Below are 144179 nucleotides of genomic sequence, written 5' to 3'. Positions count from 1 at the left end.
AGGTCTGCTATTTTTTGAAAAATCAAAGAACGACTGACATTTTTAGAATCTGATCTCAGGTCAGAATGGGTTCGTCAGACCAGTGTGTGTCCCAGTGGAAAGCTCGTATGAATCTGATCTCAGGTCAGAATGGGTTAATCCAAGGACGAGAGGCAGATGAAGCAGAGATCCCTTACCTGAGGCAGGGAGCCCTTAGCTAAGAAAGATGAAGCAGGGACCACTACATTGTATACAAATGTATACATAATACATATTTTTGGCATCTGCCACTTGAATTAAGGTGACTTGATTGATTGACATAAAAATGTTCTTTTATGTTAAGCATTGCATTGTGGATTTGAGCTGACAGGGGCCTGTCAGCTCAAATCCACAATGCAATACTTAACATAAAAGAGTGTTGCGTGCAAATGTCGGTACCATTACAAATATATGTGCACATAGAAATGGGGGCTTCAGCCCCTGCCCGTTTACCCGTCTGTAAAACAACTGCCCTCTCCAGACCACGGATGCAGCATTTACTATGGTGAAAGAAATACGTGTTGCGCTGTGAGCTTGTAGATCTGCTATTCTTGCTATGGCTTAGAGCCAGTGTCATAGTATTTACGCAGAGCATGACGAATCATCATTATCAATGATCATTTGATTTGATTGAATATATTGGCAGAAAATGCATGGAAACACTACAGGGTACAGTCAAAGTGTAATGAAACTAGAGGTTCGGGCCACTTTGCGGTCCCGAATTTTTAGGAATACATTTCTGTTCTTTAAACCACACTATTTCATTTGATAATGTGATAATGTGGCATATTGTTTCATAATTTGTATTATTTGTGTTGCGACGTTGACATGACTAGAAACGTCTTAAATCTCCTGTTAAAAACGGGAGTTCTTCATTGATTTCTCCAGTTGTTCCCGGTGTTGCCATGTCGGCTTGTTATAAGCGACTTATTTTTCAGTAAAGTTGCTTGAAAATATTGGTAGTTTACTAGTTGCAGGTTGCAGTTTTTATTTAGTCATGTTCCCTACTATAGTTTAAACCTGTGATTCTGCTCAAACATTGTCATAAAGGACCCCCATGTATTTGTGCACACGTATCTCCATCTGGAAAATAATTTGTGCCAGGGTTTTTTTTATTTTTTGTATAAAACAAAAACTATTTTGGAAAATACAAGCTCACGACACATTGTGAGCTTGTAAATCTGCTTTTCTCAAGTAGCTACTGATGTATAGTCTTAGTATAGAAATATGAAGTATAGTAGCTCATTTGTAGAGTGGCTTCTTTTCCTAGATCTGATTGCTTATTTCTCTCACACAATCTGTGCTCACAACACATTGCGACGCATTGTGAGCTTGTAGATCTGGTATTTTAACTTAAAGACACTCCGTCTGTGAGTAAATTGTGAATACCAGACTTTTATTGTAAACGGAGCATTTCTACATTATGGTATTGATACTTTTACTATAAAAATATAATATATGAGTACTTCTTCCACCAATGCTGTGTTTGTGTCTCAGGGGGTGTGGCTGGGGCCGGCCTACCTGCTGGAGTTTGAAGGCTACAACACCTTCCTGTTCATCTGGCTGGCCGCTCTGCTGTTCCTGCTCATCAACTGCTTCATCCTGCTTCAGATTCTGGCCCATTATACGCTCCCCCCCAACACCACGACACGGACCGCACACAGACTCAAGGTCCAATAAATGGACGCGCGGAAGGATCTTCTCCTTGTTCTACCATTCCATGTCGAAACACTGTGTGATGCACACCCTGTTTTGGAAAGAACTTTGGGCCCCTTCCCTACTTCCCTCACAGGTGTTATCAATGATACTAACGAAGGCTCTGTTCCATTATGTTCCAGTCAAACAGAGTCAGGGTAGTTGGCTCACTAGAAACACTCTGTTACACCAGTGGGTCTCAAAGTGAAATATATTGACAGTTTCATGACTTAAATGTTAGGGAGCTACTACTAGCGGAGAAGAGAGCCAATAGAACAAGTCATTTTATGTCTGGTTGCGTAGTAAAATAGTAGATCTACAAGCTCACAATGTCACGTCTCACATTGCGATGCTTTGTGCTTTGCTTGTAGATCTGCTAGTTTCAAATGCCCAAAATATAGAGGGCTGAAATTGTTAAGTGTCTTTTAAACATCTGACAACTGAAAAAGCCAAAATGCAGTAACTACGGGGGGAAAAATGTCAGATTAAATTATAAAAGTTTTTCAAATGGTCAGCCAAATGAGATACCAGCAAATAAGTGATATTATAATAATTGTAAATATGTTCTTCAAGGAATTGCTCATACCCCAAAATCATGAAGGCTAATATGACCTTTATTGGGATACACAAATAAGTCGGCCTGTCGAAAAATACTGCGCTTTGGCTTTGTAGATCGCAGCAGAGTAGGTCACACCGGTGTACTCTGAAAAGATGACTCAATAATAGTAATACAGATTATGCTATTTAGTTGTCTGACTGATATGCAGCACTCCATAGGTCACTGTCATCACGGACAAAACATATTGTATCATGTTATAAATATGGACTGTTTCACTGTTACATTAATTACGGTGCACACACTTCCTAGATGCCAGAGCAGGGCCTCTGTCCCAATCTTTTCCACAATTCCTTGACAGTTTTCCTACAGAGTTCGTCCAAACATCCCGCAAATCAGTAAACTACACAGTCTATCTATATAGTCATTAAATAAATAAAAACCGGTACATATTCCATCCTGATTGGCTAACAAAGTTTGCAGCATGTTGCTCCATTTTGAACAAAATACCTCAAATCATGAACATGGCATGACCAAGACGGATCTGTCTGATATTTCACATGGCATCCTGATTGGCCAATTCTGAACATTGCCGGCCCACAATGACCTGCACACACACAGGTCACACAATGACCTGTACTCCGAAGAGCACTTTTTTATGTTTTGTTTTTCTTTTTACAATGCCCGTAAGCCTACATGGAAATTGTCAAACGTGAATTTAGTTTTTAAATGAGAAGTTTTTGTCTTCCATAAAAGAAAGGTGTATGAATAAATCATGAGAAAAGAATACTGTGACAAGTCGTGCTAGTCAGGCAGGTGGTTTGGGGGGTGAATGGTGAGAGCTCATTAAGGACAAATGTAGTGGTTCTCACATTTTCTTCCACGGAACAGTGTCAACGTCTGTGCACTCACTGTTCCGTGGAAGACGTGCGTCAATGTTATCAGAATTACTGGGAAGTCTGAGGTTAAGAAATTCCAAAGAAAAGGCAGTTAGAATCTCAAGAAGGGTGAAGTGTACCAGCTTGCCTGATTGAGTCATCATTATTACGAAATGTGCCCATATAATCATGTCATCATGTGCTATATCTTGCACGTATTTGCCATTTTTACTATATATATATATATATATATATATATATATATATATTACTATTATATATATTACTACTATTATTAAAATAGTTCAAATAGCCGATAATAGCCATAATGTATGGATGTAGATCTGCTTCAAGATAGTAAAATATGGGGAAAAAAAGTTTAGGGATAAAGGTTATAGGGCCAAGATATAGGGCCACATGTGTCAGTACGGTATATCAGTTAAGACATGGGTTTTCAACTGGTGGTCCGTGGACCACTGGTGGTCCGTGAAGGTGTGGTCGCTGATCATGCATTTAGTATGTAGGAAAGTATTCTGTAGGCGTATGATGAGTTGATGAGTTACTGGGAGTTACTGGGAAGTCGGACGCCAAGAACTTCCACAGAAAAGGGAGTTAGAATTTCAAGGGAAAGTAGGTATACCGGATTGCCTGGTTGAGTCACAATTATAAAGAAATATAATGTAATACTCAATACTCAATGTAATGTCTGCTCACTGCTCGTCATGCATAAATTGCAATGAACAGCATCATGAGTTTAATATGGAAGGTTAATTTCCCCCCATATTCCCCTCCTCCCAACACAACAGTGGTCCCCAGGTTGATTCTCAGTCAGGGTGGTGGTCCCTGGTTCATAATCAGTTGAAAACCCCTGCCCTAGGCCAAGGAAAAACCTTTGCCTGGAACTTTTCACATCTGCTCATCCTGGTGGAGACCTGTGCTCAGAAGGGCTTTTTCTAGTTTCGCCCATGTTTTGTAATGGCATCATCATGCTATTATGCCCTTTATACAGAGTGAACTTAACAATGATAAATTAATTACTTTTATATAATCACCAACATGAATTATGTTTGTTATTTACAGCTAGGTAGTGGGGTGAGATGTAAAAGGGGCGACCGTACCTGTTACCCTCTGGACAATAGACTTAGGTTTGATCAACACATCTATCACACAAGTTAAGATCATTATCTGTTTCTCCTCATCTTCTTCTGTTCTGTTGTACTGTTTCTGTTTCTACAACATACTGTCCATGCCTAACAGAAACAAACTTTTCAGTATTACCCATATTTCTTCCAAGATCATTGGACCATACTTTCTGATATGAACAATAAGGCCATCATATGGCTAGCACTCTCAACACATGACACTGATCATCCTCTATCACTTTTTCAACCTCATGCCGTCAGGACAAAGATACAGAACCCTGCCATGGAAAAAGGTCAGTTTTAGTAGGAGTGTTGTCCCCTCTGCCATTGCGGCATTAAACAAAACAATAAAATGTTATAATTGTATCACTCATTGTACTTATAAATATCATAATACATTATGATATTTGGTGGCTTGAAAGAGCATGACTCCACTATAGGCCTGACAGCTATATTGTTTTGTATCTTATGATTCAGTTTGTCCTTGAAGCAGCTACAGCTGCTATGATCTCAGCCATGTGCTCTTGGCAGAACTACCGTACCACTGATATTGTACACGATATCATAGTGGGAAACCCACATCATGTTCATAAAGCATATCCATCACCATCACTACCTACAATATTGTCTATTTGCCTCATCAATGCTGATTGATCCAGAATCCCACAACAGCGCACAACTGCAGTGACGTCACCCTGACGTCCACTCCAAATGAGTCTACTCATACAGAACCAAATAAGAACACAGCACATAGTCTTTCCACAAATACAGGAGGCAAACTCATCTACTTGAAGCTGCTGCTCACTCTATCAGCTGAGCGGGCCCGTATCAGTAACAGGATTCAAAGTGAAAGAGTTGTCCTGCGACTGACTGGCAGATTTGAGAGGAGGATAGCTTCACTACATGGATTTCCAGTCACCTTTTTCAGAAGAGGACTTTTCCTGTCCTGTGTGTCGTGACATATTTAAACATCCGATTATCCTTCCATGTAGCCATAGCTTCTGTAAAGCCTGTCTCCAGGAATGGTGGATACATAAGGTAATAAAAGAATGTCCAGTTTGTCAGAAAACATCTTCAGTGGATGATCCACCCTGTAACCTGGCTCTGAAGAACCTGTGTGAGACCCTCTTACAGGAGAAACAAATGGATCCCAAGGAGGAGGTCCAGGAATCACTGAAACTGTTACAGGAGAAACTGAAGGTCTTTAATGAAGTTAAAACTAACTGTGACCAAGCAGCGGAACACATGAAGGTCCAGGCCCAGAACACTGAGAGCAATATTAAGGAACAGTTTAAGAAGCTTCATCAATTTCTACAAGAGGAAGAGGAGGCTAGGATCACTGCACTTAGGGAGGAAGAGGAGCAGAAAAGTCACATGATTAATGAGAAGATTACAGGTCTAAACCGAGATATAGCAACCCTGTCACACACAATCAGAGCCATAGAAGAGGTGCTGAGAGCGGAACACATCTTATTCCTGCAGAACTACAAGACCACAGTGGAAAGGGTCCAGTTCACACTGCAGGACTCACAACTGGTCTCAGGAGCATTGATAGATGAGGCCAAACACCTGGGAAACCTGACCTTCAATGTCTGGCACAAGATGAAGGACATTGTGTCCTACAATCCTGTGATTCTGGACACCAACACTGCCTGTCCAGTCCTGATCCTGTCTGATGACCTGACCAGTGTTAAGCGTGGAGAGGAACAGCATCTTCCTGACAACGCAGAGAGGTTTGACTGCTGGTGCCATGTCCTGGGTTCTGAGGGCTTTAAGTCAGGGACTCACAGCTGGGATGTAGAGGTTGGACACAGTAGACTTTGGTCTGTGGGTGTGTTAGCAGGGTCTTTTGAGAGGAAGGGAGACAGGGGGGGTCAATTCTGGGATATAATGTTAGCTGATGGTTTATACATCGCAGAATCCTCACCATGGTCAATAACCGACCTCTCAGTGGAGCATAAACCCCAGAGGATTAGAGTCCAATTGGACTGGAACAGAGGAAAGGTGTCCTTCTCTGATCCTGATACTAACACACATTTACACACCTTCACGCACACATTCACCGACACACTCTTTCCGTACATTTTTAATGGTGACGATACTCTCCCTCTGAAGATGTTACCAAGGAAAATCAGTGTAATTAAAGGAGAGGACGACTTGGATGAGCTGGCTGTTGACGTGGACTACTACATTTTAGAATCCATATGATGTGGGCTAGCCACATTGTACCAAAGAGTCCTACCAGAGGACACACTGAGGTTCCAACTTTTAGTGTAGAGGATATAATTTAGAATCAAGAATCAAGATTAGTTGTCACTTTTCAGGTAGGCTACAAGCAGCGGAATGCAAGTGTGTGAAAAAGACATCACAATAGTGTGCAATGTTGTGTGCAGTGTACAATAACAAATAAGCATTACATAATAAAAGGAATAAAGTATATCAAAATAAATATGAAAATAAAAATACAGATACAGCTTCGTGCTCAGCTCCTTTGTGACAAGAACAAAGTAACCTGACCTGGATCGGGAGCTTGAGTTTCACTAGATACTACAAACACTGCATGCGGACTGTAGCGACGTACTGTACTAAAGACAAGGTGGCATATTGCCACTGGCAGCACCTCCTTTTTTGTGTCAAACAGGCATTTCTCAGTCCATTAACTCTGCTTCTCTGTTTATTCCTACTAACATAATGGCAGTGGTGCAGAGAGAGTAAATATAGTTGATGACTAGTCACTAGTGAGTACAATGTATGTGCCATAAAATAGATAAACTGTTCTAAGTTGTCTAAAGTTATACTGCTCTGGGTGCACAGATCTTTACCATTGACTGTCATACGTTGTTGTACATGCACGGTCCACTCCTCAGTGCAAGTGAATGGAGCTTTCTCAGTTTCTTGTGCCAAACATATAGATAAATACACATACTGGTAGATCCTGCAGTAACTCATTCTGCCATATTGGTCCTGGTAAGCTGCAGCTTCTGCATGCATGTCTATTGGAATTTTAAACTCACTGAATTCTCAACCGAATACGGTATTGGTTAAATATTTAAAAAAATGATTTTCATACCAAATTTTACACACACATAAAATAATAGTTTTAAAACAAATCGTGTTTTGTCTCCATAGGCATTGATAGTCTGTGTGCATTGTTTTTTTGTGTCTTTTTTTACATGCAAATGCAAATGGCTTTTTCAATGTTTTCATTATTTTTATATTTCCAGGTCCTAGAAATGTTTTACAGAATTGGTAAATTAAAATGAAATAGGATATAGATATAGACAATAGGTGGGACACTACAGTCATGCTTTCTAATTCATAGCAAATTGTTAGCAAGAAGGATTCATAATTAAAGACACAATACAATAAAATAATGTACAGCTTTATTGAGGTATATATTTTATATTTACTTTATTATCCACTTGTGGACATTTGACACATCCTACCTGGAGCTATTGATTTCATGGCATACATTTTTTTTATTTACTTCTGTTAAATCTATCTATTGAGTTCTTATATGGATTTGCATACAAGTTATATTATTGTAAATATATGGAAATACAAGTAACATTATTGTAAATGTAAATAAAGTAAGTAAGTAAGTAATCATGATTAACATAACATGAGATTAATTTACTTTGACAGCCCTAATAGAAACACGTATGTCTAATATAAATACAATGAGCATGTGTCTATGGAACCAACAATACTATACAAATCGTAAAAGTATAGTTCAACCAATGTGAGTAATTATACTGTAATACAACAGTTCAGACAACTCATCACCAGAACATTTCTTTTAGAACTCGTCTGGAGGGACCGAAACGTTGCATTATTAAAATGTACCAAGCAGATACACAGTGTGCGGGTGTATTTTCCTTCCTTTCAGAACTGGCTCATCTAAAGGTGTTCACATACTTGTCTACAGGGGCCAGATGACCACCCTCTGGCCTACCACAAAGTGTGAGACCCTCAAATTCCACTATGGAATCAACACGACCTGCAGCAAGCATCAGAAGCAGGAACATGCTGATTTCAAAGAGATCCGTCCTTAGTCAGTTTGCTTTGAAGGATAAGTGAAGAAAGTGTAACATTGTCTGCCCTGATGGTCTAATCGACCAAAACGTTGACTTAATAAAGTGTGTGCGGGACCTTTTCTTTGTTTTTCAAAGATACCCTTTTTAATATATGCTCTATTGCCGTACGTACCTTTCACTATAGCCTTCTGAGGTGTACATCAGTGAAGTGTAAATATTATGACAATATAATTTCATTAATTATTGAGCTGATATACAATTATACATATGGATTACCCTTTCACTCGTCAGATTTCTATGTTTGGTTTATATTCCCCATAAATGAGCAAAAGAAAACTCAACACAAACAATTGCCACACTGTAGTGTATACTAAGTATTAAAACAATATTTTTTAATTGGGGTGCACATCACGTCAATTTGAGGGATAATGACATGAACATGTTTGAGAAACACTTTTGGGCCATTCTGCATGTTATGTCGTTTTTTCTTATTTAGTTTCTCGAGCTATGATTGAAAATTAAATCACTAATATGGAAATACAATAGCTTCAAATTCCTAAAGAACAACAGAAACTGGTGTGGTGAAGAAGGAATAACCTGGTTGTAGTGTTCATAACCTTATACAGTACATCTAAATGGTAATTCATGTAAATTGCTGACATTATCATGAACACAGTATGCCAATAAAACACACCACAAATCACCTTTTATCTGAATGTTTATTACAAGACAAAAATACAACATAAGTCAAAAGTAAATACAGTGAAACTAAGTCTAGCAGCAAAGGGTAGTTGCTGTGGTCCATGATACCACCCCTGACATTATTACAACCTAGCCACTGCCACACTGCCTACGTGCAAAAACTGTACATGGGAAAAAGTTAAAAATAAACTATCAACAGTATACAATATAAAACAGTGATAGCCAATACATGAAAAACTGCCTGCTGGATTTACACTTAAGAGACATTTCCAACACCCATAAAAAGACTGGGATGACAATTCTCTTTCTTTTTCTTGTTATTGCTCCTATCTAAATGTCATGTTCCATAGTGACACACACCTTCTCAGGCAACACCCTCAGAGGGAGATGGTGAATAGTAGAAATGAAAGGAAATAGTTTATCAGTGAAAGTGTGTGTAAAGGTGTGTAGGTGTGTGTTAGTTTCAGGATCGGAGAAGGACAGCTCTCCTCTCAGTCCTCTGTTCCAGTCCAGCTGGACTCTGATCCTCCAGGGTTTCTGCTCCACCAAGAGAGCAGTCGCCGACCCTGCTACGTTTGCTGTGTATGTGCCATTTCTAAAGCCTAAACACCAAAACAAACCAGTAACTCCATTGTTTATCTGGAAAGACTCTTCTAACACCCCCAGTTCCCAGAAGTTATTGTTTCCAACTTCAATGTCCCATCTATGAGTCCCTGAGTTAAATCCCTCAGAACCCTGGACCACGTGCAGGTAGTCCGGGTTGGTATACAGCTCTTCACGCACATCATCATTGTACAACACACTGGTCAGATCATCAGACAGGATGAATCCAGTATAGACTGTATTGGGATCCAGGATCACAGGAGTGTAGGAGACAATCTCCTTCATCTTGACCCAGGTTCTGAAGGTCAGGTTGCCCAGGTGTTTGGCCATGTCCATCACTACTTTTGAAGGCTGTGGATCTGGCAGTGTGCGCTGGACTCGTTCCACTGTGGATTTATAGTTCTGCAGGAATGAGATGTCATCTGCCTCAACATCTCTGATGGTGTTGGAAAGAGTCACCATTTCTCTGCACAGACTCTCAATCTTTTCCATCAACATCTGGCTTTTCTGTTTCTCTTCCTCCCTCACCTCAGTGATTCTGACCTTCTCTTCCTGACGTAGGTAATCCCGAATATTCTTGAACTGTTTCTTAATCTGTATCTCAGTGTGTTGGGCCTGCACCTTAATGTATTCTGCTGTTTGATGATATCCTGCTTTAATCTCTTTAAGGTCCTCTAGTTTCTCCTCTATGGTCTTCAGTGATTCCTGAAGGTCCTCTTTGAGTTGTTTTGCAGATTCGTAAATGGGTCTGAACTTATGTCCTGCATGTTTTTCACAAACTTGGCACACTAGGCATGCCAAATGTTCATCATCCAGACAGAACAGCCTGAGTTTCTCATCATGTAGAGGGCAGAGAACCTCAGACATACATCTGTGACTTCTCTCCTCTAAGAAGTTCTCACACAGGTTATTCAACACCAAATTGATGGGAGGTTGATCTAGAGAGGAGTTTGTTTTGCAAACAGGACATGACTTGTGGTGTGATGGTTTTCCTGTCCACCATTGCTGCATACAGGACTTGCAGAAGCTGTGGCTACACGACAGGATAACAGGGTGTTTAAAGATGTCACGGCACACAGGACAGGTGAGTTCCTCTTCCTGCCGAGTCAAATAGGAATCCTTGCCGTCAGTTACTTCCTCCTTTGGAATATCCTGTGCGGTTGACATGACTGTAAGTCACCAGTGTTGCGTTGTGTTCTGTAGGGGAAACAACAATGTTAGCATTATGAGTAGCAGTGGTGCTAGTAATAGTTGTTTAATTACTATTATTCATTATTATTAATCAGGTTTAATACTGTTAAACTAACTTTGATTCTGTATATGTGGCCTATGGTTTTCAAAGGGAATGGGGCAAACAGTGTCAGTCTTGGACACATTAGGTAGAATCAAAGTTAGCTGTGAACGTACCCTTAGTAGTAATTGTAGTAGTATCAGTACTAGTAGATGGAAACCAGAATTTGAGCCCTTCAAAAAAAATCACTGCAAGTCAAATTAATTAAGACAAGAATTGTGAAATCATAAACATACCTGATAACTTCACCAAGTCCAGAAGAAAGAAGTTCAGCTCTTAAGGACAACACACATTAATGACAAGTGAAGTGACACCAAAGAGAACAGAGCCCTGCTAAATACTCACAGAGGGAGTCTGATGGTCCAATCAGAGTGGAGGGTGGGACACACCAACAACTGTACTGGAGAACTGTTGGTTAATAGCCCCTGCCCCCACTTAACCCTTGACACCAGTGCATAGTCAAACAATTCTCAAAGTTGTTAATTTGAGATTTGAGTTGTCTATAAACACAGTTTATCGATCATTCCAGTAAGGCAGCTAAAGTCTGTATTTACCCATTATATTTCTAGTATTCCTCCTAGACTATTCTGGAAAACTGACCAAACTGTGGCTTTCTCGATCTGATAAATGTATCCAATATATTTTACTTCATAATGTATTAACATATTTACCGGTAGCTGCCTTAATTGCAACACAGCTCTGCTAAATATAAATCAGCACAGTAATTTGATCCAATATAAGTAACAATAAAATACATTATTGTAAAGTCAATTTACCCAAGACATGATATGTATTTGACAACCAACACAATAAATGTGTTATTTTTGTATCACATAATTGTTTTTTCAATTCAATTCAAGCTTTATTGGCATGAGAAAACAAATGGATTGCCAAATCAAATGTAATGAAATCACACCCGTGAGGGGCGCTATCATACATCATCATCTCAAAAATAGTTTATATTTAAATTAACTATTATTTAGGGGCCATTTAGATTCTAAATGGTAATTCATGTGAATTGCTGACTGACATTATCATGAACACAGTATGCCAATAAAACACACACCACAAATCACCTTTTATCTGAATGTTTATTACAAGACAAAAATACAACATAAGTCAAAAGTAAATACAGTGAAACTAAGTCTAGCAGCAAAGGGTAGTTGCTGTGGTCCATGATACCACCCCTGACATTATTACAGCCTAGCCACTGCCAGACTGCATACGTGCAAAAACTGTGCATGGGAAAAAGTAAAAATAAACTATCAACAGTATACAATATAAAACAGTGATATCCAATACTGGCATGAAAAACTGCCTGCTGGATTTACACTTAAGAGAAATGTTCAACACCCATAAAAAGACTGGGAGGAATTCTCTTTATTTTTCTTGTTATTGCTCCTATCTACATGTCATGTTCCATAGTGACACACACCTTCTCAGGCAACACCCTCAGAGGGAGATGGTGAATAGTAGAAATGAAAGGAAATAGTTCATCAGTGAAAGTGTGTGTGAAGGTGTGTATGTGTGTGTTAGTGTCAGGATCGGAGAAGGACAGCTCTCCTCTGTTCCAATCCAGCTGGACTCTGATCCTCCAGGGTTTCTGCTCCACCAAGAGTGCAGTCGCCGACCCTGCTACGTTTGCGGTGTATGTGCCATTCCTAAAGCCTAAACACCAAAACAAACCAGTATCTCCATTTATCTGGAAAGACTCTTCTAACACCCCCAGTTCCCAGAAGTTATTGTTTCCAACTTCAATGTCCCATCTATGAGTCCCTGAGTTAAATCCCTCAGAACCCTGGACCACGTGCAGGTAGTCCGGGTTGGTATACAGCTCTTCACGCGCATCATCATTGTACAACACACTGGTCAGATCATCAGACAGGATGAATCCAGTATAGACTGAGTTGGGATCCAGGATCACAGGAGTGTACGAGACAATCTCCTTCATCTTGACCCAGGTTCTGAAGGTCAGGTTGCCCAGGTGTTTGGCCATGTCCATCACTACTTTTGAAACTGGCTGTGGATCTGGCAGTGTGTGCTGGACTTTTCCCACTGTGGTTTTATAGTTCTGCAGGAATGAGATGTCATCTGCCTCAACATCTCTGATGGTGTTGGAAAGAGTCACCATTTCTCTGCACAGACTCTCAATCTTTTCCATCAACATCTGGCTTTTCTGTTTCTCTTCCTCCCTCACCTCAGTGATTCTGGCCTTCTCTTCCTGACGTAGATAATCCCGAATATTCTTGAACTGTTTCTTAATCTGTATCTCAGTGTGTTGGGCCTGCACCTTAATGTGTTTTGCTGTTTGGTGATATCCTGCTTTAATCTCTTTAAGGTCCTCTAGTTTCTCCTCTAATGCCTCCAGTGATTCCTGGAGGTCCTCTTTGAGTTGTTTTGCAGATTCGTAAATGGGTCTGAACTTATGTCCTGCATGTTTTTCAGAAACTTGGCACACTAGGCATGCCAAATGTTCATCATCCAGACAGAACAGCCTGAGTTTCTCATCATGTAGAGGGCAGAGAACCTCAGGCATACATCTGTGACTTCTCTCCTCTAAGAAGTTCTCACACAGGTTCTTCAACGCCAAGTTGATAGGAGGTTGATCTAGAGAAGAGTTTGTTTTGCAAACAGGACATGCCTTGTTCTGTGATGGTTTTCCTGTCCACCATTGCTGCATACAGGACTTGCAGAAGCTGTGGCTACACGACAGGATAACAGGGTGTTTAAAGATGTCACGGCACACGGGACAGGTGAGTTCCTCTTCCTGTCGAGTCAAATAGGAATCCATGTCGTCAGTTACTTCCTCCTTTGGAATATCCCCTGCAGTTGACATGGCTGTAAGTCACCAGTGTTGCGTTGCGTTCTGTAGGGGAAACAACAATGTTAGCATTATGAGTAGCAGTGGTGCTAGTAGTAATAGTTGTTTAATTACTATTTTTCATTATTATTAATCTCGTTTAATACTGTTAAACTAACTTTGATTCTGTATATGTGGCCTATGGTTTTCAAAGGGAATGGGGCTTTTTTTTGCACTCCATTCCCATTTAAAACGATTGCAAAAAGACAAACAATGTATTTGAACCTCTACCATGAAATGTTCTATGAGCAGGGCATGGCTGTAAACAAGTTATTGAGCTTAGTCCAGTTACCCTGGGTAAACATAGTACCTTTCCTTTCCTAAACATAGTACCTAGTCTTATACACATTAGGTATAAAAGTTACTGTTAAACTTACTTTGATTCTGTATATGTGGCCTATGGTTTTCAAAGGGAATGGGGCAAACAGTGTCAGTCTTGAACACATTAGGTAGAATCAAAGTTAGCTGTGACCATACCCTTAGTAGTAATTGTAGTAGTAGCAGTACTAGTAGATGTAAACCAGAATTTGAGCCCTTCAAAAAATTAAGACAAGAATTGTGAAATCATAAACATACCTGATAAATTCACCAAGTCCAGATTCCAGAAGAGAGAAGTTCAGCTCTTAACAACAACACACATTAAAGTGAAGTGACATCCAAGAAAACAGAGCCCTGCTAAATACTCACAGAGGGGGTCTGATGGTCCAATCAGAGTGGAGGGTGGGACACACCAACAATATACAGAAACTGTACTGGAGAACTGTTGGTTAATAGCCCCTGCCCCCACTTAACCCTTGACACCACTGCATAGTCAAACAATTCTCAAAGTTGTTAATTTGAGATTTGAGTTTTCTATAAACACAGTTTATGGATCATTCCAGTAAAGGGCAGTCCATACTCTCTCCGACCACCGAACTTTTCGTCGGAAAACTGACCAAACTGTGGCTTTCTCGATCTGATAAATGTATCCAATATATTTTACTTCATAATGTATTAACATATTTACCGGTAGCTGCCTTAATTGCAACACAGCTCTGCTAAATATAAATCAGCACAGTGAATTTGAGCCAATATAAGTCAATTTAAGCTTTATTGGCATGAGAAAACAAATGGATTGTCAAATCAAATCACACTTGTGAGGGGCGCTATCATACATCATCTCATTCCAGCCAATAACAATTTATGTAATGTTTGCACAAACACAAAAACTGGCCATTCATTGTCAATGGCATTTCATGTTTGTGTTGGGACAATGAAAAAAGTGGATATTGAAAGTGGCCATTCAATATCAATGACATTTAATTTAATGTTTGTGTTAGGATAAAGTTTGTTTACACGACACCAAAAGCTGCACAAGTGGACATAGGGAGGGGTTAGCACCCCTCAACAATAACAAAATACAACTAATATAAGACATTTACGTATGCTACAAATGAAAGAAATACTTAAACGTGTAAAGAGTATACATTATAAAAGAGGATGAAGGTCATGATGATGAAGAGCTGAGACATGTCTCTCCTCATCTGGGTGTATTTCACACCTAGACAAGCCCATCAACAGTCATCAATCATCTCCCATCCAGTTTCTGGACTGTTTCAGCACTAAGCTATGGGCCATTTCATTAGAATGGAATTCAATTCATCTGATATCAATTTGAATAGCCTGCCCACCCTCCCACTTTGTTCACATCATGCTATGTAAATTTAATATAGTTTACCCAATGTGAGTAATTATACTGTATGTAATACAAGTTATACAACATGACAACAGTTCAGACAAATCCTTACCAGAAAATGTATTTTAGAACTGTCTGAGAGTATGAGACTTTGTGGCCTATCACAAAGAAGCAGGAACATGCCAATTTCAAAGAGATCGTTAGTCAGTTTGCTACTTTGAAGGAGGAACAAAATGTCAGTATAAGTGAAGTGTAAATGAAAATAAATAGTCAGTGATATAGTATTATTATGACTATAATTTAATTAATTATTGAGCTGATATATGAACACATCAGAGGCTGATATGTTTGAGCACAGTCTCTTTGGCATATGATATGAAACTTTATTGACAGCCGTAGCCAGTAGAAGACAAACAACAATTAAAAAACATACAAAGCAGTTACATAAATACATTGGTTCATAAAACTCTAAAAACTCTCTTGTAAAAAAATAAGAAAATCTATAAGAGGCACTCGTACCAATGTTTCCACATCAGGGAGCGGTATCTAACAGTGCTAAACCTAGGATTAGTCAACACCTTAATCACATTATTAAGTGAGCCATCAAGTCTGCTTTTAAAGCTGAACATGAGGTTTCTTAAGAGAGCCTGGAAGGTGGTTAGACCAGAGTCGCTGACTAGCACTGCCACCCCTAGGCTTCTTCAGGAGAATCCTGAGAGCATCGTTATAAGCCACCTTTAGCTTGCGCAGACTCTCTTTTTTATAATTCACCCATAAGGGGGCTGTATACAGCGGGGTGCAGTAAGCTCTAAATAGGTTCACCTTGACCTCAACTGAACAGTAGTGAAATTTCCTGGCTAACATATTAGCTTGGACATAGAGCATTTACGCTGTCTATACATGTCAGCATCATCTTCCATCTTATCAGTAATGATGTGCCCCAAATATTTACAGCTGCTACAAACAGAGAGGGTTTGATCCGACAAGTAGAACACAGGGAAATGCTGTTTCTGATCCCCCTTGGTCCTGCAAATGACTACCACACTCTTTTTGGCATTGTATTTGATGTCATACGTGACCCCATACTCAGAGCAAATGTTCAGTAGCTGCTGGAACCCAGCACTACACGGGGAAACAATGGCCAAATCATCGGCATACATAAAATGGTTGATCAAAGTGTTACCTATCATGCAGCCAGTCCTACACCCTCCCAGCAGCCTTGACAGGTCATCCATATACAGATTGAAGAGGGTGGGGGACAGCAGCCCCCCCTGCCGTACCCCATTGCCTACACTGAAGGGGGAGGATAGGCTGTTCCCCCACTTTACCTGCATACTCTGCTTGGCATACCAGTATGCCAGGATGTGTATAATGCATCCAGGCACACCCCTCTGCTTCAGTTTAACAAAGAGCTTGTAGTGGTTAATTCGGTCAAAGGCTTTGGAAGCGTCAATAAAACCTATCAGCATGGTTGATCCGTGTCTTCTGTAGGATTCTACTGCTTCTTTTAAGGCATAAATACACAAGTCAGTGCCATGTTTAGCCTTAAAGCCAAACTGGTTGTCCGTTGTGTGGATAAAATCACTTAACCTTTCTAGTAGTATCCTTTCCAGAACTTTAGACAGTATACTGGCTAGGGCGATAGGTCTATAGTTATCCATACTACCTACCTTGCCAGCCTTGTCCTTAATGACAGGCACTAAAACCACTGTGAGCAAGGAATCTGGCAGTACACCATGCGTTAGCAGTCCTGTAAAGCAGATGGACAGCAACGCTGCTACTCTAGGGCTGGCCAACTTAAGGTGCTCAGCAGAAATATTGTCCATGCCACTAGCTTTATTATCAGCTAGTTGCCTTATGGCTTGGTGGATCTCATGAGGGCTGAATTGAACCCCTTTCTCTTGTAGCTTGCCTGTACAGTAGGGTTCACTACTGACACAATTGAACAAAGCAGCATAGTGCTGCCTCCAAAGTTCACATATGTTCTCTGCACCGGACACACCTTCAATATTGCAAGGCAGTACTGCTTTAGGCCCATTTATAGATTTAATGTCTTTCCAGAAGCCAGTGGCATTTTTACTAAGCAGTTTCCCAGCCATAGAATCCGCTCTCAGAGCTTGCTCATGCTTCCCCACAAAACGCACTGCATGTTTATACCTAGCATTAGTGCTTTTCTTGTTTTCTAGTTCAGGCCCTTGTCTAGGTCTCCCAGCAGTTACCCAGGCCCTATGGGCCGCCTTGGCTGCTTCCTGGTGGCCAGCAACGTGCATGTTCCAGCCCGGCTTGATTTTAATACCCCTTCTAGGGTGAGAAAGTAGGGGTCTACTGGCCACCGAAAGAAATAGCATAATAATACAAATAAAAAAATTAAGGTTTTTGTGTTGTTCTGTGGCAATTATCATTATGAACTGTAGTGGAACAATAGGGTATGCGCATGCATAAAGTGAATGTAAGATTGAGTGGCAAATTGAGTGTCAAAGTGTGTGACAAGTGAATTTAATGTTGTTAAACGTCATTTAATGCAAAAATGTTGCCACTCAGTAGGCATTCCTGCGTAACTTCCGGGTATGATGATGTCATGAGGCGCATATATACCCTCTATACAACACAAAATATATAGTTTACATTTGACCAGTGTGTGTGTGTGTGCGTGCGCGCGTGTTTTCCTAATCATGCGTCACCAGACTTTCCACCTTAAGGCTTTCATTATGATGACCTGTGGAAGCCACTTTCTCTTTCTCATGTGGAATGTGTTTCACTCTGGGAGCGCATTCAGTGCATCCAGTTACATGACAGACTCCGCACTGGCAGGAGGAGGAGACGGTTCTTTTTAATCACATTATGTAAAGTGGGTAACTCACCCATTGAAAACACAGTACCGGTAACTATAATGGCGTTACTGAATGGGAACAGCTAACTAGTTTCCTTAATAGTTACCACAAAAAGCAGTTTCTTTACGTAACCTAACTTGTTACTCCCAACACTGCCCATAAATTAGTAAAAAAATAAACTCAACTGAAACTATTGCCACACTGTATGTATAGTAGCCTACTGTATGTGTATACTAAGTATTATTTTTACAAACAAAACATGTTCCATCCTTTCCCCAAGACATTTTCTCAGTCAACGCAGCTACATCCAACGGAGTCATCTTCAAAGAGAGACAGAACAAGCTCATCCACAAAGATGGTACGACATTAAGGTACATGACAGGCTGTTTTATTTAAATACTGTTGTCATGGGTGTTATGATATCAAAACGTGGCATGAAATGGCAACTACGAAGATGTGTTGAAATTGCAGAATGTAACTGAGGGGATGGAAATTAAAGTCAAGGTTGATATTTCCAAATTGTGTAGTGTGAAGTGTGAAGTGTGCACAAAAGGTAAATTTTCTCAGAGCAGAAACAGAGAGCCAGACCAAAGAGCAAAAGCTGCACTAGAACTTGTACACACTGATTAATCTGGACCGATCGATCCAACGGATAAAGATGGATTCAAATACACTTTAGCATTTACTGATGACTATTCAGGAGCAACTTTTGTTTATTTCTTGAAATCTAAGAGTGACACAGTCAAAGCTACAGAGAAATACATTGCTGACATTTCACCTTATGGGAAAATTAAGTGCATTCGATCAGATAATGGTACCGAGTATGCTTCTGGTCTGTTTCAAGCATTGTTAAGCAAAAATGCCATCAGACATGAGACCTCAGCTCAGAATGGGAGAGCTGAAAGAAATTGGAGAACAGTTTGAAATGGCCAGATGCATGCTGATTGAGTGCAATTTACCAAAAGAATTGTGGACATATGCAGTAATGACTGCTGCTGTTATTCGAAATAGGTGTTTCAACAAGCGTGTAGGACAGACCCCATATTATATGCTGACAGGAAAGAAGCCAAACCTTTCGAGAATGAGAACATTTGGGTCCCCATGCTATGCATACAAGCAAGACAAGAAAAAGTTGGATTCACAATGTCAAAAGGGTGTCTTTGTAATGTAGGCTATGACAAAAACAGCCAAGCTTATTTGGTGTTTTATCCTGACACGGAAAGTAGCTTCATAATGTATTAACATATTTACCGGTAGCTGCCTTAGTTGCAACACAGCTCTGCTAAATATAAATCAGCACAGTGAATTTGAGCCAATATAAGGAACAATAAAATACATTATTGTAAAGTCAATATACCCAAGAAATGGATTTCCAAATCAAATGTAATCACACCCGTGAGGGGCGCTATCATACATCAGCATCATCTCAAAAATAGTTTATATTTAAATTAACTATTCTTTAGGGGCCATTTAGATTCTAAATGGTAATTCATGTGAATTGCTGACTGACATTATCATGAACACAGTATGCCAATAAAACACACACCACAAATCACCTTTTATCTGAATGTTTATTAGAAGACAAAAATACAACATAAGTCAAAAGTAAATACAGTGAAACTAAGTCTAGGAGCAAAGGGTAGTTGCTGTGGTCCATGATACAGTACCACCCCTGACATTATTACAGATTAGCCACTGCCACACTGCATTATGTGCAAAAACTGTGCATGGGAAAAAGTTAAAAATAAACTATCAACAGTATACAATATAAAACAGTGATATCCAATACTGACATGAAAAACAGCCTGCTGGATTTACACTTAAGAGAAATTTCCAACACCCATAAAAAGACTGGGAGGACAATTCTTTCTTGTTATTGCTCCTATCTACATGTCATGTTCCATAGTGACACAGACCTTCTCAGGCAACACCCTCAGAGGGAGATGGTGAATAGTAGAAATGAAAGGAAATAGTTTATCAGTGAAAGTGTGTGTAAAGGTGTGTATGTGTGTGTTAGTGTCAGGATCGGAAAAGGACAGCTCTCCTCTGTTCCAGTCCAGCTGGACTCTGATCCTCCAGGGTTTCTGCTCCACCAAGAGAGCAGTCATCGACCCTGCTACGTTTGCGGTGTATGTGCCATTTCTAAAGCCTAAACACCAAAACAAACCAGTAACTCCATTGTTTATCTGGAAAGACTCTTCTAACACCCCCAGTTCCCAGAAGTTATTGTTTCCAACTTCAATGTCCCAGCTATGAGTCCCTGAGTTAAATCCCTCAGAACCCAGGACCACGTGCAGGTAGTCCGGGTTGGTATACAGCTCTTCGCGCACATCATCATTGTACAACACACTGGTCAGATCATCAGACAGGATGAATCCAGGATAGACTGTGTTGGGATCCAGGATCACAGGAGTGTATGAGACAATCTCCTTCATCTTGACCCAGGTTCTGAAGGTCAGGTTTCCCAGGTGTTTGGCCATGTCCATCACTACTTTTGTGAAACTGGCTGTGGATCTGGCAGTGTGTGCTGGACTTTTCCCATTGTGGTTTTATAGTTCTGCAGGAATGAGATGTCATCTGCCTCAACATCTCTGATGGTGTTGGAAAGAGTCACCATTTCTCTGCACAGACTCTCAATCTTTTCCATCAACATCTGGCTTTTCTGTTTCTCTTCCTCCCTCACCTCAGTGATTCTGGCCTTCTCTTCCTGACGTAGGTAATCCCGAATATTCTTGAACTGTTTCTTAATCTGTATCTCAGTGTGTTGGGCCTGCACCTTAATGTATTTTGCTGTTTGGTGATATCCTGCTTTAATCTCTTTAAGGTCCTCTAGTTTCTCCTCTAATGCCTCCAGTGATTCCTGGAGGTCCTCTTTGAGTTGTTTTGCAGATTCGTAGAACTTATGTCCTGCATGTTTTTCAGAAAGTTGGCACACTAGGCATGCTAAATGTTCATCATCCAGACAGAACAGCCTGAGTTTCTCATCATGTAGAGGGCAGAGAACCTCAGGCATACATCTGTGACTTCTCTCCTCTAAGAAGTTCTCACACAGGTTCTTCAACGCCAAGTTGATAGGAGGTTGATCTAGAGAGGAGTTTGTTTTGCAAACAGGACATGCCTTGTTCTGTGATGGTTTTCCTGTCCACCATTGCTGAATACAGGACTTGCAGAAGCTGTGGCTACATGACAGGATAACAGGGTGTTTAAAGATGTCACGGCACACAGGACAGGTGAGTTCCTCTTCCTGCAGAGTCAAATAGGAATCTATGTTGCCAGTTACTTCCTCCTTTGGAATATTCCCTGCGGTTGACATGGCCACCAGTGTTGCGTTGCGTTCTGTAGGGGAAACAACAAAGTTAGCATTTGAGTAGCAGTGGTGCTAGTAGTAAGTTGTTTAATTACTATATTATTAATTATTATTAATCTTGTTTAATACTGTTAAACTAACTTTGATTCTGTATATGTGGCCTATGGTTTTCAAAGGGAATGGGGCTTTTTTGCACTCCATTCCTATTTAAAACGATTGCAAAAAGACAAACAGTGTCAGTCTTGGACACATTAGGTAGAATCAAAGTTAGCTGTGACCGTAACCTTAGTAGTAATTGTAGTAGTAGCAGTACTAGTAGATGTAAATCAGAATTTGAGCCCTTCAAAAAAATCACTGCAAGTCAAATCAATTAAGACAATAATTGTGAAATCATAAACATACCTGATATATTCACCAAGTCCAGATTCCAGAAGAGAGAAGTTCAGCTCTTAACAACAACACACATTAAAGTGAAGTGACATCCAAGAAAACAGAGCCCTGCTAAATACTCACAGAGGGGGTCTGATGGTCCAATCAGAGTGGAGGGTGGGACACACAAACAATATACAGAAACTGTACTGGAACTGTTGGTTAATAGCCCCTGCCCCCACTTAACCCTTGACACCACTGCATAGTCAAACAATTCTCAAAGTTGTTAATTTGAGTTTTCTATAAACACAGTTTATGGATCATTCCAGTAAGACAGCTAAAGTCTGTATTTACCCATTATATTTCTAGTATTCCTCCTAGACTATTCTGGAAAACTGACCAAACTGTGGCTTTCTCGATCTGATAAATGTATCCAATATATTTTACATCATAATGTATTAACATATTTACCGGTAGCTGCATTAATTGCAACACAGCTCTGCTAAATATAAATCAGCACAGTGAATTTGAGCCAATTCAGATACATCATCTCATTCCAGCCAATAACAATTTATGTAATGTCAATGGCATTTCATGTTTGTTTTGGGACAATGAAAAAAGTGGATATTGAAAGTGGCCAATGTGCTGCATTTCTAAAGCCTAAACACCAAAACAAACCAGTAACTCCATTGTTTATCTGGAAAGACTCTTCTAACACCCCCAGTTCCCAGAAGTTATTGTTTCCAACTTCAATGTCCCAGCTATGAGTCCCTGAGTTAAATCCCTCAGAACCCAGGACCACGTGCAGGTAGTCCGGGTTGGTATACAGCTCTTCGCGCACATCATCATTGTACAACACACTGGTCAGATCATCAGACAGGATGAATCCAGGATAGACTGTGTTGGGATCCAGGATCACAGGAGTGTATGAGACAATCTCCTTCATCTTGACCCAGGTTCTGAAGGTCAGGTTTCCCAGGTGTTTGGCCATGTCCATCACTACTTTTGAAACTGGCTGTGGATCTGGCAGTGTGTGCTGGACTTTTCCCATTGTGGTTTTATAGTTCTGCAGGAATGAGATGTCATCTGCCTCAACATCTCTGATGGTGTTGGAAAGAGTCACCATTTCTCTGCACAGACTCTCAATCTTTTCCATCAACATCTGGCTTTTCTGTTTCTCTTCCTCCCTCACCTCAGTGATTCTGGCCTTCTCTTCCTGACGTAGGTAATCCCGAATATTCTTGAACTGTTTCTTAATCTGTATCTCAGTGTGTTGGGCCTGCACCTTAATGTATTTTGCTGTTTGGTGATATCCTGCTTTAATCTCTTTAAGGTCCTCTAGTTTCTCCTCTAATGCCTCCAGTGATTCCTGGAGGTCCTCTTTGAGTTGTTTTGCAGATTCGTAAATGGGTCTGAACTTATGTCCTGCATGTTTTTCAGAAAGTTGGCACACTAGGCATGCTAAATGTTCATCATCCAGACAGAACAGCCTGAGTTTCTCATCATGTAGAGGGCAGAGAACCTCAGGCATACATCTGTGACTTCTCTCCTCTAAGAAGTTCTCACACAGGTTCTTCAACGCCAAGTTGATAGGAGGTTGATCTAGAGAGGAGTTTGTTTTGCAAACAGGACATGCCTTGTTCTGTGATGGTTTTCCTGTCCACCATTGCTGAATACAGGACTTGCAGAAGCTGTGGCTACATGACAGGATAACAGGGTGTTTAAAGATGTCACGGCACACAGGACAGGTGAGTTCCTCTTCCTGCAGAGTCAAATAGGAATCTATGTTGCCAGTTACTTCCTCCTTTGGAATATTCCCTGCGGTTGACATGGCCACCAGTGTTGCGTTGCGTTCTGTAGGGGAAACAACAAAGTTAGCATTTGAGTAGCAGTGGTGCTAGTAGTAAGTTGTTTAATTACTATATTATTAATTATTATTAATCTTGTTTAATACTGTAAAAACTAACTTTGATTCTGTATATGTGGCCTATGGTTTTCAAAGGGAATGGGGCTTTTTTGCACTCCATTCCTATTTAAAACGATTGCAAAAAGACAAACAGTGTCAGTCTTGGACACATTAGGTAGAATCAAAGTTAGCTGTGACCGTAACCTTAGTAGTAATTGTAGTAGTAGCAGTACTAGTAGATGTAAATCAGAATTTGAGCCCTTCAAAAAAATCACTGCAAGTCAAATCAATTAAGACAAGAATTGTGAAATCATAAACATACCTGATATATTCACCAAGTCCAGATTCCAGAAGAGAGAAGTTCAGCTCTTAACAACAACACACATTAAAGTGAAGTGACATCCAAGAAAACAGAGCCCTGCTAAATACTCACAGAGGGGGTCTGATGGTCCAATCAGAGTGGAGGGTGGGACACACAAACAATATACAGAAACTGTACTGGAACTGTTGGTTAATAGCCCCTGCCCCCACTTAACCCTTGACACCACTGCATAGTCAAACAATTCTCAAAGTTGTTAATTTGAGTTTTCTATAAACACAGTTTATGGATCATTCCAGTAAGACAGCTAAAGTCTGTATTTACCCATTATATTTCTAGTATTCCTCCTAGACTATTCTGGAAAACTGACCAAACTGTGGCTTTCTCGATCTGATAAATGTATCCAATATATTTTACATCATAATGTATTAACATATTTACCGGTAGCTGCATTAATTGCAACACAGCTCTGCTAAATATAAATCAGCACAGTGAATTTGAGCCAATTCAGATACATCATCTCATTCCAGCCAATAACAATTTATGTAATGTCAATGGCATTTCATGTTTGTTTTGGGACAATGAAAAAAGTGGATATTGAAAGTGGCCATTCAATATCAATGACATTTAATTTAATGTTTGTGTTAGGATTTTTACACGAACACCAAAAGCTGGACAAGTGGACATAGGGAGGGGCTAGCACCCCTCAACAATAAAACTAATATAAGAAATGTACGTATGCTACAAATTAAAGAAATACTTAAACGTGTAAAGAGTATACATTATAAAAGAGGAAGGTCATGATGATGAAGAGCTGAGACATTGTCTCTCCTCATCTGGGTGTATTTCACACCTAGACAAGCCCATCAACAGTCATCAATCTTCTCCCTTCCAGTTTCTGGACTGTTTCAGCACTAAGCTATGGGCCATTTCATTAGAATGGAATTCAATTAATCTGATATCAATTTGAATAGCCTGCCCACTTTGTTCAAATCATGCTATGTAAATTCAATATAGTTCACCCAATGTGAGTAATTATACTGTATGTAATACAAGTTATACAACTTGGGGGGCGGCGGTGGCTCAGGGGTAGAGTGCCTGGATGGTAACCGTAAGGTTGCCAGTTCGAACCCGGGCTCCCCCAGAGTTACTGTCGAAGTGTCCTTGAGCAAGACACTGAACCCCTAATTGCTCCTGATGTGCTAGTTGGTGCCTTGCATGGTTTCCGCTGCCATCGGTGTATGAATGTGTGTGTGAATGGGTGAATGTAATGCACAATCTCTGTAAAGCGCCTTGGATAAAGGCGCTATATAAATGCACCATTTACCATTTACCAACATGACAACAGTTCAGACAAATCCTCACCAGAAAATATATTTTAGAACTGCCTGAAGAAGGTCCAGAGGGACCGAAAAGTGTACCACAAAGAAGCAGGAACATGCCGATTTCAAAGAGATCGTTAGTCAGTTTGCTACTTTGAAGGAGGAACAAAATGTCAGTATAAGTGAAGTGTAAATGAAAATAAATAGTCAGTGATATAGTATTATTATAACTATAATTTAATTAATTATTGAGCTGATATATGAACACATCAGAGGCTGACATGTTTGAGCAGAGTCTCTTTGGCATAATAATACAAATAGAAAATAAAGGGTATGCGCATGCATAAAGTGAATGTAAGATTGAGTGGCAAATCAAGTGGCAAAGTGAGTGACAAGTGAATTTAATGTTGTTAAACATCATTTAATGCACTCAGTAGGCATTCCTGCATAACTTCCGGGTATGATGATGCCAGGCGCATATACCCTCTATACAACACAAAATATATACACTGTTTACATTTGACCAGTGTGTGTGTGTGTGTGTGTGTGCTCACGCGCAAGTGTGTGTGTTTTCCTAACGGTGCGTCACCAGACTTTCCACTGTATGTATAGTACTGTATGTGTATAGTGTATACTACGTATTAAAACAATCTTTTTAAATGAGGATGCACATCACGTCAATTTGGGGGTCAATGACATGAACATGGTTGAGAACCACTTTTGGGCCATTCTGCATGTTATGTTGTCATTTAATTATATTTTATTTACAAATGGGATTTCATAAACATGATGAGCACTACATTGTGCTCAAGTGTCAAAGACAACACAAATACACAGAAGTTGCTCACAAGCAAGTGTTGCAAATAGTACTGGTAAGTATACACAATAAAACCAAAAAGATTACAAACAAAACATGTTCCATCCTTTCCCCAAGACATTTTCTCAGTCAACGCAGCTACATCCAACGGAGTCATCTTCAAAGAGAGACAGAACAAGCTCATCCACAAAGATGGTACGACATTCGACATTAAGGTACATCACAGGCTGTTTTATTTAAATACTGTTGTCATGGGTGTTATGATATCAAAACGTGGCATGAAATGGCAACTACGAAGATGTGTTGAAATTGCAGAATGTAACTGAGGGGATGGAAATTAAAGGCAAGGTTGATATTTCCAAATTGTCATGTGAAGTGTGAAGTGTGCACAAAAGGTAAATTTGCTCAGAGCAGAAACAGAGAGCCAGACCAAAGAGCAAAAGCTGCACTAGAACTTGTACACACTGATTAATCTGGACCGATCGATCCAACGGATAAAGATGGATTCAAATACACTTTAGCATTTACTGATGACTATTCAGGAGCAACTTTTGTTTATTTCTTGAAATCTAAGAGTGACACAGTCAAAGCTACAGAGAAATACATTGCTGACATTTCACCTTATGGGAAAATTAAGTGCATTCGATCAGATAATGTTACCGAGTATGCTTCTGGTCTGTTTCAAGCATTGTTAAGCAAAAATGCCATCAGACATGAGACCTCAGCTCAGAATGGGAGAGCTGAAAGAAATTGGAGAACAGTTTGAAATGGCCAGATGCATGCTGATTGAGTGCAATTTACCAAAAGAATTGTGGACATATGCAGTAATGACTGCTGCTGTTATTCGAAATAGGTGTTTCAACAAGCGTGTAGGACAGACCCCATATTATATGCTGACAGGAAAGAAGCCAAACCTTTCGAGAATGAGAACATTTGGGTCCCCATGCTATGCATACAAGCAAGACAAGAAAAAGTTGGATTCACGATGTGAAAAGGGTGTCTTTGTAATGTAGGCTATGACAAAAACAGCCAAGCTTATTTGGTGTTTTATCCTGACACGGAAAGTAGCTTCATAATGTATTAACATATTTACCGGTAGCTGCCTTAATTGCAACACAGCTCTGCTAAATATAAATCAGCACAGTGAATTTGAGCCAATATAAGGAACAATAAAATACATTATTGTAAAGTCAATCTACCCAAGACATATGTATTTGACAACCGACACAATAAATGTGTTATTTTTGTATCACATAATTGTTTTTTTCAATTCAATTTAAGCTTTATTGGCATGAGAAAACAAATGGATTTCCAAATCAAATGTAATGAAATCACACCCGTGAGGGGCGCTATCATACATCATCATCATCTCAAAAATAGTTTATATTTAAATTAACTATTCTTTAGGGGCCATTTAGATTCTAAATGGTAATTCATGTGAATTGCTGACTGACATTATCATGAACACAGTATGCCAATAAAACACACACCACAAATCACCTTTTATCTGAATGTTTATTAGAAGACAAAAATACAACATAAGTCAAAAGTAAATACAGTGAAACTAAGTCTAGGAGCAAAGGGTAGTTGCTGTGGTCCATGATACAGTACCACCCCTGACATTATTACAGATTAGCCACTGCCACACTGCATTATGTGCAAAAACTGTGCATGGGAAAAAGTTAAAAATAAACTATCAACAGTATACAATATAAAACAGTGATATCCAATACTGACATGAAAAACAGCCTGCTGGATTTACACTTAAGAGAAATTTCCAACACCCATAAAAAGACTGGGAGGACAATTCTTTCTTGTTATTGCTCCTATCTACATGTCATGTTCCATAGTGACACAGACCTTCTCAGGCAACACCCTCAGAGGGAGATGGTGAATAGTAGAAATGAAAGGAAATAGTTTATCAGTGAAAGTGTGTGTAAAGGTGTGTAGGTGTGTGTTAGTTTCAGGATCGGAGAAGGACAGCTCTCCTCTCAGTCCTCTGTTCCAGTCCAGCTGGACTCTGATCCTCCAGGGTTTCTGCTCCACCAAGAGAGCAGTCGCCGACCCTGCTACGTTTGCTGTGTATGTGCCATTCCTAAAGCCTAAACACCAAAACAAACCAGTATCTCCATTTATCTGGAAAGACTCTTCTAACACCCCCAGTTCCCAGAAGTTATTGTTTCCAACTTCAATGTCCCATCTATGAGTCCCTGAGTTAAATCCCTCAGAACCCTGGACCACGTGCAGGTAGTCCGGGTTGGTATACAGCTCTTCACGCGCATCATCATTGTACAACACACTGGTCAGATCATCAGACAGGATTAATCCAGTATAGACTGTGTTGGGATCCAGGATCACAGGAGTGTAGGAGACAATCTCCTTCATCTTGACCCAGGTTCTGAAGGTCAGGTTGCCCAGGTGTTTGGCCATGTCCATCACTACTTTTGAAACTGGCTGTGGATCTGGCAGTGTGCTCTGGACTTTTCCCACTGTGGTTTTATAGTTCTGCAGGAATGAGATGTCATCTGCCTCAACATCTCTGATGGTGTTGGAAAGAGTCACCATTTCTCTGCACAGACTCTCAATCTTTTCCATCAACATCTGGCTTTTCTGTTTCTCTTCCTCCCTCACCTCAGTGATTCTGGCCTTCTCTTCCTGACGTAGATAATCCCGAATATTCTTGAACTGTTTCTTAATCTGTATCTCAGTGTGTTGGGCCTGCACCTTAATGTGTTTTGCTGTTTGGTGATATCCTGCTTTAATCTCTTTACGGTCCTCTAGTTTCTCCTCTAATGCCTCCAGTGATTCCTGGAGGTCCTCTTTGAGTTGTTTTGCAGATTCGTAAATGGGTCTGAACTTATGTCCTGCATGTTTTTCAGAAACTTGGCACACTAGGCATGCCAAATGTTCATCATCCAGACAGAACAGCCTGAGTTTCTCATCATGTAGAGGGCAGAGAACCTCAGGCATACATCTGTGACTTCTCTCCTCTAACAAGTTCTCACACAGGTTCTTCAACGCCAAGTTGATAGGAGGTTGATCTAGAGAAGTGTTTGTTTTGCAAACAGGACATGCCTTGTTCTGTGATGGTTTTCCTGTCCACCATTGCTGCATACAGGACTTGCAGAAGCTGTGGCTACACGACAGGATAACAGGGTGTTTAAAGATGTCACGGCACACGGGACAGGTGAGTTCCTCTTCCTGTCGAGTCAAATAGGAATCCATGTCGTCAGTTACTTCCTCCTTTGGAATATCCCCTGCAGTTGACATGGCTGTAAGTCACCAGTGTTGCGTTGCGTTCTGTAGGGGAAACAACAATGTTAGCATTATGAGTAGCAGTGGTGCTAGTAGTAATAGTTGTTTAATTACTATTATTCATTATTATTAATCTCGTTTAATACTGTTAAACTAACTTTGATTCTTTATATGTGGCCTATGGTTTTCAAAGGGAATGGGGCTTTTTTTTGTACTCCATTCCCATTTAAAACGATTGCAAAAAGACAAACAATGTCTTTGAACCTCTACCATGAAATGTTCTATGAGCAGGGCATGGCTGTAAACAAGTTATTGAGCTTAGTCCAGTTACCCTGGGTAAACATAGTACCTTTCCTTTCCTAAACATAGTACCTAGTCTTATACACATTAGGTATCAAAGTTAGCTGTGACCGTACCCTTAGTAGTAATTGTAGTAGTAGCAGTACTAGTAGATGTAAACCAGAATTTGAGCCCTAACTGAGGGGATGGAAATTAAAGGCAAGGTTGATATTTCCAAATTGTCATGTGAAGTGTGCACAAAAGGTAAATTTGCTCAGAGCAGAAACAGAGAGCCAGACCAAAGAGCAAAAGCTGCACTAGAACTTGTACACACTGATTAATCTGGACCGATCGATCCAACAGCTAAACATACCTGATAACTTCACCAAGTCCAGAAGAAAGAAGTTCAGCTCTCAAGAACAACACACATTAAAGACTTAGACAAGTGAAGTGACACCAAAGAGAACAGAGCCCTGCTAAATACTCACAGAGGGAGTCTGATGGTCCAATCAGAGTGGAGGGTGGGACACACCAACAACTGTACTGGAGAACTGTTGGTTAATAGCCCCTGCCCCCACTTAACCCTTGACACCACTGCATAGTCAAACAATTCTCAAAGTTGTTAATTTGAGATTTGAGTTGTCTATAAACACAGTTTATCGATCATTCCAGTAAGGCAGCTAAAGTCTGTATTTACCCATTATATTTCTAGTATTCCTCCTAGACTATTCTGGAAAACTGACCAAACTGTGGCTTTCTCGATCTGATAAATGTATCCAATATATTTTACTTCATAATGTATTAACATATTTACCGGTAGCTGCCTTAATTGCAACACAGCTCTGCTAAATATAAATCAGCACAGTAATTTGATCCAATATAAGTAACAATAAAATACATTATTGTAAAGTCAATTTACCCAAGACATGATATGTATTTGACAACCAACACAATAAATGTGTTATTTTTGTATCACATAATTGTTTTTTTTCAATTCAATTTAAGCTTTATTGGCATGAGAAAACAAATGGATTTCCAAATCAAATGTAATGAAATCACACCCGTATGGGGCGCTATCATACATCATCATCATCTCAAAAATAGTTTATATTTAAATTAACTATTCTTTAGGGGCCATTTAGATTCTAAATGGTAATTCATGTGAATTGCTGACTGACATTATCATGAACACAGTATGCCAATAAAACACACACCACAAATCACCTTTTATCTGAATGTTTATTAGAAGACAAAAATACAACATAAGTCAAAAGTAAATACAGTGAAACTAAGTCTAGGAGCAAAGGGTAGTTGCTGTGGTCCATGATACAGTACCACCCCTGACATTATTACAGATTAGCCACTGCCACACTGCATTATGTGCAAAAACTGTGCATGGGAAAAAGTTAAAAATAAACTATCAACAGTATACAATATAAAACAGTGATATCCAATACTGACATGAAAAACAGCCTGCTGGATTTACACTTAAGAGAAATTTCCAACACCCATAAAAAGACTGGGAGGACAATTCTTTCTTGTTATTGCTCCTATCTACATGTCATGTTCCATAGTGACACAGACCTTCTCAGGCAACACCCTCAGAGGGAGATGGTGAATAGTAGAAATGAAAGGAAATAGTTTATCAGTGAAAGTGTGTGTAAAGGTGTGTATGTGTGTGTTAGTGTCAGGATCGGAAAAGGACAGCTCTCCTCTGTTCCAGTCCAGCTGGACTCTGATCCTCCAGGGTTTCTGCTCCACCAAGAGAGCAGTCATCGACCCTGCTACGTTTGCGGTGTATGTGCCATTTCTAAAGCCTAAACACCAAAACAAACCAGTAACTCCATTGTTTATCTGGAAAGACTCTTCTAACACCCCCAGTTCCCAGAAGTTATTGTTTCCAACTTCAATGTCCCAGCTATGAGTCCCTGAGTTAAATCCCTCAGAACCCAGGACCACGTGCAGGTAGTCCGGGTTGGTATACAGCTCTTCGCGCACATCATCATTGTACAACACACTGGTCAGATCATCAGACAGGATGAATCCAGGATAGACTGTGTTGGGATCCAGGATCACAGGAGTGTATGAGACAATCTCCTTCATCTTGACCCAGGTTCTGAAGGTCAGGTTTCCCAGGTGTTTGGCCATGTCCATCACTACTTTTGAAACTGGCTGTGGATCTGGCAGTGTGTGCTGGACTTTTCCCACTGTGGTTTTATAGTTCTGCAGGAATGAGATGTCATCTGCCTCAACATCTCTGATGGTGTTGGAAAGAGTCACCATTTCTCTGCACAGACTCTCAATCTTTTCCATCAACATCTGGCTTTTCTGTTTCTCTTCCTCCCTCACCTCAGTGATTCTGGCCTTCTCTTCCTGACGTAGGTAATCCCGAATATTCTTGAACTGTTTCTTAATCTGTATCTCAGTGTGCTGGGCCTGCACCTTAATGTATTTTGCTGTTTGGTGATATCCTGCTTTAATCTCTTTAAGGTTCTCTAGTTTCTCCTCTAATGCCTCCAGTGATTCCTGGAGGTCCTCTTTGAGTTGTTTTGCAGATTCGTAAATGGGTCTGAACTTATGTCCTGCATGTTTTTCAGAAAGCTGGCACACTAGGCATGCCAAATGTTCATCATCCAGACAGAACAGCCTGAGTTTCTCATCATGTAGAGGGCAGAGAACCTCAGGCATACATCTGTGACTTCTCTCCTCTAAGAAGTTCTCACACAGGTTCTTCAACGCCAAGTTGATAGGAGGTTGATCTAGAGAGGAGTTTGTTTTGCAAACAGGACATGCCTTGTTCTGTGATGGTTTTCCTGTCCACCATTGCTGAATACAGGACTTGCAGAAGCTGTGGCTACATGACAGGATAACAGGGTGTTTAAAGATGTCACGGCACACAGGACAGGTGAGTTCCTCTTCCTGCAGAGTCAAATAGGAATCTATGTTGCCAGTTACTTCCTCCTTTGGAATATTCCCTGCGGTTGACATGGCCACCAGTGTTGCGTTGCGTTCTGTAGGGGAAACAACAATGTTAGCATTTGAGTAGCAGTGGTGCTAGTAGTAAGTTGTTTAATTACTATATTATTCATTATTATTAATCTCGTTTAATACTGCTTTTTTTGCACTCCATTCCTATTTAAAACGATTGCAAAAAGACAAACAGTGTCAGTCTTGGACACATTAGGTAGAATCAAAGTTAGCTGTGACCGTAACCTTAGTAGTAATTGTAGTAGTAGCAGTACTAGTAGCTGTAAATCAGAATTTGAGCCCTTCAAAAAAATCACTGCAAGTCAAATTAATTAAGACAAGAATTGTGAAATCATAAACATACCTGATAAATTCACCAAGTCCAGATTCCAGAAGAGAGAAGTTCAGCTCTTAACAACAACACACATTAAAGTGAAGTGACATCCAGTGACAACAGAGCCCTGCTAAATACTCACAGAGGGGGTCTGATGGTCCAATCAGAGTGGAGGGTGGGACACACAAACAATATACAGAAACTGTACTGGAGAACTGTTGGTTAATAGCCCCTGCCCCCACTTAACCCTTGACACCACTGCATAGTCAAACAATTCTCAAAGTTGTTAATTTGAGTTTTGAGTTTTCTATAAACACAGTTTATGGATAATTCCAGTAAGACAGCTAAAGTCTGTATTTACCCATTATATTTCTAGTATTCCTCCTAGACTATTCTGGAAAACTGACCAAACTGTGGCTTTCTCGATCTGATAAATGTATCCAATATATTTTACATCATAATGTATTAACATATTTACCGGTAGCTGCCTTAATTGCAACACAGGTCTGCTAAATATAAATCAGCAAAGTGAATTTGAGCCAATATAAGTCAATTTAAGCTTTATTGGCATGAGAAAACAAATGGATTGTCAAATAAAATGTAATAAAATCACAGTGGCGCTATCATACATCATCTCATTCCAGCCAATAACAATTTATGTAATGTCAATGGCATTTCATGTTTGTTTTGGGACAATGAAAAAAGTGGATATTGAAAGTGGCCATTCAATATCAATGACATTTAATTTAATGTTTGTGTTAGGATTTTTACACGAACACCAAAAGCTGGACAAGTGGACATAGGGAGGGGCTAGCACCCCTCAACAATAAAACTAATATAAGAAATGTACGTATGCTACAAATGAAAGAAATACTTAAACGTGTAAAGAGTATACATTATAAAAGAGGAAGGTCATGATGATGAAGAGCTGAGACATTGTCTCTCCTCATCTGGGTGTATTTCACACCTAGACAAGCCCATCAACAGTCATCAATCTTCTCCCTTCCAGTTTCTGGACTGTTTCAGCACTAAGCTATGGGCCATTTCATTAGAATGGAATTCAATTAATCTGATATCAATTTGAATAGCCTGCCCACTTTGTTCAAATCATGCTATGTAAATTCAATATAGTTCACCCAATGTGAGTAATTATACTGTATGTAATACAAGTTATACAACATGACAACAGTTCAGACAAATCCTCACCAAATCAAGTGGCAAAGTGAGTGACAAGTGAATTTAATGTTGTTAAACATCATTTAATGCACTCAGTAGGCATTCCTGCATAACTTCCGGGTATGATGATGCCAGGCGCATATACCCTCTATACAACACAAAATATATACACTGTTTACATTTGACCAGTGTGTGTGTGTGTGTGTGTGTGTGTGTGTGTGTGTGTGTGTGTGTGTGTGTGTGTGTGTGATGGGTTTATTTCCACCATATGTTTCACTGAGGACTGTATAAAATTAGTTACTATAAATAGCTTCGACAGCAGAGCGGAGAGCTGAGAGAGCTCCGGAACACCGGAGCTCTGGAAATACTTTTAGGAGTAATTGAATTACAATATATACTTAACTTTAGCTTTTACCAGGATACTTTAAGTAAATAGCCAATATAAACAATGTTACTTTAGGAGAATTACCTTATAAATACCGAAATGTCACAGAGTCGAGATCCATTCAGAGTGAGGGTTTTAGTCATATTTTATATTGATTCAGATAGACAGAACAAGATCCACATACAGCATAATGATAATTTACAAATTAGACCGACCCCGCAGGGGCGGTCCAACGCGGTCTCTCGATGCCGTATCAAAATGGCATGGTGTATTTATACTTCTTCAATACAAAATGGAGAATGAAACAAAGTAGACGTGGCAATACAGAATTCAATCACTGGCCAACCAACAGACCCTAAACCGGAAGAGCACAGAGGTTGGTCAGGCATGGCACCCGGCTTTTAAGGATAAATTGTCATGCAGTCTCGGCTATGGCGAGCTGATAAGGGAATGCCTGGCCTTCAAGGTTAGTTACATGCAGGGTTCTAGACGCTGAGACAGCGTGAAGTGATAATGTCTACATATGAGTGGAGCACAGGGCAACCAGATCAAAAGGTCAAAGGAGTCAGCTGACCATTCACCCACAAAATATACAAAATGCATAGAAAATACCTATCAGTGTGTGCTCACGCGCAAGTGTGTGTGTTTTCCTAACGGTGCGTCACCAGACTTTCCACCTTAAGGCTTTCATTATGATGACCTGTGGAACTAGTTACTCCCAACACTGCCCATAAATGAGTAAAAAAAAAACTCAACTGAAACTATTGCCACACTGTATGTATAGTACTGTATGTGTATAGTGTATACTAAGTATTAAAACAATCTTTTTAAATGAGGATGCACATCACATAAATTTGGGGGTCAATGACATGAACATGGTTGAGAACCACTTTTGGGCCATTCTGCATGTTATGTTGTCATTTAATTATATTAAAGACAAATGGGATTTCATAAACATGATGAGCACTACATTGTGCTCAAGTGTCAATGTGCTCAAGTGTCAAAGACAACACAAATACACAGAAGTTGCTCACAAGCGTTTCTTCTGGCACAAAAGCGCCAGAAGCAACACTTGCGCCCCTACTGGTACTCATAGTCATACTGGTGCTCATTAACGTCACATAGGTGAACCAACACATGTGAAAGACTAATATACAAAGACAAAATAAAATAAAAGAGAAAACAATGTGGAGTTCAGTTACCATAGCATACAGTATGGTCTGGCCTCTAATTGACATGAGTTCCCCCGTTCAGTTCTCCAGTACAGTTTCTGTCTATTGTTGGTGTGTCCCACCCGCCACTCTGATTGGACCATCAGACCCCCCCTGTGAGTATTTAGCAGGGCTCTGTTTTCTTTGGTGTCACTTGTGTTGTTGTTAAGAGCTGAACTTCTCTCTTCTGGACTTGGTGAAGTTATCAGGTATGTTTATGATTTCACAATTCTTGTCTTAATTAATTTGACTTGCAGTGATTTTTTGAAGGGCTATGTGGGGTATCCGGCTCAAATTCTGGTGCTTGTAAAGTGCAACTTAGTTTAAACAAAGTGTCAACCAACTTAATTTCTGTGAAAGTTTAACAGTAACAGTAATAATGAATACTAGTAATTAAACAACTATTACTACTAGCACCACTGCTACTCATAATGCTAACATTGTTGTTTCCCCTACAGAACGCAACGCAACACTGGTGATTTACAGCCATGTCAACCGCAGGGGATATTCCAAAGGAGGAAGTAACTGGCAACATGGATTCCTATTTGACTCGGCAGGAAGAGGAACTCACCTGTCCTGTGTGCCGTGACATCTTTAAACACCCTGTTATCCTGTCGTGTAGCCACAGCTTCTGCAAGTCCTGTATGCAGCAATGGTGGACAGGAAAACCATCACAGAACAAGTCATGTCCTGTTTGCAAAACAAACTCCTCTCTAGATCAACCTCCCATCAATTTGGTGTTGAATAACCTGTGTGAGAACTTCTTAGAGGAGAGAAGTCACAGATGTATGTCTGAGGTTCTCTGCCCTCTACATGATGAGAAACTCAGGCTGTTCTGTCTGGATGATGAACATTTGGCATGCCTAGTGTGCCAAGTTTGTGAAAAACATGCAGGACATAAGTTCAGACCCATTTACGAATCTGCAAAACAACTCAAAGAGGACCTTCAGGAATCACTGAAGACCATAGAGGAGAAACTAGAGGGCCTTAAAGAGATTAAAGCAGGATATCATCAAACAGCAGAATACATTAAGGTGCAGGCCCAACACACTGAGATACAGATTAAGAAACAGTTCAAGAATATTCGGGATTACCTACGTCAGGAAGAGAAGGTCAGAATCACTGAGGTGAGGGAGGAAGAGAAACAGAAAAGCCAGATGTTGATGGAAAAGATTGAGAGTCTGTGCAGAGAAATGGTGACTCTTTCCAACACCATCAGAGATGTTGAGGCAGATGACATCTCATTCCTGCAGAACTATAAATCCACAGTGGAACGAGTCCAGCGCACACTGCCAGATCCAAAGCCAGTTCCAAAAGTAGTGATGGACATGGCCAAACACCTGGGCAACCTGACCTTCAGAACCTGGGTCAAGATGAAGGAGATTGTCTCCTACACTCCTGTGATCCTGGATCCCAACACAGCCTTTAGTGGATTTATCCTGTCTGATGATCTGACCAGTGTGTTGTACAATGATGATGTGCGTGAAGAGCTGTATGCCAACACGGACTACCTGCACGTGGTCCAGGCTTCTGAGGGATTTAACTCAGGGACTCATAGCTGGGACATTGAAGTTGGAAACAATAACTTCTGGGAACTGGGGGTGTTAGAAGAGTCTTTCCAGATAAACAATGGAGTTACTGGTTTGTTTTGGTGTTTAGGCTTTAGGAATGGCACATACACAGCAAATGCAGCGGGGTCGGCGACTGCACTCTCAGTGAAACAGAAACCCTGGAGGATCAGAGTCCAGCTGGACTGGAACAGAGGAAAGCTGTCCTTCTCCGATCCTGACACTAACACACACATACACACCTTCACACACACTTTCACTGATAAACTATTTCCATGCATTTCTACTATTCACCATCTCCCTCTGAGGGTGTTGCCTGGGAAGGTGTGTGTCACTATGAAACAGGACATGTATGTAGAGGAGCAATAAGACAATGTACTCCCAGTCTTTTTATGGTTGTTGGAGATTTCGCTCAAGTGTAAATCCAGCATGTCAGTATTATCACTGTTTTATATTTTATACGATTTTAAACAGTATTATACTACCTATTACTTATTACTTTAAAAAAGTAATAAAGTTACACTACTTATTACTCCCTGAGAAAAGTAACTAGTTACTTATTACTTTACTTATTACTTTTTCTCTCGCCCCCAGTAATTGCATATTTTGTCCCCAAAAGTCTTACTTTGCATTTTCAACATTGCTGTTTTTCATGTCAGTATTGGATATCACTGTTTTATATTTTATACGGTTGATAGTTTATTTTTTAACTTTTTCCCATGCACATTTTTTTTCCTCCAGTTTTTTCCCAACGTAGACAAGTGTGGCTAGGCTGTGATAATGTCAGGGGTGGTATCATGGGCCACAGCATTTACCCTTTGCTGCTAGACTTTCACTGTGTTTACTTTTGACTTTTTACGTTGTATTTTTGTCTTGTAATAAACATTCAGATATAAGGTGATTTGTGGTGTGTGTGTGTATTGCATATGTTCACGATAATGTCAGTCAGCAATTCACATGAATTACCATTTAGATTCTAAATGGTACTTCTAAAATGTAGATGTACTGTATAAGGTTATGAATACTACAACCAGGAGTTATTCTTTCACCACACCAGTTTCTGTTGTTCTGAAGGAATTTGAAGCTATCACGGTTCGAGACCAGAGAGGGTATAGAACCCAAATGCAGGACGACAGTCAGGAATAGGTTCAACACAGGGATAGGCTAAGACTAAAAGGACACAAGTGCAAAACATAGGCTAACCACAGTACAGGTGAGACATGGCAGGTACAGAATTACAGGGCAGACAGGAAGGCCCAAACTACAATATAAATATCAATATATAAAGATCAACTCTGGAAATAAGAAACATGAAACACAAAACTACAAAATCACAGGAAAACAGTAAATTAAAACACTAAATAACTAAAAACCATGAAGAAACAAATGCAAAATGCAGAACATGTCACGGAATGTGACAGCTCTTTCCATATTGATTTGATTTTCAATCATGGGTTGAGAAACTAAATAGGAAAAAAATGACAACATGTTTTGGACATGCATGAACATTTCTTTCTTACAATTTCTGCGGTACTACAGATCAATGTAACCCGTCTCCCCAGATAGCCTGCTTCTGACCTACGCATAACCTCTAAACAAGATAGTGTGATCGAATTCTGCTCTCTCATTGCCCGTCGTCAAATCTTATTTAACTGGAAAGGTAGCAAACCACTGCCAACCTCATATTGACCACAATATGTTATGTTATTCCTGAAATTGAAAAAAATCTAATTCACAATCAGGGGCTCAACCGATACATTTTTGAGTGGTGCAACCACTCCTACAACCAGCAATGTCCGTGTACCTGTGTACCTGTGTGTAGTCATGAGCAGGGGTGGTGTGCGCATGCGTGAAATTGGAACGACACAGAAGAAATTGGTGTGTGTAGTGCCGTGCATGAACGCGGTGGTGCAACCACTCCTACGTGCTCATGAGTGAAATTGGAACGATACAGAGAAGAAATTGGAACGATACAGAGAACCAATAGATGGGAGTTGCACCACTCAGTTCACACGGGTGTGATTTTTTAAATTATTGACAGACATTCATCACTTACTTTAACAACTTAGATTGAATCTGACACTTTCACATCCCCTATACAATTTTAAACCCCATTGCAGTACAAATCCCCTCCTAACCTCCTCAAGCTTTTCTCTCTTTCAACGGGGGAACTCATGTCAATTAGAGGCCAGACCATACTGTATGCTATGGTAACTGAACTCCACACTGTTTTCTCTTTTCTTTTCTTTTGTCTTTGTATATTAGTCTTTCTCATGTGCGATATTTGGTTGTGCAACCACTCCAAAGAACAGCAATGTCCGTGTTCACCTATGTGTTTGTTCACCTATGTGACGTTAATGAGCACCAGTATGACTATGAGTACCAGTAGGGGCGCAAGTGTTGCTTCTGGCGCTTTTGTGCCAGAAGAAACGCTTGTGAGAAACTTCTGTGTATTTGTGTTGTCTTTGACAATTGAGCACATTGACACTTGAGCACAATGTAGTCATTTACATTATTTTTTTTCCTATTTAGTTTCTCGACCCATGATTGAAAATCAAATCAATATGGAAACACAAGAGCTGTCACATTCCGTGACATGTTCTGCATTTTGCATTTGTTTCTTCATGGTTTTTAGTTATTTAGTGTTTTAATTTACTGTTTTCCTGTGATTTTGTAGTTTTGTGTTTCATGTTTCTTATTTCCAGAGTTGATCTTTATATATTGATATTTATATTGTAGTTTGGGCCTTCCTGTCTGCCCTGTAATTCTGTACCTGCCATGTCTCACCAGTACTGTGATTAGCCTATGTTTTGCACTCCTGTCCTTTTATTCTTAGCCTATCCCTGTGTTGAACCTATTCCTGACTGTCGTCCTGCATTTGGGTTCTATACTCTCTCTGGTCTCGAACCGTGATAGCTTCAAATTCCTTCAGAACAACAGAAACTGGTGTGGTGAAAGAATAACTCCTGGTTGTAGTATTCATAACCTTATACAGTACATCTACATTTTAGAAGTACCATTTAGAATCTAAATGGTAATTCATGTGAATTGCTGACTGACATTATCGTGAACATATGCAATACACACACACACACACACCACAAATCACCTTTTATCTGAATGTTTATTACAAGACAAAAATACAACATAAAAAGTCAAAAGTAAACACAGTGAAAGTCTAGCAGCAAAGGGTAAATGCTGTGGCCCATGATACCACCCCTGACATTATCACAGCCTAGCCACACTTGTCTACGTTGGATTAAAAACGGGAGGAAAAAAAATGTGCATGGGAAAAAGTTAAAAATAAACTATCAACCGTATAAAATATAAAACAGTGATATCCAATACTGACATGAAAAAACTTTTGGGGACAAAATATGCAATTACTGGGGGCGAGAGAAAAAGTAATAAGTAACTAGTTACTTTTCTCAGGGAGTAATAAGTAGTGTAACTTTATTACTTTTTTAAAGTAATAAGTAATAGGTAGTATAATACTGTTTAAAATCGTATAAAATATAAAACAGTGATATGCAATACTGACATGCTGGATTTACACTTTTTTTTTTGATTTACACAAATCTCCAACAACCATAAAAAGACTGGGAGTACATTGTCTTATTGCTCCTCTACATACATGTCCTGTTCCATAGTGACACACACCTTCCCAGGCAACACCCTCAGAGGGAGATGGTGAATAGTAGAAATGCATGGAAATAGTTTATCAGTGAAAGTGTGTGTGAAGGTGTGTATGTGTGTGTTAGTGTCAGGATCGGAGAAGGACAGCTTTCCTCTGTTCCAGTCCAGCTGGACTCTGATCCTCCAGGGTTTCTGTTTCACTGAGAGTGCAGTCGCCGACCCTGCTGCGTTTGCTGTGTATGTGCCATTCCTAAAGCCTAAACACCAAAACAAACCAGTAACTCCATTGTTTATCTGGAAAGACTCTTCTAACACCCCCAGTTCCCAGAAGTTATTGTTTCCAACTTCAATGTCCCAGCTATGAGTCCCTGAGTTAAATCCCTCAGAAGCCTGGACCACGTGCAGGTAGTCCGGGTTGGCATACAGCTCTTCACGCACATCATCATTGTACAACACACTGGTCAGATCATCAGACAGGATGAATCCAGTAAAGACTGTGTTGGGATCCAGGATCACAGGAGTGTAGGAGACAATCTCCTTCATCTTGACCCAGGTTCTGAAGGTCAGGTTGCCCAGGTGTTTGGCCATGTCCATCACTACTTTTTGAACTGGCTGTGGATCTGGCAGTGTGCGCTGGACTCGTTCCACTGTGGATTTATAGTTCTGCAGGAATGAGATGTCATCTGCCTCAACATCTCTGATGGTGTTGGAAAGAGTCACCATTTCTCTGCACAGACTCTCAATCTTTTCCATCAACATCTGGCTTTTCTGTTTCTCTTCCTCCCTCACCTCAGTGATTCTGACCTTCTCTTCCTGACGTAGGTAATCCCGAATATTCTTGAACTGTTTCTTAATCTGTATCTCAGTGTGTTGGGCCTGCACCTTAATGTATTCTGCTGTTTGATGATATCCTGCTTTAATCTCTTTAAGGTCCTCTATTTTCTCCTCTATGGTCTTCAGTGATTCCTGAAGGTCCTCTTTGAGTTGTTTTGCAGATTCGTAAATGGGTCTGAACTTATGTCCTGCATGTTTTTCACAAACTTGGCACACTAGGCATGCCAAATGTTCATCATCCAGACAGAACAGCCTGAGTTTCTCATCATGTAGAGGGCAGAGAACCTCAGACATACATCTGTGACTTCTCTCCTCTAAGAAGTTCTCACACAGGTTATTCAACACCAAATTGATGGGAGGTTGATCTAGAGGGAGGTTTGTTTTGCAAACAGGACATGACTTGTGGTGTGATGGTTTTCCTGTCCACCATTGCTGCACACAGGACTTGCAGAAGCTGTGGCTACACGACAGGATAACAGGGTGTTTAAAGATGTCACGGCACACAGGACAGGTGAGTTCCTCTTCCTGCCGAGTCAAATAGGAATCCATGTTGGCAGTTACTTCCTCCTTTGGAATATCCCCTGCGGTTGACATGGCTGTAAATCACCAGTGTTGCGTTGCGTTCTGTAGGGGAAACAACAATGTTAGCATTATGAGTAGCAGTGGTGCTAGTAGTAATAGTTGTTTAATTACTATTATTCATTATTACTGTTAAACTTTCACAGAAATTAAGTTGGTTGACACTTTGTTTAAACTAAGTTGCACTTTACAAGCACCAGAATTTGAGCCGGATACCCCACATAGCCCTTCAAAAAATCACTGCAAGTCAAAATAATTAAGACAAGAATTGTGAAATCATAAACATACCTGATAACTTCACCAAGTCCAGAAGAGAGAAGTTCAGCTCTTAACAACAACACAAGTGACACCAAAGAAAACAGAGCCCTGCTAAATACTCACAGGGGGGGTCTGATGGTCCAATCAGAGTGGCGGGTGGGACACACCAACAATAGACAGAAACTGTACTGGAGAACTGTTGGTTAATAGCCCCTGTCCCCACTTAACCTTTGACATCACTGCATAGTCAAACAATTCTCAAAGTTGTTAATTTGAGTTATAAACACAGTTCATCCATCATTACAGTAAGTCAGCTAAAGTCTGTATTTACTATTTACCCATTATCTTTCTATTATATTTCTAGTATTCAAGGCCTAGCTATTCTGGAAAACTGACCAAACTGTGGCTAATATGTTGTAAAAACTAATAGGCCTATGTCTCTATATGCCAGAAATATTTGCAATACAATGCAGACTAAAGCGTAATAGTTGAGACGAATAACAGTTAAGTCCACACTAATTATCCATAATGTATAAATGATGGATATGGGGCCAGGACAGCTAGGCCTTTTCGTGGAGGGGTATCTGCCTTAATTGCAACACAGCTCTGCTAAATAGAAATCGGTATTGTATTAATTTGAACCCATATAAGGAACAATAAAATACATTATTGTAAAGTTATTCAATTTACCCAAGACATGATATGTATTTGACAACCAACACAATGAATGAATGTATTATTTTTGTATCACACAATTGTTTTTTAACAATTAGAGCTAGAGCCCCATTGTGAAATCGGGCATGTTGACTACACCAAGGTTTTTTGTTAGAAATGTTGAGTATGGGTCCCCAGCATGTAGAAACTGCCGGATGCTAACTTGTATATGGCATACTATGTGACCATACCATTAACAACCTATAGATATAACATGTCATCATGCTTTTCATGTGATGTGTCAAACTATGGGGTTTTCATGATGCTGAATCCATTTTTAGAAGCTGAATCCATTACAAGCATTAGTTTAGCAGTTTTCCCCCCTTATAGGTTGTTAAAGGACCACTTCACCACTTTTCAACTTATCTTCCTAGTTCCTATAATTGGTCCTAACTAATGTTCATTATAAAATACCACAATTTTTTCCTACTCAGTCTCATAGGAAGGCTGTGGGCAGTTCAGAAACCCGTCCACCAGTGACATCATCAATGGTGAATCCAAGCTAATAGAAATGTTAAAACGTTGGTGTAGTCAACATGCCTATGGGTTCACATTCTGGCAAGTGGACTATTATTGGCATGAGAAAACAAATCGATTGCCAAATCAAATGTAATAAAATCAAACTCTTATAATACATCCTCGTATTATAAGAGTAAAAAGCATGCAACACAGTGGCATATAACAATGCCATGAGGTTACTTCTCCGTGTTCCTAGGTGGCACAGTGCCAGTCAGTTGTTTACCTCGGTTGGTGTGCCCACACGTGATGCTTTGTTAAGAAAACTGATGTATAACTTTATGCAACGCCTGGAGGTGTCTAGTAACAGTATCATAGTGGCACTAACGAACCCTATGAAGAGCTGTTACCGGGTCACGTCCAGGCTGCGCAAGCACTGGCTCAGCAGCCTGCTGCCTGATAGGTAGGTCAGTAGTTTTATATGCACTACTCCTACTGTACTGTTTTGTGTTAATTGCTCGCTTTTTGTGTGTTTTTTTGTGTGATATGGACTCCTGTCTGAAATAAAGATTATATATTCATCATCTCATTCCGGCCAATAACAATTTACGTAATGTTTGCAAAAACACTAAAAACGGGCCATTCATTGTCAATGGCATTTCATGTTTCATGACGTAAAAGTGGCCAATGACATTTAATTTAATGTTTGTGTTAGGATAAAGTTTGTGTTTACACAAACACTAAAAGCTGGACATAGCCGGATAGCACAAAAATAAAACGAATAGGCTAGAAGGAAATACTTCAACGTGTCACTACTAATCTGGGTATATTTCACACCTAGACAAGCCCATCAACAGTCAACAACCTTCAGACTGTTTCAGCACTAAGCTATGGGCCATTTCATTAGAATGGAATTAAATTAATCTGATACTAATTTGAATAGTCTGTCCACTTTGTTAACATCATGTAAATGCAATATTCACGTTGGGTATAGTGTAAGTACAATGAAGTGATACAAAGTATCTCTCTGCAGCTATGCTCAATCAAGTCACTATAGAAACCTAATTTGCACATGATTGAACAGAAAAGGGTGTGGTGAAGGACTTCACTTGTATGTGACAACACTGCATCTTATTACTTGCGCAAGCAGAGCGCGCAAGTATTGTGGTCGTGCTGGTACGAATGCATGTGTATGCTTGGTAGGTATTGATGGTGACATAATTAAGATATGTATCAATGCCGGGTTATAACTGGCTTTTGATGGTGACGTAATAAAGATATGTTTCAGATTACATACACGTATACATACAACATTACCTATAATTCAGCCGACACTGAAACATATCCTAATTACGTCACCATCGACAGCCAGTTATAACCCGGCATTGAAACATATCTTAATTATGTCACCATCAACATCAGTATATACACGCACATAAAAAAGAAAGCAGACCACAGTATAGTACTTTCAACTTACATACAACATACATACGTTACCCGTTACCCAACCAATATTGAAACATATGGTCAATGGTGACGCAATTACGTCACCATTGACAGCCAGTTATAACACGACTTTAGTATTTCATTTCAATGTTTTACAGAGAGGCTGAGATTTGAAAGTGTGTAGCGATCGACAGTACTCGTGCCATCTGCTTGTGCACTATTTGTGTGCAACGCAAGTAGGCACTCGACAGAGTGCAGTTCTAGTTAATTGCGCAAGCAGAGCGCGCAAGTAATACATTTTCCCGGTCATCGTTCATCGGGACAGCAACCCGCCATTATATGTGTATGCCAATAAAACAGCAAATCTGTGCCTGGTTTGCTGGGACCAGATCACATAAATAACCATATGTCTTACGTCATCATTTAGAGCTAGTCATACGTATACTATATACATAATCAGTAAAATAAACTAGCAAATTGTGCCTGATCTGCTGGGACCAGAGTACATGGTGTGTATATGTATGACTAGCTCTAAATGATGACGTAAGACATATGGTCATTTATGTGATCTGGTCCCAGCAAACCAGGCACAGATTTGCTGTTTTATTGGCATACTCATAAAATGGCGGGTTGCTGTCGCGGTTTTTGGCGCAAAGTAACCACAGTATACCGCTATTAAATCAACTTACAACTACATACTCTATATAGTATATGTATACGTATGTCTTACGTCATCATTTAGAGCTAGTCATAGTATCTATCATCACTGACTTCTGCAATTATGATAATAGGAGATTTCAATGAAGACCATTATACTGAGAAAGATAGAACTATAAAGACCTTCATGTCAAGATTAGGCTTTAAACAATTAAATACAAATCTAACTACAAATTACGGAAGTATTGTAGATCATGTATATTTTAACAAATGTGAAAGTATTATTACAGAAATTGAAGTTAGAGACACCTATTACTCTGATCATGATTTAGTATTAATATCACTATAATCCAAGATGAAATATGAAATGTGAAATGTGCAACAAGCAAGTATGCACTCAACAGAGTGCAGTTCTAGTTTTATCTGTTGTCATCATGTTATGTTGTAATGTTACATACAAGGTTTGCTATTGATTTCCAACAGCTCTTTCATTCTGATTGACAGACAGACACCATGAACACAATACTCTAATATTATATAGCACACACCTAGCCTGATTATCAGACCAGGTGTAGAGAGTGGGCTATGGTAGTGTTGTAGTTCTCGAGACATGGACATTTTCGTGGTCTCGGTCTTGTCTCGGTCTCGCGCTTGTCGCTTTTTTTGTCTTGTGGTCTCGTCTCGGTCTCGCCCCTCATTTGTCTTGGTCTTGTCTCGGTCTCGCGCTTCTCGCCTTTTTTGTCTTGTGGTCTCGTCTCGGTCTCGCCCCTCATTTGTCTTGGTCTTGTCTCGGTCTCGCGCTTCTCGCCTTTTTTTGTCTTGTGGTCTCGTCTCGGTCTCGCCCCTCATTTGTCTTGGTCTTGTCTCGGTCTCGCGCTTCTCGCCTTTTTTGTCTTGTGGTCTCGTCTCGCCCCTCATTTGTCTTGGTCTTGTCTTGGTCTCGGACCAATTGTCTCGGGTCTCTTCCCCCACCGAGACCACTCGAGACGAGATGCAAAACGTTCTATTATATCAACCCGATCGCAAGGACTGAGAGAGTGAGAGGAGCCCATTCACATTAATTAATTAAAGACAGCTGTTTACGGAGAACAGCGCTGCATGACGTTCATAGAGTGTTGTAGTTCTCGAGACATGGTCTCGTCTCAAGACCGGTCTCGAGACCAAATTCTCGTGGTCTCTGTCTTCTTCGCGCTTCTCGCCTTTTTTGTCTTGTGGTCTCGTCTCGGTCTCAACCCTCCAGGTCTTGGTCTTGGTCTCGGCCCCCTAGGCTCGCATCGGTCTTGGTCTCGGTCTCGGTCCTCCAGGTCTTGGTCTCGGCCCCATAGGCTCGCATCGGTCTTGGTCTTGGTCTCGACCCTCCTAGGTCTTGGTCTCGCTTTGGTCTCGCTTTAGGTGGTCTCGACTACAACACTAGTCTATGGGCTGGATCCAGGCTAGCACACACCACAAAATCAGCATTGTGTATCTGAGCCAATGAGGCATGGATACATCAAAGCAAATCAAAATCAATCAAACCAAATATTAATATGGTATTAAAATAATCTGCACAAGAACATTGTAACGGCATCACCCAGTTCACAGTTTGATCAGCTAATCTCCGGCACTGTTGGCCTGATCCATGCCTATAACAGGCCAATTCCTGTTTTTACCTATAACTGCAGACAACTTGCACACTCGCGCACTCCCTAGAGGCCATGGAAAAACATTTCCCCTCCACATCTGCCGGTTATAGCGCCACCATGAGGCAGATTTCTGCAAAACACATTGTTTATGTTAGTCGCACAGATTTCATCCAAATCTCACGCAAATCGGTTCACATGATCTCTGTAGTCATGTGATCAAGACGAGCCTGTTGGATTTCTCACTGCTCATCCAGAATTCTGCATTTCCTCAACAAAATGAAGAAAATTGTTGCAATAAACAAACAAAAAACATGTTTATATTATTCCTAAACATTTTTACAAACATCACACACACTCCTATCCTCCTATACACACTTGTCCCCAGAAGGGCACTTTTTCTAGTTATGATGTTATACTTTTTACATGCATGATCTCTAGAGTCATGTGATCAACAATCATATTTCCCATCCAGCCCGATTGGCTCTTGCCTTATAAAGTTTACAGGATTGGTCAGTTTTGAACAAAATGAACACAAATCATCTACACAGCATGCAATTTATGTGAAATGTTGCACATACATTAAACTAGGCAGAGGAAGACATGCCATCAAATCAGCCTCATGGTGGCACAATAACAGGCCGATTTGTGTTTTTACTTATAACACGCACAGTGATCTGTGTAAAACTTTGTATGCACACTCCCTAGAGGCCACTGAAAAATATTTGCCCTGCATTTTTTCATATCTGCCCTTTATATATCAGGAGGCTGACTTATGTAAACCCCATTTTGCCAGATGCTTGAAAAGCCCCTGTACTATAATACGCATTCTTGTCTACTGGTATGCTAACCAGAAAATGCAGGTAAAATGGGGGAGCACATTGTCCACCCCTTTTCGGGTGGGTAATGGTGTCAGGCAGGGGGGATTTTACCCCCAGCCCTCTTCAATTTATATATGGACGGCCTGTCAATGCAGCTGGGGGGGTGCAGAACAGGTTGTATGATGGGTGATAGCCTAATTAATCATTTTATGTATGCGGATGACCTTGCCATACTTTCCCCTAGTAGCAGTGGGTTCCAACAGCTACTCAATATATGTACAAATGACAATATTGACTTTGATATTCATTATAATGCCAAGAGCATGTTACTTATATGTAGAACTAAAGAAGATCTGGAACTTAAGTTTCCTGCCTTAAGTCATTTCCCTGCAAGTAGCCTATAATGACTGTCTTCACTAGAGCCAGTGGGCTTTTCTGTTCATTGGGTCTCACTACATGCATGGCTCTGTTGAGGAACCTGACATTCAAATTCATGAGCAGGCTGGATCGCTCACTGAATAGACTCATTGGACAGATGACAGACCCAGGCCGTAGTTCTGTAAGGTACACATGTACCATCAAAGGACACTGGCATGAGTGCCTCGCCTAGAGTAGTAACCTGTGGGGCTGGGTAAATGTACTGTATTTTTATTTATTTGTATTCTCATATATGTGATGTACTGTCTTACCTTGTGGGCCACGAGCCTGTAATAAAGTATATATATATATATATTTGCTACTACCTGTAGTAGCAACCGTAGTGGACACTTTTTCATGGCTGCCTCTAAGCCAATGGGAGACTTACCCATAAAACCCATATAGTCTGAATGGCATGAAACCCATACTCTGAACGCCGCAACGTAAAGCTGTGAGCTGAGGCAGAGGCTGTGGCACACAAAGTGATTATACTGTAGATGTTCATAAATAAGAAGTTTCTGCACCTGGCAGTTATGAGTCATTCTTGTTTATAGTACGCCTTCAGATTTTATCCAAATGTCTTCACAAAAATCAGTACACATGTTCTCATGTGATCAACAGGGATCTGTTATATTTTTCATATTCCATCCCGATTTCGGTCATTTTCATGTAAACTAATGACTATTATACTAATGACTAATGACTACTATGACTGTTTCTATTTAGTTTCTCCAGCCATGATTAACCCTAAGCCGTCCCTAACTAATATGGAAATGCATAATAACATCAAATTCCCTCAATATAAACTGGTGTGGTTTATAACCTCATGATTCTAAATGGTATTTCATATGAAACACACACACACACACACACACACAGAGAGGACCATGATGGAAATAATATTTCTTGTGTCTATCCCCATGACAGTTTTGCCTCTGTCCTGTGTATATTGTCAATAAATAATATGATCAAGCGTTAAATAAATCAATCTGAATGTTTATTACAAGACAACAATGAACATTACAGAATGACTACCAAAGGGTCCATTATACCACCCCCTGAAATTATTATAACCACAATGCCTATACACTGGAATAAAAACTGTGGAGAAAACCAGGTAGGCAGTAATATCAAATACTCACAAAAAAAAAAACATTATAAAAAAATTTAAAAGAAATTTTGATAGGTGCTGATCATAAAAAGATAATAGTAATTCAAATGAAACTGGTGTGGTTTGGTGATGTGTTGTGTAGAGTTGCTAACTGTGGTGTTCCAGAGTGACATGTACATTCCCAGGCAACACCCTCAGAGGGAGATGGTGAATAGTAGAAATGCATGGAAATAGTTTCTCAGTGAATGTGTGTGTGAAGGTGTGTAGGTGTGTGTTAGTGTCAGGATCGGAGAAGGACAGCTCTCCACTGTTCCAGTCCAGCTGGACTCTGATCCTCCAGGGATTCTGCTTCACTGAGACAACAGTCCCCGTCCCTGCTGAGCAGCTTGCGGTGTATCTACCATTCCAAAACCCTAAGCACCAGAACATACCCACGTTTACTCCATTGTTTCTGTTTAGCTGGAAAGACTCTTCTAACGCCCCCAGTTCCCAGAAGCTGTTGTATCCAACTTCAATGTCCCAGCTATGAGTCCCTGAGTTAAATCCCTCTGAACCCAGGACGATGTGCAGGTAGTCCAACCTCTCTGGGTTGCTATAAAGCTCTTCGCGCACATCTTCATTGTACAACACACTGGTCAGATCATCAGACAGGATGAATCCCGTAAAGACACATGTGTTGGGATCCAGGATCACAGGAGTGTAGGAGACGATCTCCTTCATCTTGACCCAGGTTCTGAAGGTCAGGTTGCCCACGTGTTTGGCCACGTCAATCACTACTCCTGAAACTGGCTTTGGATCTGGCAGTGTGCGCTGGACTCGTTCCACTGTGGATTTATAGTTCTGCAGGAATGAGATGTCATCTGCCTCGACATCTCTGATGGTGTTGGAAAGAGTCACCATCTCCATGCGCAGCATTTCAATCTTCTCCTTCAACATCTGACCTTTCTGTTTCTCTTCCTCCCTCAGCACAGTGATTCTGGCCTTCTCTTCCCGGCGTAGGTAATCCCGAATATTCTTGAACTGTTTCTTAATCTGTAACTCAGTGTGTTGGGCCTGCACCTTAATGTATTCTGCCGTTTGATGATATCCTGCTTTAATCGCTTTAAAGTCATCTAGTTTCTCCTGTAAAGTCTCCAGTGGTTTCTGGAGGTCCCCTTTGAGGTGTTTTGCAGATTCGTAAATGGGTCTGAACTTATGTCCTGCATGTTTTTCAGAAACTTGGCACACTAGGCAAGCCAAATGTTCATCATCCAGACAGAACAGCATGAGTTTCTCATCATGTAGAGGGCAGAGAACCTCAGACATACATCTGTGACTTCTCTCCTCTAAGAAGTTCTCACACAGGTTATTCAATGCCAAGTTGATGGGAGGTTGATCCAGAGAGGAGTTTGTTTTGCAAACAGGACATGCCTTGTTGTCTGATGGTTTTCCTGTCCACCATTGCTGCATACAGGATTTGCAGAAGCTGTGGCTACACGACAGGATAACAGGGTGTTTAAAGATGTCACGGCACACAGGACAGGTGAATTCCTCTTCCTGCCGAGTCAAATAGAGATCCATGTTATCTGCTTCCTCGTGTTGCATTGAGTTCTAGTAGAAGAAACAACAGTGTTAATATATGCAGTATTAATAGTAGTGCAATTATTATTATACTGTAAATCTGGCTTAATACTGTGGAACATTCATATGAATTCAGTTAATTGAAACATAGTTTTAAACCAGTTTAAAAGCATTTAATTAACTTGTATGTATTGCTATTTACAAGCACCATGTAAAATTAGTCTCGTGGTGCAGTAATACCTAACTTCGGCATATGTGGTTGTTTTTGTGTTTTGTTGCTCTCTTGTTCCCACTGAAAACCATTGCAAAAAAGACTGCCACATAGGCTGAATCAAGTAAGTGTAGTAGTAGCAGATGAAAACTGAATTTGAGTATACCCCGTCCCCCACATAGCTCTTCAACTGATCACTAATCACTGCAAGTCAAATTATGAAAATGTAAAAAAACAAAAACAAAGAGTCATATTCTCTGTCTGTGAAAACTACATATGTCATACTCTTTGAATAAAATTTACTTAAAAAAAAGAATTGCGAAATCATAAACATACCTGATAACTTCACCAAGTCCAGAAGAGAGAAGTTCAGCTCAACAATGAACACACATTAAAGTGACACCAAACAAAACAGAGCCCTGCTAAATACTCACAGAGGGGGTCTGATGGCCCAATAAGAGTGGAGGGTTGGGCACACACACCAACACAGAAACTGTACTGGACGACTGTTGGTTAACAGCCCCACCACCACTTAACCCTTGACAACAATGGTGGAAAAAGTACTCACTAACTCAAGTATAAAGTTTTCAAATAAATGTAGTGGAGTAAAGTATAATATTTGTCGCTGAATGTAGTGGACATCACTGCAAGTCCAAATAAACCACTTAATAGTTAAACAATTCTCAAAGAAAAATTAATAAATCTCATGTGCATCTACAGCAGTGATTCTCAACCTGTGGTACATGTACCACTTGTGGTATATACCATACCATACCATACCATCTTTATTTATATAGCACATTTTAAAACAACAACGTTGTACCAAAGTGCTTTACAGTAAAACATAAAAAAAAAAAAACTTCAACATTAAAAAACAACTTCATTTAAAAACCACAAACAACATGTACAGTGTCACGTTAAACATAGAACATCTCATACTGTGCTTGGAAAAGCCAAGGAATAAAGGTATGTCTTGAGGCGTGACTTAAACACCTGGAGGGTGGGGGCTTGTCTTGTGTGCAGAGGCAGCTCATTCCCTTGGGAGCTGCCACTGCAAAAGCTCGATAACCTCTGAGCTTCAGCCTGGTTTTAGGCACCACCAGGAGAAGCTGGTCAGAGGACCTGAGCGTCCGTGTCAGAGCATAGGGTTTCAGCAGTTCAGATAAATAAATGGGTGCCAAACCATTTAGACACTTAAAGACAAAGAGCAATACTTTGAAGTCAATCCTGTATCGCACAGGAAGCCAGTGGAGGGAGGCTAGTACAAGGCTGATGTGGTCTCGCTTACGAACGTATATGGTACCTACCAAAAGTGGAATTAAATATTTATATTACTACAGGTAGTTCTTCTGACCAAGCAATTGAAAATAGGCGGAAATGGGCATGACAGCACACCTAGCCGTTAACATTCGGATTGATCACATTAGAAATATCATCAGTTGTGCTGATTAAGGATTAGACAGAGTTTCGTCAGAACAGACAACAATTGTCTTAGAAAAAAACTAAAAAACTAAAAAAATTACATTTCCCTCCTGTGTTAATTAACTGTGCATAGCTGCATAGGATGGGGCAGGCCTACACTCCTGTATTTTAACATCAGTTATTATTTTAAGTTGTTTATCTGAGATTGCTTTCTGTAAGCCTCTCAGTTTTCAACAGACTTACCGGTATGTTACTTGACTAAGACATAATAACAGTTTATGGCATAATGTTGCTCTATCTAGGACTTTAGTATTCCAATTCTTAACGAGTCTCTGATTCACATACTGTATTACAAATATATATAATAAACATATCATTTTGTAGTTAAATTATATTAATATATTTTTAACATTCTCGTCACCCGGAGAACCTTTTGTAACACTGCTCAAAAGTGTTCCAGTGACTCAGAGAGAGCATAAGCAAACAAAGAACATTGTTTAATTGACCTTCTGGCCCTGGAATTATCAGTCTAACCTCCAGCATGTTGCTGTGTCAATGTACTGAATGATGAGGATGATACAGTAGAATGCTAGGTACTGACATCATAATACACTGATACTGAGTTTGTGTGTACAGTTCATGTGAAGTTTATGCGGGTGTATGAGTGTGCATGTGCAAACTGGTTCAAAGTCAAACCAGAAATTGAGTCTACACTGCACAACGGTATACATGTATGATGTACGGTATGTGTGAATGTAAGTGTCTGTGTGGAGGAGAGAAGTGAACAGATATGTTTAGAATGTCTGTTTAAAGGAGAATAATTTATGCAATATATTTAAAATGTCTAAATCTTGAATTCTAAACTAACTAAATTAATCACTGTTGCATTCAAAGCTGCTGACAGGACTTGTTTTTCTAGATGCAGACATCTAAGGCAGACAGGAAGTTTGTGGTTTCGCCAAGACCAGTGTTCCTCATACGAGTGAAAGTGAGGTCAAGATCGGGGAACCTGTTTCATGTGTCATGTTTGCATCAAGATAAAGTTGACTGAGACTGTTAAGGTTAAAGGTTAAAGTCCTACAATTTGTCACATACATTGCTGCATGTGAAATTTGTTCTCCGTATTTGACCCATCTCTTGGAGCGGTGAGCCACGTAATTCCGTGCCACGCTCGGGAATCATAGTTGGACCATAGCATTGGCTATGTATGTGACTCTGGCTATGTTTACCCTGCTGTCGTATGTTAATAGGGAATATAACTCTTAAGGTATACTGTATATCATGAACAGATCAAAACTGATGACTTATTTGCGATTAATCACCACTGCATCCTATTTTATCTGTTATCATGTTATGTTGTAATGTTACATTACAAGGTTAGTTATTGAGGGACTTCAAAAACAAATCAAGTTCAACCCAGATTTGGCACGAACAAGGTGTTTTTTTATGTGGAATGCCCTACCTACAGGCATAAATAAGTGTGCATCCCTACTCTCTTTCAAAACCACTCTAAGAAAGCACTTACAGGTGGCTGCAATTCGGAACTGGTCCCTTTAAAAAGCCAAAGCCTACAATAGTCGACTGCATAGTTGACAGTGCATGTAACGCTGGTGTTACACGTCTATATTTTTTACATTCCAATGTCTTCCCCATTCACACAGTGGATGCATTTAATTGATTCGTGTACACTGGAACACAGTATACAGTAGCATAATTAAAGGGGATGATAATTTCTTTGCCTTGCCGTTGTGCGTAAATTGTGTGAAATGTCTACAAATGTTGTGTGCTAAGAACCTACTGAGAGCACCACAGTCCACTGACTCTTTTAAAAATGGACTTAAGACCCACCTTTTTAAGAAAGCTTTTCCCAAAAAATGTTTTACTGATTATGATGTTGCTTACGCTTCTTTTATTGTATTTTATTTCTTTTGCCATGCTTTTAACCTTTGAGATTTGAGATTCGTAAGAATGTAAAGCGCTTTATAAATAAAATGCATTATTATTATTATTATTGTTCAGATGTGGGAACTGGGAAGTAAGGAACTACAATTAGCATACTTTGTTACTATCTTCTTTTCCTTCTGGCTTTTCCCTTCAGGGGTCGCAACAGTGAATAAGCTGTCCTCTGCCTCCTCTTCTTTCACACCAACTAACTTCATGTCCTCTTTCACTACACCCATAAATCTTCTCTTTGGTCTTCCTCTGTCTAGAGACCGCTTGTCTGGCAGTTCCAACCTAAATATATAGTATATATACTCACTATCCCTCCTCTGTACATGTCCAAACCATCTCAGTCTGGCCTCTCTGGCTTTATTTCCAAAACATCTGACAACATACTCGTTCCTGATCCTATCCATCTTTGTTACTCCCAGAGAGAACCTCAACACTTTCGTCTCTGCTGCCTACTTTGTTACTGTACTGAGTAAAAAAGTATATGCAAAATGTTTGTTTTTAGACAGATGCTAAGTCGTACCTGGTATATCCTAGTTACTTTGTAGCACTTCATTGTTTTGTAATTTATTTAAACATATACGAACCCCATATATATAATGGGGTTCATGTTATTACATTTGTAATCACACTGGACAAGAGCATCTGCTAAATGCCTAAACTGAAAATTCTAATTATTAGGAAATCCTAAACTCGGCATATTCCAACACTCCTTACTCTAGTCAACTCAATACACAAAAACTGTTGCAGACTGTTGGCCTGAATGACACTATACTCAACATGAATATTGAAATAGCATAGCATGATGTTAATAGCCCCATTTAGTTTTAGCCCCATTTCAAAGTGGGCAGACTATTCAAATTGGTATCAGACGCATACCATTCCATTCTAATGAAATGGGCCATAGCTTAGTGCTGAAAACGTCCAGAAACTGGATGGGAGATGATTGCTCAGACAGGTTTGTAAGGGTGTGAAATACACCCAGATGAGGAGAGACATATAAACTCCAGCCAAAGTCAACCACAGTCACACTGCTTCAGCAATGGAGACAAGCCCATTTTACCAGGAGAGAAGTTCTTCTACACCAGGCCTATCTACCACCAACAAACGAAAGGTAAGGAATTAAAGACTATTGGTGCGTGTGTAATCTAGCTTTTTGTTTTCAAACTATATCCAGTTACATATAATCTACCACAGCTCTGTTCTAACAAAAGTGCCTTTTTGTCCCAATAGCGTGATGATGAAAATGACCAGTGCCATCTAAAGACAACTAAGAGGATGGCTGCCCACATTGTTAAACGGAAGAAAATGGTGAGTTCATGTCATAACATATTGTAGTAGTGTGGCCATCATTCTGAGTACAACTGAACATTACCACTTGTGATGTAACGTTATGGAATAAGGGTGTAACAGTGTTCATTTACAAAGAACATCAATTGCAGTTATTATTTAACGGCTGCTTATATTCAATAATTACAGGGTACATAATAGATGAGTATGCAGGCTGTAATCTACTGTATACTATTGTGTGGACTAAGGTTTGTTCTATTCACGATTCAGGCTGCCGTGTTGAGAAGGCTGTACCCACCATCCAGAGTGACCCAGAGGCAGAGCAACAGAGAAAGCACATTTGTTTTGTTATTGACCAGGAGAAAAGATGAGGTAGCACAATTAACGGAAACGGTCCTGGCCTTGAATGACCAGCTTGAAGAACAGACATTGGTTGTGACAGAGGAAAAGAACATACTGGAGGACATGGAGCCAGCAGGAGAGGGAAGGTTGGAGCAGATGAACAGGTTGCTGTATGAGCTGGTGGTGAAAGAGAGACAGCTGGAGGAGCTGGACCTGTTGCTGGACCAACTGGAGGAGAGAGAGACGCAGCTGGAGGAGCTGGAGGAGAGAGACAGGCGGCTGAAACAGAGAGAGAGACTGGAGCAGAGAGACAGACGGCTGAAGCGTAGAGAGAGACTGGAGCAAGAGAGAGAGATAGCTGAAACAGAGGAAGAGACTGATTGAGCAGTGTGAAACACGCATGTGGCATCAGCAACAACACCAGCAACATTTTCCTAAACAGCATTTAGACATAGAACTTGCTAAAGTTATCAGCAAATGTGGCTTAGCACCCAGCCTCTAACTGAATTTGTGGACCACTAAAGTGCCTTGTTGTTTTGCTGTTCTGCACTGGGAAGAGAAATACGTTGCTTGGTGTGACAAAGACAATACCAGAGCAAAGACAAGATTCCACAGAACCGTTATGTTACAGGACTTCATTATGAACTGTGTTGGATCAGAAAGATTATTATTATTTATTTTTATCGTTGCGTTTTTGCATTGAGAGGGGTTTGACTAACTGGTTTAGGCTACCGTTTACCAATTGTCATTCTTTATTTTTGTATATACATTTTTTTAATTGAGAGGACATTGACTTCATCATTTGTATCATACCATCATTTGTATCCACTGAATTTCTTTTAAAATAAATCTCTTACAATTAAGTTGTCTGTCTTGGATTACTCAATGTCAAATGGTCTTTGATTTGGCACATAGGCTACTTAAATTAGCATCTGTGATATGACACGTGGAGGATGACACTCACAGTGATGCAAATAGCCTGCATCCTTAAATGCACTACATTGAGAGGACACAATCATGTCACCCTCCGGGGGTCCTGGCATGCAATACTGTACTCAAATTGTTGAAGTGGGACTAATAAAATGTCCCTGGGACCCATTACATTGAAAACCTATTTACATCACTGCACTCATAAGAGGCATATCAAAGCATATCATTCACCACAGCATGCAGTTTATGTTGTACTGAAGGAATTTGAAGCCAGTGTTTCCATTTTAGTGATTTGATTGGCCAATCATAACTGGAGAAAGTAACTAAATAGAAAATAAAATACTTAAATTACATTTACATTATTATAGTATATGTGAGTGTAGCCATGGTTCCTGATAATCATCATGACAGTCATGTTTCAGGGCTAATGTGAGTGTGAAAGTAAAACAATGTTCAAGTAATTGATCCACAAATTGACATGACATAAAGCATGTGCAGTCTTGCACACACATTTAATATTTATATTATTTGGTGACAAGGAAGATAAGAAAGGTAGGCCTACTAGTATTCACCATCTTCAGGCATCTTGTCCATCTCCTTCTGAAGTGTTACGCCTGGGAAGGTGTTTGTTTGATGTTTGTCACTATGGACCAATTGTAAACAATTGTCACGTTTTAGAAAGGAACTCTACACACCATGACTGATGACTCTCTGAGCCTATAACTAACTATAAGACGTTCCAACTTCCCAGTGCAGATACGGACCATAATGGAAACAAGCTCCTTTGGCTTATTCCTATTATTTACCACTGCGAAATAATACATACAAAAGGTCCATGCTCTTATTCTGACAACTTCCTGCCCTTGACCTCGACAACCCGGATGTAGTTCGTGATAGGGAAGTCAACAACAACAATTTAAAAAGAACTACAAACTGCACGAGGACTAAAAGAAGCAATCTATAATAAATCACAGGGTATTTAAACCACTTTAATTCACCTCACCTCAACACTTCACTGGCGCGTGTGTTCCGTGTTGATCCGCAGTGTCATTTAGAGGACAGAACCGCTCAGTTTGTAAATAAATGAATGGACACTAAACCTTTAGCCTGGGTAGCTAACGGCTAACTTTAATGTGATTGATTGATTGAAGTATTTATTAACAGTTTGCAGAATTACAGTACATTTCAAGCACAACTCAATACAAAAACTGTATTTACAAGAGGGTCCTCCGTTATCAATTCATCATAATATTTAGAGACGTACAAATATACACTTCTATAGCCAAGTGGTGGTCCTGGACCCTATTCCATTCTCTTAGAATTAAAGACACAGTCCGTTATTTTAGCCGCATTATTTTTAAATAATGGAAAGTTGCAACCCTTGACGGCCCATTGACCAAATCGAATCTGATCTGCTTGCATTAAACAACGTTAAATTCACCAACATAGTAGCTGTAAGGCAAGCTTGAAATGTCTTCTTTCAATCGGCAAAGCATTTGTTTCATAAAAATCCACCGTGGACATGTAAATGAGCTATTTTCTGTCTGACAAATCCTAAACACTATGCACAAAGGAAAAAACGAAGGAAATACGATGGCAGTGAATGATACTCCCCTTGTGGTCTCCTGATAGATATCAGTAAAGTGTCAGGGCATTCCAGTGTCAGGGCATTTTAGTGGGCATTTTAGTGACAAAGTAGTGTGTAGAAAAAAGTCCATATGCACCTACGGGACAGGTGCACAATATCTTCACTTAACAGTAGTAGTTTATTATACTAGGTTACAACGTTTCAGTCTACTCTATTACTTACAACCTCCATCAGATATCTGGGTCACAAAAGGGACAGGCACATATACTGTATAATATACTGTATATAGAGGAGGCGAGGACCAATCAGGGACTACAGTCGTAGAAGTAGAATGATAATTTCCCCATGGTTAGGGATGATGGTGCGTTTATTTGTAATCTAACATGATGACATGTTTGTTTTATTATTGTAGATGAGATAATCTAGCATAATATTGAATGTGTTTATTATTGTAGGTTGGTTAATCTAACATGTGTTTATGCATTATTTATATTATTGTAGGTTGGTTAATCTAACATGATATTGATGTGTTTATTATTTGTGTACTGTAGGTTGGTGTGTGTTGACCTGCAGCACAACAATGGCTCACATCACAATCAACCAGTACCTCCAACAGGTAACATTTACAGGAACCTGTCTAGTGTCATTATGTATCGTATTGTATTGTATTTCACTTTAAAACACTCCCCTATGGTCAAAAGTTCGTTAAAGTTGGAACACAGTAGGAAGAAGGATGATGGTGGCGAACTTCGTCCCATTGTCCTTCTAATAAATGTATTGTTAGACCAATCGAAAACACACGTCCCTGCTTCTGGTAACTGATATTGTCCTAATAATGAATGTATTGTTAGACCAATCGAAAACACACGTCCCTGCTTCTGGTAATATATATGATATGATATTATGATACTGTCCTTCTAATTAATGTTGGACACATTGAAAACACAGAAGCCTGCTTCTGGTGATTCAGAGTAGATTTGCCAGATAAAAAAAACATTGCACCATGAATATTTGTTTGGAGCTTTAAACCAAAGTGTGGATGTTTTGCTTTAACCTGTTGTTAAACCTTCCATTTGACTCAGAGGAGATTACACAACGCGTTCTGATGTTCAATAAAGGAACACTTCACCCATTTCAACCGTACCTTCACAATTCATATAATAAATAAATGTGTGGTTTCACTGTGTTTTTAGATGTATGAGGCCATTGACAACAGAGACGGATCGGTGTGTGCTGAACTGTTGTCCTTCAAACATCCACATGTAGCTAACCCCCGCCTGCAGGTAAACACTGGAACTGTCATTCAAACATCTCAGAGTTATAGGCCACAAGTGACAAGGTTCAAACGTGTATAGACCGATGCTGGGTTTATTTACCCGGTATCCTATAGTTTCAAATTGTACATAATGTTATTTAGATAGCATGTTTATACAGATAATACTATAGGTTCATTGTTTTCCTGGTACCCTATAGCCTGGCTCAACCTGTGTGGTTTCTAACTAGAGGGGCAGTCGAAAACAGGTGGTGGATCATATTGGTTCAGCGATCTGAGCACCCTCCCCCCTTCTCCCCTCCCCTCTGTGTTAGAAAACAGTGGAGAAATTTCGAGCGACGCCCCTCTGCACTGTTATTGGTTAGCGTAATACAAGGAAGTGGGCTTTCATTTTTGAGCCGAACGCAAACGAATAAAAGCCTGGGTAACGAGGCGGCTAGGTATCCGTATCCTATAGTTTAAAATGTACGCAGAATGTTATTTAGATAGCAGATTGTTTAGAACGATGCTAGGTTCATTGTTTACCTAGTGGTATCCTATAGTTTTTTTAGAGAAAAAAATATTTGGGCGTCTTGAAATGTTGATGTACAGATATAGTAATACAAACGTCTGTGTTGCAGTTGGCCAGTCCAGAGGAGAAATGTCAGCAGATTCTAGAACCTCCATATGATGAGATGGTGGCTGCTCACCTCAGGTACACACACACACACACACACACACATGCATGCATGCACACATGCACGCACACGTTCCAGACACTAAAGAAGAAAGAATCCAACACACATGTGTTTCCACTGAAGATGAATTGGTTCAGAATCAGAACCCTAATCGTTGGTTCAGAACTGGAACCAAAAAATGCCTTGTTCTTTCTTGCCCTGAACTGGGAACCAAAGTTGGCGTGTTACTATTCTACAGGTTGGAAGATGCAGAAAAAGATGTATATACAATGGTGAATGCAAATTGCCCTTGACTATTGAATTTCCCCTGTGAAATGGACACTTTGACTTTGACCGGCCTTATATTATTGGACACATTGCAATTTGATAATTACATTATTAGATTTCATAGGAGTATTATAATTGGTTAAACTAGCAATAGAAGCATCTTCCATAAAAAAAATAAAACACCAGATGGTCTCGGATATTCTTTTGACCAAAAGGTTAAAGCCTCAATCTGCAATTTCTTCAATTGTCTGGCTGTATGCAAAACAGCAGGAACATGCAGTGGGTTTAGGTTGTTGATGATGATGATGATAATAATAAGCATCATATTTCTACACATGTTGATCTTTGTGTGTGTGTGTGTGTGTGTGTGTGTGTGTGTGTGTGTGTGTGTGTGTGTGTGTGTGTGTGTGTGTGTGTGTGTGTGTGTGTGTGTGTGTGTGTGTGTGTGTGTGTGTGTGTGTGTGTGTGTGTGTGTGTGTGTGTGTGTGTGTGTGTGTGCGTGCGTGCGTGCGTGCGTGCGTTTTACAGATGTACCTACGCTGTGTCCAACCATGACTTTGTAGAAGCCTACACCTTCCAGACCCTCGTTGTTCAATATCCTAGACAGACTGGAATATTTATGTATTTACTCCGGCAGTAAATGAGGCAGATTCTAAAAATGTCTTCTAAATCCTGTACTTTCCCGGTTTTAACTTAAGTATATTATAATGTATAGTCTAGACATGGTCTGTCTGTGTCTGTGTCTGTCTGTCTGTCTGTCTGTGATCAACAGTTGTGTTCCTTAACTTTCTACATCATTCCTGAAGGCCTTCCAGTCTCATAAAGAGGAGAACTGGTGAGTGCACTGTCAAGTGTCTTAAATTAAACTGCATCCTGTTTTGTGTTATTCTGTTAAATGTTGTAATATTACATTTCCTGTTGGTCATTATTCTGTTTCCTGTTGTAATATTAAATTTCCTGTTGTTCATTATTCTGTTTCCCGTTGTAATATTACATTTCCTGTTGGTCATTATTCTGTTTCCTGTTGTTCATTATTCTGTTTCCTGTTGTTCATTATGGTGTTTCCTGTCGTGCAGGGCCTTGCCTGTGATGTTTGCAGTGACCCTTGACCTGAGAGTGTTCGCCAACAATGTAAGACTGCACACGTTGTACTCTAGGGTGTTATTAGTCTGTTATAAATAAAGTTATTTGATTTAAACCAGTGGTTCTCAAAATGTTCATGTCATGATGTGCATACGAGATTTGTGTTATATATATATTTTTTCCTGGACACCACTTAAAAATAACACTGATTTTAACCATTGTGCCACCTGAGTGCCCTCACTTCACTTATTTTCAACCTTAAATTCATATATTTGGTCCTCACTACTCGCTCATTATAAGATAGACATAGACATAGACATTTCTGTCTACTGACTCTGTGTCTCAGAGGAGGGCTGTGGACAGTTCAGAAACCTAGTCTACCAGTGACTGCTAAAATGTGTTACTGTACATGAACAGGGGTGGCGGTGGCTCAGGGGTAGAGGGGTAGAACCGCAAGGTTCTCAGTCCGGCTCCCCCAGAGTTTGTGTCGAAGTGTCCTTGAGCAAGACACTGAACCCTTAATTGCTCCTGATGTGCTGGTTGGGGCCTTGCATGGTTTCCGCCGCCATCGGTGTATGAATGTGTGTGTGTGTGTGTGTGTGTGTGTGTGTGTGAATGGGTGAATGTAGTAATGCACAATCTATGTAAATCTCATAAAGGTGCTATATAAACGCACCATTTACCATTTATGAACGCTGGTATGCATGCATAAAGTTGTGCTTAAATTGACATGGATGTTATTGTACACGAACGCTGGTATGAATAAATTGTGTTTAATTTGACATATTGCCAGGCGGAGCAGCAACTGCAGAAGAAGGGCAAAGGTCAACCAGGAGACATGCAGGAGAAAGCTGCTGAACAGCTGATGAGCTGCTTCAGAGTGTGTGCTAGTGACAAGTTAGTACACACACACACACACCCACTGTAAACACACACATAGAAACCAATTGTAAACGTTTATCGAGATAGAAAACCACTAATAATCCACAATAATCGTATTGCAGGGATTTTAATTTATCGTGAAATTGTCCTCCATCAAAGCCTTAGTTGAGCTGCAGATTCAGTACCACTTCAACCCTCTATACTTGAGAAAACGGACCTGTAAAGATCATTGACCGCATTTGCTATGCTCTTATTTCACTCTACACAAATCAATGTGTGTGTGTGTGTGTGTGTGTGTGTGTGTGTCAGTCGTGCTGGGATCGAGGACTCTAAGAAGTGGGGGATGCTGTTCCTCATCAACCAGCTGTTCAAAATCTACTTCAAGGTGAAGTATTACTTAACGATCATTGATTAATGAAGATTTTACTTGTTTAATGATTCATTATGTATTGTAAGCATACATATAATTAAATGTAGTTGCTGATTAACTGCTTGCGTGTGTGTGTGTGTGTGTGTGTGTGTGTGTGTGTGTGTGTGTGTGTGTTACTGTTCGTGCACGCGTGTGTGTGTTTAACAGATCAACAAGCTGCACCTGTGTAAGCCTCTGATCAGAGCGATCGACAGCTCCAACCTGAAGAATGAGTACAGCATGGCCCAGAGAGTCACCTTCAAGTACTATGTAGGACGCAAAGCCATGTTCGACAGCGACTTCAAACCTGGTACATACTGAACTGCACCTCTAGGTGTCACTGTTGGACACAAAGGAATGTTTCACAGCCACTTCTCCCCGGATCCCGAGTGCCTTAGAATGGCTGCTCACTGCTCCTAGTACTTATACTAGGATTCAGTGACAAAAAACACCCCAAGGAATAATATTATTATTATTATTATTATTATTATTATTATTATTAGTAGTAGTAGTAGTAGTAGTAGTATTATTAAATCCTAATCATTTAAAGGTCTGTTGCCACTCTCCATTGTGTTGTCATGAACATTTCTTACAGCTGAAAGTCGACAATCATTGATGATTTTTTTTATCCCACGATTTTGTAACTCATTTTCCACCCCTGTGTCAATTATCTAATGTGATCCTGGGCTCTACACACCCTCCGCCAACCTAGACCCCATATATGGGGATCATGGGGAGAGCCACGGACTTGAACTCATGCTTCCTTCATGCCGGAGTGTCCAAGTGTCCAAGTCCTTTACACCTGACAGGGGGGAGTTTCCCTGGTTGGACATAGCGCGTGGAAGGAACACGTTATTCCAACCAGTTCCTTTCCTCTCCATCAGGCGCCCCGGCTGGCCAGGGGGAGGCAGTTTAGAGACCAGGATTACTGCATGTTTTTTGTGAGGGTACCTACCCTAGGGGACACGGGGAGAACATGCAAACTCCACACAGAAAGGCCCTTTCGCTCTTTCTGCAATTTCTGAGAAATTGCAACAAATGGGTCTGGATAAGGTGATACAAATTAATTTAATGTGTATGTAATTTTTTTAATTCATAGCATTTTAACGTTCCACTTTGTTCCTGTGTGTTTTTCCCCCCATTCCCTGTTGTCTCTCTAGCCGAGGAGTACTTGTCGTTTGCCTTCCAGCACTGTCATCGATCCAGTCAGAAGAACAAGCGCATGATCCTCATCTACCTTCTGCCAGTTAAGATGTTACTGGTAACATTCTATTTATTAATAATACATCTGTTAAGATATTACAGGTAACATTACATTTATTAATAATGCAACTATATTGATAACATTATTTTACTCATATTTAATCTATTGTACACCTGACATCTGTTAAAATACTGCTGTAATGTAGCTGCTAAATTAACACGCAAATATTTTCTTCTCGCAATTACCAATTTTGTGCGGGTTAAATGAAAAAGCAACGAGTAGTGTAACTACTTACTGTTCAGTAAAGTAAGTAATACATACATTATTGCTCTTGTAACGAGCCCAACACTGATTCTATTCTAGTATGATTCTTTAAGGAGCACTTCACTCATCTTCATATAATTGGTCCTCCCTAATGCTCATTATAAGATGCCACCATTTCTGTCTACTCACTCTGTGTCTCAGAGGAGGCCTGTGGACAGTTCAGAAACCTGTCTACTCACTCTGTGTCTCAGAGGAGGCCTGTGGACAGTTCAGAAACCTGTCCCTTTATCACAAAACTTATTTCCCATATTTTACTATCTTGAAAAACATTTTAAAATAGTTCACCCTGCCAATCTACATTGACACGTTGTGAGCTTGTAGATCGGCTAGTTGGAACTATTTTAAAAAGTTTTTCAAAATAGTAAAATATGGCAAATAAGTTTAGGGATAAGGGGTAAGGAAGGGTTGGTGCAAGATATATCCCCATGTGTCTCAGAGGAGGGCTGTGGACACTGGACAGTTCAGAAACCTGCCTACCAGTCACATCATCGGTAGGCAGGTTGAGAGAGACAGTACAGTCGGGCACTGATTTATGCCAGGGACATACTGTACACACAGATATTCCGGTATACTGTAGTATTTAAATACTTTTTATTTATGATGTGTTTCAGGGTCACATGCCGTCTCATCAGCTCCTCAGGAAGTATGACCTCATGCAGTTTGCTGATGTCACCAAAGCTGTGAGGTAATTTTGTTCCTATAGTTTCAATGTACAGATTATCTTTTTTTTTTTTTTTACAGTATATCGTTTAGACCGATGCTAGGCTCTTATTGTGTGTGTGTGTGTGTGTGTGTGTGTGTGTGTGTGTGTGTGTGTGTGTTTCTCAGTGAGGGAAACCTGCTGCTGCTCAATGAAGCTCTGTCCAAACATGAAACATTCTTCATCCGCTGTGGAATCTTCCTCATCCTGGAAAAACTCAAGATCATCACCTACAGGAACCTCTTCAAGAAAGTGTGAGTGTTGAATGAATACCTACTTGTGATGGGAGATTAATCGGCAAAGCAGTTCACATGACCTGATGAAGATCAAATAGATCGAAACGAAACAGTATTTCAATAAAGAACGTCTTGCTTATACCTGTGGTGTGCGGGCTCCATCCAATCTACTGAAGTTTCTTTTAGACCAGCACCCAGCCTGTCGATGTGCGTATTCTACGTCTGCTCAGATTAATCGGCAAACACATCGGTATCGGCCGATATTGGCCTTAAAAGGAAATATCGGTATCGGTAAAATAATAGAGTTAGCAGATATTTTATTTTATAATTATGTTGAGAAAAGAAAAAAAATAAGCCTGAAAAAGCCTTTTGATATGATGAAGGCTGCAAATTATATCAGCGTTTTCTGGGGCAGCTTTCATAACAGTCAACAAGTTGGAACATTTTTTAGTTCAGAGTTTATAAGCCTTTTTTCAAAATGGCAAAAATGATTATATTTTCTTAATACAGAATGAGATCATATCGACATCGGTTATATCGGTTATTGTCCATAACAGCAATTAATTATATCGATATCGGCCAAAATGTCTCATCGGTACATCCCTAATACCTACCGCATCCTCTTCAAGAAAGTGAGTGTTAATTTAACCTCTACATCACCTAGACTCCTAGAGCATTGTCTCTCCAACTATGCATTTTCTTAGCGATTATTCCGTTGATAACTTCTCCGATCAACCGACTTGAACTTGATGACACAAAGTTGGTCCATGTTAATGCAAGGCTTATAACCACTTAAAACTGTATATATCTTTTCTTTCTTTCTTTAAATTTTTATCCCATGATTTTTGCAACCCATATTTTCACCCAGTGTAAAGGAAGGAACACGTTATTCCAACCAGTTCCTTTCCCCTCCATCAGGCCAACTCTCTATTCTCAAAGGAAGGCTTAACCAATTAAAACTCTACTCTTAATGGAAGGCTTAACGAATTAAAACTATTCTTATGGAAGGCTTAACCCATTTAAACTCTAATCTTAATGAAAGGCTTAACCTCTTAAAACTCCACCTGATTTTTACCTGACTTTCAACTGTACTTCACAAGCTTCACAATGTGATGCGTGTAGATTTGTAGATTGACTATTTTTGGTGAAATTCTGTGTGTGTGTGTGTGCGTGTGTGTGTGTGTGTGTGTGTGTGTGTGTGTGTGTGTGTGTGTGTGTGTGTGTGTGTGTGTGTGTGTGTGTGTGTGTGTGTGTGTGTGTGTGTGTGTGTGTGTGTGTGTGTGTGTGTGTGTGTGTGTGTGTGTGTGTGTGTGTGTGTGTGTGTGTGTGTGTGTGTGTGTGTGTGCATACAGGAACCTGCTGTTGAAGACCCACCAGCTCCCTTTGGATGCATTCCTGGTGGCTCTGAAGATGATGAATGTAGATGATGTAGACATCGATGAGGTGCAGTGTCTACTGGCTAACCTCATCTATATGGTATATATATGTACACACACACACACACAATCTAAAGCCCCTCAAACCCACGGGATAAAGGTCTCAGACTGATTTCAGTCATTAGGATTCCATAGAAATCTGAATGTCTTCTACGGAAGCATGTTGCACACCGACGATATCCTATAGAAAGGGATATTACTGTATTTTAAGATCAGAGCATTTAAAGTGGTCAAACTAGAAAGTTATGTTCACAAGCATCTTCCTGGGATATTTCATAAAAGCAAAGGTTAAAGCCTCAATCTCACTAAAACATTATAATCTTTTCATACTGTGCTAATATTGTTTAGCGTGCAGGTGCACAGGAACTATTGTACAATTTTAACTCCATTCTGCCCTCCCCTCTCTCTCTCTCAGGGTCACATCAAGGGTTACATCTCTCATCAGCACCAGAAGTTGGTCGTCAGCAAACAGAACCCCTTCCCCCCTCTGTCATCTATCTCCTAAAACTATAATACCCCCTTCCCCCCTCTGTCATCTATCTCATAAAACTATAATACCACCTTCCCCCCTCTGTCATCTATCTCATAAAACTATAATACCCGTAGACCTCTCTGTCAAACAGAACCCCTTCCCCCCTCTGTCATCTATCTCCTAAAACTATAATACCCGTAGACCTCTCTGTCATCAATCTCTTGAACTACACTGTACCTGGGGCCCCCATACAACATTATTTTCCTAGACTTTTGATTTCCACTATACAATACAATTATTCTTTTTTTATATATTATATTCTGTAAAAACGTTGTAAATGTGGAATAAAACTGATGTTTTGATACTGTGTTTGACTGAAAATAAAGATACAGATAACTGTAATTTTTATACAATAAATAAAACCTTTTTGACAACATTGTGAATGATAAATGATAAATTGGGCTTTTTTATATGAGCAGGTGAGATCAGCATCTCACTGGTTGTAAATGGTTAATGTTTGTCCATGGAATGTGATAGAAGTTGACAATGATGTAACACAGTAAAACCCTCAAGTATTGAACTCTGATAGTGTACACATGGACCCATGTATGTATGTATTATTTGTAACCCTTTTTTCACCCCAGGCTGTGTCAATTATCTAATGTGATCCTGGGCTCTACAGGATCTCCCCAGGTTGGCCTGGGGAGAGCAACGGACTTGAACTCATGCTTCCTTCATGCATGAGTGCCCAAGTCGCTCCTTTACACCTGACGGGGGGGTTTGCCTGGTTGGACGTGGAAGGAACACGTTATACCAACCAGTTCCCCTCCATCAGGTGCCCCAGCTGGCCAGGGGAAGGCAGTTTAGAGACCAGGATTACTGCATGTTTTTTGTGAGGGTACCAACCCTAAGGGACACGGGGAGAAGTGTCACTGTTGAGCAGCCTAACACACACACACACACACCCATTGACCACTGCAGCACACAACACAAACACACACACACACAGCACCACTCAGTTCAGACGGGTCTGAATTTTAATTGTTTTTAAACAATGGAAAGTATTATCAAGAGCTGCTGACTGGATAATACAAAAGCTGATCAATGGGTCAGTAAGTGATGTGTTGTCAGCTTGTTATTTACACAAATCTGTCCTATAGAGAACTGTTGAACCAATTGTCTTGAATTTGGCATAATGTGTTTGCTGGTTGGAACAGCCATTCTTCAGAACTGGTGTACATATAGTTAAATGCTAAATCAATGCAGAGAAGCAAATACACGCAAAATTGGCACCATGAGTGGTGCTAAACTCCATATCTGGGAAAGACTGACATTAACAAATGACATATCAATGCACAGATTAGTAGGGGAGTTGTCCCCATATATGGAGCTTTACTCTACTGCAGCATGCAGTATATGGGAGGGCTTATGACATATCACTATGTCATGACGTGTCAGATCTGTAGCGCATATAAGTCCAGAACAAGCACTATCAATCTAACATAGTTATTAGCAAGTTAAGCAGTCAGCATGTCGGAGCCAGGGAAAACCTCAGCCAAGATGCAGGTTACCTTGAAAACAGTTCAAGAGCAGACGTTTAAAATAGATATCGATTTAGAGGAGACGGTGAAGACCCTGAAAGAAAAGATTGAACATGAGAAAGGGAAGGACATATATCCAGTTGATGGACAGAAACTGATTTATGCAGACAAAGTACTGAGCAATGACACAGCTCTCAAAGAGTACAAAATACATGAGAAAAATGTTGTTCTCATCGTGGTAGAAAGCCCTCAACCAACCCCATCAGCTTCCCAGACGTCTGCAGCCTCAGCTCCCGTCACTACAGCTCCCACAACCTCAGCTGGCTCAGCATTGGGCCCTGACTCCCCACCAGAGGAACAGGGTGCACCTGAAGAGGCCAAGACAGAAGAGGAGATACCACCCACAACTGCTCCCCCAACTACAACCATTAAACCAAAATCAGCTTTATTAAATGCCGCTATTTCAACTATGGTGATCGGCCAGTCTCACGAAGCTCTGGTGGTAGACCTGATGTCTATGGGGTATGGGAGAGAGAAGGTTTTGGAGGCTCTCAGAGCCAGCTACAACAACCCAGACAGAGCTGCCGAGTATCTGTTCACAGGCCTCCCAAGCAGGGGGGAACGCTTCACAGGACGGGCTGACTCTGGGAGGGGCTCTGGGAGGGGAACGCCAGTTGGCGCGCAAACATCTGAGGACGAAGAGGCCATTGAGAGGTTAAAAGCCATGGGATTTCCAGAGAGTCAGGTTGTAACAGCCTACTTTAATTGTGAGAAGAATGAGAACATGGCTGTAAACATGCTTTTAGAGCAGGACGTTGATGATGATGATGACACTGTGGGGACCTAGTCATTTTCACTTTGTGTTTTGTTTTCTTGATGGTCAAGGCGTTCGGCAACAAAATCTTCAAGATACCAAGTACTCCACCGTATTGTTGAGAGATTTTCAAGAGAATAAAACGATTCTACACAAAGATGAACCAGTTGTTAGAGGACAAACAACCTCTTGGTGACTAACTAGACTGCATGGCTTTACCACCCAACAGTGAAGAAGGGATAGGTGTGATAGAGATTAACTTAAAAACAAAGATGTGGGGAGGATAAGGATTGCTGTGGATTATTGGGAGTCTGAAAATGTCAATTCCCTCTCACCAAAGCCTTCCCAAGGCCAACACAGGTGGAAGCTTCTGTCAAGATCGCAAAGCAAGCGAGAATGCCTGGAAGTCAATTTTACAATTGCACGCAAAAAACGCCTCTCCTATGCCCAGCTTTGTGTATACAGCTGTGAACCCCATAGAGAAAGTGAAGATAAGAAGTGAGGACGCCAAAAGTGATTGGCTGGAAATTAATGTGATGATGTGGTCGCAACTAACTGACAATAATATTTTAATATATTTTTCCTGCTTTATTGAGATGAGTGTAGAACAGAGGCAATAAACTAAACGCAGTGAGAAAGAGCATTCAAACAGGAACCCACACATTTTTTTTCGTTACGTTGTGTCCTTAAGCAGCAGAGTTCCCTGAAAATGAATCGCCCTGGATCTCAAAAAAGGAAAAACAAAAAAGTGCTTTAATAGCGCAGGGTGGGAATTTGGTCGCATTAGCAGATTTCCCAAAAATATTGATAAAGCTGCAAATTCCGATATATGGAGTAGACTATACTATTATTGTTTTACTAGTGCCCGGCTGTAGAGCACGGCGAGTGAGGCATGCCCAAATATGGAATATATGCAGATGTCATAATGATGTCAGAACAGGCCAGCTCCATATATGGAGGTATGAGGGTGATCAGGTGCAGAGCCCGTTTCTGGACAACCGTGGGTCCGACCGACTCGACACCGGGCACTGTGTGGGGATGGAACACTTTCCCAATTTGAAGTAGCTGGGGCAAATGGTTCTCAACTTATATTTGCGCATCCCTGGCACAGAACTCTATATATGGGCAAAAAAGTGACAAAGACAAACAGAATGAAGGGTAGTTGTGCTCTGACAACAGGTACAAGGGTATTACATAAGTGGGGTGAGGGATTGCATTAACAGTTTAACATCATTGCCGAGTAGGCGGTGCCGTGCTTGTAATATTCTTTTGAGCTTCTGCTCCGGATTTCCCTCACACACGCAAGTATTTAGATTACATTTTGTTCCCCCATCCTGTGATATCCAGGTAGCAAATCTCAGATCTACATACTGTATTTCACATTTGGCACTGCACAGGAGCGGCAGTGGCTCACGAGTATACAGGAGGGGTAGAGCAACAGTCTTGGAATCGTATCAAAGTGTCAAAGTATCCTTGAGCAAGGCACTTTATCCCTAACGTCTCCCGATAAGCAGTTATAGGTTAAGAGTTGATTCCACTCTGCCTAGCTTGGTTTCGTCCATCATCAGTGTGTGAAAGTGAAGTAAAATTAATGTCAAATAAATAAATAAACAAAGAAATTGCAAGTGGTTGCTAAGTATGTATGATGATGATGTATTGATCCACATGATGTCACAAGGGGCGGAATAATAAAACTAAAACTTTATTAAAGTCGTTCATGTCAAAGACAGACATGAGAGGGTCATTTAATTTACTGTGAGTTAGTGTAGCAGACCTAGCCATATTCCTTTATTATGATCATTATTAGGGGTCGGGTAGCCTCGATACCCAGGCTTTCATTTCGTCTGCACGAAAAATGAAAGCCTGGATTTACGCATGGGCTGCACTGGTCTAAAACTGGGATCGCTCCAAATGATGTGACGTCAGGGCTCTGAGCGGTGTGCAGTGTGCACCCCTCAAAATAACACCGTGAGGAAATTATTACCAGTGGAATTCAAACGAGGCTATGCGAGGAAAATGAGGAGAATGGCTGAAGAACCCACCACACCGTCTAAGAAAAAAACAACGTGTGCCGACTCTGTGGAAATAACTTTTACAGTCTGTTAGAATGGTATACTCCAGCAACCAGTGGTTTCTGCTTCTGGTCGACACAATAACAGTGCTGCACTGGGGGGGGGGGGGGGGGGGGTGAGAGACCGGGTCTGACGGACAGATCGGTGAACCAATCAGGGTGCGCGTTTTTCTGAGCCGCGGCCCTCCCATCTAGGCCAGAAATGTCTAGCGTTAGCTCAGGCTAGGGGTCGGGAACCGACAGAGCATTAGTCCGACATGCGGGAACAATGGTCGGACTAGCGCTCCTCCCGTGCTTGCGGTTATGTCTGCCTCCCGTTACGGTTAGGTTAGGGTTTGAGGTAGGTTGTCGGCCTAATGACTGTCGGACCAAAATGTCGGAACTAAAGCCTGTAACAGCCCAAAGGGTCGTTGACCCCTCATTGTTTCTGTGAAAATTCCACCATTTTAGCAGTTCTGTGCTATCGTTCTTCACGAAATTCAGCAATATGGTAGTGGGCCGTGAGAATCCCTCAGGAACTGAATCTCTGCACACTCATTCGTCGAAAAGCTCTGACCTTTAGATCTCCCAATGAGTAAATTGTTATGATTTGCTCAATCCACTTGTGAATAAGAATTTGCATCAAAGAATGCTGTAGGGACTACAGCATTGACAGACAACTCCTTCAGGGGCGCTATAGCCCCTCCTATGTCCAGTGTTTAGTGTGTGTGCACAAACTTTGTCCAACACAAACATTACAAAGCCATTGACAATGAATGGACAATTTTGGATGTTTGTAAACGCAAATTGTGATTGGCCGGAATGAGATGATGTATGATGACGTATGAAGCGCCCCTCACCTCACACGGGTGAAGCTTACCAACAAGCATCTGTATGGAGGGCTACTACGGCTGAGTGAGAAGATAGCAGACAGGAGAATGAGGCTGGCCGGTCACTGCCATCGTCAAAAGGAAGATCCCAGCCAGCAAACTTATGGGACCCAATGGGCTTCCTACAGTATATCTATTAGGCTACCTACTATCTACCTACCTGGCATTACATTTAGTTTGACTAGGTTCCACAGATAGATTTCATGAAATTAGCAGGTCTACATCTGCTTGTAGTTAAACATTGGCCAAATTGTCAAATAATATAAGGAAAGAGGCAAGAATTGTGAAGATATCTGATCTACAAGCTAACAATGCTTAGCAATTTCGAGTTAATTTTGATGTAGTAATGTTTTTTTTCTTTTTTGTTTTGTTGAGATAATAAAAAGGTCTTAAATTCCTTAAACTGTCACTTCACTGTCATCCTGTGACCCCCCAAAATCATGTCCCACAGGTTGAGAACCACTGCAGTCACCAAAACAATGTAAAAGTATATACTATTAGTATTAAACAACATTCAGCCACTAGATGTCACTCTACACTTCCCCTCCCATACTGAGCTCTTATGTGTGCAGAACAGTTCTGTTGTTTAAATAGATTTGCCAGGTTATATATTCATTATAATAATAGCAATTTATAAAGCACTGAAGCCACCAAGCTTCAGGCAAGGTAGTTTTTTTTTATTAATCCAATTTAATTTTGTCCAATCTCTACAATATAACTGTTGTCTCTCTGCTCTTCTATTTGGATTTTGTCAAAGGTCATGTCTCACCTGCAGGATCTGCCACAAATTTTGACCTGATGGTCAAGATTCAATGTATCCCCTGAGCAAGTAGACAGGCTCTATTAGCTCAGTGGTAATACTTTCAGCACTTGTGCTGTGTTAATGAGAATGACAATTTATTAGAGCAGACGTAGAATACACACATCGACAGGCTGGGTGCTGGGCTAAAAGAAACTTCAGTTGATTGGATGGAGCCTGCACACCACAGGTTTAAGCAAGATGTTCTTTATTGAAATACTGTTTCGATCTATTTGATGTAATGACAATTTATTACACACATAGAATGATACACGATAACAAACACTGGTAAATCACTTTCTTAGAATCCAGGGGATTCTAAGAAAAGAAAAGATTTTGACTTTTCTTTGCTAGCTTACAGCTTTGGTCCACAACCCACACAAATTGGTAGTAATCTCTGGGCTCATGTTATCAAGATGTTTCAGTCAGATGTTTTATAGATCCCATTCTAATCGGCTATGAGTCAGACTGCCTTCCAAAGTTTGTGGGCCTTGCAGGCAACCCAGCCTGGCCAACCTGTGCTCCAAGGAGCACACTTTTCTGTTATCTTTGTTTTGCCGTGTGTACCATGGAAATGATTTGATTGGCTGTGATTTGAATGATCACTCACTTCACACAAGTCTGATTTGTATTACTGTAAAATATGACTTCAGAGTGATGCAAGTCAGGAATGATGCAAATTGGAAATGGATGCCCACCTGGGTAATATCAGTACACTAAGTTGTAGAGCAGAACACCCATTATCTATCTGTCTGTCTGTGTCCCTTTTATGCTCATATAAGTTCTGTGCCAGCTAGCATGCCAAAATATGGAGTCTAGGTCAGTCAATGACAGCAGTACAATATGGTGTCATATTGATGACATCAGGGTACTCCATATATGGGGTGGGGATTTGCGGTTTCATATTTTATATCTCATTTTATATCTTTGGGGGGTCCGACCAACTTCCCACGCACCCTTTCTGTCACCATCAATGTAGACTTTGGCTAGCAAAATAGTCATGCATCGCTGTTAATTGTCCTTGAAATAAATAAAAAAAGTTTAGGAATCACTAACCTGACGTTGACTCTTGTTTGGTCATAAAACGGGATATCACTGAAGTACCAAACCAACCTTTTCTGATTCCATGATGGGACACTTCCAATTGTAGAGGTAATAATGTAGAGTCCCATCTCCCATGCCAAATTTCAGCTCCTCCAAGAAAGTCTTGTTTTCCATAAGGTCCAGCGCATTAAAGACGTCAAACCCTTTGGACTTGGCCAGGATGAGGGCATCGGACATCAGGTCCACCAGGGGGGTGGCAGTTTGTACGTTGTAGAATGAGTAGGCAGCCTTCAGACTGCGATGCACAGGGTGGTTCATAATGGTAGAGGGCAGCGTGTAGAAGCTTAAGAGGTCTGTCACCTTGCCACCAGTCTCCACCAGGTACGTGTCGATAATGTTTTCCTGGGGAAGCAGCCAGTGCTCCACCTCTTCCCGGCTCATGGCGGGCACCAAGTGGAACAGGCCCAGGTATTCACAGAGTAAGCGATGTACCTCCGGCACATCGCTCTTTGTCATCGGCCGCAGCCCAGCTGTCTTGGGGGCCTCAGGCAGACGGTAGCACCTCACGGTGCGCTGCAGTGTCATGTTCTGGCTCAGTTGTGAGAATTTCACATCAATCAGCTTTTTGGGGTTCAAAGAGCGATGCCAGTACCTGCATGTGCCCACAGGTGTAGGCAACACCACTCCGGCAGTGTAAACGGCCTGAAAGATGCCATGCAGGTTGACCCGTCTGGTGATCTCTCTGATTAGAACTGGGGAAACTCGTTTGCTGCGAAGCCTTTTGTGGACACAAAGAAAGTTGATCTCGACCATTTTCTTTTCTATGCCATAGATGCGAATGTTAGCAGGGATGGCACTGATGAAGCCCACAAGCTTCCGGTTAGAGTTGACCCTCACCCCACAATGCCACTGTGGCACCCAACCAGGAGGGCGCAGGGCCCAGAGCAGGAACTCAGGGGAGTAGTCAAATCGGAAACTGTTGTCATCATTCTCCACGTAGTTCTCATTGAGAAGAGTGTAAAGCTCCGTGAGCACAGAAGGGTTGGCCAAATCAAGTGCATCCCAACAAAAGCCCTGTGGAAGGCTGTAGGGTTCCTCGCGAATGTTGTTTTTGCTGGCCTCAATGGAGCCATGTGTTGTCACCATCTCCCCTAGCTTAGGCACAGGCTGTGTGTCCCAGAACTGGTAACTCATCTGGCTTGCCTCCTCCTTGGTTTTGGGAGGGCCTTGGCCTATTGAGAGAAGTTCTAAGGCCTTCTTGATCTCCTGCAACTTATCAGCTGGCAGTGCGTTTACTGCCAGGGGGTCCTGTGCTGTTTCCATGGCCCCAGACTTCTTATTTTTCTTCTTGGCCCCAATGTCACCCCCCAGACCCTTGTCACCATTCAAAAAGTGGTGCTCACCATTTTTACAGTCACTGCAGTGTCTGTGGTCTTCTACTTCTGTTTCCGCCATCAGTGCTGTTTCATTCTGATCCGCCATCTTCAAATAGGAAGTGAGATATGTATAGGAAATATGTGTGTGATAAGCAGGTTTGGTATGTGTTCTCCCAGCAATAGCTACAGAAAAGATCTAATCAAGTTTCTTGATTTAAGTGATATAATATAAGGAATAGGTATAATTTGATGATGTCATCACAATAGCGTGCCCAAACCCGGAAGGAGGGAGTATCAGTATGTGCTGGGTGAGAAACTTCATTGAAATGAATGGCTCTATAGACAATATAGGCTAACTCTATGTATTGCTTGGGGTACTCTCCGTGGAATTGTGGATGATTACCATCGCTTGCAAATTATGGGTAGTCTGCTCAAACTTGGTGTGTGTATTTCTAAGGACGCAAGGGATGGGTCCGGACCCAGAACGGAGTCCAGGGGTCCTTCCCCCTAGGCCTAGTAGTGCTTTGCTCTCAATCAATCAATCAATCAATCAATCAATCAATCAATCAATCAATCAATCAATCAATCAATCAATCAATCAGACTACAGAATGTTATAAACAACTCAGCCAAATTAGAAAATGTAAGAAATAATTAGTAATGTATAATGTATTAAAAAAAAAATTATCAAGTCCATGACAAATCTGTCGTTTTTTAAGGCGAGCGTCTTCCGTTCCACCCTTAAAGTATACTCTAAGGTTCCACCACCAACCAAAAATAAACCCCTTGATTCTTGGCTTTATTTTGAAATACGTCCACCGGAAGTCAAACACGTCTAAATTGACACAGGTTGTGGAGGTTCTGCTTTGACAGTCAGACACACGGCAGAGATACAATGTATCACAGCTCTGATGCTGACCGCCCGACTGACTCCAGACCAGCAGCTACATAACTAACTAAACGCTAGTTTGTGTCTACACAAATGTGAAAGTGATGACAGTGGTGGTGTGTGGGAACTGTGGTTAGTGTTTGTGTACCTGAACATACAAACTACGAAGTACTACCAGAGACGAGAGGCAGTTTGTACAAACAGACCCTCACCCGCAGCAACACACGCTCCATTCAGAGGTAAGTCAAGTCACTTTAGTTTCTCACACACTCTCTCCAACACCCGCTGTTGTTGGAAATAGGTATTTCATTATACTACTTCGTTAGTTCGTTGACAACATCGCTATGATTGATTGTATTTTACTTGTATACGTACTTTTACTACTTTCGAATTAAATCCCCAATCAAACTATTATTGTGTGTGTGTGTGTGTGTGTGTGTGTGTGTGGGAGTGGGAGTGATGCGCAGAAGTTTAAGGACTTATTTGTGGTTAGTAATTTATGAAGTTGCAGAAGTTGCAGCATTTTTTTTTTTTGCATTTTCCCTTTCAAAGAATCCTTAAGTTATTGCTATAGCACCCTGGTTCTCAACGTCGGGCCCGGGGACCACCAGGGGTCCAATTGGACCATTACAGGTCTGTATTAAAAATGGAACCAAATTGACCCAAATTGACCCATGAGTCCATTTGGTTAAATAAACGTATTATTATTATTATTATTATTATTATTATTATTATAACTATGATTTTACTGTGTAGTTTGGGGTCCCATCTCAGAGCTTAAAAATAATAATTGCATCAAATGGGGGTTGTGCACTAATGAAAACCAAACTAGGGGTAGAATTGTTGAGAATCACACTGCCTCCAGTTAGTAGGGATTGGTTTCATCAAAGCAGTGGGCTTTTTCTGATGCCTTTTATGCCTATTATTAGTATTATTAGTAGTCACATAATAATATTTTGTACGTATCATGACTCAATTGTGTTCCAACTCACTAGTTGAGAACCATGTTTCTAAGGGTTAATTTAATGTATAGGCCTGGTCTTCCAGCCAGTTGTTAAACTGACATAATTTGTAGTGTCACAATGACAAAGCAACACCGTTTCAGATAAACATCTAGACCTCCAAGCAGAACCCAAATTCTACTGAAGTTTCTGACTTTTTGACGACACAGAATTTCAGAAAAGCTTTATGTAGGGTCCCGAAAGGGGGTAATAAACATCCTAACTGTTGGTGAGCAACACACAGTAGTACTGACACTCCTGTCAACTCACAAAAATGCTGCAGGTGGTTTTATTATCAAACTGAACTAGCCCAGCCTGCTCTACTGGACGACCCAGTTGACAACATGATCCGTCTTCTCTCACTACCAGACAGTGTTCTTTTTCTTCTAAGACATGCTAGGCCTTATACAATGTATCATACATAATCAGCCGATCGCAATTATTTTCATAATCTTAATAATCATTTACAATGAATCTGTAGAAATGTCACTGTTGTAAAATGTTGTTTCAGTCATAACTCCCTCGATATAAGGAGCAAGTTAAGTGTGCGTGACGGAAAGAATAACATCCCGGATACAAGCGGCCAAAATGAGTTTTCTCATCCTGGTTTTATTTTATTTATATATATATTTTTATTAACTCATTGACTGAGAGTTAAAACATTGTCTATAACTACCCTTGCCAGCGATTCAGAGTGTTTTCACGAACCGACTCTGTTGTATTGCTTACTAGCCTGCTATATTTTTAATCTGCTGTAGTTTTGAACCTGAACTGGAGAACAAACCACAATATAAGCCTAGAGTTTCATGCCCCTTTAAACGTCTGGAAACCTGACCTCATTCACCCTGTAAACTTCAGCAGAGCTTTCTATCTTCTCTTTCTTCTCAATATGTGAACCAGCTCTCTGTTGATTCACCAACATGAGCACTCCATTCTGACACACTTAAATTGATTAGCAGTTACATAGGTCACTTTTATTTACTGTCTGTTGCTCTCTCTGCCTTTTTTACACAATCTTCCCATAGTCTATCTGAATTACAGATAAGTGGTTGTTAAACATTTTATATCAATGATTCCCAACCTGTGGGCCATGAGGATATTGCAAGTGGGCCCCCAAATTATTGACAAATCACTAAGAATTGAATGATGATATAACATTAGTATAAAAAGTTTAATAATAATATAAATCTAATAATATATTTTCTTTAAAACCTTGAAAATGTTAGTTTTCATTGTGTTACTAATACTGTAGTGTACATACATAGGAACTTAAAGTAGGCTATACTACGGTAGTTCCATTGATCTGAAGCCAAAACTTTGATTGATCATTAAAATAAACACCCTCTGAGAATGCACATGGCCCTCCACATGACCCATTCGACCTCACCGCTGGAAGAAACTCACTCAATGTTAATAATATTTTTTGAATTGATTGATTGAAGTATTTATTAACAGTTTGCAGAATGGGTACAATTCACATGAAAGCACAACTTAATACAAAGACTTACTGTTACTGTGGAGTGTGGTCTGTGTGGACAAGCATTACACTTGTTTACAACAGGGTCCACCATTTTCAATTCATCAGAACATTTAGAGACTACAAATATACACTTAAAAAAACAGGTAAAAAGGGAAAGGACACAAGGGGGCGGGCCGGATTCAGATTTCACGTGGGGACCAGTTTCGAATTGCAGCCCCAATTCAGCCCCAATTTTTGAGTGGGCCCTGATCCAGAAAAGGTTGGGTACCGCTTATTTTACCATATTATTCTGCATTTATCCATCTCTTGCTCACTGGATGGACTGTAGTATTACATTTACAATTTACACAATTTACACTCACACAGTTACACAGAAACCAGCCAGATAATAACTGTTTAGCTACTGTAGAAGGTAAACTAGCTAACCTGGTATGTCCACACAATCAGGAAATGGAAAAAATAACCTGTTACTAATGAATAGGAACTTAAAGTATAGTAATGGACTAAACCTAGTTAATATTTAGTCACAAACTTCTGTTAATACTTTTGATTGGTTAAATATTTACAAAACCCACTGACAATGTGTGACACATTTAACCACTTTCAATCTGACTTCACTATTTTGGGCATGTAAAAATATTCAAATAAATAAATAATGATCTACAAGCTCATGATGTGACAGGTTGTGAGCTTGTGAATCGGCTATTTTTGCTGCTTTTGCATGGCATACGATGAAGTGTAAGCCAAACTTCATGCTGTAAAGGTATAGTACATATTTGAAGGCAGTACATTTAAAACACATTTTTGCTTTGCACTGTGGTCTACCGTCTGTTTCCCCAACACTGGATCTGGACCCATTTGTGGGTCATGGACACACTGTTTCCTAGTACAATGTTTGACAATAATCGGAAATAGTGAAAATAGCAGATCTACAAGCTCTGCTATTGCTTGTGGATCAGCAGTTTTTACTAGTTTGGATCCCAGGAAGATGTCAATTTTCTCTTTTGGGGGGGTGCCCACTGGCCATGTGGTCCAGGCGCATGCCACATGTATAGGCTTTGGCTTGACGGCGCGTTGCGTGTTCGAGTCCCATTCATGACGACCTTTTCTGCATGTCTCTCCCCTTCTTTCTCTCCCTTTTTCCTGTCAATCTCCACTTGAACTATCAATAAAGGCAGAAAAGCCACACAAAGAAATCTTAAAAAAAAGGAATCTCTTTTGGGTCTCCAGCTAAAAAGTTTGGGAACCACTGCAATAGAACACTCACTTGTGTTATATATTAATTTATGAAAAGAACACAAAAAGATGGACTATTTTATTGGTTTCTGGCTGCCCAACACTAACGATACATCTGATGCCTGGCCCCTGATACAAAGGGAACAATATTGATAGCCATCTTGACAGGAAACATGATTGTTGATGGATTAGTTGGATTAGTTTTCAAGGAACTCCAAATTCATAATTATGCATTTGGCCGCAGACCCCCATCTGAAAAGAGATTGTGTCAGCCCAGGAACCATAAGAGAAGAGTAGACCCCAGACCCTAGAACCAGTGCATTATTGTAAGAAATTAAACTTGAGATCTTTTAGTTGGTGGACAAAAAATCCCCTCCTCTTCCAAGACACTGGAGTCCTTTTTTGTTCCTTCTAGTCAACACAAGTTGAGCTGTTTATTTGTATTGCACAGGCAATTGTATATGCTTTAAATAAAACATTTATTAATATTTGAATTGAAATTGAATAGAAAAAGAAGTATAGAAGTACCGGTAAAACAGAAAAAGTACAGTTACAGTGCCAAATAAAAGGCAGCAGCAAACGGAAAGGTTTTCCTTCCAGTTCCAGCAGACATGCAGTGTTTTAGGTCAGGAGATAGTTCTAATCTCACAGGGCTCAGCAACATATCTAATCTCATGAAAAGTAGAAGACGGATCCGGACTCACGAATATCAGGAGGAGAAATAGTAAAAATATCGAAAACAAACATGGTGTGTTTGTTTGTTTTCTTTATGCTGATGGAAACCATTTGCGTTCGAAACATCAGTTGGTGTAAACATTTAAATAAAGACTTTTTACTCCTATTATTCGTTAATTTTAATGTTTTTATTTTTATTAAATCACTGAGTGAGCAATTGCGTGTTCTTCTCGGTTTTTATGCCTAGTCTCATGTGTTAATCTCAGAGGTGCTCCACATGTAACTCTTTTGTTTTCGCTCTCTCTCTCTTACCAACTCTCATCCAGCCTTTCATTTTGTCCCTGAACCTCTGGCACACTTTTCCTGTTGTTCCATCTATTTCCTCTTCCCCCAGCCTTCCTTATCTAGTCTCTCCTTATGTCTAGACTTTACTTCAGTGATTTCCAACCTGTGGGCTGTGAGGATATTGCAAGTGGGCCCCCAAATAATTGGCAAAACGCATAATATTTTCGCATTAATATTAAAATATTAATGTAGAGGAAAAAAGTCATGGTATGTTTTTTTTATGTAAAAATTAGTTATCATTGTGATAACGATTTTAGTTCCATTGATCCAATCCAGAACCCAATAGATTGATCGATTGATCATAAAATAAACATGCTCTGAAAATGCCCACCCAGGTAATAATAATTAGTCAGAACCATCCTGTCGTTAGATGAGTGGACCCATGGGCCGGCCCATAAACACTTTTGAGATTTTCAAGGGGGCCCTGGGCCTGATCCTGGAAAGAAAGTTGTGAAAACAAAATTCCAGCCTTTAATTTTTTCCCTGAAATCTTCTAAATCCTCTCGGTGGCGTGCTATGAGCTTGTAGATCTGCTATTTTTCAATAGCTAAATTATAACATAATGTTTAAAACACCAAAAGGGGTTCCCGCCCAAAATGGATTAATCATATCTGCTCATATCTCACACTGAAGACCTTCCATATCCAGAGCTGGGTAGTAATCCAGTTACATTTACTCAGTTATTTACTTAAACCATTAAAACTTGAGGCCCATTCTAGAAATGCCTTCTGAATCGGTAGTTCTCAAACCTTTTGTACCAAGGACCCCCAAATTGATTTATATATTTGGCTGCGGAAAAGTGACGCGCTGTGAGCTTGTAGATCTGCTATTTGTGAGAACCACTGTTGAAAAACGTATGTTGCAATCTATACTGTATAGCTAAAATCTAAAATGACGGATCCTTTCTTGGTTAATTAATATATACTAGTCCTTACCCGTTGTGAGATATTTGCCCCCCCTTGTGGCCGTGAAAGGTAATAATAAATAATAAATTAATTAATAATCATTAATGTGTCAAATCGAAAAAAGGGCTTCGTTACGCCCTCCATATGCATATGGTCAATGCCTGTGTGAAAAGTGGGATTGATTGGTGCAGGCTGTAAGGAGTTACAGCACTGTTTCTGACAGACACACACACGGACACACACACTCAGACATTCGGTTAATTATAGTATGATAATTGCCCAGGCGGTGGCGTAACCGTCTGGGTACCCGACTGGTAATCCAGTCGCAGTGTGCCGCGGGTTAGACTCCCGAGCCCGACACGGCCTTTACTGCATGTCTTCCCCCATCTCTCTCCCGTTTCCTGTCAGCCTACTGTCTGTCCCTTCAAAAAACCAATAAAAGGCGTAAGCCGCAAAAAAATATCTTAAAAAGAAAATGAATATATATAATTAATAGGTTAAGTAACATTTTTGAATAAATTCTCAAATTAAATTGTTTCACTTTTACATTAATTCATTTTTTTATTTGAGAGTATAACAGTAAAACGTGGTACTTTTATTTTGACCATTTTCTTTTTTTCATTCTCTCAGGACAGATGTGTTTATCTATTGGACAAGCACATAAATAATTATTTATTTGGATGACTGTTTTTACTTCTACTCAGTCTTTGGCCACTCTATAGCTCTTATTTAGCTACTCTACGGCTCTCATTTAGCTACTCTATAGCTCTTATTTAGCGAAGCCAAGCAGTTACCTCCTGATCTACTTCAATCATGTGCTCCATTGTTTGCTCCTCTCCACAAGCACACAGTGAGCTTGGGCTACTGCCCCCTTTGTGGAGGCTGACCAGCAGGGGGTTTGACCACTGTCTCCTGACTGAGGCTGGTACCAGGGACCTGTTGGTTGGGGTTTGTTTGAGACCTCCTTAGACTCCTTAGTCCTTTTCCCAAGCTGATTGGAGGGTGAGGTCAGCTGGCGGGGTGTTCTTCCAAGTTGGTCTAGATCAGGGGTTCTCAACGTTTTTGGCTGGGGACCCCCGAGAAATGCTTTGGCCATGTCTCGCATCTATCTTACAGGCTCTGCCTGTACAGGATCTCTGGCGTTCACACTAAAGGACACCTTCCTCTGTGTTTCCCCGTCTCTCCAGCCTGTCAAGATGAACAGTGACGTCACTACTAGCAGCCACCGGCCAATGAAGCGCCTCTCTACCATGTTTGCTTCATTACAGGACAAGTTCTCCAGAGAGCGTGAGTCATCATGTTAACCATACACTGTGTTTCGTCCTCATTGGGCGATCTGAATGAAAAAATACCTTGTAGTGTTTTGCCAATTATTTGGGTGCCCACTTGCAAAAGCTTTAAAGTACAGCGGCCGTCTTGAATCAATGTTCCTGCATTAGGAGATGAGCGAGAGCCAGCCCCTGCCCCAGTGACACCTTCGGCACAGGACCAAACACAGCCCGGTGACCAGTTCTTCTTTGAGTACCTGGTAGTGGTCAGTCTGCACTGCAGCAAGCAGGACGGCTCCTACAAACCAGTCATCATATACCAGTTCCCCAAGGTTGGTGGATTCGTTAACCACATGAACCTTAGAATTTCTCCTATCCTCCTGGGACAAAAATTTGGCAAAAATAGACTATCTCCAAGCTCACAGCACGTGGCAACATGCCATTGTGATGCTCTCGCTAGGCTAAGCAGGGGTTTTCAACTGATTGTGAACCAGGGACCACCAACCTAACTTCGAATCAACCTGGGGACCACTATTGTGTTGGGTGCATGGGGAACTGGGGATATGGGCTAAGATTAGTGCTTTTGTAAGTTAACACTTGCTATGCATCCCATGTGTATACATCCCACTGTTTCTCAAACGTTGACTACTACTGGTAAAATGTCCTAATAATAATGACTCAACCAGACACTTCCCCCTTCTTGAGATTCTAACTCCCTTTTTCTGTTGAATTTCTTGAACTCCAACTTGTCATTAAATGACGACATGGATGGACTCATCACAGGTCACTAGTTCACGGTTTCTCAACTAGTGGAAAGAACATTTAAAACAAATTACATTACCTACATTACTAAATGCATGGTCAGGGACCACATGCAATACCTCCACGGACCACCAGTGGTCCACGGACCACCTGTTGAAAACCCATGGGCTAAGGCACTGGTTCTCAGTCATTTGAACGACCCCCAGTTTGACATGCATTTGGTTTCCAGCTATCAATCATTTAGATGGGGACCACATTGGAACCCCTTCAAGGACCCCACTTTGAGAACCACTAATACCTCCCCGAGGGGCATGTCATTCCCCCTTTAAGGAACATGAGTGGCTACACAAATTAAAGTGTATTTCGGGTGCATTCACACCTAACCTGTTTAGTTTGATGAATATGAACGCTTTGGTTTGTTTGAACAGACGAGAGTGATGCCCTTTGAATTCAGGTGTGGTTAGTTTGTGTTGACATTGACACAGCCGTAGCATTTGTGAGCCAAAATGAATAGAGGGCAGACATGCAGCTATGATGCCTCTTCAGTATATGGGCCAAAGACCAAAGGTGCATCATCTCTTAGTGACGGCCTCTTTCTGACTCATCTGATGTAATGATGTCTGCATGATTTTTGCTGTCTTTCACAAGAATAAACTTTGTTCTGATTTTACACCATCAACATTAAACGGTATGTAAACAAGAAATGGTGCTTTCCCACTGCATGGTACTGGATCGACTCCAGATTGTAGTAGCATGTATTTTGTGTTCCTCTATAGATTGTATAGCCTGAAGATCCTCATAGTGCCGACTCGAGTCTTGTTTATCTTGAAAAAAGTCTACAGTCCAACAAAATAACTTTTTTACTTGACCCTTACTCAAAATTGCAATTGGAGTATTTTTTATTAACTAGGTAGATATTTGTATGGAAAGGACTGATGTTTGTATAACTTGATACTTAGTTGTTTTGTCCCTGTAATCATATGAGTAAAACAATTCAATAAACGATAACACAGTGACAACAAGACCCTCAAACTATAACACTGCGACAAGACATGGTCACAGTGGACGCAGTAGAGGGTGTGTGGGGCTTGTGACGTCTAGTAGTGAATGATGAACGGGCCGACCCGTTGCCCGCAGGTCCTGTGGGTTGACCCCGGGGGGGTGGGGGGCGGACGGGTCAAGGCCCCCCCCCTCTTTTATTTGAATAGCAGCCTAATCAGCAGCTAATCAAAAGATTTTTTTGAATTAATTATATTTTTTGTTAGTTAGAACATGTCTAAAATATATATTTAAGGTGATAGCTAAATAAGTGTCATAATCCGATGAATCGATTCATCGTTTAAATAATCGGCAGATTAATCGATTATGAAAATAATCGTTAGTTGCAGCCCTAGCCAGGTGTAACAGCTAATGGGGATCCTAAATAAACTAAACTAAACTACTACAATATAGTCTAGGAAAATTGGCCTCAGATCCTGTGCAGCAGGGGCGTGGCCCAGTGCGTTGCGTTTCAAATGAAATGCGAATCAAAAGACAGGGGCGGGTTCCACATGGAGTGGGCGCTACATCTAAATAAGACGAAGGGAAACAATTGCTCCTTGAGCGGTGGTGGCCTACTACAATTCAATTTGGAATTGGATTCCTTTCGGACTATTTTCAAGGTATGCACAGTGCTTCAGACCGGAAAGGGGAGTGTCCGCTCAGATTCTGAGCGCAACGTACTTCCCTCACAGGGATACGGTCCTTTTTCCCCAGAAGTCTTTCTCGCCCGCCTAGTGGCGAAAAATAAAACTTCTGGGAACTCAGATTAACTACAATATGGCTTGGACAGATGTAAATTGATGGGAAACCCCCCACCCCCCTCTCTCTTGAAAGAAACGGGACTTGCTGGGTGTTTATTTTTGCAGGTTGCGGGGTGGGCGGGTCATTGATTAATATATATTTTTTGCGGGGTGCGTTGGTGCGGGTTGGTTCCCATGGCGGGCCGGGATGGGCGGGTTATGAAAAAAGCCAGCCCGTGCATCACGATTCACTTCCATCTAGAGAGAAACAGATCTGTACAGTAGTGAACTGTGTGTGTTCTTGTGCGTTGCAGCTCCCACCAGACTTGGGTCACTCACAGAGGGAGGAAGAGAAGAAATCTCGTGAAGCCATTACACTCTTCTGTTTCCCTGAAGGAGTCGACTGGGCCCCGCTTACAGAATACCACAGGTACACGACAACGGCCTCAAACCTTTTCATGTCAAGGACTCCACAATCTCTGAGAGGTTCCATTTTGTACACTCAGAGTTATAGACCTGGAAGGGTCCGTTGGGACACCTGGTGGTTCTCTGACCCAACACTGAGAACCAGTGATAGTACATGGCAGTCAGTGGGTACTGCCCAAACGGCCGTACAGTCAGATGAGTCTACCCTATACCTCACACAGAGAGCTAGTGGTGGGGGAAAAAAGAACACTCATTTTAATGAACAAGCTGTTCACGGCAATGATCCAGTCAAATGATTTGTTCAATTCATTAGCGCTATTGTCTAGTGAAACGCAACACAACTGCGCGGCTCGCTTGTCTGTCTCGGGAACAGCCATCCCTCCCATCCCTCCCATCCAGGCGGGTTAGGGGTGTGGCTTCACCCCGGCTTGGTCGCACTTTGCAAGCCGGGCTGTGGGCCCATTCAAAGCATTATCTCTCAGGGTGCTACACAATTTAGGCTTTTAGCAGACGCTCTTAATCCAGAGCGATTTACATTAAGCAAGAACAAAAAGCAAGGCAATACATCACATGAAAGCATTTATCATGAAACATGCGTAAGCTAAGAAAGTAACAGTGGAATATCTATATAATGAAACTATACATATAAACTATACATATATACTACTATGCTATACATATGTACTATGGCGTGCTATGACTATATACAATGCAATTATAGTGCTGTCTACATCCTGTAAGTTCACTTAAGAAATAAAACTAGTGTTGACTAATCATCACAAGTAGCTCTTATTTTGAAGAGGAAGTCTTTTTCGGTTGTAGCCAACTTCCATGGTTCGAGGGGGGCCTGATCGTGTCATCCCCCCAGCCCAGTACTGACTTGTTCTGCTGCTGGGCAGGGGACGGGGGGCATGCATGAAAGTACTGACTTGTTCCGCTGCTGGGCAGGGGACGGGGGGCATGCATGAAAGTACTGACACAGTACTGACTTGTTCCGCTGCTGGGCAGGGGACGGGGGGCATGCATGAAAGCGTGAACGTAACGGTTTCAGGAAGTGATCTAGTTTGTTCATGTTCACGGCAATGAACTAGTTCATTTGAACGAATCGATCATGAATGACCCATCACTACAGAGAGCGTTATACCCTACACTCAGGGTTGGGAGGGTTACTTTAAAAAAGGAATCCCCTACAGTTACAAGTTACTTGCTAAAAAATGTAGTCAGTAATCCCGATTACTCCATTTAAAAAGTAACTACAAGTTACTTTCAGTTACTTTTGGATTACTTTTAAGTAAAACTCAATTTAATTAGATAATACAAGTTTTACCATTGATAGACAAGAATGTTGAGCCTATGAAATTAAGATAAGGACAACTGAAATATGGTTAAGGTCATTTAATTGTTAAGAATTTGACCTCTCTGAACAGTTACATTACTGTAGAGTAATTGTGTCAACTTATAACAGATCATATGAAAAATGCATCTTGACCTACAGAACCATTTTGATTGTTTGATTGACAACAACCAACAACTTTGACAACCAACAACTTTGACAACCAACAACTCCATCCATGTGTGGTCAAAGTGGCAAATAAAAACTCTTTTTGACATTCCTGGCTGACACTCATTTAGATAGACATGGCATGAGTTTAAAACATTGACTAGACAGTAAAGACTCATTTATATAGTCTACAAAGAACTCAGCCCTATACAATTATATTTATACCCCGTAGGCTACTCTTTAACCCATTCTGGGCGGGGTTCCCTATTTGTACCTTACCCCCTCAGGCCGGGAACCCATATTTGGGTTCTGTACAGTATGTACAGTATTCAAAAATGTAAAATTTTTGATTCTGCTATATCAATATTTGAAGTTTTTCAGAAACCTTAGGTCAGGATTTAGAGGCGTTTTTAGAATCGGCCTTAGGCCTGAATGGGTTAAATAAAAAGCCTCATTGTATTTGACCTAAAAGAGAAGACTGCGCTAACCATTATTTATCCCCCCCAATCCAATATATCATATATTATGCTCTCCTATCTAGTATCTCTGCAGTGTTGCCTGGTCTGATTATTATAAGCCACATTGGGCTTATTTTTCTGAAGTTGCTTGTAAATAATGGTAGAACGGTTGTGAGCTTGTAGATCGTCTATTTTTAAATAGCCAACATATATAAATATGCACATTGTTTAATGGACGATATATATAGCTTTGAAGTGCTTGTGTGGCCTTTTATAGTCGCTTCTTTTGGGCTTGTTTTCATAGACCTGGTTGCTTATTTCTCTCGCAAATTGGCAACACCGCCCTGACCAGCAGCAGCCTCCACTGTGAGGATTTTACACAGAGTCAGAGAGGTGCGCGCTGCGCTCAACTCCAATCCATTCCGTTTGGTGTTATAATAATTTATAACTTGTTTGTAAAAATGAATGAGGGGAAGGGGAGAATGTAATCCTCATGTAACCCCCGTTACAACACCCCCGTTACTGTAATCCAGATTACACATTTTAAAATGTAATCTAAGACGTTACAGTTACGTTTTTTTTTACTCTGATTACAGTAACGGATTACATGTAATCCGTTACTTCCCAACCCTGCCTACACTGTTTACAGCAAATGACCTCGGTACATAGAAATACTGTTATATAAACAGAGAAACTAACTTTAATTCAATTACATTTGAATACATTGCTGCTACTTCTCGCAAATATGTTTATACTAAGTGAATGCAAAAACATAGAAATACTGCTGTCAACTTTCAAAAGTATAAAGCTAACGTCTCCTATATGAATGTATATTGTATAACTATCAGAAAATGCACAATATTTTTATAGTTTCACAAGATGTGTTGTAAAGTGTCTTGAGACAACTTGTTGTGATTTGACACTTTAATAAAATTGAATTGAATTGAAAGATAGTATCACTGAAAGTATTAACGTAACACAGCTCTGTTTACACCTTTATTTTATTCCTATTTATATTAAATATGTATTTACATACATACAAATATACATGTTTTATCTTGATTGTTGCTTTGGCAATGTAAACGTATGTTTTCTCATGCCGATAAAGCTCTGTTGAATTGAAAATGTGAATTGAATGCGTTATGAGCCGAGGGGCGCTTTGGAAATCGTGGTCATAGTGCTTGCATGCAGCGTTTTATTGACATCTGCAAAGTTCAAACCGATCAAACATTGCTGTGCTCCATTGTCCTGATCTATGTTAGTAGCACAAACACAGCCACACACAGCTAAACATGGGCTTCTCATGTTGGTGATATCACCGGGTCAGGCACTGCCTGGAGGGTCAAAAGAGGAGGCCTGGGCTACTCTCCAAAGGTTTCCAGGTTGAAGCGCCAAGGGCACTGCGCGGACATTCATTCGTTTCAACATTCATATTTCCATGTGTAATATTGAAAAATAAACAGTGTTCATGATCATAGTCAGCCTGTGTTTGTGTTTGTTTCCAGTGAGACCTTCTCTTTTGTCCTGACAGAGGTCGATGGAAGTAGAAGGAACGGATACTGCAGACGATTACTGGTGAGTAACAGATTTTAGATTATTTGTGACAGATTATTATTTATTACAGATTATTATTATTATCTGATTGTTTTGTTTTTGTTTCGTTTTGTTGATGACCTGAAGCCCCATGGCAAAGGGGCGCGGCCACCAGAAGCATATTGCATCATCAGCAAAGTGGCTTGTTTTGGTCTCTTCTCAAAGGTGAGATGTACTCACTCACACACACACACACACGCACATGCATTTAATTAAGCAATATTACACAAGAGTATGTGCTTCACCATCATTAATGGCACGCCTGCGTTGCTGCAGGAACGATCCGATAGCAGAGTTCTGTAGGCAGCGCAGAAGTGCATTAATGAACAACACAGTAAAGGTAAAGCACAACCTCGAGTGTAATATTGCTATTGATTATTTAAAGGTATATTCAGTGATTTCACTCAAAAAACCTTAGGTTTCGTTTTTGGCTGTGGGACCCAGCCTTTCGTCCAATCAGGATAGAGAGTCAAAAACGAAACCTAAGGTTTTTTGACCCCCAGGGATTAACTGAGGACAGGGAGGAACTCCTTATATGGTCAGCACACTCTATAGTAGGGAGGATTATCACAACAAAACAAATAAATAAGTGATATTTGAATTAAGTGAAATCACTGAATATACCTTTAACAGTTACCCTTAAAATAAACATGTCAACTCAATTTCATTATAACTACGGTATTCGTAAAAAAAATATATATATATATTTTTTTTTATGACAGATATAGCTACTACGACCAAAAATGTCGCTAGCCTAGTAGCAACCCTATCTGGGAGAGCAGCGAGATTAGGCGTTCCAACATGCTCATTTAAGCATTTGGCTATTTCAACCGCTCGGATTCGAAACGACCTGTATTACTGTTATTCCACAATACCCCTGCATATGAATTATGTATGTATATACAAATCATAAAAATAAATATGTATGTTCGCTCTAAATACAAAATCCTCCTTAGATCAAAATTCTGGGTGTAAATAAGCAACATCTGCTATGTTAGCCGAGAATAGGGACGGTAAGTTTCATGTGTTTAACTACTTAAACCCTCTAGACTTGACCTGATTTGGCTCTGTACTTGGACCACTTTTTCTTTCTACACCTTAATCTCTTCGTCAAAAGTAGCCACGCTGCGATGTGTCGTGAGCTTGTGGATTGGCTACTTCTGGCTAATGTTCCCATCATGTTACTGTCAGATCTTTGATGAGGTGGAGAAGCGACGACGGAAGTCCATGGCCATGATCTACCCCTTCATGCAGAGTCTGAGAGAGGCAGCGTTCCCTGCTCCTGGAGACACCGTGGAGATCAAGAGCTTCATCCCTGAGTCTGGCACTGAGGTCTTTACCATTAGTCTCATTAACCCATTTAGACCTGAGGACGCATCTGTCAACGCTACCAGCTTTTAGATCACCTGCCATTTTTTAAAAATCGTGAAAATGTGTGCTAATCTTTGAATATATAATCTTTCACAGCAAATGTTTTAACGCAAATATTTGTTTCTGGGTGGTCCCATTAACCCATTAAGGGTTAATATGTAACACTGAGGTCTGTACCACCATGTCACATTAATATGTAACACTCAGCATTTTACTATATATCTGGCCTGGGTGGTGCATGAATGTGTATAATACTCACATATGTCAAATATACGTATCTATTACTGTACATATATTTGTGTGTGTGTGCGCGCGCAGATCATCAGTCTGACACGGCCATGTGACTCGTGGTTGGAACATGTGGACTTCAGGACGTTGTTCAGCTATCTGTCGGACCAGGAGGTTCTGCAGGTGTTCTCCTCCACTGTGATGGAGAGACGACTCATCTTCATCGCTGATGAGCTCAGGTGTGGGGCTTTCTACACCTCAATGTACAGGGATTTGGGTGATCGTTCCCTAGCCACTTAAACCCCATTATCCTACTATAGACGTGTCTGTAGTTTGTCTGTCCAACTGTATGTCCGACCGACTTGAAACCAGTCACCGCACGCCCTTGAGTTTGAAGTCGGTCTGTTCCATATATGGGCATGACCATATCTTATCGGTAGAGTCGGCGGTAATGACATGCCCCAAACATGTACACCAGGTTGAAAGTGGCTAGTGACTATGAACATCCTCCAGGGCACTGCTTACAAAACAGTGTGTCAGGGCACACTGGGGCCAAGTGTGCCTTGGGATTTTGTGACACAAAGTATACGTACAATTATACAAAACATGGTGCCTTATTATCAGTACTTTTAGCACACACCCTTTTCCAATACACTACAAAAACATGCCGATTAATAGAAAGTGTGGAAATTGAAGGAATATTTAAACACTTTTGGGGGGAACATCTCACAAACTTTTATAAACTAAATAATATAATATATTTTATTATGGCACGAAACTGACGCACGGGAAAGTTTAAAATATGGCTTAGGTGGTTAAGTGTGTGTGTTTGTGTGTGTGTGTGTGTGTGTGTGTGTGTGTGCGCTCGCTCGCTCGCTCAGCACTCTGTCCCAGGTGCTCCATGCTGTTGTGGCGCTGCTGTACCCGTTCACCTGGCAACACACCTTCATCTCCATCGTTCCCAGAGTGCTCATAGACGTGGTCATGGCTCCCACACCCTACCTGCTGGGAGTTCAGAGGAACATGCTGGAGCACATCATAGACCAGTCTGATGTGAGTCTAACACACACACACACACACACACACACACCCCACCACATTGGGTGGTGCAGGGGAAAAGTACCAGTCCACCACTGGATAGAATCTCAGGGTTCAAATCTAACGCGGTGCACCCGTGTTTGTCGAGTGTCTTCTAATCTACTCTATACCATGGGCGTGAATACCCTGCCGCAGACAACGCAATTGCGTTGGTAAATTAAACTACTAAATACGGCCAAGGGTCTGCAGTGACCACCACCGGGGCCTACTGACGTATCGTTACGCCGCTGGTCTATACGAACACAATTGCCAGTGTTCAGGGGAGGGAAGCCAAGTGAGGAGGACAATGGTTGTCTCTGTGCGTATGTCTGGGGTAGAGCCTATCAGCGGGGAATGTTCAACAGGAGGAGGAGGACAGAGGCGCGGGCTACAGTACTGTATATGCTCCTGGTGAAGGTGAACCAAAGGGAACAACAACAGTGACAAGCAGCAGCAGTAGGAGGAATGAATTGGCATAACGACTAGATTGGGATGAAAAACTGTGATACAAATAATGATTATAATTAATTATAATAAACGCAAAACGGACAACATTATAGAACTGGACCACATCATAGAACACACTGACGTGAGTGTCTAAGGCCACGTTTACACGGCAACGATCAGAATAGAAAACGACTATAGACATAGCATTCTCACTTTTCATTCAGCGTTTACACAACAACAGTGATTGAAACCGCTGTAGTGTGCATGCCAGATAGACCAGTCACGCATGTGTAGAACCACTTCCGTTCTTCTTCACATTTAATATTTTTACATCGATCTAATGGCACACGCGGCGTGAAATGATGTGAGCCATGATGTCACATGTTGCAGTTTACATGTTTTTTATTACATGTTTACATGGAGACGGGAGGTGGAGCGTTTTCAAAGGTTTCCACTCTGGAAGGGGGTTCACTTTATTGCGTTTTCAACCGCCGAAAACACCGTTTCCGTCTAAATGGAAAGCACAGCTGATATTTTATTTTTCAGTTTTCTAGAGAGCGCTGCCGTCTAAACGGGGCCTACAGTGGCACTCAACACCACACAACACACTGTTACGACCTGGCCTAACCATGGTGTCAACACCACACTGTAACACACTGTTACGACCTGGCCTAACCATGGTGTCAACACCACACTGTAACACACTGTTACGACCTGGCCTAACCATGGTGTCAACACCACACAACACACTGTTACGACCTGGCCTAACCATGGTGTCAACACCACACAACACACTGTTACGACCTGGCCTAACCATGGTGTCAACACCACACAACACACTGTTACGACCTGGCCTAACCATGGTGTAAACACCACACAACACACTGTTACGACCTGGCCTAACCATGGTGTAAACACCACACAACACACTGTTACGACCTGGCCTAACCATGGTGTCAACACCACACTGTAACACACTGTTACGACCTGGCCTAACCATGGTGTCAACACCACACAACACACTGTTACGACCTGGCCTAACCATGGTGTCAACACCACACAACACACTGTTACGACCTGGCCTAACCATGGTGTCAACACCACACTGTAACACACTGTTACGACCTGGCCTAACCATGGTGTCAACACCACACAACACACTGTTACGACCTGGCCTAACCATGGTGTAAACACCACACAACACACTGTTACGACCTGGCCTAACCATGGTGTAAACACCACACAACACACTGTTACGACCTGGCCTAACCATGGTGTAAACACCACACAACACACTGTTACAACCTGGCCTAAACATGGTGTAAACACCACACAACACACTGTTACAACCTGGCCTAAACATGGTGTAAACACCACACAACACACTGTTACAACCTGGCCTAAACATGGTGTAAACACCACACAACACACTGTTACAACCTGGCCTAAACATGGTGTAAGCTGATAAAGTGGAACTCCCCTCTTTCCAACTCCCAAGAACCGCCAGCAACAAAGAATGTTCAGCCTCTTAATGGATTCTTATTCAAATCTAGTTTCTTCAGGGCGCCAGCCAAAAACTAAAAGGAACCAAACATAAATGACCTAAACTTGCCTAATCAAATCATCAAATCAAAAGAAACCAAAAGACAAATCACTAACCCAAAACACAGGAAGGAAACAGGATCAAGAAAATGAAAGACTACCCACCCCCCTACCAAACCCAGGATGTTAAAATCAATAAAGACTACGGGTTGGCTGGTAAGCTGGCTGGGGGGAAAAGTCACACCCGTTTGAAGTGATGGGCGCTCATTGTACATCATCATGACGTAAAATAGACACTATGCCTATGTGCTCAGACTTATGACCAAAATCATCCATTCATTGTCAATGGGAATGTATGTGTAAGACCAAAATCTACACTAATAGCTGAATATAGGAGCCCTCAAAAATTAACAAAATAAAGTGTGTGTGTGTGTGTGTGTCTCTGTCCCTTTGTCTTGTCAACAGATGCTGATTGTAGATTTGTCAGCAAAAGCTGAGAACCGATTCATAACTAGTGTGAGTATTCATTGACTGTTTCAAAAACTGTGTGTGTGTGTGTGTGTGTGTGTGTGTGTGTGTGTGTGTGTGTGTGTGTGTGTGTGTGTGTGTGTGTGTGTGTGTGTGTGTGTGTGTGTGTGTGCGCACACTCATATCTTAGTGTATAGAAACCACAAATAAGCCACACATTTCTCCCTTATGTTGCGTTCCTCTTCAGAGTCACTGGTATTCATTTGTTACTTGTTAAAGTCTTTTTTTCCACAGATAGACACTTCAACAGGGTCAAGAACATAACCTCATTATATGTAATGTAATTACAAGCTTAAATCCGTACCAGCTGATTTCTATTTCAAGTTGTGTGTGTGTGTGTGTGTGTGTGTGTGTGTGTGGGGGGGGGGCATATAGCGCTGTGGTCATTTAAGGCTAACGTTGTATTTTACATTATGTTAACCATGTTAACCATGTGTTCTTGCTTACTGTAAATCGCTCTGAATTAATTAAGAGCATCTGCTAAATTCAAATTGTAATTGTACAGAACATGATGAATGTAGCTTCTCTCTCTCTCTCTCTCTGCTGCTCCCAGATTGGAGATGAAGACTCCATCCTACCAGAGAAGATGCAGGAAGACCTGCTGGAGGCACTGAGCTCCAAGAAACAAAACCTGAGTGAGTCGTTTACGACCGTTCTGAGTGGCTGCGGTTACAGTATGCACAGAATGGATTCAGAATTAATTGATTCCGAACAGAGATTAATTCATTCCCAACTGCTTACATGGAACTTGGAAAAAAAAGTATTCCTCGTTCCTCAATCGTTTACATCAGGGGTTCTCAATGTTTTTGGCTGGGGACCCCCGGACGCTAAGTCCCTCCCCAACCCGTCCTTATCCAATTGGCACGCTAGCAGCGAGGAGACTGGGCAAGCTGTCCTTCTCTCCCATTGAGATGCATGTTAAATGACGGGATTTCTCCATAATCGATCAATTCAGTAGCAAGAGCTTCAAAATGTCTTCTAAATCTAGTCAACAAGGCCTGCAGTAGGCTATGCACTGGACAAATGTCTTCTAAATCTAGTCAACAAGGCCTGCAGTAGGCTATATGCACTGGACAAATGCGCATGACATTTGTTCAATAAACTAGAAATACAAGGAAATGACAGAGGGAGAAAAACAGTAAAACAATCAAAGTTTTCATGTTGCACAGTAAGACTAGTCATTAGTATTATTGCCATCACCTGGGTGGGTCAGTCATATACGTAACTTTCCCAACAATAAGCTGTGTATGTGTTAACCCATTTAGGCCTGATGTTGAAATAAATAAAAACGACAGGACCGGAAAATAATTCCCCATTCATTTTTCCCATAGACGTTTCAAAAAGTATTTATTTAAAGACCTTTTAAGCCTCGGACAAAGCCAACTCTTGTTGTGACAAATCATGGGCTGATCAAATAATTAGAAAGAAGAAAGAATGAAAAAACACCAGATGTCCCTATTTTATGTATTATTGGCAAAATCTTTCAAAAACAATATTTTTCAACATTTTCTAAAATGGCCAAAGCTCACAACATGTCACTATTTTTGTACTATATAAAATAGTTCTTAATATTTAGTTTGAAGTGTAGCACCTGTCTGTAACGACACATTCGTCAAATGAATCAATTCAGCCAGATCACATCAATTTACAATTGACATCAAATTACCCTCTTGTCGAGAGTGACTTAAAATAAGAAAGTTAAACAGATACATAGAATGAGTAGTGCCTGACAATACCAGACAAGTCGCCCCTTTACAGACAAGTCGCCCCGGGTGTACAGCTGGCGGAACTGCGCTGGCTGGTATTCCAAAAGTAACCGAAGTAAATTATGCTTAAACGGTTAAACCTAACCTTAACCTCAGTAAAACTATGCCTATACCTAACCCTATACCTAAACTTAACCCCAGTAAAACTATGCCTAACCCTAAACATATTTCTAACCTTATTCTCAGTAAAACAAAATAAAGAATACAAGAACCGTCTGCGGAAAGAAATCGAGGGGCAAGATGGTTTAGGGGTCGACTGTACCTGATGATACCTGTCAGTAAACTAGGATCACAGCATCGGCCTCTAAACACTATACTATCAAAATAATAACCTGTACATTGAAACTATAGGATACCAGGTAAACCTCTGCAATCTTGGATTCAAAACCAAATCGACCCACGAATTCTAATCCTGACGTTATCCCCCCCCCCCCCCTTTCCAGCGTCACAGGAGTTGAACGGCGTAGTATCGGAGGCCTTCCTGTCGTTCTTTGTCAGGACGGTGGGTCATTTCCCGCAGCACGTGAAGCACGGCTCCGGGGGTCAACCCGGAGTCTTCCAGAGGAAGAGCTTCTGTAAGGCCGTCGAGCCCAGAGCCAACCGGCCGTTCGTCAAGAACTTCGTCAAAACCCAGATGTTTGACCTCTTCATCCAGGAGGTGGAGAGACAGCCGGCCACACAGGAAGGTAGCTATACTGTATTTAATTTGCATGGCTGAGGTCTGAGTCACGTAAAACAGTCGTTCTCAAAGTAGGTTCCTGGGGAATCCCAGGGGTCCTTGGCTTAGGCTCCAGAGAGGTCCCCAACTAAATGATTGGCTGCCCCCTCACTGTGGAACTCACTCCCAGCTCACATCAGAGCTTCTCCCACCCTCACCACGCTTAAAACCACACTACAAACCCACCTTTACAGCCTCTTTGTTGACCTTTCTTTTATAGTTTTATACGCTTTTTAACTCATTTTTCCTAATAAAATTGCTTTTATTTTGTTTTCTGTAAAACGACTAGAAAAGTGCTATAGAAATCGTATGCATTATTATTGATAGTTAACACATTGTATGCTAGAGTTTTCTATTTGCTCAGGCTTGCTGGTGCTAAGCGATTAACATTGGACTTTTGAACTTTTTAGGGGCCCACAGCGAGGGGCCTCTTATAGCGAGAATCACATCGCATAAATAAAAAGTAGGCCAAACATGTCCACTTCAATTTAAAAAAAAAATTATGATTCTACCATCTTCCATTCTGGAGATATTGACCTTTTTCTAAAACCTGCTTTTGAAGGCACGCTGCTCGCTTGAAAAAACAGCAGAGATATGGAAGGTTGAAGTTGACAGACATTGACAGACAGATATAAAAATGAACACAAATAATATCATATACATACTACACACTGAATGAAAGCCCTGAATGTCTACTTTTAGGAGGAAAACAAATACACATGGTCCCATGTATAGTTTGTCAGTAATTGGCTATTGAATGCAGCTTGCGCCCACCAGAGAGGATTTCAGAAAATGCATGGACCAGAAGAACTATTATTCACAAAATAAGGCCTATAGCGAAATGTACATACTATATACCGTATGAAACAGAAGACTCTCTGCTTTCATAAGAAAAATACTTCTACTGTAATAATAATGAAAATCACACCCCTGTGAAGTGAGCAGTGCAATGTTGCGCAACATTTACTGCCAATTACTGACAAACTATATTTGTATATATTTGTATATTTGTTTTCCTCCTAAAAGTAGACATTCAGGGCTTTCATTCAGTGTGTAGTATGTATATGATAATAATTTATTTATGTTTATATCTGCCTGTCAATCTCTGTGACTTTAAACCTTTATAACTCGCTATGATAACTTCATGAGGAAATGCTCACTTCACAGGGGTGTGATTTTTATTATTATTACAGTATTAGTTTTTTTCTTATGAAAGCAGAGGGTCTTCTGTTTCATACGGTATATAATATGTACATGTCGCTATAGGCCTTATTTTGTGAATAATAGTTGGACCTGAACAACTGCATTCAATATCCTACTGACAAACTGTACATGGGATCAATATTATGTATTTGTTTTCCTCCTAAAAGTAGACAATTAGGGCTTTCATTCAGTGTGTAGTATGTATATGACAATAATTTATTTATGTTTATTTTTATATCTGCCTTCAGAACGATAGTATAACGGTGAGATGCGTTACTGGATCGGTGAGTTTAGTGGTTGAGGTTGACATGTCTGGACATGTTTGAGGAAAGAAGCACAGGAGAGAGAGATGATCAAATAACTGGCTGCTTTGTTGGACAACGCTATCTTCACTTTGTTTGGGCAAAGAAGCAGAGATCAGCGATGGAAAAGAGTTTTATCCACGGCAGATAAGTAATGACGTATTATCGAGGGACCGCCATGATCAACTAACTGCCTGGGACCGAGGCTACGTTGTCACCAGCCAATGCAGCCATCGCTATCCGTTGTGTGATTGTAGCCTTTTTATTCATTATAATTGCAGTGATAAGACCTATATCACAGCCGGGCGTCTCTCTCGATACCGTGGATATAGCCTACATCCACAATCACACAACGGATAGCGATGATGGCTGCATTGGCTGACGAAGACGTAGGCAGTAAGTTGATCATGGCGGTCCTTCGATAATACGTCATTACTTATCTGCCGTGGATATAAAGCTCTTTTCCATCGCTGATCGTGCTTCTTGCCCAAACAAACAAAGTGAAGACGCGATGGCGATCCACACAACGGATAGCGATGGCTGGTGAAGACTGAAGACGTAGCCAGGCAGTTAGTTGATCATGGCGTGTGCCGTGTGCGTGTTGAAAACGTTATGAAATGGCGATCGTTGAAGATTATTCTTGGTTTATATACTGGCAGAGGGCAAATCGACACGACTGCGTTATATCTTTTTCCGAGAATGAGAGAGGGGTGCAAGGCGATTACAAGGCGCAGTGTGGCCTGGGGCCAGGGAACTCAAACTGCAATGCGATCCGGGCAGAAGAGACTCAGACTCCCCCCACAAAGATTCCTCGGGAGAAACCATGTAGAAACAGGAGGGGAGGGGGAATCGAGTGTATTCACAGACACTAGACTACTACTAGATGGGTAACTCCATTTTAGATGCCCTGACATCTGCGTTGGTCTATGCCGTTGCCGTGCAGACCCATACGTGTAATGGAGGCATTGGAGGAGGGAGCGTCTTCGCCACAGACAGACCTCTTTTCAGGAGGGAGGGGCTTTTTACTCCCGGATCACATATTGGAGCTTCCTGGAGACGATCGCTGTTATTTTCCTCGGTGTCCTGGAGCATAGGACGTTGATGTACAGTAAGCAATAAAAAAACGTATAAAACGTATACATACGCTTCGCGCGTACGGCGTTCGATATTAATAAAGCGTATGGATACGTTTCCAGCATTTTTTGTGTTAAGAACCAAATGGACGGTCCCCTTACAGGTCTGTAACTCTTGAGTGTACGGATGGAACTGAATGATCCGTACACTCCCAAACCCTTTTTCCATCAGGGTTGAACCGGTTCGGTTATTTTTCCAGCCTTATATTGAACATTTCCACTGAACATGAATTGGTTCAGAACCCTATAAGTTTGTCCGAAACTGGAACCAAAGAATTACCGCCGGTTCTGTGAAAGAATCAAGAACGGAACCAATTCTAGAACCAAAGTTATTTTGGTGGTGACGATGGTTGCAATAACTCAGGAGGTACAGTACATCGGCCGACAGGGAATCTGAAGGTTCCGGGTTTGATTTCCAGCTTCTCCAGGCTTGGTGTTCTGTGAGCAAGACACTGAATCTCTAATGTGTCCCTGTGCGCCCCCTTGTGGCTGCAGACTGCTCCTAATGATGGGTGTCAGGTGCAGTATAAAAATACCGTTTACAGTTGGGCTATTAAATGAGAATATATTGAAACTGACATTTAGAACCAATAACCAACTTAATACTGCTCATGTAGGTTAATCAAATAATCAAGAAGCAGGTCTTTTGTGTTGACGTTTTGTCTTTCATTGTGTTTCAGGTTTCTTCCACAAGAAAGTTGCTGAATACCAAGAGAAAGAAAAGAAGAAAGAGAAGGCCAAGAGTGGATGGATGAGAGGGTTAATGTGATCAGAAGAGGGTTATGGATGAGAGACTGTTACCGTGAACTGTTCATCTATGAGAGGGTTAATGTATACTGCTTATGGATGAGAAGGTTACTGTGAACTAGTTATGGGTTACAGAAAACTGCTCATTTGGCGAGGGTTGCAGATGAACGCTCAACACTTGAATGTTGTGAGATGTCGTTCGACACTTGTCGCTCAAAGCTTAAACTGCTCAGCTCCTTAGCCGATTTATAAGCTGCGCTTCCAGATCGGTGTTCGATGTGCAATACCGTCATACGACAAAGCATAAATGTGCCATTTCTGTGAACTGCTGTTGGAAAAAAAATAACTTTTTGTGAGTCGTTGGAAAGACACTCCAGTGAAGAATGTTAATGTTTAATATACTTTTTTTTTTCATTGATCTTTGGTAATCTTAAATGTACTGTTTTATTTATTTTTAGTGTTAATAAAACTAGAGGTTTTTGTGACAGACTGGGCTGATGGTATTTGTTTCATGAAAATAAAAACGCAAATTTTAAATGTTGAAACACTGGAATAAATAATTATTCTGCCAAAAACATGGTTTTCTGTCTATTTTCAGCTGTCCTATATGTTTCCCATCAGTAGTTCATTTTTGATTCTCTGTACATAACAAGCCCCTTTCATTTCCTCTCGTGTACTAATAACCATGAATATTTCCATTTCCCATCAGTGCAGTTGTGTTTGGAGACACTTTCATTTTCTAACTCCTTACAGGGGCTCAGGAGGTATTGTATTAATTTGTGATAATTTCTTGTATTCAGTGGCTTAGTAAGCCACGGACACGGTAAAGCAGAAACTAGTGTTTCTCAAAATAAAAGGAAGGGTACAGGGATGTTTGGGGGGCCCTGGAAACGATGTTTTTTTTAAAAGGGGGATTAGTCAGCTACTGGTTCCTTGTTGCTGTTTTTCCATTCCGTTTTATTCAGTAAATATCCAGTTTTTTTGTTCATGTTTTTCATTAAAAAATATTGTTTCTAAAAAAATAAGTTATATTCCAGTTTTAATTTTACATTTAAAAAAGATCCACTCTGATATTTTAGTTATATATATTTTTTTATATATAATTTGCAATTATATACATATTACAAAACAAAAGCAGCAGTAAACCTATGTACAGTAAGCTGCCATTTTCTTGTCAATTGGTGAAGCGAGTTCTTGAATTAGACATGACATACAGTATAGTATAAAATTTCATGACCTTATTGTGTTTTGATTTGACGATGATACACATTACAAACAGTGACATACACACAGCCTCATTTTGTGGCTCAAACCAATACACATTGGTTAAAGGTGCTGCAAATTACATGTTTTGTTAAAAGGTTTAAAGCTCTATATTCTGACAGTATCACTGCTATGCGTGTGTACCTGTAACGGGGTCTACCTGTCTATGCGCGTGTACCTGTAACGGGTCTGTACCTGTCTCTAGTAATCAGAAACTATCGACTGTATCCGAAATCACATGCTACACATTGATCATTATGCTATTTTACAACATACTTGTGCACACTAGGGCTGGGGCGGTATGGGATTTTTATTACCGCGGTTATTGCCGGCCCCCATACCGCCGGTATTCCCCCCCCCCCCCTATAATAATAAGAGGGCTAATAAAAGTTACAGGTATGGTGTGTGCGATATTAATTGTGAGATTACCATAATGACGGTAATCATTAAAGGACCACTTTTGAACATATCTTCATATAATAGGTCCTCACTAATAATCATGATAAAATGGCACGTTTTTTTCTACTCATAGGAGGCCTAATCTAATTGAATACCCCTGCCATAAAGCATTACACTTGTTTACAAGAGGGTCCACCATTTTCAATTCATCATTTTGTACACTATGCACTTCTATAAAGCCAAAAACAGGAAATCATCATAAAGGAGGTAAAAAGGGGGAAAACGTATACAGTGAGGGGGGAAAGGGGTGGGTGGAGTCAAGGGATTTACATCTTAATGACAGTTGGTAGGGCGTTTTTGTGGCATAGGAGTGAAATGAATTTAGGTGGACCCTCTTGTAAACAAGTGTCCACTCACAGTTAACAGTCTTTGTATTGAGTTGTGCTTGAAATGTAGTGTAATTCTGCAAACTGTTAATAAATATTTTAATCAATCAATCAATCAATCCTTGTTTGTGCCGAATCTGGGTTGCACATGGTTTTTTGAACTCCCTCTGGTGTTGTGTTGCTGGCATGATTAGACTGACAGAGCGTCACTGTTTATTATGATACACTTTTCATTTCATTTCATTAACCGCGGTAATGAACCCGATACCGCAGTATGCGTTACATACCGGCGGTATTGCGGTTATTGCACCCAGCCCTAGTGCACACACGCAATATAGTATGTTTAATTTCTGACATACTAATCAGACCACACAGAATGTTAGTCAAATGCTCTAGTCACAAAGCACAGGTAGCATGCATTTCACATTCCATTGATTTGAAACTACTATGCTATATCGGACATACAGTACCAACAAATCTCAGTAATTTTGCATAGTAGCCTATGTTAGTATGGAATTTCGGACGCAGCCTACATTTACATGTGGTTTACAAGCTGCTTCTCTATGCTTTTTGTGGTGGTAGGCCGTGAGGACCAAAACACAATCGATGATCATTTAAAAAACATGCTCTGAAAATGCATGTGGTCCACCCACTTCACCACTTAACACAACAACTTAAGTGGTCAGGTGGCTGGGCATGATGAACTATTTAAAAAATATTCAAGTGGCCTTAAATGCACTCAAATCCTTAAATGGTAAAAAGATTTTGAATGAGTGATTACTAGTTTGAATTAAGAAAGACACCAAGATGTGTTATGTAGTCCTTGGTGTTCAGTGCAAACAACTGTAAAGTTGATTTATGCAAGACAGAAATCTCAGTTTTATCTTCATTCAACTGGAGGAAACTATCAGACATTTGTCAGAATTAAAAACATTTCTCAGAATGAAATACACTTCACTGAGGTGTTAATGGGGTTAAAACTCGGGGGAGAGAGATATATAATTACTAATTAGGCGTGTTCAGCATAGCTATCCACGTTTATTTTGTGCTTTCTGATGACACAGCCGAGTGTTTAAAGAGGACAAGGCCAGTGATGGAGCCTTGGGGAGCACCACATTAGGTCTACTTTTCCTAAGGACCTCCTAAAGCCACAAAGAAATCCTGACCGGTCAAATAGGATCTGAACCTTGAAGAAATTTGTCAAACAATTGCTGATCCACAAACTCACAGCAGCTTGTCGGGCTGCGCCACATTGTAAACTTGTAAACTGGGGGGGGTGGCGGACCACTGCACTAATATCACAGAACAGGTCAACCGGGCAGGGCAATGTGCTAAACTAAAGGTTCTGTACAAATAATGTACAGTAGAATTAATTCCTCTGTAGGGGGTCTTCCCCTACTGTTCATATGCTCCCTGCCAACAGTGGGGACGTTTCAGAGTGGTTGACACTGACAGGCGTGGTGATGCTGTAGTGAGGAGAGTCATAGTCGTATAGGTGGCTGCTCTGCAGGTCTGCTTCTGCTCGTAAATTTATTTTCTAGAGGAAAGAGGGTGTTGAAAAAAGGTTCCAAATATCAGTAGACAACAGTCCTTTTATTGTTTTTCATGGCATTAACAAAAAATGAAAGTATAATATTATTAATATTAGGTAAATTATTACCTGGAAGTCTCTGATGTAGGTCAGGAAGAAACTGACAAAGGAGAAGGCCAGAGACCACTCTGAGATTGTGCTGATGATGTGTGCAGTGTAGCCCTGGACAACACATTGGAGCATAATATAAAATGATTAAGGCTAGTCCATAACTTACATTACTCCTGGTGGAGAGTGTAAAATGATTAAGGCTAGTCCATAACTTACATTACTCCTGGTGGAGAGTGTAAAATGATTAAGGCATAAGGCTAGGCTAGTCCATAACTTACATTACTCCTGGTGGAGAGTGTAAAATTATTAAGGCTAGTCCATAACTTACATTACTCCTGGTGGAGAGTGTAAAATGATTAAGGCTAGTCCATAACTTACATTACTCCTGGTGGAGAGTGTAAAATGATTAAGGCTAGTCCATAACTTACATTACTCCTGGTGGAGAGTGATAATTAAATGATTAAGGCTAGTCCATAACTTACATTACTCCTGGTGGAGAGTGATAATTATAAAATGATTAAGGCTAGTCCATAACTTACATTACTCCTGGTGGAGAGTGATAATTATAAAATGATTAAGGGCTAGTCCATAATTACAACAAGCATGTACGAACTACAATGAAGATGGCGGCGCAGTTAGGGCTCCATCTTGCACCACCCTTATCCCTAAACTAATATGCCATTTTTTACTATTTAAAAAAACCCTTTTAAAATAGTTCAACTAGCCGATCTACATCGAGACATTGTGAGCTTGTAGATCGGCTATTTGAAAAGGTTTTTTTAAATAGTAAAAAAAAAAAGGCAAATTAGTTTACGGATAAGGGATAAGCAAGATATAGCCCTTAGTATCCAATCCTGTGCACGGCGCAGTTTTAAGACTTCAATGAAAATATCGTCTCTATCGGGTGGAAACCTCATGTCCAAAATTGATACTTTTCAGCATTCAAATTCAAAGCAAGCTACTTTTGATTATTTTGTGTGACACTGTAGTATGATCAAGTAGGGCATTCATTTATATGAAAAAAACACTTAGAATAAGGAGATCTGAGGTTTCTGCCTGACAGCAACAATGTAATTCTCCTCCTAAGGGCAAATTTATGCTTAGTCAATTATCTAATGTAATCCTGGGTGCTACACCTCCTCTGCCAACCTGGGGGCGGGACTGACCTCATGCTCCCTTCTATGCATGAGGAGTCCAAGCTGCTTCTTTTCACCCGACAGGGGGAGTTTCTCCGGCCGGACGTAGCGTGTGGAAGGAACACGTTATTCCGACCAGTTCCTTTCCCCTCCATCAGGCGCCCCGGCTGGCCAGGGGGAGGTAGCTTAGAGACCAGGATTTCATGCTGATTTCTATGGAATCCAAATGACTGAAATCGGTCACAAAGTACAAATGAGGTTTCAACGCAAACAAACCCACCGTCTCTCCAGGGGTCCAGTGCAGTTTGTGAGCTACATCCACTCCTGGCAGACTGCTGTACATGATGACAGATGACACAAACACTAAGACACGCACGTTAAGGAACACACACTCGACTGAACTAATGAGCACATTTATTAACCAGTCCACTTTCAACCTACCGTCCCTATTTTAGTCTTTTAGCCTTAGTTTAAAGGACAATACACTACTAAAGCAGTGTTTCCCAAACAATGGGTCGGGAGTCCCATTTTTCAGCCATTTAAAATAGTTGTCTTAGATGGTTCATGTCCTTCACATCAAGATTTGATCAGAGCTGATCAGTCAACACTATGCCACACCAAGCTTGGCCAAAAATGACCAGCTGCAAGACCATTAACTGCCAGGGAGTGGCGCAATTGAGTTTCATTAGGTATAAATCAAGGGTTTTAGAATCCTAGCTCCATATTCTAGGGCCTAGAATCTATTTTTGTTTACGGTTCGCCTGTTTTGATGGGCCTAGAATCTAGGCCCATCAAAACAGGCGAACAAAAATAGACAATGTACAAGCTCACAACAAAAGGACATTTGGTGTGGTGGAAAAAAGTAGGCCACAATTTACAATTTAGGCATTTAGCAGACGCTCTTAATCCAGAGCGACTTACATTTAAGCAAGAACAAAAGCATGGGAATACATCACATAAAAGCATTTATCAATATCATGAAACATGCGTAAGCTAAGAAAGTAACAGTGGAATATCTATATAATGAAACTATACATATAAACTATACATATTTACTACTATGCTATACATATGTACTATGGCGTGCTATGACTATATACAATACAATTATAGTGCTGTCTACATAATTGTATTGTATATAGTCATAGCACGCCATAGTACATATGTACCACCAAGTATAGACCCCTGGGGGACACCGGGCAAATAAGTATATAGGGCTTAACCCATTATATAGGGTTTAACCCCATCTGTGGCATTATATCTGTTATTGCAGATATACAGTACAAGCTCACAGTGCGTCAATTCGTGCCACGTTGCAAGCTTATATATCTGCTATTTTTGAACATTTTAGAAAAATCTTGAAAGTGTTTGAAAAATGTTGAATCGTTTTGAATTACGAACACATTTTATAAAGCATTTTGTATAATCGACCTCAGGTCTTAATGGGTAAAACAAACAAACACAAACCCGCACACGCACACACACACACACACACACACACACCAACGTGCTCTAATCTTTCAGTTGGACATGGCCCACGTGTTGATGTACTGTAAGGATACTGCTGATGATGCTAGCGAGGGTCCAGACGGCCACAGCCAGGCGCACCCAGAAGGTGTTCTTGCTGTGGACGTGGGGCTGCATGTTGAGAGACATCAGCACCTGAACAAAAACGTACAGGCCTCCCACCCCAAACGTCAGCACAGCCCCCACCAGGTGCATGGAGAACAGAGTGGTTTTCTGAAAGCAGCCAGGGACACATGCATTATATCATATTGATTATTAAATAAATATATTATAACAACAAGAACAAAACACCACAATAATGATAATAATAATAATAATATTTAAGAGTTTACACACAAAGTCAAAACAAATCAGAATCTGTGCTCAATTAAATTATGTACCAAATTATTTAAAAAACATTGGTGAAAGTAACATTATTATTGTTACTGTATTTGCAAAAAATCAATCAATCATGTCTATAAAACGTTTTTAGAACAGGAGTACTGCAATCCATAGGTTTCATGTCCATCACACACACACACACACACACACACACCTGGAAGTTGGCTACAACACACATGCCAAAGGAGCTCATCCAGCCGAGCACCAAACCAAACTGGTTGAGTCTATGGAGTTTAAATTCCTCCTGTGCTGTCAGAGCCTGGACCTGCTTGTAGCGCACGTATGTGGTGGCCATGCCTGCAAAACAAAAGCACAGTGAACAATTCATGCAGAACATATGATATGACAATTTTTACAGTCACACACTGACGGCGGTGGAAGCCATGCAAGGCTGATACCTGCTCATCGGGAGCAGTTTGGGGTTCAGTGTCTAGCTCAAGGACACTTTGACAGAATTGACACTACTAACACAGGCGGAGCTGGGGATTAAACTGTTTCCCAAGCCTGAGCCACTGCCACCATGTACAAAACACCTAAAATGCCAAATTGGCTTTGTGCCGCCGCAAACCTAAGCAGAAAAGTAGAACTTTGCTCAATTGTTCTGAATTAGGGCCGATTCATACTCCTATTTTAGAGCCGAATAAAAGTCGGTTCGGCGCTGTAAAGCCTACAATTTGACGTAATTTGAGGTTCGGGGGGGCGGGTACCGTTCTAAAGTCGGCTCTTCGGTGCTACTGAAAATTTCTGACGAGCCAAAATCATTTCGGCACTACAGCGCTGAAACAGCGGTAAAATAGGAGTATGAATCGGCCCTTACACTGCTGCTGAACAACATATCAGAATTCAGAATTTCAGTCATTTTCTTCTGGCTTTTGCAATGCATTTCATTAGACAAAAAAAAAACTACATTCAGAATGTAGAATGGGTTACGGTACCTAGGAATGCTGACACGTCTAGCATGATTCCAAATACACATCTCTCAGGAGCCGTCGTCCCTGTATCACTGCAAAACACAACAAAACATTGAAATTCTATTTGACTGTATCACTACAATATAAATATACAACTAAAGATGTAATGGGGTCCACGTGTCTCATAGTTCTGACCTGATGTAAGGGACCAGGGGGTCCACATGTCTCATAGTTCTGACCTAATGTAAGGGACCAGGGGGTCCACATGTCTCATAGTTCTGACCTGATGTAAGGGACCAGGGGGTCCACGTGTCTCATAGTTCTGACCTAATGTAAGGGACCAGGGGGTCCACATGTCTCATAGTTCTGACCTAATGTAAGGGACCAGGGGGTCCACATGTCTCATAGTTCTGACCTAATGTAAGGGACCAGGGGGTCCACATGTCTCATAGTTCTGACCTGATGTAAGGGACCAGAGGGTCCACATGTCTCATAGTTCTGACCTGATGTAAGGGACCAGAGGGTCCACATGTCTCATAGTTCTGACCTGATGTAAGGGACCAGGGGGTCCACATGTCTCATAGTTCTGACCTAATGTAAGGGACCAGGGGGTCCACATGTCTCATAGTTCTGACCTAATGTAAGGGACCAGGGGGTCCACATGTCTCATAGTTCTGACCTGATGTAAGGGACCAGGGGGTCCACATGTCTCATAGTTCTGACCTAATGTAAGGGACCAGGGGGTCCACATGTCTCATAGTTCTGACCTGATGTAAGGGACCAGGGGGTCCACATGTCTCATAGTTCTGACCTGATGTAAGGGACCAGGGGGTCCACATGTCTCATAGTTCTGACCTGATGTAAGGGACCAGGGGGTCCACATGTCTCATAGTTCTGACCTAATGTAAGGGACCAGGGGGTCCACATGTCTCATAGTTCTGACCTGATGTAAGGGACCAGGGGGTCCACATGTCTCATAGTTCTGACCTGATGTAAGGGACCAGGGGGTCCACATGTCTCATAGTTCTGACCTAATGTAAGGGACCAGGGGGTCCACATGTCTCATAGTTCTGACCTGATGTAAGGGACCAGGGGGTCCACATGTCTCATAGTTCTGACCTAATGTAAGGGACCAGGGGGTCCACATGTCTCATAGTTCTGACCTAATGTAAGGGACCAGGGGGTCTACATGTCTCATAGTTCTGACCTGATGTAAGGGACCAGGGGGTCCACATGTCTCATAGTTCTGACCTGATGTAAGGGACCAGGGGGTCCACATGTCTCATAGTTCTGACCTGATGTAAGGGACCAGAGGGTCCACATGTCTCATAGTTCTGACCTGATGTAAGGGACCAGGGGGTCCACATGTCTCATAGTTCTGACCTGATGTAAGGGACCAGGGGGTCCACATGTCTCAGCTCTACGGCGGTGATATAAGCGAAGACGAAGGTGGCTGCCGTCCAGATGACCAGAGACACTGGCAGGATGCACAGGCCCTGCTGAAACCACCACATCACCTGGATGTGTGCTTGGGACTTTCACCTGAAAACACACACAGAAATAATTGAGTGACTGGCACTGCTTCTTCTTTTTTTAAAGTCGGCAGTTGCCTTTTTTTGTCAAATAGGTTTTTATTAAGAACAGGTTATAAATTATTATATATTTGGTACAGCATATTTTTTTCTTTTTATGAAAAACAAAAAGAATAAAGGAAAGAAAAAACAGACAAAAAGAAAACCCTTAATACCTCCCACCCGTACTGCTCAGTGACACCAGAATAAATGAAATAGTCATGGAAAACAACATCTGAAATGATGATATGCAGTCAAACAACTTCAGTGGTATGATATCCTGTCCAAGTGCTTCTACTCAAATAACGGACAACGGGCAGCCAAACCTGATCAAATTGTCTCTCTTTGTTTTTCAAGAAGTACCTTATTATCTCAAGGTGAAGTGTACTAGTCATCTCATTTGGACAATGTTTAAATGCAGGAGCCTCCTCCTCCTAGCAGTGTGTAATTTATTTTTATTATTATTATTTTGCTGTAATCAGACAAACCCAGAATAATGAGTACAGAATCAGGGTCCAAGCTGCAATTTATTTTAATGAATATAGGCCCTAAAGTAAAGGCTCATTCATACTTGAAGTGAGTGACCACCGCTCCGGTGGTGAGCTGACCACCGGAGCTGAAATAACGTTGAGTGGTGGTGAGTAAAAACAGAGAGAAGGGCTGGGGCGGTGGCGGTGGTTTGCTCTTCACCGCGGCTCGTGACGTCATGTTGTAGTTCGGTGGTCACCTCACCACCGAAAATCAATACTATGTATGAGCCTTAAGACACCTACTGCCTGAAGCTCATATTTCCCCTAGGCGAGGGGATTCCCTCTCGGAAGGACATGAAACATAGGGATTGCATTGCACCTATAGATCTGATCTGCTATTTTTTTTTAATGTGTGCAAATCTTTGAATATTTTAATTTTTTGAAGCAAACTAAAAAGAATTCTAACTCCAATCACTTTCTTGTGGGGGTCCCTGTAACAAAATATTTTGAGATGGGGATCTGCAGCCAAATACATATATAATTTTGGGGGTCTTTGACATGAAAAGGTTTTGAGCGCCACACTGACAGGCTAAGCAACATTTTTGTATGGCATTTGTAGAATCGGCCTCAGGGTTAAAAATATGTCCTGACATAACATTAGTTAGTCTGTTATTACCCTGTTCTTATACAGCTGTAGCCCTGAAACATGACTGTCATGATGATTATCATGACACTCGTGAAGTACCATGGCTACCTCTTGAGTGTCAGTTTCAGTTCCCCTAAATATGGAGCGAGAGGGAACAAATAGTATGGCTGTGGATGTTTTATCCTTTCTTCTTCTTTTTTGTTATCACCTGACTTATGGCCAATACGGTTCCATAAGCATCAGTGATCTACATCATTTCTCTAAACCTTCTTAGTTGCCGTTTTATTTTACTGTATGAATTTACTTAACTGAAATCTGAATAATAGGAAGCATCACTGACATTGAGAAGCTATGATTTTTGACAATTATATTTCCATAACAGCATTGAAACTGCAATCAACCTAAGAATACTTTATACAAATCGACAAATATTTTTTATTTTTAAATTTCCCCATCAATTATAAAATCACGCCAATCCTAGTATTGGCTATTATAAGGTTAGAATTCATTCGTTATACTTGAATTCAGAATATCCTGTGGCCTGACGCGCCCTGTCCTGCATGTGAGTGACCTCGAGCGACACGTCCTGTGTATCCCTGTCGTCTGCCGACCGTCATAAAAAACAAACAAACAAACAATCAATAAATAATGTGAATGAGAGCTCACCAGTCACCACAACAAGGCAGACGGCCTGTAGAGTCGACTGGTATCGATCAAGATAATGTATTGATCCCAGGTTTACAACAGAGGATCGTGTGTGTAAATGTAACGATATAATTAAACAAACATGACACACATTAAGTCCCTTTAGCTCCTGTCTTCTTTCTCTTCTTTGACTTCAGATGCTTCAGTAGCAGCGGATCATCGGCGCTCTATTTCACCGCGTTCCTTATCCTGACATCTCTAGTTCTTAGAGATCTTCTGTGACAGTCTGACAGATAGAAATGATAGAAACTTCCTAATTTATTTCGCCAGACAGACGCCGAACAATTTTTGTTTACTTCCTGGTTGTCTGTCACGTTGCTACCGTCAGTCCCTCCCAAAAGCCAAATTCCAATACCCAAAATCTCGGCCACTCGCTCGCTCACACTCGGTCACTCCGGCATGGCAAATGATGGTGAAATTGGTGACCTGTCAAAATATGTGACCATCTTATGGACTTCACACAACTTACATGGAGGTCTTTAAATACGTGGCCTGAATACCGCTATATTGAACTCTGCTAATAGACAAACCGCAACGATTTACATTCGGACACTGATGTCATGTGATGTCAACACGTCACATATTTCAGCAGGTCACCAATTTCACCGTAACACGTCCATGCTGGAGTGAGCGAGTGTGAGTGAGCGAGTGGCCGAGATTTTGGGAATTGGAATTTGGCTTTAAATTAGAGTAAGGTCCCTCCGCCCGTCCCGCCCATAGGTCCCTCCCCGGTCCCGCCCCCGTCAGAGATGGTGGATTCTCGGATTCATGGGTAGATATTCCACTACATCAGAAATCCATCCATGTGCCACAATGAATGATGATGATGATGATGATGATGATGAATGATGATGATGATGATGATATTTTGTTTTATCAGCAGATGGCAGTCAAGAGCGAATCAATAAATACTAATACTAATACTAATACTAATACTAATAATAGTAATACTACTAATAATAATAATAATAATAATAATAATGATAATAATAATAATAATAATAATAATAATAATAATAATAATAATAATAATAATAATAATAATAATAACAATTATTATTATTATTATTATCTGCATTTTTGCTTTTGCTTTTAACTGTGTTTTGTATTACTTACTTACTTACTCCTCTTCGTCCCCAATGGGACATAAGGCTTCAATGAGCACTCTCCATTTCATCCCATCCCTGGCAGCATCGTGCGCCTCTCCCCAGGACAGGTTCATCTGTTCCAGCTCCTGTGTCACAGTTCTGCGCCAGGTGGTCTTGGGCCTCCCAGGTTTTCTTTTTCCTGGTGGTGTCCATCTTAAAGCCACCTTTGTGATGCAGTCCTGCTCCATTCTCAGTACATGCCCTAGCCATCTCAGGCGTCTGGTAATGCTCCGGCTCCCTGTTTGTTTGTACAGTTCATTGTTTGATATTTTGTTTGGCCAAAAGATCTGACATATACGTCTGAGGCATCTGTTATGGAATACTTCTATTCTCCTTATTGTGTCTGTCCAGCTCTCAGAACCATACAGCAGGACAGACTTGACATTGCTGTTGTATAGGAGCATCTTTGTTTTAAGGCTATATTGCTTTGATCTCCAGATGGATCGGAGTTGGGAGAAGGCACCCTGAGCCTTTCCCAGCCTTGCTTTGATGTCTTTTTTTTGATGCCCCACTGTCCTTACTGATAAGGCTGCCTAGATAAGTGAAATCGTCCACAAACTCGAGTGGTTTTTCATCGACAAGGATGGGTTGTGTGGGGGTGGAGTTTACACACAGCACTTTTTGAGGTGTTAATACCGAGTCCGACCTGTCTGGCGAAGGTGTTAAGCCTGTCAGTTTTGTGTTTTGTATTAATTGTTTTGAACTTGTTGTACGGCGACCTTGAGTGCCCAAAACATGCCTTATAAATAAAATGTATTATTATTATGTATTTAGTTAGATAATAATATTTATTGATTTATTGATTTATTTATTGCATAGGCTACTTAGCCTACATATTTGCCTGAGGGTCCAAATTCAGCACAGGTTTGATTCCCCGGTGAGACATGAGTTATAGAGTGCAGCTTTAAAGGTATATTCAGTGATTTCACTCAAAAAACCTCGTTTTTGGCTGTGGGACCCAGCCTTTCATCCAATCAGGATAGAGAGCCAAAAACGAAACCTAAGGTTTTTTGACCCCCAGGGGTTAACTGGGGACAGGGAGGAACTCCTTATATGGCCAGCACACTCTATAGTAGAGAGGATTATCACAACAAAACAAAAAAATAAGTGATATTTGAATTAAGTGAAATCACTGAATATACCTTTAATCGGTTATTTCATTTCAATCAGCATGCGTCTGCAAAAGCAGGCTCTGTGAGTCAAAGTCCAGGGCTACAAACTGGACCCAAACCCAGGCTCTGTGAGTCAAAGTCCAGGGCTACAAACTGGACCCAAACCCAGGCTCTGTGAGTCAAAGTCCAGGGCTACAAACTGGACCCAAACCCAGGCTCTGTGAGTCAAAGTCCAGGGCTACAAACTGGACCCAAACCCAGGCTCTGTGAGTCAAAGTCCAGGGCTACAAACTGTACCCAAACCCAGGCTCTGTGAGTCAAAGTCCAGGGCTACAAACTGGACCAAAACCCAGGCTCTGTGAGTCAAAGTCCAGGGCTACAAACTGGACCCAAACCCAGGCTCTGTGAGTCTGAGTCCAGGGCTACAAACTGGACCCAAACCCAGGCTCTGTGAGTCTGAGTCCAGGGCTACAAACTGGACCCAAACCCAGGCTCTGTGAGTCTGAGTCCAGGGCTACAAACAGACCGATCAGTGCCAAATGTGTTGTGCACACTGCCTGTACGCCATGAAGTCCAACCTAAACCCAGTGTCCTTCCACACATTGAATATTTCTTTATACTTTATTCCACCACCATAACGCTTCATATGTTAGGAATTGTTACATTGAGAACGGCGAGTTTTTGGACCTGGCATGTTCACGTGTGCCACAAACATTAAATGCCAATGACAATGAATGGAGAATTTACGTCATGTGTACATGTATACATTAATCTACTTACACATTTTGACACCAACTCCGTCCTCAAATTTTGAGCACGGAATATCTGCCATGCAGGCCTATAGGCTAGAATAGACAACCATTATGCATTCAACAGTGAGCATCATTAGGGTTGTCACAATTATTACATATAATCGTCTAATCGTCGTTGTCTAACGAAACCTAAAAGGCAAACGGAAATGTAATTTCTATTCATATTAAATGTTATCATTTCCATTGCCAAAAACACAATTAAATCGTGAGCAAAACTGTATTTTTGTTAAATTCCCATTGACAATAAATGGAGAATTGACGTCATGTGTCTGAGCAAATGGGTATTTTTGTCCTACATAAAGACTAAATTCCCATTGACAATGAATGGAGAATTTACATCATATGTAGACGTGCAAATCGGCTATTTTTGTCCCACACAAAGAATGAATGGATGATGTACAATGATAAAAGCGCCCCTCACTTCCCACAGGTGTGCTTTTTATCTGCTTGAAACTGCTTGAAGCTTGAGCTGAAATATTTTCAATTCTCAGGTGTTTTTTTTTAGGAGAAAGCTTTATCGTTTTCAACCAGGGAAAAGACACCTCAGTGGACACAACACTTTATTTGTGTCCACACTGGGGAACTTGCGCACTCTGCTTGTGCAAGTAATAATAATAACCAGTAAGACGCCCTGAGGGCAAGACGCGACCTCGCCCTTCGTGCACGCATCCACCTGGGTGACGGCAGACTTCTGGCGTTTTGGCATAGGGGGTCAGATCAACATATGAAATGAATTATGTACTGGCCATATATGGAGAGGAAGGACTGAAGCTCTTACAGGAGAAACTACAGGTCTTCTGTAAATTCAAAACTAAATGTGACCAGGCAGTGGAACACATTAAGGTCCAGGCCCAAAATGCAAAGAGGCAGATGAAGGCACAGTTTAATGCAATCAAAACTGATCCTGTCCGATGATCTGACCAGTGTGACATGTGGAGAGAGGCTGCAGCTTCCTGACAACCCAGAGAGGTTTTGCTTCTTGTCCTTCGTGCTGGGCTCTGAGGGCTTTAAAGCAGGGACTGGGATGTTGAGGTTGGAGAAAGTGAAAACTGGTCAGTGGGCTCGTTAGCGGAGTCTTTCAAACGGACGAGTAACATAGGGAGTCATTTCTGGAGAGTAATGTTATATGGTGGCCAATACAAAGCATGCTCCACAAAAAGTTTAATCTCTCAAATTGATCTCTCAGTGAAGCAGAAACTCCGGAGGATCAGAGTCCAGCTGGACTGGGACCGAGGAAAGTTGTCCTTCTCCGATCCCGATACTAACACACACCTGCACACCTTCACACACACTTTCACTGACGCACTCTTTCCATCCATTTATAATGGCCATGGTAAGCCTCTGAAGATGTTACCAATCAAGGGAGATCCGTGTAATTAAAGATTTAAGTTGATGATGACCATACATCTGGTTCTTTTTTTTATATATATTTTTTTTATCCCACGATTTTGTAACCCATTTTTCACCCCTGTGTCAATCATCTAATGTGATCCTGGGCTCTACACACCCTCCACCAACCTAGACCCCATATATGGGGAGCAACGGACTTGAACTCATGCTTCCTTCACGCCTGAGTGTCCAAGTTGCTCCTTTACACCTGACAGGGGGGAGTTTCCCTGGTTGGACGTAGCGCGTGGAAGGAACACGTTATTCCAACCAGTTCCTTTCCCCTCCATCAGGCGCCCCGGCTGGCCAGGGGGAGGCAGTTTAGTGACCAGGATTACTGCATGTTTTTTGTGAGGGTACCTATCTGGTTCTTAAAGGGAAATAGAATACCGGATGGGCTATTTTCACAATTTCAAAATATTTTAAAATAATAAAAAGGAGCGGTCTTGTGCATTTATATGGCACCTTTATCCAAGACGATTTACATAGATTGTGCATTACATTGATACATTCACCCATTCATAGTTACACCGATGGAGGAGGAAACCATGCAAGGCACCAACCTGCACGTTGGAGCAATTAGGGGTTCAGAGCGTTGCTCAAGGACACTAATGATTAGAGTGTCCTTGAGCAAGGCTCTGAACCCCTAATTGTCATCTATGGCAGCACTGCCTAGAAAAACAACACACAGTTGACAATGTGTTCTTATTCAGAGAGACCGTTTATTGAAATCTAGTCAATAAACACGCTAGACTGTCACATACATAAGAGTGCAGACAGAGAGAACCGTGTAGGGCCATCACAGATTAGAGTCTAATCTGTGATGTCATCTAGGCAGTGATGCCAACATCAACGTATATTAAAAGATTAAGGGTGATTATCATTGTATGGAAATTCCATACAATGATAGAGAGATTCCATAATGGAATCTCTCTCTTTCTCTTTCTCTGTCACTGTCAGACTGATTTACCTTGAAATTTGCATGTGTGTGAAACAGAGAAAGGACCACCCCATTGACTTTCAGTAAAACATTTAAGCCTTAACGTTAAATACTTCAAAAGGCGTAAACATTTAAAAAAGAAACAATGGGTGAGTGGGTGAGTGCTTAGTGTGAATGGCCTGGCATCTGCAGGGGTCAAGATCGTAAGGGGTCAATAGGTCCTACTCTAAACAGACTGACATACAGTGCTGCCACACTATCTAAAGAGCTGCGCACACGCCGCACAGCTTCTTCTGTCCGCGGCTGTCGGAAGTTTTGCACTTAGGTGTGGAAACAGTGATAAGCCTAAGCGCAAAACGGCCTACAGCCGCGGACAGAAGAAGCTGTGCGGCGTGTGCGCAGATGGTTTTTAGACAGCTGGTGGATGGGAATTAAGCTCCACCTCCGCGCACGACTGACACGGAGTAGAGCGTTTCCTGGAATCTGGCCGGTGCGCAAGTCGTCCACGGAAGTGGAGCTTCTTTTCCATCCACCAGCTGTCTAAAAACCCAGAAAAATAAGCTGTGCGCAGCCGAGAACGTGTGCGGCTCTTTAAATAGTTTGGCAGCACCTACAGGCGGACAGACGGACACACATTTAAAGGAGCGGTGTGCACAGCAAAAAGGCCCCTAGAAGCCAGAGTACCGGTAAAACCATTTCAAACTTTGAAGGAGCTGGACTGGTCCAAAGTTGAGAATCGCCAAATAATAAAAAAACTATTAAACAATATAATAATAAATAGAGGAAACAACATGAGTGTGTACGTATCCTATGTTAAAATTGCCTTGACGGTGCACTGTTGATGGACGTGACACTTGGCTTCACAAACATATAATGGACTGAATGTTAAACTAAATTTGAAGGTGAAACAGTGCCCTGGAAATCTAGTAACTATAGTGTGCATATCTTCAGGGGCAGTCTTAGCAAACCAGCAAACCAAACAAATATTTGGGACCTCCATGTAAGGGGGACCTTAGTTTCCATCCAACCAACCATTGTTGTGATTCTTCCATGGTTTAAAAAGACCCAGGTGGCCCATTGTATTGATCATCCTCAAACTATTTTACATTTTATGCTATCAGACTTATTGTGTGGCCTCAAGGAAAACGTGTGGCCTTAATGCAAAACGGGTAGGTGTGTCTATTGTTATGTATGTAGGTGGGCTATACCCTATACACACAACATCTGCAGCTGTTTAGTGGCTCGGATGTGTGAATGAAGAAGAGGAATGCCTGGCATTTGCAAAACAAAATCAGAGGGAGTGAAAGCTGCTGTATAATAGTCAATGGGTATACATTATCCAAAGTGCTTTCATTCACTGACTGACCATTATGTCAGAAGGAACAATTAAGACACCAACCTGCTCCTGCAGAGCAGTTTGGTTAAGTGTCTTGGACACTTCCCAAAAGGCAAAACAAAACTTGGCAGTAAACTGTTTGAATCTACAGATTATAGCTAAAATAAGATGTTTTACATAAAGGCATAGTCTGTAACTTTTAAATTAATTTCATTAGAATTGGTATTGTTTTTTTTTAAGGGTGCTAGCTATATGAATCGCGCCTATCCAGCTTTTAATTTGGTGTGTCCACTGTCCACAAACTTGGTCTATACTCCTAGTCTCCTACACAACCATTTAATTCCCACTGACAATGAATGGAGAATTTTACATCATAGTGTCTGAGCAAATAGACATAGTGTCTATAGTTTACATGATGATGTACAATGATCAGTCACTTCATAGGCTACAGGTGTGACTTTTTTATAAGATATAATTTGTAATGCTTTACTGGGTGATCATGACACTCGATCATGTAGTTATTGTTGTTGTTGATCTCATTCAATCATACAATCTTGATCACTATATGTATACATGCAGATCACTGAGATCAGAGAGAGAGAGAGAGAGAGAGAGAGAGAGAGAGAGAGAGAGAGAGAGAGAGAGAGAGAGAGAGAGAGAGAGAGAGAGAGAGAGAGAGAGAGAGAGAGAGAGAGAGGTGTAGTCTCGGCTAGTATAGTGACGCAAGATCCGGGGCTGAGGAGGAGAGACCTTTAAGAAAACAGATATACACGCCGACAACCAGCGTGTTAGCGGTCGCTCGGCTAGCTTGTAGATCCACTCTCCCGCGGCACCGCAGTACGACGCAGCACAAAGCAGGCTCCAGTGGAACTGTACGCGCCACGTAGGCAGAACCAGCAAGCTGCAGCAAAAAGCCTACAAGTTTACAGTGGAAGAAGAAAAGTGCAACGTTTTCTATGTGCATGAAGATAGAGCTGTCCGTGTAGGTTATATCTTTTAGGTGTAGGTGATCAGACGGAGAATAGGAACCTGCCTGGGGCTGAAGAAGTTCTCAAACTAAAAGTTATTCTAAATCCTGCAAAACTTGTCCAGCCAGGTGTGTTTTAAGGAGACTGCCGAAACAATGGTGAAGGTAAAAACCAAACTGCTGTGCTAATGTTCTATCCTCATGTTCCTTGACTCTGTTTTTGTGGACAATAATTATTAGCATTGTCTTTTTATTCTAACGATTATCGCATGCTGGGCGAGTTAATGAGCGAAGCCTTTATGTCCTCGATAAAATTAATCTTTGACAGACTTGACAGTCACATATCCAATAGTGAACAAATGTATTCAACAAAGACTGTGATTGAGAACTTGAAGTAGCCTAATGTTATCTAATATCGGCTAGTAGACCCACTAATGTAAATGTGGTTTAACAGACACGTAACGTGCTGATAACGTTGCCAACTTGTCGCATGCAGTGATGGGAGAAGTTCTCACTTTTTTTCTATTATGTTTAAATAAAAGTACTAAGTAGCTATACCACAGCACCATGTAGCAACACGTACGTACAAATAGTCAAAGATAGGCCTTGAGTAAAAGTAGGCTACAGATATTGGCATCAAAATAGTGGTGCTGATTTTAATTGGGCTATAGGCTACTTTTTGTGCTGCTGATTAGAGCCTATAAATACAAAATCAGTATAACTGAATGTATGTTGTTTATTTAATTCGCACAGTAAGCTAGCCTACTATACTAAAGGTGTTTAATTGTCATTTCTTCCAGTGATTATGTAATGTAGGCTAAATGCACATGACTGCTGTAGGCATAATGTATAGGCTACATATGGCATGTTGTCTACCTTGAAGAAGTAGGCCAGTCACTAAAGTAAAAGTATCCACAGTGTAAACAATACTTGGGTTAATTACATTAAACGTATTGCAGTCAGAAGTACAATACATATTAGAATCGAAAGTGTAAAAGTAGTAATTATGCAGAATGCTCATTCAGAATTATATCAATCAATCAATGCTTTATTTCAGACCCAGGGAGATCTATATCACAGAAGAGTACAATACATATACAAATCACACAAGTACAGAACAAAATAAAACAATAATATACAGTTTTTCAATTTCTAACATGCAGACAAGTGCTTCCACAATTTGTAAGAGAATCTATACACTATAATCTATATATACACATACTAACTGTATACAGGGTTAGTCACAGCAGTAATGATGTCATTTTCTGACTCAGTTGCTCTACATACATTTATAGATCAAGTTTCTTAAAACTTCAGGGCAAGTTGGAACCTAGCCCTCCAAGCAGAACCCAAATGCTACTGAAGTTTCTGACATTTGTTCGACCCAGTGCATTGGGTCCTGTTCCGCGTCGTCCATGCCACCTGATTAAAACATTTACTGGCTCATGTTTACATGTTAAAACGCCTCCCCGCGCACTTTGACGATATTCTTCAGTATGAGGCTTTCTGAATATGTAAAGTATAAGTACACATACATACCTTTGCGAATATCTCCTGTGGCGCGGAAGCCGTTAAGTATTTTTAATATATGTTTGCCCGATTTGGAAGCTTGGATTCTTCTTGTTTATTGACACCTCATTGTACCGCCTATCTGGCTAGCTAGTGGCGCTATAGCTATGACACAGCAGATCAGAGGCAGGGACGTAGCCTCACAAGCCAACCGCACACCGGGAGGCGGTACAATAAACGGTAAACAAACAAGAAGAAATAAAGCGACCAAATCGGTCAAACAAAGATTAAAAATACTTAACGGCTTCCGCGCCACAGGAGATATTCGCACCGGGATGTATAGCTACTTAAAGTTACCGAATTCAGAATAACTCAAGGAAAATAATGGCGTCACATGCCGCGGGGCCTATTTTAGAGAGAATCTCCATATCCGCATATAGGAATTTCCATACGAAAGTACAGTAGCGAGCAGGGACCCAACGTAAAACTCAACAAAATATCAAAAAAGTTTTACGTAGGGTCCCGAAAGGGGCTAGTTGGAACCCAGACCCTTACAAACATATGGCTAGCACTGGAGCTCCTAGTAGCAGCCTCATACTATCATTATACTCCACCTTGAGTTTTCTCATGCTCTCTTGCTTATACCGACACCACAAATGAGCAGTATACAAGGATGAGCAATATGCCTTAAAAAGTGCATTTTCACAGGTACAGAACACATGCTGAACTTGCGACACAGTGTATAATTCCTTGAGCACACAGCTTTCTATATGTTATTGTCATGTCATGTTATTGACTATAAATATAGTCATGTGGTGTTGAGGAAAAACTGCAAACTGCAATCAAGGAGATGGATCGTCTGAAATAATGTAAAGTAGCCTATGTCTACATTGTTTGAACAATACCCACTCATCAGCCATCCGGCTGCCGTGTTAAGTGGTTAGATGGGGGTCAGAAATGTATTTACATGGCATGTTGAACTTGTTTAGAAAGATCCTAGGTTCTCTGTTTACCTGGTATCCTATAGTTTTAAATATACAGATACAAAATGCTATTTAGATAGCATGTTGTTTAGACAGATGCTAGGTTCTCGGTTTACCTGGTGTGCTACCTTGTATCCCAGTCTCTCTGACTCCCAGTCTCTCTGACTCTGAGGCCCTACACGGTTCTCTCTGTCTGCACTCTTATGTATGCTACAGTCTAGCGTGTTTATTGACTAGATTTCAATAAACGGTCTCTCTGAATAAGAACACATTGTCAACTGTGTGTTGTTTTGTCAGAACGCCAACAATGTGAGTTCCGAGAGTCAGCCTGGAACGACCGCAGTGGGAGAGGAGCAGGAGTCTGCTGGGACTGACACGATGACAGCAGTTAACACAGCAGGTAACCTGATCACAATTATTTTAGATAATAATATTTTTTTTTAGATAATAATAATTATCATAATAATCATATTATGATTATTATGTGACAATCTACTGAAATGTAACCATCGTGACAGCCCTGCCTACACACTGTGAGCTGCTTGTTATTTTTACATGCTGCTTCGTTATTATTTTTAAGTGCTTCTAAGGCGGGGAGGGTGTGTCTCTGGAGAAAGTTGCGGGGTTGCAGCCTGCTGCTATTTCAGAAACTGTCATGGGAATGTTTGTTTGTGCAACCAACCTCTTGCAAACTGTACTTTGTGAAATGCGGGAGACATTTTCCATCATTGAGAGTTTTGTCCAGACTGTAGGCAAATTGGATTTGTCTCTCAAATATGATCTTTAGGACCGACTGTCCACACTGTTATTAAGGACTGACTGACATAATGTTGTGCCAGTTTTCAAAAATAATGCACACAACTACACCACTTAATTTATAATTAGATTATTTAAACACCTCCCATACACACAGGCACCTGTCACAAGAAAGAGAGAGAGAGTGTGTGTGTGTGTGATTATATTTTTGTCTTGCTGCAATGTGGAGGAGACAAATCCTGAAACTGATTTTATACGTAATCATTATCATATAGCTGTATATGAAATGTAGTAATAGAAACCCAAGACACTGTTCAGGTGGCGCAGGGTCAAAGTATCTGTTCTACGATCGTCTACGTGTTCAGTAGAGCATAGCTGGACGCGAGATACTAGATTTTTGATTCTCGTGAGCTGTATGTCATAATCACCAAGATTACAATGAGAAATGTGCTATGAACCTAGAATATATCAAATGTTCACTTTCTGAATTATATTATGAAGAAAAATGACCTTTTCCGCAATATATATACAGGTGTGTGTGTGTGTATATATATATAAATATATACACATTTGTGTGTGTGTGTGTGTGTATATATATATATACACACATATATATATATATATATATTTTTTAATTGTAATAGATACTACTACTGCACTAATACTAATAATAATGTTTGTTTCAGACATAGGGAAGGAGCACCCAGAGGTGCAGCCCGGCATGGTGTGGCGCGTCACCGGAGGCCTCTTCAACGTCACCAAAGGCGTGGTGGGAGCGGCGGTGGGGGGCGTGGTCTGGGTGGGCGGCAAGAGCCTGGCGTTGACCAAGTCGGCCGTCACCAGCGTGCCCACCATGGGCGTGGGCCTGGTCAAAGGGGGCGTGTCTGCCGTGGCCGGGGGAGTGTCCAGTGTGGGCTCAACGGTCGCCAGCAAAGTCCCGTTCACGTCCAAGAGGAAGGACAAAGCCGAGTGAAGAGGATTTATAAGCCAAATTTGTGCTCCGTTGGACGACGGGGCCGTGTGGCAAAAATAGCCGACGTGCAAGCTTACGTCGGCTATTTTTGTCACGCGACAGAGTATGAATCGGGTTCCACGATGTTGACGACGGCGGACATGTAGTCTCTCAAGCCAGGTGACTCTTCCGCAATCTTCGAATGCTACGGAGAGTCTGTAACTCCTCCGCCTCCTGGTTGTCGCGATCGGAAGCTGTCATCCGTTTGCCATTTCCGTTTCACAAACACATAGTTCATGATATCTTTCAAATATATATCTTTTGATTTCCATTTCTGCTCAGCAGCAAGCTATATACACTAATTTACAGTTTACAGAAGGACTTATTTACGCGACTGCAAAGACGAAGCAGAAGTGTGTGTGTTTGGTTGGGGTGCGGGGGCGGAAAATCTGCAGTAGTTTCTTTCGGATTTTCTGCGAAGCATTTGAAAATTGTGTGAGCCAGCAGTCTGTCTGGAGAGACTAATGGACTGCTTCTCAACATCGGCTCTGGGGACCACCAGAGGTCGAAATGGATCCTTACGTGTCTGTAGCGTACTATATAAATGTAGACTCTCAGATCTCTCTAATCACTGAGGAGTTTAACTGTGTTGTGTAGTAGACTGGGGTTCCCAGTTTAGTTCAGTTATTCAGTGAACTCCATTTGATAAAACGTTTTATCTGTGGGACCCCAAATATACACTGAGTGTACCAATTGAACCAAATGGACGGCCACGCAAGAGTTTCAGACTGATAAGGGGCAATTTGACCCCTGGTGGTTCCTGGACCCGACGTTGAGAACCAGTGGACTAAAGGACATTGTGGATCCAACCCTGAGCCAAAGAAAGAGGAAGTTTTCAAAGTTCCAAATGGACCGTTGGTCTGCTGGAACTATATTCACAGTGCTTCAACCTTTACCTTGTGTGCTTTAAGTTCTCTCGTTTCTTGAAAGAAATAGAAAAGTTTTTCTTTTTTAATTGTCTGTGTTTGAAGCAACAGGTGTGTGTGTGTGTGTGTGTGTGTGTGTGTGTGTGTGTGTGTGTGTGTGCATGCGAGTGTGTGCACACGCGTGTGTGTGTGTGCACGCGTGTGTGTGTGTGTGTGTGTGTGGGGGGGGGGGGGTGCTGGGATATTAGGGACAATCACAATCGCATTACAATATCTTTGACCAAATGCCTAAGAAAAACCATTGTGACATTGATGATAATTTGAGATTTCTTTTTAATATTTCAGAAATTGTGCTAAAAAATAGACGCTGAAAATAGACCATCTACACAAGCTCAAATCGTGTTGCATCGTGACTCATTGTGAGCTTGTAGATTGGTTAAGATAAGGCTAGAAAGGACAACACATCTGCCCATATGGATATTGGCCAGCTCTAGGTAGCGGTTACGTTCATCATGTTCTCCAAACAGGGTTGAACAAAACACATCGGCGGGCCAAACAGGCCAACATCGTTGGAGCGATGTGTGTTGAAGGAGGGGCGGAAGAATTTACACTGGGAGAGGAAGTACGTCGGAAGTGTGGAAGGCACGTTGCGTCACACTGCCACTCAAGTGATTACTGGCCAATCACAGCGCATCTTTTCCGGGACTTACAGACCCGAACATGCGCTCTGTATCGCACGCTCATGCTTCCGCGGGGCTTCGCAAGGAATCTCGGGAATGTTTTGCCCTCCCTTGAGCACATACGCTCCAGAGGCGGAAAGGGCGTCTACGTTTTTGTGTCCAAGCATAGATATTTAAAAATATATAGATGCCTCATTGGCCGCTGCAGTTCGTTGGAGCAATGGGAATGCAATGGGAAGAGGAAGTCAAGTAGAATCTTGAAGGCACGCTCCTCTGATTGGCCCCTTCCGTTCTTCTGTTTTGCTTCCGCTATGCTTCGCAAGGAATCTCGGGAAAGTTTGCCAATGCAATCACGCATTGCCATCGCCTGCCGTTGCCTCCATGCTGCCTTCCGTTGAGATACAGACGCCCCAGAGCCGGAACCTTTATACTGTAAGTCAGTGTCCAAGCCCCCAGAAAGGCTTGCCAATGTTGAAGCTGCGAGACGTAGCGGTGAAAGCTGCAACAAGCAGGCGGGACCCTGAATTTAGAGGAAATCCCGCGCCGCTGGGGTTTAACATTGAGAGCTGCCACTGAGTAACTTCTATTGAAATGAATAGGGGCCCAGGGGGCGGGGCTGTCCACCTATCCTTTATAACTCTATGGGCCTGTCACCAGAGGCAAATTCAAAGAAAACAGACAGCAGAGGGCGCTGTCTTTCCTTTTTTATGCCAATGGATTCCCAGGTTGGGTTGAAGGTAGTTCTGCATCCTTGTAAGAAACCTCTGATCAATGTTACAGCTCAAAGGTTTAGTTTTCTATGATCAATATACTTTCACTCACTTTTTAAATTGCAGAACATCAGAATGCTGAAGTAAGATTTCAATGAATCATTGTGAGACCTTTTTAAAAGCCTGTACTGTAGATTTTCGAGTGGCTAGGGCAACGTGTCCTACACAGCAGAATTCTTATTCTTAAGTATTATTTTAACAATCTGTACTGTTGCAAAATATACCATACTCAAAGGCTGAGACAAAAGTTGAATTGCCATGTTAAAAAGAGACATTTATGTCATTTAGAATTTAGCCGTCTCTCTACGTCGTCCTCCGACAAGCCCTCCATCGGCGTCTCAGTCATCTCGGTTCTCCATACATCTGGCCAGCTCATTTGTGCTTTCTGCACCAGCATCTTTCTTTAGTACGTCCACATAGGTAGGTGTGGGACGTCCTCTCGATCGATGCCCACAGTACAAGCTTTTTGGCTTGGAGTTCTTGGTGTCGGTGGCAGTGGCCGTTCTGTGTATGAATTCCAATATATTTCATGAAACCCAGATCTATTTATTGAAGGGCAAGTTTCTCTGTTTCGCTGTCTGCTGACAAGTTTTTATTTTCAATGTTTGTGAACATTATAATGAATTTTAGCATTTCAATGCAACATTTGAACGGAGGTGAATGTCTTCTACGTTTTTACTTAAATCAATAAAGTGATTTGAGAAGTTGCTTCTAGCGTTGTGTGTTAAGTGCACTGGTTCTCAACGTGTCATCCTTGAGGGGTTTCCAGGGGGTCCCTCCGCTAAATGATGACAGTTTTGTTCCAATGGAGTCTAACTCTTGAGCGTACACATGGAACCAAATTGACCCTTACAGGTCTGGAACTGTAAGTGTACAAATGGACCCATAAGCTGCAGTTTCTCAACTTCAAGAGTCAAGACACCCTGCAAGCATGTTTTTTTTATGCTGGCAAAAACAAACCCCCTTGATTGGAGTTGAGAATCACTGATCTGGTGGGAAGTACATAATCATTGGATTTATATCTAATTGAAGGTGTTGACGAAAGATTGTTCATTCAATCATAAGGGTGTGACAGTGTTTTAAAGCTGCCAGATGCTTGTTGCCAAGAAACGGTGACAATGTGCCCTTGGGCAACAGGTTTGACCCAAGAGGGGGGTTCCCAGTGGGCACATGAACACAATAAGATCCTATAGTGTTAGTGATATTATTATTTTTTAAACAAAAGGTTGATTGTTACATGCTGATAATCATTGCTATAGTGTTTTAGTTGGGTCTCTACAGCTCTACAATGAACTGAAAATAAATTAGTCAATATTGTAGGAGTGCAGGTGCAGGGAGTGAAAAGACAATGTTTGATCCTCTTTGAAGAGCCAAGTAGACAAAAAAGAATGTAAAAAGCCTGTCGCACAGATAATTAAAGGAAACTTTATATTTTTTTAACTATACAATACTGCCTCATCAAAGTTTGTATTGTGTCAATTGGACAATTACTTGCATGAGAGGGGGAGAGGTGGTGGAGTAAAGTTAGCTGCTTTAGCAAACAGTCTGAGGGTCCAATGGAGTTAAAAAGATTGTCTGAAGCGCTTTTTAATACTTTTCATTGGTTGGATATTTATGTAAAGGGTGTTCAACAGCATTGATTTAAGACAAAAAAATTGAAAACCTCAAAAATGGAAATGGGTGGTTTCCTTCCGATAGCGACAATTTGGAAAACAAGAAAAGAGAGCTCTAAAACAAACAGACATACTGTACAAATAGACAGACTACAATAAATCAGTTTAATAAAAAATCAGACACACAGACATTGTTTTGGTAATGTGGTATAAAAAAAATGAAATAAGTAATATACAGGCCATTAAAACACTGCTAAAACGCATGTGTTCACTCCAGTATAGTCCCCTTCAAAACAAGAGGAAAGACAAAGCAGGCAACCAATCGGAAGCGAGCGGTGGACTGAATGAACTGAGCGTGGCCTAGTTTGACAAACTGTGAACCCATATAATTATGCAGGTTGTGGTAACACAACCTCAACAATTTAACTTAAGGAAGATAGTAACTAAGTCACTGAATGGACGATTTTACCACACTGTTCTACAGCAAGAATAACATTCAACCATAAGCCAGAAGACGAGATGCATGTCATCACTGTCGGGTAGAAACCTGTCTGTCTGTCCAAAACCCTTTCTTTTCAGGGAATGCCCAAAAGAAAATGTCCTATGGATGTAATGATTTAGTCACAAGCTCTTGTTAATACATTTCATTGGTTCAATAAACATAAAACCAGCCAGACTTAACCACTGTCAACCTGGCATCCCCATTTTGGGCAAGAGTTTTGAAAGATTTTCAAAAAATAGTGAAAATAGCAGATCTGCAAGCTCACAACTTATGAGCTTATAGGTTTGCTATTTGCTGTTACTTTTGCGTGGCACTGTATAAATCAGGGCTCTGTGACAGTGACAATATATTACAAAGCAGATACAGTGTTATAATATAAACACAATAGCATCATCAATTTGCATTTCTAATAGCGAACAGCAATATGCATTTCTATGCATTTGATGTATTACCAATGTTGTTCTTATTTACTGTAAATCAGTTTGTATACTTCTTTCATTCAACCTGGCGTCCCTGCTTTGAGCATGTCATTATAGTCGAACATGTTCAAATTGCTCATCATTGTACAGTGAGCTTGTAGGTCAGCTTTGGTCCTTATACACAACATGAGCGTCTAGAATTAATTTGCCTTGAATGAGGATTGCCTGTTGTATTTGTCATACATTAATGAGGATTTGACGTTGTAGATTGAAGTAAAAAAGAAGAAAGAAAATCATCTAACTGGGAAAGGTTGAGAATATTTCTCACGTTTCTATCTTCCTGTCTAAATGGTGTCCAAAATTGTCTCTTTATGCAAACCACACAATATAATATATCTACACTCTGTACAAAACATGTCCTATAACAGACTGTTATTAACAGTAGTTCTCAAACATTGCCATGCCATGGACCTCCAAATGAAGGTGATTTCGACAGCAAGCCGAGTCCACATCTGAAAGATGTTGTGCCAGCCGGAAATACAAGCTTGTAGAGCGGCTATTTTCAAAATACAAAACAGGGTTAAAGTGCCTAAACTGATTTTAATACATTATGAACTCCTTTCGCTGGGGACCCTCCTCCTGGAACCCCCCCCAAAGGACCCCTGGGGGTCCCCGGACCCCACTTTGAGAAGCACTGTCCTATAATGATCAGCTGACAGTTGTGTGAGAACAGGTCCAACTCCCACTGAGGTATCACAACGAACGGTGAAATGTCATCAGACACACCTAGTCATGAGATCCAAATTGAGCTTATGTCCATAGCAGGCTGTTTACCAACTGTATTTACTGTATACTGTACATACTCATATGGCTACTACACATATGCACAGTATGTATAAATATCTGTGATGGGGCAGCACCTCAGGACGATAGAGCCATCAGCTGTTCCTGTCCACCGACTTCCTTCTGAAATACAAGCAGAAGACAACAGGAATATGAGTCCAGGACTCTCAGCTTTCCTATACTGTCTGTCATTCTCAATACTGCAAGAATGGACTTCAGGGTAGATGGAAAACAGCAGATTCATATTAGCTTGTTTAAGCTTGTTTATAATCTTGTTTATTGTTTAACTAATGATATATAAAGTTTAGCAAATGCCACTGCTACTCTATTGGAGTCAACAACGTTTTTTTTGCCGTTTGGGGAAATAAATGTGCCGCTTATAATGTATGCAGAGAAACTTACAAGGTGCAAGATCAGAGAAGAGAAAATATCATGAACTGCATTCAACAAAATAGAGTAAATAATAATAATAATAATAAATGTAATAATAATAATGTTTTATTTATTTATAATGCACTTTACATTCCACAGAATCTCAAAGTGCTACAGTAGGCAAATGCATAAAAAGAAGAAACATCACACCATCTAAGGAATGGAAACAAAACATTTACCTCTAGGTATAGAGCCTAGAGGTAAAACCAGTGAAGTTAGAAAAATGCCCTGTTAAAAAGGTAGGTCATTAGTCTTAAAAGACCTAAATGGTCACATTCTACTACTCTGGAGTGCAAAGAAAACAATTGTGCTACAAAGTAACCAGATGTCTGGTCTGGATGATGACCACAACCACTGATGTTTGAAAGATAAATCATAATAATAATTACACTTCTTTCAGTTGAATCTGTCATTTTTTGAGGGGTGCCAGTCCCTCGTCACTCACGACGTCATCTGGCAGCTAAGTCTATGGACTTTTATGTTTGCTTTAAGCAGGCCCACCCTGTTTTTATCTCTCACAGAATAACCTGTTGTATCCCAATCAGTCAGGATTCAAGCCAGCCAACTCCACTGAAACAGCACGTCATCGCATTTAGTCATTTTTCACAGCCATGCGATGCCGTTTTAAATAAGCCTTTACTGACCTGCTTGCTTTGTCGTTGAACTTTGTAGGCGGAAAAAGAGTCAGTGTCTCTGCCCACATCATGTTCAGACTCCCGCTGCCTTTTCAGTGAGCTGTGTCCACCGCCGTGTGTCAACGCACCTGACAGAAACCAATACAAACGCATGGAGACTCATTTTAATGTTGCGACCCAGAACTGTAATTCTATTTCTTCTATTCTTCCACTATTTCTCTAGCGCAAATTACTTGTACTGCATATACAGAAATTAACTGAACTAGAACAGCCGTTAAGAATATATATTTAATTCCGGTGAGCAGAAATAAGAGAAGAGAAGAGAAGAGAAGAGAAGAGAAGAGAAGAGAAGAGAAGAGAAGAGAAGAGAAGAGAAGAGAAGAGAAGAGAAGAGAAGAGAAGAGAAGAGAAGAGAAGAGAAGAGAAGAAGAAAATAGAATTATTCAGAGAAGTGTTAATGAAGTTACAAAACATTTACCTTGATGTACATTGGCCCCACATGGTCTTTTAGTGGTGGAGCAGCAGCACCTGTTGACATTCAAGTCTTCAATGGGACCCGATGGCTCCGCCGATGGCACCGCCGCCAACAAGCCTACAAAGGAACAACATTAAGTGTCAGAGCCAAAACACTTACATGGAAATTGATGTTTCAATAAATGAGGCGTATAAAATGAGGGAACGTATGAACAGAAAACATATATTTTACACATATTTTCTTTGAGCAATGGAGTGCTTTGGATGTCTAGAGCACTACACATGAACTGAGCGGTACGCCTCTACTCAATGATTGCAGGTCTGAGGTGTGTCACTGCATAGGAAAGTGACCCCAAATATTTAACTATATTGAGGCTTGACCATAGAAATGCATGCTTTAAAAACCCATGAAGAGTGAGTGCTGTGGTGTTCCCTACTTAGGCCTCTGTGTCGTGACAGCTGCTGGTAGATCTGTCTCATCCTCTCGATGTTGAGGCGGCTGGCTTCGGCGTGGTTCACCATGGGCTTGGGGTAGTCCTCTCCCACGATGCAGTGCGCATCCCGCTGCACCTCCTCCGGAGCGTTCCAGGGGTCATAGATGTATTTGGCCGGGACATTTCGGAGGACGGGTAAGTAGCGTCTGCAAGCACAGGGAGACATTACAACCACAGTGTCACGTCACAATGGCCATACATGGAGGCAGAGTATCAATGCTATGCCTGTCTTGACATGTTTGGCGGTAGTCCAACATGTTGCACAATAACATGACTTGCTTTCATCCACTGTCTGCCTGTACGTACAGTATGTTCTCAATGTGATCAGTCCAACTTGTGATAAACAATCTTTTAACCTGTAACTTCAACATAGATAAGTAAACTCCAACATGTAACACATGTAATGTTGTGGTGTGAAGCACAGTAATAATATTGTTAAAGGATCTAACCGTCGTCTACCTGGCATCCCTATTTTGGGCATGGCATTATATTGTAAAACAACTGTTAATATATATATATATATATATATATATATATATATATTGTGAGACCCCTTTACATGCGTGGGTGAGCATGCATGTACCTGATGTAGTCTCCGTTGGGGTCGATGCGTTTTCCGGTGCCAACAGGACAGTAGCAGTGGAAGAACTGCTGGAAGAAGGAACTGCAGGAGTGAGACATCCAGCTGCCTGCGTTCACACTCCAGTCTGCATCCAACAGCAGCTCCTCAAACACCTGCAAATGAATCAACACTCACATCACTGACAGCTCCTCAAACACCTGCAAATGAATCAACACTCACATCACTGACAGCTCCTCAAACACCTGCAAATGAATCAACACTCACATCACTGACAGCTCCTCAAACACCTGCAAATTAATCAACACTCACATCACTGACAGCTCCTCAAACACCTGCAAATGAATCAACACTCACATCACTGACAGCTCCTCAAACACCTGCAAATTAATCAACACTCACATCACTGACAGCTCCTCAAACACCTGCAAATGAATCAACACTGGGCCGGGCCCGGCCTGGGTCCTAGCAGTCCGGGCGGGCACCTAGGCTGTTAATCCAGTCTACAACCTTTGCTGCGTGTCACTCCCCCATCTCTCTCTCCCCATTCCAGTCAGTTTAATGTAAAACTATCAAATAGAAACAGAAAAAGTCCCCTAAATATATTTTAAAAAAATTAATCAACACTCACATCACTTCACTAACAGCTCTTCAAACACCTGTAAATGAATGCATTTTTTTTTTTTTTTTTTTTTTTTTTTAAGATATTTTTTTTGCGGCTTACGCCTTTTATTGATTTTTGAAGGGACAGACAGTAGGCTGACAGGAAACGGGAGAGAGATGGGGGGATGACATGCAGTAAAGGCCGTGTCGGGTCCGGGAGTCGAACCCGCGGCACACTGCGACTGGATTACCAGTCCGGTGCCCAGACCGTTACGCTACGGCCTGGGCCTAAATGAATGCATTTGAATCTATGAACTCACAATGTGTCTTGATGCGACACATTGTGAGCTTGTAGATTGGCTATTCCCACTATTTTTGTGCAACACGGTTGTACAACAAACAAAAAGGTTATAGTTTTAGTCGATTATTTCAAGAGAAGTCTATTCGAATTCTTTCACATAGATTTGCTGATGCAGCGTGTATATAAAAAAAACTACAAACATAATAATAACCTAAACATAATTCTCTTACCTTCATGCCTTCCTCCCAGCTGATCCACAGGTCTCCTCTGGTAAGGAAGCAGGCCACAGCGTGTCTGGCCAGGTGGTGGATCCAGCCCTCTTGCCTCAGCTGGGTCATGATGGCATCGATCCAGGGGAAGCCCGTGCGGGCCTCGGCCCACTTGGCCAGTGCCTCAGGGTTCCTGTCCCAGGGTATGCGGATGCAGATGGGGTTGCCGTCCATGCGGTCGAAGCGCGGGTTGTTGGTGGAGGCTGCGTAGTAGAAGTCGCGCCACAGCAGCTTGTCGCACAGCGAGGCGGGGAGGCTGCCATTCGGTTTCACCTGGCATTGGATGGGCAGACAAGATTTCCATGAAGAATATTAAAATATTGATGAATGAAATCACAGAATTTCATAAAATGTTCAATTTTTTTAATTGAATCCCGACATTACAAATCTTCAACACACCTTCTTGTAGAGCTCGGCCAGCTTGCTGTAGAAGAGACGGCAGGACAGGCAGCCGAAGCGCAGGTAAGGGCTCAGACCCAGGTTGCTAGGTAACAGGGGGTTAGAGCTGAGTTTAGGACGCTCAAAGTTCATCTGCCACGCCTGGAACACACACAGAGCAGAGGTCAAGGGTCAACCACATGCCTATTACGCCCTACTGTAGATCAGGGGTCAGCAACCTTTATCTCTATCAAAGATACATTTCTGGGCCAAAAATGAATTATATCTGTACACCCCAGGTTGCTGAAGTGTCTCAACGGTGTGCATGCATGCGTGTGTGTGTGTGTGTGTGTGTGTGTGTGTGTGAGTGTGAGTGTGTGTGTGTGTGTGTGTGTGTGTGTGTCTGTGTGGGGTATAAGTTGGTCAGACGTACCAATAGTCCGACATACGTGGCCGGTTAAGACTTAACCTTGGCTTCCCTGTGCGGTTTGGTTAGGTTAGGGTTTGGGGTAGGGTGTCAGACTATTGCGTGACTATTAGGATGTCGGACCAAAGATACGTGAGCGTGCGTGCGTGTGTGTGTGCGCGTGTGTGTGTTTTACCGTGGAGACATCCGGACCCAGTTGTCGTTCTATTCGAGCAAGAGCTTCAGTTTCACCACCTGGCCACACAGCGTCGCCCAGCCCCTCTGTGTCGAAGCCTACAATAAAACACAAAATAAATACATGGTCCTATGGATCTGCTGGTATTTTAATTGATCTATCAAGAGCAGTACACACTAGCTACACAGTGGTTGTCCAGAACCATGAATCCACAAATCTCCAATGAATACCAAATACTTAAAGTATACTACATTAATTCCAAATGATTAATTGATCATTCGAATGAATATGCTCTGAACGCAGCCCACACATCTGACCACTTTAACACGGCAGCTGAATTTCCAGATTTTCAAGTGGGCCCTGGCCCCTGATGCAGAAAAGGTTGAGAGCCACTGGGTTAAAATCACCCTTTATTCATTCAAATAAATAGTTGATAGTCACTTTTTAACAACTATAGCATTATTATGTCCCACAAAATTATAAAGTTACATGTTTAGCAATAGCAATCATCCTTCCATAAACTATAGAATCAGGGGGGTCCCTGCTAGGGGCTTGACTGTATTACTAATTTATAGGGAAGAGTTTCATCTTGGCATTTGCCAAGCCCCAAGGTCAAAGCGAAGACTGGCCAATCACAGCGTGTCCTTGCCGGACATGCTTGCAGAGACTCCTGGGTAGTGATGTCAAAGACGTTGGCTGCCATGTTATTTGTGTCTAAAGTGGCCACTGATACGCCAAACTACATAGTGCAGTGTTTTGGGGTGCTGCGCGCTCTCACCCAGTTCCTCTAGGTGGGGGACACTGTACTGCCTCCTGCACTCCTCTGTGACAGGGGTGACACATGTTCCCATGGTGGCTCGAGTGAGGGGCTCCACGGGGAGGTCCGGTGGGGGCATGGAGCTCACCAACGTCTGGAAGCGCTTGAAGGTCACTGGAGGCTGACCCTCATTCAGCTCAATGATCCTGTGGATGGACAAGCAACCGAAAGTTGAATATCCCACCAGAAGAAAAATCACATATCGTTGCTGTCCGGGAGAAACCACTTAACTCAACAAAAAAAAAATTCGATTTTTTTTTCATGAATTAATGCTATTGAACACCCTTTACATATGTGTAAGAATATTGAACCAATGAAAAGTATTAAAACGCGCTTCGGACAAAACCTCATTGGAACTTCAAAAACTGTCTGCTAAAGCAACTAAATACACCAGCTCTCTCCCTCTTATGCAAGTAATTGACAATATATAATACCAACTTTGATGAGGCAGTATTGCTTTGTTTTAAAAATATATGGTTTTCTTCATTTCCAGATTTTATTTCCATTTCCTGAAAAACTTTTCTTTCCTTCCCGACAGCAGTTAAATGACAGAAAGTATTGAGAGACTTGAGAGAATATTTCAAAGCTATAATTTATCACTCACACGCATGCAATCACTCAGTCACTATAGGTTACTCACTCAGATATGTATCTGTGTGTCTGAGATGCTGAACCAATCAGAGCTGTTTTGCCATTTATCAACTGAAAAGGACACGATGTCCCATTTCAAGTTTTATAGTGAAGTATAGCACCAATCTAACACGATTTTCAACGCGTCTAAAAGCCTGACACAATTTTGTGCTCCTCACATTGCATCATAATGCGTGTCATGCCATGCCATGTCATGTCAGACAAAGCACTATCCACCTGACCCAAATGATGGAGTTTTCAGGATATTGCTTTGTCATTACTGTGCTATATCATGTGTTTTGTGCAATGGGGTAAAGTAACTAAGTACATTTACTTCATAAGTAGGTCAGGAGAGGCTTATTGTTGGTATCGTCTTAATTTTGGGAGTTAAAAAAATATATATATACATTATTTTGCAAGCTGCTGACTTTCACTCAAAACATATTGTACTTTTGACTTGGTGCTTTGGACTGAAACTTTCTGCAAGCTATTTTCACAATGCCACATTGTAATTTGTACTTTTGAATACTAAGTCTTAAGTATTCATTTGAGTATATACGTCGTCCAGTGTCCACATGTCATTATGTATTCCTTGACAAAAAACCTACTTAGTTTCAATTGAAATCTATTATTGACACTAGCATCTCTGATCCTGGCATAATTGGCAAACACGCTTACAATGTGTCACGTAGCTGCGCATTGTGAGGTTGTAGATTTTTGGTGACGTTATAATGTAAATCAGAAACATGAAGCGAGCATAATATACTTTGTGTCACATGAGAAATCATAAACACAGCAGCTCTGCAAGCTTGCAATGAATCATGATGGGACAGGTTGTGATCTTGTAGACGCACTCACTCACTCACTGACTCACTGACTCACTCACTCACTCACTCACTCACTCACTCACTCACTCACTTGTCCAGGTCATAAAGCGTGTGCGAGGTGCGTGTGATGACGTCCACTCCAGCCTCTGCAGCCAGTTTCTTGATGGCAGCGTCCCTGTCCTTTCCGAAGGGCTCTGAGTCAGACTCAAACGTCAGGCGAGTGACGTCCCACTGCTGCATGGACACACAACATTCCCACCCATGAGCTCTGGTTATAGACATATCAACTTACATCTGTTCTAACCCATTCTGACCTGAGATCAGATTCATACGAGGTTTCCGCCGGACACACACTGGTCTGATGAACCCTTTCTGACCTGAGATCAGATTCTAAAAATGTCAGTCGTTCTTTGATTTTTCAAAAATAGCAGACCTACAAGCTCGTATATATGATATGAGCTTGTAGATCTGCTATTTTTCAATAGCTAAAGCATAACATGATGCTGACACCAAAATGGGTGCCCGTTCAGAATGGGTTAATTATAGGCTACTATTACTAATCAGATAATACTTGCTATTTAATAGTACCTAATCTGTTTTTACAGATTCCTATATTCCTATATTTCAAATGCCATGTTCAATCAAGGTGTAACCGTTAAAAACTCTGACCTGATTGGACTACATTGCCAGTGAGCCTGGATGTTGTTATTTACCTTGAAGAGACGTGGAAATATGTTGGCTGGTTGCCCTCGGATGACGAACAGACGAGAGTTGAGTTTGCGTAGGCTAGTGTCCAAATCCTCCAGACACTGCAGCAAGAACCTGAAACAGCAACGCAGGTCTGTAAATCAGGGGTTCCCAACCTTTTCTGGATCAGGGCCTACTCATCCGACCACTTAACAGACCCGAGATGGGTTGCCATATCATATCATATCATATCATATCATATCATATCATATCATATCATATCATATCATATCATATCATATCATATCATATCATATCATATCATATCATATCATATCATAATATTATGACTTGGACTTGGAGGCAGTCAACAGGACTACTGGACCCATTGTTTGCTTGTTGTCCTGTGACACCCGGTGGCCAACGGTGGAACTGCTCATAGATAAGCAGGAGAAGTTTTACTGGAACAACTAATCAGTTTAAAGGAACAGGTTTGGTCCACTGAACGTACCCACAGTAGAATAAAGGACCAGGTTTGGTCCACTGAACGTGACCCACAGTAGAATAAAGGACCAGGTTTGGTCCACTGAACGTGACCCACAGTAGAGGACCAGGTTTGGTCCACTGAACGGTTTAAAGGACCAGGTTTGGTCCACTGAACGGTTTAAAGGACCAGGTTTAGTCCACTGAACGGTTTAAAGGACCAGGTTTAGTCCACTGAACGGTTTAAAGGACCAGGTTTAGTCCACTGAACGTGACCCACAGTAGAATAAATAGCATTAGGGTTGTACCAGCTGAATATGATGTATCGGTAATCTGCCTTTGCAGGAGATCTTTGGGCCGCTCTCCTGATACTCTCCTGATACTTTTGACAGTAGTAAAGTATATGCATCATCAAATAACATACGTATAGGATAAGGAATAGAGGGCAAACTATTTGAGACAAGTTAACATGAAACAGTGACTGATGTATGTACATTTTGAAGTTAATTATGATGAAAATAATTGGATGATCAACATGACTTTTGTCATTACACTACAGGCAGACAGACAGACAGGCCCTGATCAGTGTTGATTTTGACAGCAATTTTTTATTTTAGTTTTAGTCATAGTCTCTTGAATAGTTTTCAACCTGGAATGTTTTAGTGTTAGTCTAGTTTTAGTCGACTAAGTATCATAAGATTTTAGTCAACTAAATCTACAGTTGATTTAGTCGACGACAATGTATTTTGGCAGGCCTTGATACCATCGTAATGACTGATAGCCGATCTACAAGCTCACAACAAGCTTGTAGATCGGCTATTCTCAGCATGCAACCAAGTGTAAAATTGTCAATATATTTCGTCTTAGTTTTAGTCATTCGTTTTCATTTAGTTTCCATTTAGTTTTCGTCAGTGAAAAAACTGTTTTGGGCACCTCCCAACCATTTGATTGATGCTCCAGCAGCTACACACACACACACACACACACACACACACACACGCACACGCACATGCATACGCACACACACACACGCACGCGCACGCGCACGCACACGCGCACACACACACGCACACGCACACGCACACACACACACACACACACACACACACACACACACACACACACACACACACACACACACACACACACACACAGTCACACACACAGTCACACACACACACACACACACACAGTCAGTCAATTTCCGCAGACACCATTAGATACCAGCAGTTTGAGCTTCCGCCTAAAAAGTAGGTCATCTCCACAGCGACAAGTGACTCAGAACTCTCTATTGGCCCACTAACCTGCCTCTCATTGTGGTCCCGGAAACTCCCGGAAAGGAAAGAACAATATGTTCGTGTAGCGGCTTGAAACTCTTGTAACATTAAACAAGAAATGAAATGTCATTCAGACATTTACAGGTGGCTGCCCTAGCAATATAAAGAAAACAAGAGCATCTGTGTTCATCATCATTAAAAACCCAACCAGCTCAGAGGGTAAAGCAAAATACAACAGGACGTGTATCTGTGTCTCTGAGATCCTGAACCAATCAGAGCTGTTTTGTCGTTTATCAACTGAAAAGAACACGATGCCCCATGTCAGCATTTCAGAATATAGTGCCAATCTAACACAACCAGTTGATATTTCAACACCTAGCCTGCCACAAAGACATTGTGAGTGTGGCCCCATGCATGCCATGATTGCATGACCCAAATGTTGGCATTTTCAGCCTAATACTTTGTCATTTCTGTCTGTCTGTCATGTTTTAGGCATCCTTATGTCATTGTATAAATGAGTTTACTTTGCTTGATGTTCTGTGTAAAGTACATTGAATTGCTTTGTTCGTGCTGTACTTGAGTACTGTACCTGTACTTGAGTACATTTTTGGAGATTTTTTTTTACCGTAGAAAAACAACACTATTGGTGGGTAACTATGGTGTAAACAAGTGAAGTAGCCCACTTACACAAATAGTGTAATTAAAAGTAGGCTACAATTTTCAATTTTGAGGTATTGTGCATTATAGATTAAAAATTAAAAAATGTGTGTGTTTCTTTACAAGCGTTCACTACTTTCTCTACATTTCTAAGGAGGGACTCTTGGGACCAAAACTTTCAAAAATATCTGACCACTTATTTCCTACTTATGTAGATTGTCTCTTTTCACAATTTCTGACCATTTCTGAAAATGTCTGCTCTTTGTAATTTGTACTTTCTAATATTTGAGTGTAATAGTTTCTCTGTCTCACCTCCAGCGGTTGACCCCAAGGTTGGACGCCCCGGCGAACCAGGGGTCCAGGAAGTAAACACAGCGTAGCGTGTCGGCGCCGCGTGCCGCCTCCAACAGGGACGGGTTGTCATGGAGACGCAGCCCCTTGCGGAACCAGTGGATGGAGTTGATCTTGTTGGGGGCCATTGGTGGTGGGGGGTACAGTGACGGCTTTCTGTAGAAAGTGTTAGAATAGCATATTTGAGGATTATAAAAAATAGTATTATAATCTGTTATGTTTCATAATGTGGTTTGCAAAGGAGTCATTGCCATGCTGGCTTGTGGTGGACATTTTTGTCTGCATGGACATACAAATGTTTGGACAATAATATTGGTCATATTATTGTCCAGTTGTCCACTCTATAGAGCTATAGCCTTAACTGTTTCCAAAAAAGTATGGGAATGCAGTATGGGAATGCAGTCAGTAGCAAATCAAGTGGCAATGTGAGTTTAATGCAATTTAACTTTGGTTAAGGTATGTGCTGTCAAGGCCAGAAAGTAGTTTTTGGACACTCAGTAGGCGTTCCTGCATAACTTCCAGTTATGACGAAGATGCCACACGCATACCCTCCTATCTATTGCATTTCTTTTTTTAATTTAGTTTTTCAGAATCTTTGGAAAATAGAACATCTACAAGCTCGCAAAGCATCACATTGGCAGAGCTCTGGGGGGTCCCACGTTGGGAACCATTGCTAAGTGCTAAGATTTAAAGGGGTTCTCAAGGACACTTCGGCTGAGCTAACTCTGGGGGAGCCTGGGATTAAATTAAACGGCTGCTCTATACCTCCTTTCTGCACAGAAATGTTCTAATTTCTGTGCAGAAAAATTATGTCAAGGTAGGATGAACCGGTCCAACTAATACAAATAATTTAAAATCAGATCATGGTTGTAAATGTTAGTGGAAAGGGATGCGATGAATGTACAGAGATGGAATTTGTGTAAAGTTGGAGAATGTAGGTCATTCTGCAGGAGGCACACAATCCCAGTTTAAATGCACCAACTTGTGATATAATATGCCATTCAAATATCAGTATGTCACCTCAGAGACACAAAAATACATTGCATTTATTATTGCACATAATAATAATAATAATAATAATAATAATAATAATAATAGCAACTATTTGTCTACAGGCATAAGTGGGTCAATGCATGGGACTCATCCTTATACAAGTGAAACAACAGTCCACACTCCACAGGTTACCTATACACGTTATTACAACGCTATTACCACTGACCTGGTATAAGTGATGATCTTCAATCGGAGTTATATTTTCATCATGTTCTCCTAGCATCCAGCGTGCTTGAGATTATTTTAGTACTTATACAACAAGCTTCTGTTAACTTGTCTTCACTTCTCTAAAAATCTGATGGTTTCATAACCTTTTTCGCCAGGCAGTGCGCATGCTCAGTTTTTCCATCACAAAAGCAAGCTGTAGATGTATGATAACATAGATGTGAACCGATGTGAACTCACTGCATGATGCGTTTTATATTACCGGTATATCTCTACGACACCGAGAAAACATCCCCTTTTTTGTTTCCTACATTTAAGAAATAAATTTTTATTTTTCAAAAGATTAAAAACAAAACATAAATCACAATTAAAAACAAAAAACTAAAAAATAAATCAAATGTTTAAGAAGAACAAAGCGGAGATCCGGGCACACTTAATGTTAAAAAAGGAGGAAAACTTTATTGAACCTTTTTACTATTTTTACATTTTTATACCTGCACACCTCCTGAGCACCTGGTTGCTTCCTTGACTCTGCAAATGTTTAAAGGTATATTCAGTGATTTTACTCAAAAAAACCTTAGGTTTCGTTTTTGGCTGTGGGACCCAGCCTTTCGTCCAATCAGGATAGAGAGTCAAAAACGAAACCTAAGGTTTTTTGACCCCCAGGGGTTATCTGGGGACAGGGAGGAACTCCTTATATGGCCAGCACACTCTATAGTAGGGAGGATTATCACAACAAAACAAAAAAATAAGTGATATTTGAATTAAGTGAAATCACTGAATATACCTTTAAGAAGTTGTGAAAATAGCAGATTGACTAAATTATTTGACTAGTTTTGGTCGCAGGAAAACATTAAATCTAATTTGGAAGCACTTGCACAGTGCACAGCTTTTGCACCTGTCACTGTGTAGTGGTGTTATTTAACCTCGAAAATGTACAAATTAATTTAACCAAATGTTTGGTTGGCCGAATTTACACTCTTGAAGATGCAAATGCATAAAGCTCCCTCTTTATGCATGATTTAGGCCTGCATTCATAATATAATTTTCAACGTTTACCAAATACTTGTGTACTTTACTGTGTTATTATTCTAGGTGTTGTATTTCTATCCCGTCTGTTGGGTTTCGTAACACGTCCGGTGTGACCTACATAATGCTCTGCTCTCATTGGTCCGTTTCGGAATGACGCACAGAGGCCCGACACACGTTTCCACGGCGTGGACGCTAAAGTCCTCGCAGAGCGTTTGGGACACATTTTAAACACAAAAACACAACGTTTACGTTGGTCTCGTGTTTGCAACTGTGCGAAAGCGCGCGCTGCGTGACGTGTTCCAGTTCTTCATAAACGATCCCAAACTTCATTTCATGCTACAAAGACGTGATTGGTCGCTTTGCGAACAAGGGCTGCGAAGTCTGCAAACAACCCGGATGATCACATGTGTGTTGAGGCTCTATTGTTTCCCAAACTGTGGATCGGGACCCATTTCTGGCCCATCAGCCAAATTGTTTTGGGCCACGAATCCCATTTATTTTCAACATAAAAAAAAAAAAAAAAAAAATTTATTTCAAAA

At 41.0% G+C, this 144179-nt stretch overlaps 9 protein-coding genes and 1 long non-coding RNA gene across 12 annotated transcripts in view; 5 read left to right on the top strand and 5 right to left on the bottom strand.

Annotated features, from left to right (window-relative positions):
* The window catches only part of LOC310863697 (E3 ubiquitin-protein ligase TRIM35-like), a gene marked incomplete at both ends in the record, with an annotated part of 14417 nt that extends 6073 nt beyond the window's left edge, over positions 1–8344 (top strand). Inside the window, 3 exons of the mRNA XM_083772194.1 lie at positions 1516–1689; positions 5424–6367; positions 8179–8344. Coding sequence (XP_083628320.1) covers positions 1516–1689; positions 5424–6367; positions 8179–8344 — 1284 coding nt within the window. The remainder of the gene's footprint in view (positions 1–1515; positions 1690–5423; positions 6368–8178) is intronic.
* A 23072-nt stretch (positions 8345–31416) lies between these two features.
* LOC310863696 (E3 ubiquitin-protein ligase TRIM35-like) lies at positions 31417–32850 on the bottom strand (the record flags this gene model as incomplete). The annotated part of the gene is made up of 1 exon (XM_083772193.1): positions 31417–32850. The coding sequence occupies one exon, from the start codon at positions 32848–32850 to the stop codon at positions 31417–31419; it is 1434 nt and encodes a 477-aa protein (XP_083628319.1).
* A 3573-nt stretch (positions 32851–36423) lies between these two features.
* LOC310863695 (E3 ubiquitin-protein ligase TRIM35-like) lies at positions 36424–37872 on the top strand (the record flags this gene model as incomplete). Its single annotated transcript, XM_083772192.1, has 1 exon — positions 36424–37872. The coding sequence occupies one exon, from the start codon at positions 36424–36426 to the stop codon at positions 37870–37872; it is 1449 nt and encodes a 482-aa protein (XP_083628318.1).
* Positions 37873–58632: 20760 nt separating this feature from the next.
* Positions 58633–68370, top strand: pcid2 (PCI domain containing 2). The gene is made up of 15 exons (XM_083771377.1): positions 58633–58731; positions 59896–59960; positions 60538–60627; positions 61238–61311; positions 62090–62157; positions 62357–62396; positions 62638–62692; positions 63438–63541; positions 63836–63911; positions 64104–64245; positions 65096–65196; positions 66075–66148; positions 66292–66417; positions 67752–67875; positions 68251–68370. The coding sequence occupies exons 2-15, from the start codon at positions 59925–59927 to the stop codon at positions 68338–68340; spliced, it is 1200 nt and encodes a 399-aa protein (XP_083627503.1). The 5' UTR covers positions 58633–58731; positions 59896–59924; the 3' UTR covers positions 68341–68370.
* Positions 68240–68720, bottom strand: LOC310863207. The gene is made up of 3 exons (XR_014569649.1): positions 68511–68720; positions 68397–68443; positions 68240–68312 (listed from the first exon to the last, which is right to left on the bottom strand). It is a non-coding gene; the product is annotated as an uncharacterized lncRNA (long non-coding RNA).
* A 6773-nt stretch (positions 68721–75493) lies between these two features.
* LOC310863694 (glycylpeptide N-tetradecanoyltransferase 1-like) lies at positions 75494–76927 on the bottom strand (the record flags this gene model as incomplete). Its single annotated transcript, XM_083772191.1, has 1 exon — positions 75494–76927. The coding sequence occupies one exon, from the start codon at positions 76925–76927 to the stop codon at positions 75494–75496; it is 1434 nt and encodes a 477-aa protein (XP_083628317.1).
* A 782-nt stretch (positions 76928–77709) lies between these two features.
* On the top strand, positions 77710–103084 carry LOC310863199 (DENN domain-containing protein 2D-like). Its single transcript, XM_083771376.1, has 13 exons — positions 77710–77948; positions 84539–84638; positions 84791–84951; positions 87477–87592; positions 91053–91122; positions 91228–91305; positions 92332–92472; positions 92830–92978; positions 93621–93792; positions 96271–96321; positions 96887–96968; positions 98543–98785; positions 102136–103084. Exons 2-13 carry the CDS (start codon positions 84548–84550, stop codon positions 102222–102224), a joined length of 1443 nt encoding a protein of 480 aa, XP_083627502.1. The 5' UTR covers positions 77710–77948; positions 84539–84547; the 3' UTR covers positions 102225–103084.
* Positions 103085–103839: 755 nt separating this feature from the next.
* Positions 103840–113530, bottom strand: LOC310863202 (DNA damage-regulated autophagy modulator protein 2-like). Of its 3 annotated transcripts, none has more exons than XM_083771380.1 (8): positions 113198–113530; positions 111231–111391; positions 109872–109939; positions 109091–109233; positions 108591–108768; positions 107309–107391; positions 105911–106003; positions 103840–105787 (listed from the first exon to the last, which is right to left on the bottom strand). In XM_083771380.1, exons 2-8 carry the CDS (start codon positions 111359–111361, stop codon positions 105653–105655), a joined length of 831 nt encoding a protein of 276 aa, XP_083627506.1. In that variant the 5' UTR covers positions 111362–111391; positions 113198–113530; the 3' UTR covers positions 103840–105652. The 3 variants fall into 3 exon arrangements, with proteins under 3 accessions (XP_083627506.1, XP_083627505.1, XP_083627507.1); XM_083771379.1 differs by having other exon boundaries at positions 111231–111389; positions 113201–113530; XM_083771381.1 differs by having other exon boundaries at positions 111231–111389; positions 113331–113530.
* A 7226-nt stretch (positions 113531–120756) lies between these two features.
* Positions 120757–126241, top strand: LOC310863205 (transmembrane protein 263). The gene is made up of 3 exons (XM_083771386.1): positions 120757–121105; positions 123730–123832; positions 124875–126241. Exons 1-3 carry the CDS (start codon positions 121097–121099, stop codon positions 125159–125161), a joined length of 399 nt encoding a protein of 132 aa, XP_083627512.1. The 5' UTR covers positions 120757–121096; the 3' UTR covers positions 125162–126241.
* Positions 126242–129281: 3040 nt separating this feature from the next.
* Positions 129282–142754, bottom strand: LOC310863196 (cryptochrome-1-like). Its single transcript, XM_083771370.1, has 13 exons — positions 142610–142754; positions 141352–141546; positions 138649–138757; positions 138027–138169; positions 136440–136624; positions 135662–135759; positions 135081–135221; positions 134643–134954; positions 133512–133663; positions 132872–133074; positions 132439–132552; positions 131970–132088; positions 129282–131016 (listed from the first exon to the last, which is right to left on the bottom strand). Exons 2-13 carry the CDS (start codon positions 141516–141518, stop codon positions 130972–130974), a joined length of 1788 nt encoding a protein of 595 aa, XP_083627496.1. The 5' UTR covers positions 141519–141546; positions 142610–142754; the 3' UTR covers positions 129282–130971.
* Between the last annotated feature and the right edge of the window lie 1425 nt (positions 142755–144179).

This window comes from Protomyctophum parallelum (genome assembly GCF_964188405.1).
Source record: "Protomyctophum parallelum genome assembly, chromosome: 8".
NCBI lineage: Eukaryota > Metazoa > Chordata > Actinopteri > Myctophiformes > Myctophidae > Protomyctophum > Protomyctophum parallelum.
This window is presented reverse-complemented; position numbering and strand designations above follow the sequence as displayed.

What these genes read in the sequence shown, in the direction of transcription:
- LOC310863199 (XM_083771376.1), top strand. Translation starts at nt 84,548, where the DNA reads ATGAACAGTGACGTCACTACTAGCAGCCACCGGCCAATGAAGCGCCTC. An exon ending in GGACAAGTTCTCCAGAGAGC is followed by an intron (nt 84,639 to 84,790) that starts GTGAGTCATCAT and finishes TTCCTGCATTAG; the next exon opens with GAGATGAGCGAGAGCCAGCC. An exon ending in TCATATACCAGTTCCCCAAG is followed by an intron (nt 84,952 to 87,476) that starts GTTGGTGGATTC and finishes TGTGCGTTGCAG; the next exon opens with CTCCCACCAGACTTGGGTCA.
- LOC310863196 (XM_083771370.1), bottom strand. Translation starts at nt 141,518, where the DNA reads ATGGCCCCCAACAAGATCAACTCCATCCACTGGTTCCGCAAGGGGCTG. An exon ending in CCCAACGGAGACTACATCAG is followed by an intron (nt 133,075 to 133,511) that starts GTACATGCATGC and finishes CTGTGCTTGCAG; the next exon opens with ACGCTACTTACCCGTCCTCC. An exon ending in TGGGGCCAATGTACATCAAG is followed by an intron (nt 132,089 to 132,438) that starts GTAAATGTTTTG and finishes GGTTTCTGTCAG; the next exon opens with GTGCGTTGACACACGGCGGT.
- LOC310863205 (XM_083771386.1), top strand. An exon ending in GACAGCAGTTAACACAGCAG is followed by an intron (nt 123,833 to 124,874) that starts GTAACCTGATCA and finishes TGTTTGTTTCAG; the next exon opens with ACATAGGGAAGGAGCACCCA.
- LOC310863202 (XM_083771380.1), bottom strand. Translation starts at nt 111,361, where the DNA reads ATGTGGTGGTTTCAGCAGGGCCTGTGCATCCTGCCAGTGTCTCTGGTC. An exon ending in AGACGTGTCAGCATTCCTAG is followed by an intron (nt 109,234 to 109,871) that starts GTACCGTAACCC and finishes TTTGTTTTGCAG; the next exon opens with GCATGGCCACCACATACGTG. An exon ending in ACTGGACCCCTGGAGAGACG is followed by an intron (nt 106,004 to 107,308) that starts GTGGGTTTGTTT and finishes TGTGTTGTCCAG; the next exon opens with GGCTACACTGCACACATCAT.
- pcid2 (XM_083771377.1), top strand. Translation starts at nt 59,925, where the DNA reads ATGGCTCACATCACAATCAACCAGTACCTCCAACAG. An exon ending in ATGGTGGCTGCTCACCTCAG is followed by an intron (nt 61,312 to 62,089) that starts GTACACACACAC and finishes TGCGTTTTACAG; the next exon opens with ATGTACCTACGCTGTGTCCA. An exon ending in TGGCTAACCTCATCTATATG is followed by an intron (nt 67,876 to 68,250) that starts GTATATATATGT and finishes TCTCTCTCTCAG; the next exon opens with GGTCACATCAAGGGTTACAT.